The 144,179-nt window shown below is 37.1% G+C and overlaps 2 protein-coding genes across 4 annotated transcripts in view; both read left to right on the top strand.

Moving 5' to 3' along the window:
* Positions 1-6,689: 6,689 nt before the first annotated feature.
* On the top strand, positions 6,690-63,293 carry GLRB (glycine receptor beta). Its single transcript, XM_028152497.2, has 10 exons — positions 6,690-6,804; positions 8,475-8,625; positions 23,526-23,632; positions 25,342-25,409; positions 44,982-45,211; positions 45,319-45,401; positions 47,007-47,147; positions 52,535-52,687; positions 55,162-55,454; positions 61,715-63,293. The coding sequence occupies exons 2-10, from the start codon at positions 8,504-8,506 to the stop codon at positions 62,009-62,011; spliced, it is 1,494 nt and encodes a 497-aa protein (XP_028008298.1). The 5' UTR covers positions 6,690-6,804; positions 8,475-8,503; the 3' UTR covers positions 62,012-63,293.
* Positions 63,294-84,379: 21,086 nt separating this feature from the next.
* The window catches only part of GRIA2 (glutamate ionotropic receptor AMPA type subunit 2), a 123,964-nt gene continuing 64,164 nt past the window's right edge, over positions 84,380-144,179 (top strand). For 2 of the 3 annotated variants that reach the window (XM_028152470.2, XM_054716954.1), the window contains exons 1-2: positions 84,395-84,482; positions 85,020-85,160. In XM_028152470.2, the coding sequence (XP_028008271.1) occupies positions 84,395-84,482; positions 85,020-85,160 (229 nt within the window). Of the gene's footprint in view, positions 84,483-85,019; positions 85,161-144,179 lie in introns of all 3 variants that reach the window. The other variant, XM_008144534.3, reaches the window with a different exon arrangement.

Raw genomic sequence — 144,179 nt, forward strand, 5'->3', positions numbered from 1 at the left:
TCTATAAGTTTTACTTTCTTATCTATTTTAATAATTCTTCCACCTTTCTTCCTCTAACGGTAAGCATCTCCAAAGATACAGCTGAACTTTTTTTTTCCTTTTCTGTATTTTCATTTTGTATCAGCTGGTATTGTACCTAATATTACATCTCCAACCCTGACTTTCTCCTAGGGATAGATTTTTCATTTCTTACAGCCTGCTAGACATAACTATTTGGTGCTTTAATCTCAATGCCGCTGAAATAGAATACTTCATCTTTCTTTCAACCATTTCACTTTTTTCTCTGTTTCATATTTCTACAAATATCTTATTAGCCACCTACTTATCAAGTTCAAAAATTACAACTTATCTTTGAGTATTTCCTCATAGTTCTGGAGGCTAGAAGTCCACAATCAAGGTGCCAGTTGGGCTGGTTTCCACTGAGACTTCTCTTCCTGGCTTGTGGATGGCCGTCCTCTTGCTTCCTCTTCATACACTCACTTCTCTGTGTGAATACACATCCCTAGGGTTCCCTCCTCTTCTTATATGATGCCAGTCATATTGGATTAGGGCTTCTCTCTACCAACCTCATTTGAACTTAATCACCTCTTTAAAGACCTTACCTCCAGATATGGTTGCATTCTAAACTGTGAGAAAATAAATTTCTGTTGTGGAAGCACCCAGTCTGCAAAATTTTGGTACGGCAGCCCTGGCAAGCTGATACGGTATTGAACTTGCTAATTCTTGTTGATTATCCACTCAGCATACTATAAATACTCTGAAGATGTAATGCTGAAGATGTAATGCTAAATGTTGAACCCTCTCACGTTGTTTGTAGTTTTTCACATCTATTGTTTGCAGTCTCTGCATCAGAACATCCATCTCATTAAGCATAGTTACCATGCTTTACCCTTTCTAGTACTATCCGTATAAACCATTACTGATGGAAGAGTTAATTACCTCTCCAGAATGTCTCTAAGATTTGATCATTTCTATATACTTCCATGACCTTCATTTAATCTAGTCCTTCACCTTATGCCCTGCTTTCTCAAAGATGCTTCTAGCCAGGCTCTAGTTTCTTAAATTATCTAATGATCTGTTCTTATATAAAACACAGAAATTACTGCTTTCATCATTTCTTTAACCTACCAGGAGCCTATTCATATTTTATTTTTGCACAGAGCAGCATTTTCTGAATTATATTTTGTGGAACCTTAGGTGTATGGAATACTTATATATATAGCTTTAAAAATTTCCTGCTCAAACATATTTTGGAAATATTGGGCTATCTATCAGCCCTCACTTCCTCTGCTGGTGCACTACCCTCACATGGTGTTCTTCTCCTGCACCAATATACATATATAAATTCTATTGCTGAAGTATGTTTTTAAAATTAGGTTAGATATATAGACTCTTTTAAATTAAGATTAAGAAGTTACTTAATTATGAGCCTAATTTGCTTTGTGAGCTTGATTTTAAGGTCTTATTTTAAAACTCTAATTATTTGATAAGCACCATGGTTTTATTTCTACAGCTGATTTTTAATATTGGGAGAACCATTGTCCAGCCACCTGCTCATTCTAAAAAAAATTGTTAAAGTAGAATAATAATTTTTATTTGTAATCTCAAATGCCATGTACATAAATTATAAATGGAGTTTATTGGTAGGATACATATAAAACATTTCCCAAAAAAAGCACAGATTTAGAATCCATAAACTGCTGGCTTGGAACTTTCAGTTAATCTGGCTTGATATTAGACAACCTAGAGGAATGAATTCTTAATATGGTCCATAGATGCTACTCCAATATTAATTGTTTACCTAGGTCTTAGGGAAAAAAAAGGAGATAACAAAAATATCACCATTAGCATTGTTCACAAGGTTTTAAAAGAAAGAGTTTTGGATTGCTTTCTAAACCACTGTCACACATCTGCTTTGAACACCAGAGGAAGAGAACATGCTGTCTTGAACATTTAGCCTAGAAGTCCTGGCTGTTGGAAGGTATGGCCTCTTCCCAGATCTGCAACAAAGCTGATCGGCAGGCTCAAAGCTTATCAAGAATTTTGACTATAACTTTGTTCAGACTCGGTAAAACTTGCAAATACTTTTGGAAGAGATTCTGTATGACTGGAAGATTCATGGCCCTGAGTTACTAGTCATCTGCTTCTGCCACAGTAACTGTTATTATTGCTTTGGAGGAAATGTTTGGCTTTGAGCAGTCATGAATAGCTGACAATCACATGCCAACTATAAAATAAAAGAATAAATAATTCACACAAACAGACCTGTGGATGGCAGTTACTTTGTATTATCTATCTGGATGTGAAGAGTTTTGTGTTAAAAATCAGTGATTTTGATGTAATTGTTATTGGACAATCCTGTGTCATTTACCTAAAGGTGATTCGTTTTCTCTCATTTTTTTTGCTCAAGACTTGGGACATATGTCTAATTTATCAAAAAGCTGTAGAATATCTTGTAGGTGCTTTTGCAGTGAATACTCTGAATAAAACATTAAAACATTTATATCTATTTTGAGTCCATACACCTCCAATCACAGATAGTTCCTCCCCGTGGGAGTAGGGGCTGAGAGTGGGTTGGCAGATGTTACAGTGTGCCTTTGGTTGTTCTGAACTGTTTCCTACCATGCTCATATGCACAAATAGGAAGATCTCATTTATGTTTCTTCTCATAATATTATCACAGTTAATGTGGGATTTTGGTTGTGTATTAATGTATTTCTGGGTATCATGAGATATTATTGAATAAGCAATTTAAAATCGCACAAAGAAATATTTTAAGAGCCCAGCTTTCTGAATCAGAAAACCTTAGGCTCATAGTTATCTCAATCATCTATTAGCAAAGTGACTTTAGAGAAGCTATATGATGCCTCTGGATCTCTATCTCTAAATTGTAATAAGTATTGAACCCATAAAGTTGTTGATGAGATAATAAATTTAATGTACTTTCTGTAGTATCTGGGAAATAGTATACACTTAATCAATAATGATGATAATAATTATTATTGCTATTATTATTATGTTGAACAGAAAAAAAATTAAGTGAAACATAATTCACATATTAGTTCATCTTTGGACCAACTTGGAGTTGGAAGTAATGGCCTGGATCTAGTACTAGAACAGCTTCTTTGATTTCAATTTCCTAATCTGCAGCCAGATTCTGTACAAGCCATGTCTATGTCTAAAATATAATCTGTTTCCACTCACCCACGTGTAACTAGAAACAGAGTCTTCATGTTGTGATAGGACATTAAAGATGAAACAATCTCTTCCTCTTCCAACTTTATTATCTTGGATAAGTTAATTTCTCTTAACTTCTGGTTTCTCATTTAAAATGTGGGTATAAAATAACTTGCAAAGATATATTGAAGGTTTTAAAGTATAATATAATGACATTTATTTCAACAAACAAATAATCAATAAAATGTAGCTAGTATTGTTTAAAATTTTGGTTTTAAATAATTAGGATATTGGAGAATATTTTAAGGATAATATGCTGTGTCTGAAAACATATGGAAGTTATTTGGGGTTATAAAATATTATTTGCATTATTCTAATACATTAAGACTGTCTACTCATTAACATTTTCCAATATAATGTCTGTTGTATTTTAAAATGTATGGATAGTACTTAACAGATGCCAAATAACTGACCCATTACTCTAATCATCCTTGGTTGTAATCTTCTCTTTATTTATAATTACTTTCCAATTACTTATTTTTGAGACATTTTTAAAGAAGATGATTTGGGGAAAAAACACATCTAAAACAAGTAATCGTGATTTTTTAAAAAAATTTGATGGTTATAATGGCATATGGACTGAAGTTTCAGTGAAAAATCTCATGAATGACTATTATAAGTCAGTCTATCATTATAGAATAAATATGGTTTATATAGAGAGAAAATAGAAAAGAAGTAAATTTATATAGTTAGAACTAATGTTTTATAGCAATATAAACAGTAAGCAGCAAGAGTGGTAAGTACTTATATCATATGAATAAATGATTTGGTGAGACTAACCTCTCTTTTTATGTTTGATTTCTTAATCTAACAGAGGATATTTAGGATAGTATTTAAGTTTCATGAACAAGTAAAATAAAATTAATACATTATAGACCATGTGAAGCTGAAGTATATAGAAAATAGGGTTCCAATTGAATGTCTTGAGATAGGCCTACAAAATGTTTCCAGTTGCATATGTAAATAAAGGAACAAAAAAGCAGACATGTGTAAATAAATATATGTAAATAAATGAACAAAAAAGCAGAAAAAATGTACATCAAGATCCTTTTAATTAAAAATCTACAATTTCATTAAGCAATTAGGAAACAATAAAAAGAAAGGTAATTATTTATGGTCCCTATTCTATATAACAGGTATTTGACATAAATTAACTTGTTTAGTTCTTAGAACAAACCTGTAAATTATGTATTGTCATCTTCATTTTACTAATACATAAACATGAAATATAGAGAAATTAAGTAACGAGGACAAACTTTAATCCTTTATTCAACACTATTCCAGGTGTGTGACCAACATCAATGGACAAAAACATCTGTTTAATTCAGCTTACATTTTAGCCAGGAAAAAGAGAAAACAAGTACATGAATAACTTGTATAATATTTTAGAACATAGTAAGTACTATGAAAAAGAAAGGAAATGCACATAAGAGGGGATCAGAAATCCTTGGATGGTGGGAGTTTGCACTTTTAAACAATTTTTGCTAAATCTCCTTAAGAGGGTGACATCTGAGAAAAAAACGAAGTTAGGGAGTTAGACATGTGGCTCTCTGGGAGAGGGCATGTTAGGCAGAGGAAACAGCTGGAATGGATAAGGTGGGATCCTGCCAACCTGGGCATGTTAGAGAATCAGCAATTTGGCTGGAGCAGAGGGAGGAAGGGGCAGAGTGAGGTTGGGAACAAGGCAGAGTTATTGCGAGGGGAGCTTAACACCTGGGACCATGTAGATCATTGTGAGCACTGAGTTACTAATATTAGGGAGCAGGGTATCTTGTAAAGCTTGTAGAACGTGATTATACAGATAGTCTCCCAATAATGATGGTTTGACTTATGATTTTTTTTTTTGTCTTTACAATGATATAAAAGCAATATGCATTCAGCTGCAACTGTACTTAGAATGTTGAGCTTTGAGCTTTCCTGGACTAGCGATATGCCTTATGATATTATTTACGATGCTGGGCAGTGGTAATGAGCCCCAGTTCTCAGCCAGCCACAAAAATCATGAGGATAAACAACCAACGCTCAACAGTGTACTGTGTTCCCAGTGTTTTTTTTTTTTTACATGTTTTGTTTTGTGTGGGGGGTTTTTTTTGTTTGATTTTTCCTATCCCATCATGTCTACTAAACATTCATCTATGTCTCCCACTTCTGATGAGAAGAGGCAGGCAATTACTGTATACAAGCAGTGCTCCCTTCTCCCCATATGATATGGTTTGAAAATGTATTAGTGCCGTGGTCGGCAAACTGAAGCTCTCGAGCCACACACGGCTCTTTGGCCCCTTGAGTGTGGCTCTTCCACAAAATACCACGGCCTGGGCGAGTCTATTTGAAGACGTGGCGTTAGAAGAAGTTTAAGTTTAAAAAACCGGGCTCTCAAAAGAAATTTCAATCGTCGTACTGTTGATGTTTGGCTCTGTTGACTAATGAGTTTGCCGACCACTGTCTTAGTGGATACATCTGTAGGTCCAGAACACAGTGCTAAGTGATGCTCACCTGAGCCCATGCTTTCTTAATGAAAAACAAAACAAAACAAAACAAAAAAACAACCATTGGGCATACAGTCAAGAGCTAATAGGAAAGCTGTTTGTTATCTAAGAGCTGCAGAGCCAAATGAAGGACCACTTTGTACACAATAAGGACAAAGAACACTTTGCTAGAGAAAGCCAAAATCAGACCTGGCTCAGAAGTGTAAAATCAGACTTGGAGTCTCTGGTACATTCCATTCAAGTATATCCCTTAAGACAGCTGAGCTTCATTTTCTTCATCTGCAAAATGGGAACGAAGACATAAAACTTGCCCAAGAATGGATGCTGTGAGGGCCGAATGAGATAACGCAGTGGACGGTTTTTGAAACCATAAAGTTCTGGGCACATGGTAATTAGTTAACAAATGTTGAAACAGAACCTGCAAGATTATATGGCTTTAGTCATTTTGATCAATTTAAGGTTGCTTAGAAAGATCAGGCTTTTAGAGATTAGAAATAAAACTCGGAGATTAGGTTAGGTGCCAGGAGAACGGGCAAGTGATGAAATCACAGAAACTGTAGGTTATCCAATTCGGTCCAAGAAGGTCATTTGCTGTTCTATTGCTTCTTGTTACTGGTAGTCAAACGGTGACTCTCAATGATTCCAGCTCCTGGAGAGGTTGCTGTCCTTACCCGACCCCCGCCCTCATCATCTTGAGTCCCTAAAAGGGGGTGGGGGTGGGGGGCTGTATTTCTGCTCCAAAACCCTTTCGATGCCCGGAGGAGAGGGTGTTGTGACGCGCCCCCCACGCTGGGTCGGGATACCTCTTCCCGCCCCCGCCCCTCCCCGTTCCGTCGCCCCGCTGTCCCCGGCTCCCCGGCCCGCGGTCCCTGCAGCGGCCCGAAGGCGGCTGCGGTCACCGGCCGCGCGCGCCACGGCGCAGGCTCCGCACCGGAGCAGGCGCGTCAGCTGAGCTCGGCGGGGGCGCGGGCGGCGGGACGCAGCTGCCCCGCTCTGCGCCCGCGGCACCCCGGCAGCCAGCGCCGTCTGGGCCCCGTGCCGCCGGGTCCTGGCCTGGCGGCTGGAGGCGGGGGCGCCTAGGGTACGTGCCCGCGGGTTCCCCTGCGGAAGGAAGGGCTTGGGAGGACAGGGGCGGGAGGCGGCGGGGGCCGGGGGCCGGGGGCCGGGGACACACGCCTCTGCGGAAAGCCAGGGTCCAGGCTTGGGTGGCGGGGGCAGCGGAGCACTGCGGCGTGCAGGGGAGGAGGCGAGCGCTGCCCTGCCGGGGCCCGGGGGCGCGGGTAGCGGCCGCGGGCCACCGATGCGGCGGCGTCCGCGGACACGCTGGGGGTGGCGGGATGCAGAGGGCCGGGGTCACTAGGGAACGCACTTTTGCGGAGAGGGCTCCTGGCGTGGTGTCGCTGAAGATCCTTCAGTCACTGCAGCTGTCCCCTTTGCAAGGTTGGAGGGGCGGGCAGAGAACATAGAGTTGAATTCCTCTCTGCCCACTGAAACCGTTAGGACGGCTCTTGGTTTTTCCTGGGGAAGGACGTGGAGGTGGTGGGCGAAGTACCTGCTGCTGTGGGCCAAGGGGTCTGGAAGTGGATGCCATGGTAGGTTGGGGGCAGGGAGCGGCCGATGCTGTAAGTTGACAGAGAGCCTTCTGCTCTTGCTGTTGGCCTGACAAGCACCCTCTCCCGTCTTCATTAGAAAGGACCTGGCTTGCTTGTAGGGGCTGCAGTGGATAAACGTGGGGAAATAATTATTGGGGGAAAGAAAGGGAGATGAAAAACATGACCTGGGAGAAGCACATTTGTGAGGGTCAGATGGGAATTAAGTTAATGCTGAGGCATCTGATAGGTCTCCCACTCTGCAATGAAGGTGAAACAATACAAGGTTTGGAAATGAAGAATGTAGAAGAGGTTTAAATATTTTAGAAGCTTAAAGTTTTTTGTTTGTTTGTTTGTTTTGTTTGTTTGTTTGCATCAGACACTGGCAAGAATATAATTCTCATTTCAGCATGGAAAATGTTATTAAAATATTGCTAAGGAGATTATTTGGAAAAGTCTAACCATACTTGCTACTTCATTTTATATAATGTTACCTAGAATTTCTGCAGTCAGAAATCATCTTTGGGTAATAAACATTAGTATCAAGCAAGGAGGAAAGGCAAAAAGCTAATTTAAATCCATCTACATCCTTTTAGGGGGTAAAAGCTTGCAAATTAGTGTGTATAAATAACAGTGCATTTAAAGGGTGAAAGTCTTTGATGATAATTTTTTCTTTGATCTCTGTCAAATTTTAATACTTAAAATTACCTTCCCTTTAATTAGTCTTATTGTTTATGGAAAATATACATGCAAATTTGAAACAATATAAAAATGAAAAAAGAAAACAAAAATTAATTTAAACTTAATAGCATCAGATAACCATTTCAACTCCATGTTGAACTTCCTTCCATATATATCTCTAAGCATAGATTGATGTACTGTGCAAGTCAATATCATTTTACAATTTTATATAATTATAGAATCAGAAATATTGCATGCTTATCTTTTATTCCTCACTAGGATTTTATTTCCTACCATTATTTAAATTAACTGATACTGCTAAGTCAGCACAAAATATATAGTGAAGTATAACCACCTAGGAATGAGCAATGAGGATTTGATATACAAATGTCTATTGGTTAGTAATGATTTTACTCCCTAAATAGTCATGTAGTTAATGATTTGCTTCATACATGTAAATGTTTCTTGTTTTTTCTTTTAGATCCACCTCCTGAAATTTAACTTTTCACAATGAAGTTTTTACCGGCGATTGCCTTTTTTATTTTAATTTCCTTGTGGGTTGAAGAAGCCTACTCTAAAGAGAAGTCTTCAAAGAAGGGGAAGGGGAAAAAGAAGCAGTATCTATGCCCATCGTACGTTCTTCATGCCTTCTATTCTCATATAGAGAGATGATATTGCATTTTTTTTTATCCAAGTAAGGTTGCTTATTGAAACACACATCAGCAGAACCTTTCATATCAGAACATGCACTAATTTGCCAATGTTCCCCTGTCTTTAGTTAACTCCCACCTTAGTGGTCTTGTCCAAATCTATGACTGTAAATATCATTTATTTACTGTTGACGCCTAAACCTATGTCTGGCCCAGACTTTTTCTGAAGAGCATCGCACCCATACATTTAACATTTGAATCTGACTGTCCCTTAATGACCTCAAACGCAACTCAAACCCTGTTATCGCCTTTGGGAAGCTTTTCCTAATTCTGATAGTCTGATTTAGATAAATACACTCTGTGCCTCTATAGTACCCTAATTGCCTGTCATATTTATAATACTGTATTATAAATACAGTTTCCCCTCTGGATGGAAAGCTCTTTGAGAGCAGGGTCTTATTGACTCAATCACTAAAGAGCAGCATAACACACATACACACAAAAAATAAAAATCTGTTTAAAGAGTGAATAACAACCTAAAGATCAAGTCATTACATCTGGATTGGTGAAGGCGCTTGAAAATAATTTATATGACCCCTATGGACAATATTTAGAAATATGGTCCCAATAGTAAAACCAGATGAGTTAACAACTGGGTAATTAGTAGAACATCTTCAACCTTGCTGATGGTGACATTTTGGCCTTATTGTGTTCAACATTTTATCAAATGACTAAAATAAGACCATACCTAGGAAACACTCATCCAGACTGAAGATAGTACATATACCCATATATTAAGAAATGAATTTTCTGAATCATAGGGTACAAGTATATTAAACTCTAGGAGATATGGGTAGTTTTCCAGCTCTACTCCCATCATTCATGTGTGAGAGTTCCAGTTGCTCCACATCCTTGTCAAAACTTGATATTATCAGCAGTCATTTGAATTTTAGCTATCTGATATGGGTATAAGATATCACATTGTGATTTTAATTTGCATTTGCCTGATGATTAAGTTTTCTGAGCACCTTTTCATAAGTATATTGGAGTTTTAGCTATAAGTCTTTTGCAAAGTGCTCACTTTTTAAAATTGTTTTCCCACCTTTTAAAAAATCTGTCCATTTTTTAAATTATTGATATGTAGAAGTTCTTTATACATTCCTGAGAGAATTCTTTGTCAGAAATATATATTACAGCTCTCTTTCCAATTTTTTTTGGTATGCATTTTAACTTACTTAACAGTGTCTTTTGATGAACTAAAGTACTTATTTTTAATGAAGTCTGAGTCTGATTTGATTTATTAATCTTCTTTAATGCTTTTGTGTTTTATTTAAGAAATAGCTCTGTACTCCAGGGTCATGAAGATAATCTGCTTTTTCCACCTTAGATGCTTTATTGTCTTTTGTTTCATATTTAGTTCTGTAATCCATTTCAATTTATTTTTTGGTTTATAATGTGGAATAGGGTCAAGACTCATTTTTAAAAGCAGCACATTGATTAAAAGGCCATTATGTCTTTCAATGCAGTTGTGAATTTGTTGTAAACCAGTTGCTTGTCTCTCCATTCTGTCCCACGGGTTTATTGCTACGCACCTTGTGTCAGTAACACACTTTCTAATTACTATAGCAGAATGCCTGCATGTCCTCTAGCTTTGTTCTATAGAAGTACCATGGCCATTTCAGGTCCTTTGTGTTTCCTTATGAATTTTAGAGTCAGCTATTCTACTTGCATATGTATAGACACAAAATGCTGGGATTTTTATTGACATTGTTTTGTTAACCTAAAATAAGAAGCCAAAGTGAGAGGCACCATTGTTTATTTGAGGTCACAAAAGTGCAACTCGGGAGGGTACAGATTTAGGCAGAAACCAAAATTGTGTTCTGATTACAGAGGAAAGAACTTTTTGTGAGAAAATGAAAAGAAACGACTGCATGCGTAGAGGAAAGGAATTTCCATCGGTGTTCACACACTGAGTTACTTTTTAGCTCTAAGTGACTGGCTACTGATTCTGTCTTCAGGGGGAATGTCCAGAATCCACAGTTCTTGTGGTTGGGATGCCTGCTTTCCTGCTATTTTACAAATAATTCTTTATAAGACAATGTTGCCTTGGCCCAGTGCAAAGGTTGTTTCACCTAGTTCAACCATTCCAAAGGTTCAAGGAGCAAGACTTGTAAGGAATGGCTACTCTAGGTCTATTTTAAAATGGCTCCACTTATGTCAACTTTTCATAAAGTAGACTCAATTTTGTTTCTAATTTGTATCCAAACATATTATAGATCCTTCTCATTAATCGGCCTCCTGGTGCTTATTAGAGTTCAAACTGTAAAACTCTGTTCAAAACTATAGAATATTAGGTGTCAGTGTCTTTATTCTGCTCACTGATACTGCAGAGAAATTATTCTTCATCACTGCGCAGCAAAATCATATATGCTTAGTGCTTAATCATCACTTGTACTTTTTCATTTTATTTTTTTCCAGTTTCTTTGCATTACTATAGTGTCTCTGATACTGGTTTTTAAGAGCTTGTTTGTGACTAAAGATGTTAACCACTTCTCATGCATTACAAACGAAATACCATGTTTTCTGTTATTATTTTACTCTGGTGTTTTACCTTTTGGTTGTATCAAACTTGTGTCTTAAATATAATCATGTTCTGTTTTTTGTTTTTTTTTTAATAAATCAAACAGTAAACAAGAAAAACAACCACACATGGGGAAAAAAAGACAAAGCAAACAAACTAATTAGGAATGAAGATATTTACCATGACATTGGAATAACCACCTTTTCATAAATGTGGCTAGCCCTGGATAATGTTAAAAAACAAAACAAAAACAAAAAAACATATCAAATACAAACCATTGCACTGAGTAGAATTCTTTAAGGAATTGGAACTAGGGATTTTTTTTTTTTAATTCTTATCCTGTGGCCAATTACTCCATAAATCAGAGGTTGAGCTCCATCAGATGCAAGTGTTTTTGTGTGTTTTATTTGCTGGTATTTTCCCAGGACCTTAAAAAAAAAAAAATGCCTGGCGGTGGCAGGCACTTGTTAAATATTTGTTGAATGAGTCATTGAATATTTATGGAATACTACATGTGTAGTATATTCAGAATTTGTAGTTCTAGTTAAGTATGAATTTTGTGAGGGGGAAATAGTTTCAACTCTTGAAAATTTACATTCAAGGAACCTCTTTTTCCCCCTGAAAAAAAATAAAGCTAACAAAATACAGGTGATAGATGTTATTAGTCATGTCAATCATTTGGTAAGTACTAGATATGATATCATCATACCTTTACAAATAGATTTTAAAATTAGTCACATTTGTTTCTGGTTGCCTTAAGGTTCTGAATTGTTTTAAAATATGGTATAGTGCATTTTGTCTTTTATTTTCTAGGTGTTCATGTAAGAACTATTACATTTTGGCAGCTATACATGAAACTTGTTCTGGATTGTTAGCTTGACACTTTTAAGGACAGGGAAACTGTCTGACTCTATTTTTCATGAGGGCATATGATCCTGCCTCTATTACCATCTCCCTCTATTCCTTTTCCTCCCTAGAGTGAATGAGCGAGCTCTCCCTCATCTAAGGCTGTTTTTTTTCACCCATCATTTAGATCTCATTGACTCCTATTTTGGGGGAGGGGAGAATCTGAAATTGGGATTCACTTTTTCTCACTCAACTGCATCTTTTGTAATCCACACAAGTTTTCCATTATGGACTACAGTATAGAAAAATGCAGTTTGTCTGTGAAACCTACCTGTCTGTAGCCATTCTTTTTCCTTGCTAGAGTTTTCATGTTAAGTGGGTAAAAATAGATTTATTTTATTAATTTGCAAAGTTGAAGTATTTAGGCGCTATATCCAATGCCAATTTGTCCCGCTGGTGTTTACTTATCTCTTCATGTGCCAGATTCTCCTTAGAAAAAAGCCAAAAAATTAAATTGTGTTTCTAAACAATAGCTATGTAAATAGTTCAAGGAAACAGCCATTGGTTCAGCCAAAAAAAAAAAAAAAAAAAAAAGCAAACTAATTTAACTGTTTGGTTTTTTTTAAATGAAATTGAGCTATAACTTCACTTAAAACTCACTGTATATATATATACATACATACATACATACATACATATGGTTTTTCTTTTTTGAGTATTGTCACTGCATGTTGTTTTTAAATTTAAAAAATTTATTGTGGTATGAATACTTAACATGAGATCTGCCCTCTTAACAGATTTTTTTAATTAGATGTTACAGTGTTGTTTTCTGTAGGTTCAATATTGTACAGAAAATCTCTAGCACTTATTCATCTTTGCATCAGTGAAATTTCTCTCTTAATTAGCAATTCCCCATAGCCTCCTCACTCCATCAACCACCATTGTATTCTCTGCTTCTATGAGTTTGACTATTTTAGACTCTTCATATAAGTAGGATCATGCAATATTTGTACTTCTGTGACTGATTGATTTTACTTGGCATAAGGCCCTCAGGGTTTGTCCATTTTGTTGCATATGGCAGGATTTCCTTTTTAAAGGGTAAATAAGATTCCATTGTATGCATATACCACGTTTTTAAAAAAGCCAGTTATCTGTCAATGGACTTTTAGGTTGTTTCCACATGTGAGTGGCTATTATGAATCTTATGACCATGGCCGGTGCAGACACAGGGAGGAACTGGGTTTTACAGCTCAATTATTATGCACCGAGGGGGTGGGGTGGAGGTATGGTGAACTCTGCTTATTCCAACAACTTGGTTCTCTGTAGTCCCCAGGGGAATGGCATATACTGGGACCCATTGTTGCTTTGGAACAGGGGAAATAGAACCCAGTATCTAGGGTAGCATCTAGAAAAGCTGGGATGTTACTTGTGGGGTAAAACCCTTTTCCTGCTCAGGGAGAAGCTGGAAGCTCTGAACGGTATTGGGCTATGCTGCTCTGAGGGTGGGGTTTATGGTAAGAGTGTGTCTCCACTTTCCTTTCTAGTTTCATTGCAGCTGGTTGGGTGTAGAAGCCTCTCAATTAGTTTCTGGATTTCTGAAAAAGGGAAAGGTGTGTCCATGGGGAGAAGGAGGGTCCAGGCTTCTTATTCCATCTTGTTAAAGTCGCTCCCAGTCAAACTTTTCAATAGGTGTCCTCCCTCATCCAATTTCCTTTCCTACTGCTCTCTGTTCTATCCACTCCCATCTATCTGGCTTCAATCTCTTTCTCAGCTGAAAACAGCTCTCCTTTTTTCTAGACCCCACACAGAGAGTTTTCAGTCCTTATCTCAATCTCACCATGACATTTGGTCCTGTTAACCAACCCTTCCATAGAATACCCTTTTTCCTGGAGTTCTGTTGACACTCACTTATGGATTTCCTCCTTCCTCTTAGGTAGTTTATTCTTTGTCATAATTGTTGGATTATTTTTTCCTCCCTCTGTTCATGTTTTAATTCCATGTCTTTTCTCACTCTAAATTATCTTTTCTACAAGTGACTATCTGATCACTGGAATAATCTGAGGGGCTTTTAATATTCTAATGCCTGAGCTAAACAACTTAAACTAATTCGGGCTTGGCATCAGAAGTTTGCAGAGCTTCTTAGGTGAATTCAAGGCCAGCCAAAGCCAAGAACCACTAGACAGATTCAGCTGAACCCACAATTTTGAAGACCACTTTTATATCAGAATAATCAACATTTGTGTTGGATTCTTAAATGCATAACAAGCATCTGGTACCTTGTATGGCATATATAAAAGCCCAAGAGCTTTGTTAAGTGAATTCAGGAATGACTAAAGTAAAAGAGAAATGCTGCATATTGATAGTTGTATAAGATGTTGTTCTTTAAGGAATCTTATTATTTAGCTGATGTTGTAGATTGAGTTCTCTCAAAGACAGATTCTGAGATGAAGATTTACAGGCAGAGAGCTATTGCTTTTGGAACAACACCTATGTGGGTGAAGAAAGGGGATTCAAACTTAAGAACAATACAGCTGCATCTAAGCATCAGTTAATGCCCTAAGGTGCTCTGCAGCTGGGGCACCCTCTCAAGTTGTCTCTATTAGTAGAAAGGGTTTCCTTGCATCCCCATGACAAAGTTTTTTGATATGGGTAAGACACCTCTCTTCAGCTGAAGGTTACTCCAGAAGAGACGCAGCTCAGACTCCTAAGCAGCCAGCATTCCTGGCAACAGTCTCAGTTTTGAAGGGACTATCGGGGATGCAGCACCACAGCATCCACAACAGGTAGATCCAGGTTATTGAACGGGACGGGACCTTAGAGATCCCCTCATTTAAACCTTTGATTTAAAGGTGAGGATACTGAGGCTCAGAGAGGGCAAGTGAATTGCCCTGTATCATGTGGGAATCTTACAGTCTGTCTGGGCTAGAACACCAACCCAGTCTTGTAGACTGTTAGACAAGTGTTTCTTCAATTATTTCCACACTTAACTTTATTATGTGCATTAGGGTGGGTTTATCTTATTACCAGTTCTATTAGGCCAGAAGAGAAACATTTTATATCTGTGCTACGCATGGAAAATTGAGAAAAAATAAGTACTTTTCCAGCTACAGTTAGAGCAGAGTTAGAGGTGTTACTGTGGATTTTTATTTGCTGGGTCAGGATATAATACTGTTTCTGCAAAGCACAGAAAGCAATTGCACAGTAAACATTTGGTTTGGATTGAGGTTTACATTTAATTATTTATGACACAAGTTTTGTATCAAATTAACAAACCAATGAGAAGTAGTGAGAATGTATAGTGTTTTACACTGTTTGAGGATCATACCATATAAATAGAAAATACTTATAGGACAAGTAATCTCACATGTTATATGAAGTTAAAAATACCATAGCCTCTGATGGGATTTGGAAATTGCTAGTATCTAAAATCCAACATCTCTCCAAATAGATGTTTCTACTTTGTGAAAAACATTTTTTTTTTTTTGAGCCATGGATGATGTAAGTGCATAATTGAAGTTAGACAAAATTTGAAAATGTTTCTACAGGATCCAAAAGTTCCTTAAGCCCAACTGGGGAGATAAATGAAATAAATGTTGTGGAACACTGTTCTTAATTATGATTCTTGGCCTTTAATAACATGACAGACTTTGCCACACACATCCACATTTACCCCTAAACACATTCTTTTCAAATAAATTATAAGCTAATTAAACTCAACTAATCATGTAAAAGGTATCGCTCGCTATAGTCATAAACCTCGGTTCACAATTTAATGTGTGAAAACAGAATGGAAAAAATACAGAAGCTGTCAAGAGAGAGTAATAAGCTATAACTATAGTTAGGAAAATACAAAACAAATAACCCCTTAATTATCTGGATTCAAAAATAACTGTTGACTTAGTTTCTTGCCTGAGTATATAAAATCTTTAGCTTTATATGACTCTCTGCCTGATTATCTAGAACAGTGGTCGGCAAACTGCGGCTCGCGAGCCACATGCGGCTCTTTGGCCCCTTGAGTGTGGCTCTTCCACAAAATATCTGTGCGATTGAAACGTACAGTGCGATTGAAACTTCGTGGCCAATGCGCAGAAGTCGGTTTTCGGCTCTCAAAAGAAATTTCAGTTGTTGTACTGTTGATATTTGGCTCTGTTGACTAATGAGTTTGCCAACCGCTGATCTAGAAGAGTAGTTTCACTGCCCTAAAAGCCTCTGTGCTCTGCCTATTCATCTCTCCTCCCCTCCTCCAACCAAGCCCTGGCAACTACTGACCTTTTCACTGCCTGAAGTTTTGCATTTTCCAGAATGTCATATAGTTAGAATCATATAGCATGTAGTCTTTTCAGATTGGCTTCTTTCACTTACTAGTAGTAATATGCATTTCTGTTTCACTACATCTTTTCATGGCTTGATAGTGCATTCCTTTTTTTTTGCTGAATAATATTCCATTGTCTGGATGCACCACAGTTTATTTAAGGATTTCTTGGTTTCTTCCAGGTTTTGACAAATACCAATAAATATGTTATAAATATTTGTGTGCAGGGCTTTTGTATGAACATTGTTTTCATCTCCAAGGAGCAAGATTGCTGGATGAGATGCTTAAGAGTGTGTGTAGTTTTGTAAGAAATCACCACATGGACTTTCAGAGTGGCGGTACCATTTTGCATTCCCCCCCCAGCAATGAATGAGAGTTCTTATTGCTCCTCATTCTCATTTGTATTTGGTGTTAGTGTTCTGGATTTTGGTCATTCTAATGGGTGTGGGGTAGTATATCACTGTTCTTTAATTTGCTTGCCCTGGTGTGCTATAACCTGGAGCATCTTTCATATGTTTATTTTCCATCTGTGCAGCTTCTTTGCTGAGGGGTCTGTTAAGGCCTTGGCTGTTGGCTCTCTCCCCCTCCCTAAATACACTTTTTATTTTAGAACAGCTTTAGATTTATAGAAAAATTGCCCAAAGACTACAGAATTCACAAATAACCCTGCATTTAGTTTTCCCTATTATTAACATTTTATATTAGTGTGGTACATTTTTACAGTTAAAGAACCAATATTGACACATTATTATTAATTAAAATCCATACCTTGAGATTCCCTTAGTGTTTATCTAATGTCCTTTTTCTGTTCCAGATTCCCATTCAGGATATTACATTATATTGGTCTTTATGCCTGCTTAGTCTCCTCTCAGCTATGAAGTTTCTCTGACTTCCTTGTTTTTCATGATCATGACAGCTTTGAGGTGTACAAGTCAGGTGTTTTGTAAAATGCCACTCAATTGGGATTTGTCTGATGTTTTTCCTCATAATTAGCACAGGGGTATGTGTTTTGGGGAGGCATATGTCCATATGGATTCTTGGATTTTATTTTATAGTTTAGAATATAACCCAATACTACTTTATTTTATTGCTCAAAGCATTATAGATGTGGCCATTGGGAGCTCTTTCAGTTGGGTTCTATGTCCCTTTGCCATATTCTCATCTGGTTTTTTCCCCACTGAGCTTACTTCTGTCACTACAAAGATACCTGATTTTATATTTTAAATCACCTCGTAGATGAGGATACCAGCATCTGTTTCCATGAAGGAGCTGTTTCTTAGCTTATGGTCCACAGGTCCGGGAACCCTTAGCATTGCAAACTTTGCCTGTTTTTTCCAGGAAGGACATAGCTTTTATCAGATTCTCGGCTGTGTCTGTAACCTAAAAAGGAGGTAAAGAACCCTGCCCTGGAGTAAAGAGGAGGAATAATACAACCCACACATTTGACAACCTTGCTCCTCCTTGCTGCTTTATGCTTCTTTTATTTAGTTCACGTACAGCCCAAAGCTTTTCAGGGCCTCAGGACCAGTTTACACATGCTGACATAGGCCATGCTGAATTCAGGCCTAAGAAGATCTTTGCCCATTGTTGTGGTATTTATAACTCTTGGAAAAACAAAGCAATCCCTTTGGGCTCAGATTCCTGGTTTGAGGGATGAGATCAAGACAATATACTCATACACACCATTTCTGAAATGGCACTGTTTAGCATGGTCACTAAAGGGTCATGTAAAAATATGAAAGTCCTACAGTTAATGGAAAACTGAGCTTTTACCCTCTGCAAAGAAATTTCTGGATTTTTCCTTTAGTGCTGGAAAACATTACATCATACAGCTATATAGCCTGATACATTCCTTGCATAACTTTGCATATTAGTAACGACATTGGTTCAAGTTTAGGCAAGTGAACAAAAGAAGACTGGTTGTAAAAAAAGCTTTTGATATAAAATATTATTTTTTCTAGTCATTTGATCACATTGCCTGAATAGAGTAAGTTATTTTCTTAAATTAATATCACATTTTCATGAAATAAATCCTGTTTTGCAATAATATCATAATTGTTGATAGATTTCTTGAAATAAAACAAAATAGCATAGTCAGATGGATAAAACATTAGATTGAGAATCAGAATATGAAGACTCTAATAGTGAAAGGCATTAAGTGTGTGACCTTGTTAAAATCATTTAACTCTTCTTATTTGTGCTTATTTTGTATAAATAGTACTGGTCCATTTCCAGATTATAAGGTTATATATAGGCAAGTACAGATATAGGAAAATATGCTACATGCAAATTGTTTTAGCTCTTTGGAAGAAAGTGGCATAGGTATCTAGGCACTTAAAATGTGTGTGTGTTTTTTTTTTTTTTTAATGTTTAGAGATGACTTTAAAGTTATTTTAGTATTGACTAAGCAAAACATATGATTTTTAGGGTATGAAAATCCCTAAATTTATGCATGTGAATATAAACTACATGAAACGTCACTTAAATTTTGAAATGTCTTTGAAATGTTAATATAAAGAAGGATGAACTATTGACTAAATATTTGTATCAGGGCATCTGCATCAGAGACATGAAAATACATAGTGATGAAAAAAGAATAAAATGGGCTATAGTATATTTGATGTATTCCCTTTTTTAATTCAAGAGGTTGTTTTTGTCAGCCAACACTGAGTTTTTGTTTTTAACACATAAGATTTTTTAAAAATGTATTTTTATTGATTTCAGAGAGGAAGGGAGAGGGAGAGGGAGAGAGAGATAGAAACATCAATGATGAAAGAGAATCATTGACTGGCTGCCTCCTGCACATCCCATACTAGGATTGAGCCCACAATCCAGACATATGCCCTGACCAGGAATCAAACACTGACCTCCTGGTTCTCATAGGTTGGCACTCAACCACTGAGCCACATTAGTTGTTGTTATTGGCTTTGGAGAAAAATGCAAGCATTTGGAGATAGCTAGATAAAAGAGTGACACTGATTAATTGGAAAAGGTCAAATTCAAATTTTCCAGGACTAATAATTTTAAAAACTAGTAAGACTAGTAGAACTTAAGGTTTGATATAATAGAGATTATTGTCCTAAATAAAGCAATATAAAACAATATATGGATGGATTATAATAAGAAGATAGATAGTATTTCTTTTCCATGATGGCAGGCTTATTGTCAAATAATAACTAGAAATCTGGATTATCAGGTTTCATTTTTGACTCTACCACCTTAGAAAACTGTCTTAATTTTACTGTGTCTTCATTTCCACATACTAGTATACCATATACTCTATTGCTTCATTTACTCACCTACCACTCACTTTCCTACGAATCTGGCTTTTCTCTTTCACTTCACTAAATAAATGGTTCTCTGTGTGGCTAATATCTCTCTTATTTAAGCAAGTATTAGGGATTATCAAATACAAGAGTGTAATGGACAAGATGGTTGATTCTCCAATTATCTATTTCATACCAGACTATAGCCCGAGCCAATTATGATTGTTTCTTCCTCCTGGCCAGTGATTGGTTCAGCCATGTCCAATGCTAGAAATCTTCTGAGAAAAAAAAAAGTATTTTCTCCTAAGAGGACACCACAGGAATAAATGCTCTTCCTCATCTGGAAATGATGAGTGTAACTGCTACTGCTACAGCACACGCAGCTATCTTGAGACTAAAGTCTACCTCAAGACCTGGCAGATGAAAAGGGCTTGAACCCAATGTATATTTGTTACTATATAAGCTGTACAGGGTTATTACAAAAATGCAGAAGCCATTATTTCCTCACATATTATACTGTCTGCATCTAGTCTCATTGGTAATATACATGTAGATAAGAAAAACTACAGCCTGGCTGGTGTAGCTCAGTGGTTGAGCACCAACCCATGAACCAAGAGGTTCCTGATTGGATCCCTGGTCGGGGCACATGCCTGGGTTTCGGGCTCGATCCCCAGTAGCGGGTGTAAGGGAGGCAGCTGATGGATGTTTCTTTCTCTCCCTCTCCCTTCCTCTCTCACTAAAATCAATAACTACAAAATAATTGGCAATGTATATTTATCAGTTTGTCCTCATTAGAGTAAGGTGGGATGATTGATGCAAGATTTTAGAAAGTCAATCTTGAAAGATGGTTTGGGTTTAGATTAATACAGTAAGAAGTAGAAATTACAATATTCCAGGAAGGAGGATTTATTCTGAGCCAGTGAATAAAGGAAGGACAAAATTTGCTAGTGAATTAGAATAGCTAGAAAATGAGTTTGATTGACACAGCTTACAGCTTACAGCTTATAGTTGGGTCTATTAAGTAAACTGGAAATAGGCAGATTAAGAAAAGACAAGGTATTCAAACTTAATTTTTAATATTACATGCACAAGGACATTACAACAACAAAAAAAGTGAATATCCCAAAAATAGTGAGATTTGAGAGCTTATATATCACCTTTTTTTAAAATATATTTTTATTTTTTAAATATATTTTTATTGATTTCAGAAAAGTAGGAAGAGGGAGAGAGATAGAAACATCAATGATGAGAGAGTATCATTGATCAGCTGCCTCCTGCATGCTCCACACTGGGGATCGAGCCCACAACCTAGACATATGCCCTGACTGGGAATCGAACCATGACCTCCTGGTTCATAGGTCAGTGCTCAACCACTGAGCCACGCTGACTGGCTTATATATCATCTTAAGCGGGTGGGAGAGGGGGGAGGGCATGGGGGATATAGGCCACTTAAGGGAGAATAAATGATTTCTAGGAAAGATGAACTGGCTATTTTTTTAAAAAAATAGAAAAATATAATACTTTATTACAAAGTTTGTCTGGTGTGCTGTCCACTTCTACTCTCCTCTCCTGTGATAAAAGTCAGTCTTTCCTCGTTGAAATTTCTGGGGAGGGGATCTATGATAATTGAATTCATTTTGGAGGATCTGTTTATTGGCAGATAAGGAGGGTTCAGAGAAGGTCTCTCCCTTCATTTGCTGTTTTCCAAGCATCTTTAGCTCAAAATAATCCTTATGACAAAGGGGTTTTTTGTAGGGTGGCATATTCTGCCAGTCTTCACAGCTGGAAGAAAAAAAATCAGGCTAGGCTGGAAAGTTCTCTACTACAAAAACTAGTGTTAATTGTCTTTATGCTGTCTGGTCATTTCATTGTTTAGAAGGAAGATACTTAAGAAAGATTTTATATCAAGAGGCACAATAATAGCACTCTTTAATTGAGCCAATATGTGCATTTTATAATTGATCCATTATCTTCTCATCTCATGAATGAGAAATCTTGTGAATTTGAACACTAATTTGCATCCTAATATCCCACATGCCTTCATTCTCTTTAGAATTTTCTTTGATAAGGGGTGACAGTTGGCTTTAAAGAGGTTACAATTTCACCTGCAATGAAATGAAATCTTATTACCAGTTCCAACTCTCTGCAACTTTGATCTAATAAGACCATGAGAAACAATTTTAAAGTACTATATAATCTCCTGCAATTTGGAGAGGTTTAACTAATTTGATTTTCACTTTTTAAAAATGTCTTGGACTCTGTCTGATAGCTACTTGGAAAAGGTTTATCAATTCATATTATTGTTAGATTTTTCATAAATTTCTTAATATTGATCACATCTTACCTCTAGTGGTTGAATCTTAGCAGCAGACTGTATGATAATTAACTCAGAACAGAATTGCCTGATAGATAAGAGCTGGGATTTCAAAACAAAGCCCTGTTCAATACATCCAAGTTTGATTCATATAAATGAATATCATTTATGAAATTGATATTTTACCATATCAATAATGAATGGACAGTGCTAGATGCTCCAAATATAGTTTTAATCTTTCTTGTGATTCTCATGGATTTTTTTTTTTTATTGGGAAAATGATTATATGATAAGAGTTCATGGGTGTTAAACCCAAACAAATAATAACCAAACATTTTCCATTGGTTTCCAAGGAAATGTGTGTGTGTGTTTAAAGTATTGTCAAGCAACTACCAATTTAATCAAGATTCATTGTTCAAAGTTAATTGAAATGAAACATATGGCAGTTTTTTCTCTTTTTAATCATTGACAGTAAACTCATATAATAGAAAGAGATAGTTGTATCTTATAGCTTTGTATTTTTCCCTGTTTAACTGATCTGGTAACAGAGACGCTTCTTTTACCAATTTGAACTGCCATCCTCAAAAATAAAAACAGCCAGTTATTTTATTGGCAGTTGAGTTTATTTGGGAATAGCAGAAAGTTGCAATTTGGGACAGGCAAGCTCAGGTGAACCATAGGCAAGTCCAAAGAGACAAAGGGAATGTTAGCTTTTGTTAGGTTTTAGGAGGAAATTGGGGAGTGTTGTTCATTGGAAAACAAGAGTTCAAGGTTGTGGTGGTTTTTCATAGGTCTGCAAGGGGTGGTTAATGTGTTGCTGCTGGGGCAAGGGGATCTTCCTTTTTATAAAAGCAGAAGATAGAATCCTAAGTGAAAACGGTCCTGCCTTCTTGCTGGTTTTGTGGGCTGCAGGAAGTGGTACTTGCATGAGCGCTCCCCCTTCAGGGCTTTTAAACTCCATTTTAAATGAGGTTTCCTTTAGCAGTATATTTATTTTCATACCCCCTTCCAACATATTTAACTCGATGAGAACGTTCATTGTGTATTTCTTCAACAATATCATTTTATAAATATCAGCATGATTTTTTGAAATTCTTAGATTATCTTTGTGGCCATTTTACGGTATCCACATACTCCCTTTCTTGTGCAGAATGTTACTATTATACTACATTATTAAAAAAACGACATATCTTTTGCTGTTATCTCATTGTCCTCACTCCCTTGGTTCTCATCTAGATTTTGGTTGAAGCTTGCTTCAGGACAAGTAAGATGTCTGCTTAATTTTACTTAAAAGAAAGTTGGAGTATTTAGGACAGTGTTTCATTCATTTGGTAAAAATAAGTGCTAAAGTACTTTATCATTGGTTTTATTTCTCATGGCACGTATATTTCAGCCTACTGACAATGTCTACTACTTTTCATTTACTTCTATTTGGAAACTCCATGCTGTAATTGTAGATTTGTCTCAAGAAGCCAAGTCTTTTCTTCATTGAAAATTACCCATTCCTCTTGATTGCCATTTCTAAATACTTATTAGGATTTTGTTTTGTTTTTTCTCTTATAGCCAGCAGTCACCAGAGGACCTAGCCCGAGTCCCCGCCAACTCTACTAGCAATATCTTGAATAGACTACTGGTCAGTTATGATCCCAGGATAAGACCAAATTTCAAAGGTTTGTTTTTTTCCCCTCAAATATCTCCTTCTTTGTAATTTAAAAATTAATTTTATATGTATGAAATCATTTAGTTATGATGTTAAAAACAAGATTGCAAATTGGTATGTCTAGTAATGAACTTAGATTCAGAGTAATGCCACACATGTTCAAAAATAGGCAAAATAATAATTCTAATAGTTTTATATGCTTCCCAGTTTGTATAAAAAGGCATATTGTGAATTAACAGGCTAACCTCTGTAATGGGTTTTCTGAGTACTTAGTATTCTTAACCTTAGTGATTCAACATTTAGGCTCTGGCTACGGAACTGGCTTTCATTTACAGACATCAAAGTTATAGTTTGTAGGAAAGTGGCCATATTTAGAAATAGAGAAAAGTTCTGATTTCTATTTATATTATCTTTTTACATTTTCTAGCCTTTCACATGGATAAAATATTTGTTTTCTTCTGCTCTTTTGCTGAAAAAAAAAAAAAAAAAGAGGGCCATATGGGCTTTAAAAACACAGTGTGAATAATAAACTTGTGTGAATAATAGTGAAGCATGTATTTAGCCTCTGAAGTATTTAAAAGACTGTTTTCTACAACATAGATTGATTTTATTCCAACAAAATACTACTCTTTATCACACCTTCCAAGAACAAAATTCCTACTTGCTATGAAAGTCATGAGAAGACTATACAGGGGAGCAAACTTTTTTTTTCTTTTTCTTGCTTTAATTTTTACTTGTTTGTCCTCTTGATGAGATAGAAAAAGCAATATGAAAGAAAATCTCTGGAAAACTATAATCCTAAGGACAGGTATTAATGTAGATCAGATTAACAGTATAAAGCTTGATTTTTTTTTTTCCTTCACAGAAAAAAAAAAAGTCTGCAGCTGCTTCTAGTCAACTGAAGTTATACAACTATGTTGTAAAAACAGGGTTTTTTGTTCATTACCAGAACCTATTCAGTTACTTTCAACAACAGCCATGGCCTGGATTGTCACATGTCTAGCATATATTGATTCACCACCTGTTTTTCATCAGTCAGTGGTTATGTGGCTGAAAGGCTAAATTCACATTTTCCCTTTGTTAGCCCAACCAGCAGCCCACAACGAGTAAAGAAAAAAGAAAGCAAGAAAGAAATTTGCAACATTATACCTTAGTTCTCACTCCATGAACTTTCAAATTATTTTCTAAAAGGTCAGGCAAAAATCTTTATATTGACTCTTATATGTCTGATTAATTTGTAATTGCATGAATTAGAAAGAAAACTATAGTAAATGTAAGTGAAATCTATTGAATATTACTTACCAATGCAAGTAAGAACTTCAGATGATTATACACATTTTAAAAAAGTAAACCATATTTTTAAATGATGTTTTGTAAAGAATAATTTACATTTTATGAAGTAAATGGATCAACCCAATTTAGAAAATTTTGAAAGGTAAATGTATTTTCTCAGAGTCTCTACAACTTAATAGGTAAATATTTCTGAAAAATAACATTATAAAATACAACTTAACTCATTTTTTATTTGCATTATAATCCCTATTTAGAAAAATAAGTTAGTAGTAATTGTGAACATGGTATACTCAGATCACTGATTTATAATTTACATCACAGGTGGGTTGGGAAAAATATAAAAAACAAATGCATAGACTATGAAATATGTAGATTTTGACCAAGTTTTTTAAAGCTACTAAATATATCTTTAATTTTTATTCACAGGTATTCCTGTTGATGTAGTAGTAAACATTTTTATCAACAGTTTTGGATCCATTCAAGAGACAACAATGGTAATAGTACAGTTAATTTAATATTTTAATCATCATAATTTAAACTAGAGCATAGTGAAAGTAATATTAAAGCTGAAAAATATTGAGTAACTAAGGAAAAATGCATGCTCTCTCCTGGTATCAAGTAATCCAGTTCCAAGGTTTTGTTAAGTTAGTGATTTCAGTGCCTATGATATTGTGCAATTCAAATTTAGCCTTAATACTGCATTAAAAAGCATAGACTTGGAAAAATTACCATACTCACTCTGAACAATTAATTAGATACTACATGGGAAAAAAGGATTTATGCAATTAATACCCTGAGACAACATTTCCCCCCAATATGCGAAGATGTATGAGCATTCAAAAATATTTGATTGTTGACAGGTTTTATTTTTCCTTCCAGTTTCTTGGAGAGAATCTTTGTTTTCTCTGTTGTGCTAATTTTGTGATGTGTGGAGCAGAAAATTATAAAAAGCAAAATTGATTTTCATAAAATATGGCCATGGAGCTCCCTGAAAAGATTGTCACCTGGGGAAGACAGAGATGAGTGGGAAGGAGGGAGAGGCAGGATCCTGTCTTGAAGGAACAAGAAAGAAAGATATTAGGGAATAGCTACTATTCCTGATGAATTAAACTTTAGAGACAAAGACATTTATCCAGTAAGATTAGATTTCCTGAGTGATGTATGATGTGATTACCCTCAGCTTCTCTAAACATATTCAATAAAATTTACATGCTTTTTGATGTTTTAGAATATAGATTTGTGCTCTTTTTTGAAAAACTACATGCTAAAATTATACTTCAGGTGGGAGAAATAAGGCCCAAGTTTGTGTGTGTGTGTGTGTGTGTGTGTGTGTGTGTGTGTGTGTGTTTTGAGATACTTATATTTTTTTCTTAAGTCATAATATAAGGTGTGGATTGAAAGCCTAATAATAATGGTTACAGCACAGTATAATTATTCAGGGAATATCTCAGACTAGATAACGAATAATTGAAACTATTCCTTTATTCCTAGTAGCAGCTTGGTGTGTTACAAAAGGAATTGTATACTGCATTTACATTATAATGCCTATTTTTATCTCTAATTCTGATGAGAATTCCATGTATTTATTTTTATAGAAGCACGTATTTAGCCTCTAAATAATTGATTTTTTTAGACCATGTGTACATATTTTTAGAGAAGTATTTAAAAGACAATTTTGGTATCCAGTCCAAAATTGACTTTCAGTGACTTTTTAGTTCACCTAAATGACATAGACATACAGTACAGATCAGTAGATGACAGCTCTGAAATATAATGTGCAGTACCACATATCACTCAGGAGACAAGTATAGCACTCATTGATTCAATATACAATTCGTCTATCAAAGCACTTCACTCCTCAAGAGCAAGAGCTGTCATTTTTCTCACAAGGAAACTTTAAGGGGAGCTATTTGGTCTCCACACTCTTCTCTGTACAGTTTTATTTTTCACTGGTGTCCTGGTGCATGGATTTGTGCACATTGAAAGGAAATTAATTAGAAGAAATATTTTAATATTGCTATTTGCCCTTTCTCTGTAACAGAAGTGTCAACCAAATTCATGATCAACAATGACAGATCGAAACACACGCATGTGATTGGCACCAGCAAGAGTTTTATATGTATCCTGCATGCACGAGTCAACATAGCCTTTTATATATAGAGAATAAACTTGCTTAATTAGCCTGCTTTCTGAATTAGCTAAACTTTTTCCAGCCCAGTGAAGCACCCCAACTTCTCTTTCAGGTAATTGTTAGCAACACAGCAGTAAATAACAACATGAAGCAGATTATTATTGTAGATCACACATGGAGAACAAAGGGTAAAATATTTAACTGCAGCAGTGTTTGACTGTATTCTGTTCAGTGAGAAAACCTGAAGTCATTTTCAAGGTCCACCATTTTTTACTTCTTTTCAGTCGGGTCAAGTTTCTAAACTTTCTAAACCTCTGTTTTCTGGCTAATGAAAAGAAAATAGGATTCTACTCCAGGACTTCTGTGAAGATCAAATGAGATGAGGCATGGGAAAATGCTTCACAGATATTTGGTTAAAGTGTAAAATGTTTGCACCTGGATATAAAGCAAATTGTGTTCTTGGGCTGAAGAAACTGCAAGGAGGCTAGTCGCTACGGAGAAGAAGCCGGGCGTTGCTACGTGGCGTCATTACATGGCGCTCACAGCGACCATTTCAGGGCTGAGCTGGTCTGTGGTCTGCATTTTGTGCCATGGGGTCTCAGCAGTGTTGGCTGCGATTTGGTGGGCTGTTGCTCCAGGGTGGTGGTGGGGCCTGTGTCCCACTTGGGGGAAGCCAAGTGTTGCTTTGTGGGCGTGAGGTCTGCGGTGCCATTTATTTTTAAATGGCCAGTGCACGTCATGGCAGCTCCTGTGTTGAGCGTCTGCCCCCTGGTGGTCAGTGCACATAACAGCTACTGGTCAGACGGACAGTCACTTAGATATATATATATATATATATATATATATATATATATATATATATATATATAGATGGCCCCACTACACTCACCTTAAAACACTACTATCAAGATGTTACAGCTGGCAGAAAACATCCCCAACTCTATTTTGCACTTGAGGACAACTAATGCAAGGATGTTTTTTCTCATTTGCATAAAGGCTAAACGTGTCATAGATTAGTACATATCATTAATGTATCTGTTATTTAATAGGTATTAAATGCCTTCCAAATATAAGACACCTAGACTTCTCTAGGCTGCATCAATTTGATTCTATCAAGTTGAAAACATCTGGGAGAAAGGAATGTTAGAAAAGGGACGTTGTTTTACAGATTACTTGAGGATTATAATAAAATATTTCATAATTTCTAAGATATCTAATTTTGTCCCTTGCATAGACTCATCACAGTAGCTAGCCCAAAATATTTATTGCTGGGACCAGATTCAAGCAATTCTCCTATGGAGTCTTTGTTCCTACTATTTATCCCTGATCTCCATCTATCTTCTAATTAGAGTCTTTTATGGCTACTCTGACTCACTTTGTGCCCTCTTTTCAATCCAAGTCTTTCATTTCTAGCATTTATTTGTTAATGAAATCTGATAGCTTCTTTTTATGTGTGTATTCTTTTTATTCTCTAATGGACTACAAAGCTCTTAAAGTCAGAAATAATGCATTCTACTTCATTTTCCATAAGATACAGATGACAATAGTCACTCAATAAATAGTGAACAGATAAATAAAATATCCTGTACTAGCTAATGTTGATTGAATAGTTGGATAATTAAATTCTGACAGAAAAATTTTAAACAATAGATCCATGTAGAACATTTGTTTGATTAAATAACAGACCAAATAATGTTATTATTTTATAGTGTTAATTTTGGAAATTTTAGAGACCTTTATCTAGAGAACAAAATTATTTGTATTTGTTATTTCTTTTGCTAAAATAATCTAGATGAAAACCAATCTGCCTTTCAATTTATGTTGTGTAGACAGTCTAAAGGTTCAGAATGAGAACCATCCTCATCAAGTAGACTTATTTTACCATAATTATTTTTTGCTTTTAGCAATGTTTATTTCAGACATCCCTACAAAAAAACAGTGTTATATAGAGATGTCTTTTTTTTTTAAATATATTTTTATCGATTTCAGAAAGGAAGGGAGAGGGAGAGAGAGATAGAAACTTTAGTGAGCACATAGAATAATTGATTGGCTACCTCCTGCACACCACACACTGGGGATAGAGCCAGAAACCTGGGCATGTGCCCTGGCCTGGAATTGAACCATGACCTCCTGGTTCATAGGTCCACACTTAATCACTGAGCCACACCGACCAGCCTATAGAGATGTTTTTGAGGCTGTCATATTTTATAGATTTGCTCAATCTTTTAAAAAACAAATGGTCTGACATTTGTTGCTTAATAGTTAGGAAAGGCACAACCTATTATATAGATACTAGAGGCCCTTTTGCAGTCCAGGAGCCCTCGGGGGATGTCTGACTGTGGCTTAGGCCCACTCCCCCCAGGCCTAAGCCACAGTTGGACATCCTTAGCGCTGCTGCGGAGTAGGGCTGCTGCGCTTGCCAGCAGTCAGCCCGGCTTGTGGCTGAGCAGCGCGCCCCCCTGTGGGAGCACACTGACCACCAGGGGGCAGCTCCTGTGTTGAGTGTCTGCCCCTGGTGGTCAGTGCAAATCATAGTAACCAGTCCTTCCGCCACCCAGTCGATTTGCATATTACCCTTTTATTATATAGGACTAGCGTTCCTGTTGCAGGAAAAATCCTGCAATAGGATTTCCAGCTGCACTCTACCCCGCCTCCAGTTCCTCCCTTGTCGCCCGCCCCGCCTTCTCCTCCAGCCCGCCTGCTTTTCCCTTCGCCCCCAGCCCCACCTCCACTCCGCCCTTGTCGCCCGCCCCGCCTTCTCCACCAGCCCACCTGCTTTTCCCTTCGCCCCCGGCCCCGCCTCCGCTCCACCCTTGTCACCCGCCCCGCCTCCTCCACCAGCCCGCCTGCTTTTCCCTTCACCCCCGGCCCTGACTTTGCTCCTCCCTTCTCTTCCCCCCCCACACCCCCCCCCCCCGGCTTGCTTGCTTCTTCGAAGCTTTACTCCCTTCTGCAGCTCTTGGCTTCTTTCAACGCTGTCTTGATATGCAAATTAGCCTCCATCTTTGTTGGGGTGATTTGCATACTTGTTCTGATTGGTTGGTGGGCGTGGCTTGGCTGGTGGGTGCGGCTTAGGTGTAGCGAAGGTGCGGTCAATTTGCATATTTGTCTATTATTAGATTAGATAGTTAACATTAAGATATCTTCTAAGGAGAAAAAAATAAATCTAAGATAAAACTTCATCATTACCCGTTACAAACACTTGCCAATAGAGATGGCTTAGGAGGGTAACTAAAAGGTTATAAATAAATGGATAAGAGTTATATTATGAGAGGATATTCTTTTTTCTTCCAATCACCTGGGATGAGCTTACTTTCTTCTTCTTTTTTTTTTTTTTTAGTTTTTGAGGTATAGTTAAGAAATAAAATTGTAAGATATTTAAAGTGTACATGATGATTTGATGTACATCTACATTGTGAAATGATTCCTCCTCCCATCAAATCAACACATCCATCATATATGTGAGACCATTTAAGTTCTACTCTTTCAGCAAATTTTAACTTTCTCAGCAGATTTTAATTATACAATACAGTGTTATCAACTGTAGTTACCATGTCATATTCAGATCTTATTTGTTTTATAACTGAAAGTTTATATATTTTATCAAGCTCTCCATATTTCCTGCATCTTTAAGACCCTTTGCAACAGCACGGATAGACCTAGAGAGTGTTATGCTAAGTGAAATAAGCCAGTCAGAGAACGACAAATACTAGATATGATTTCACTTATATGTGGCATCTAATGAAGAAAATAAACTAACAACAAAATAGAAACACACATACTAGCATAGATACATAGAATAGACTGACAGCTGTGGACCAGGGTGTAAAAGGTGAGGTGATTAAGCAAACAACAAACAAACAAACAACCCAGACATAGCCGGTGTGGCTCAGTGGTCAAGTGTCGATCTATGAACCAAGATGTCACAGTTCGATTCTCGGTCAGGACACATGCCCAAGTTGTGGGCTCAATCCCCAGTGGTGGGTGTACAAGAGGCAGCTGATCAATGATACTCTCTCATCATTGATGTTTCTATCTCTCTCTCCTTCTCCCTTCCTCGCTGAAATCAATAAAAATATATTTTAAAAAAGACAAAACAAACACATACAACAGTATTGTGATTGCCAGAGGGAAAGTGGGGTAAGGGAGCTGGAAGAGCACAAAGGGGGGATAAATGGTGGCAGAAAGAGGTGGTGAGCACATGATGCAGTATGCAGATGATGTATTATAGAGTGGTGCACTTGAAATCTGTATGGTTTTATTAGCTAATGTCACCCCAATACTATATAATAAAAGCCTAATATGCAAATTGTCCCCTCGGGCAGTCATTCGACCAGGAGACCGGTAGTTCAATCGCTTGCTATGACATGCGCTGACCACCAGGGGGCAGCGTGGAACATAGTGGGCGTCAGTGACACAGCACTAGCATGGGTCCCAACAAGAGCGAGACCACGGCAGGATGGTGAAACAGGTGAGAGGGCAGCACCAGACCAAGGCGGGTGCGAGCGGGGCCCAATCACCCTGCAGATGGCAACCAGTGTCGGCAGCAGGGGCAGGGCCGCCACCCAACTCCCAAGTGCTGAGGGAGCCGGGTCAGGGCCTGGCCCAGATCAATCGCCCCACAGGTGGGGTTGTAGAGCCGGTGAGGGGGTGGCGCCAGGCCAAGGCAGGGTGCCAGGTGGGGCTGTGGGGCTGCGAGGCTGGGGGAGCAAGCTGGGGCTGCGAGGCTGGGGGCACAAGCTGGGGCCTGATCCCTGCAGGCCACCCTGAGGGACCCCACCCAGGCACGAATTTGTGTACCGGGTCGCTAGTGAATTCAATAAAGAAGTAAGAAGAATGGTTTGTTAGAGGCTAGGTGGCATCTGCTCTCCAGTAATGTTTATATCTGTTGGTTTTTTCATTCAATTCTGACATTTGGCTTAAATCAGCAGGATTTTTTCATAATTGAAAATGTGAACTATTGCACTTGGGGAAAAATTGGGTATTACGGTTCATTGTAATAATCTATACACAGGCCCTTTACCTCACCGGGCATAATAAGAGCTCTTTTCATGGAAATAAAAGTTTGTTTATATAATCCATTTCCTTTCTTTGGTCTAGGCATGCTTTGTAATTATATTCAATTATTATTGCACTACAATTCATGATCCTGTCAGACTTTTTGTGCCTTTCTGCCACATTACTTTTTTGCTTGTTTTAATAATAGACCTCAACTCTTTTTGAGCAACACAGTTGTGCCTGTCAAGAAAGAATGATCATATTTGGAATCAGCTAAAAAAGCTTTAGTCTAGTCCTTGGTTATTACTCATCTTTGGTGTTTTTAAAACAATTTTATTTTATATATTTCGTTCTATATATTTAAATTTATTTCCTTAAAACTTGTCTTAGCTTTATTATTCTTTATATTTTGTTGCTTTTGTTTTTAAATTTCCAGAATTATTTCATTTATTATAGAATAATATTATATATACAGGGTAGAGCAAGATTTGGTTTATAGTTGTGAGCACATGAAACAGAGTTTATTCTTTTATTATTATTTATTAATTATTGTGTTATTTTTCATAAAAACAATTGTAAAACTACTTTTGCTCCATCCTATATTTGTTCCAATTGTGTGTGTGTGTGTGTTTTTCTATTTTGAATCATAAATACACAAGCCTTAAAATGTTTTTATATTTATTTTTTCTCATGTCATTCATCTTTAGGGTTTATGCCCCGTGGTAGGCTAAGTAATGGTCTCCCAAAGATGTCTGTGTTCCAATTTTTGGAACCTGTGATGTTGTTTTATACAATAAGAGATACTTTTGCATGTGATATAATTAAGGATCTTGAGATGGAGGCCTCGTATAATCACAAGGGTCCTTATGATAGGGAGGCAAGAAGGTGTGAGACAGGAGTAGTGGCTGCAATGCAGACAGTATGAATTTGGATGATATGAGTTAGCAGCCACGAGTCTAGGAATGCAGGAAAAGCAAGGAAGTGGACTCTCCCCTTAGAGCCTCCAGAAGGAACCAGCCTTGGAACCAGCCTTGCCTTTAGCCCAGCAAAACTGAGTTTGATGTTCTGAACTGTAAGATAATAATTTGTGTGTGTGTGTATGTGTGTGTGTGTGTGTATGTGTGTGTGTTGTTATTTTTTATTTTTGAAGCCACTCAGTTTTTGGTAACTTGGCTACAGAAGCAATAGGAAATTAATATGCATGCTGATTATGAACACTTGTTAATTTTTTTCTCTCAAATTCTATTGGAGGATTATCTGTTTACATATAACTTCCTCCCAAATGCTGCTGGAGGGTTATCTGATTATATATATAACTTTTTCAATATATGGAAATGCCAAAATAACCAGTGGCTTTTTTTTTATTCAGTGATTACTGAAAATTCTCACTCTTTAAAGTAAATCATAATAAGGACAATTTGAGAGAATCTGTGTTTTTAATAGTTAAAAATATACTATATGTCTGTCTCTTTTCTTTGTCAAAGTTATTTTTTTAGTGTGTCTGCCTTAAAACAAAGAATAACATAACTTGTTGTTCATACCTTCCTTTTTTACCTTTTTTTCTCCCAACTTTATTATTTCAGAAGTATTGGTAATTAAATATCTTAAGAGTATTGTATTAGGCAATAAGGAAAAATGAGAAATGTCCAAGTTTTATTTTCTCCTTCCAGTAATTTGTCACTGGTATCAGTTGATATAGGAAAAATTAAATTAATGGTGTGACTAATACTAGGGAAATACCCTGACCATCAAAATACCACAAAAGTAATCTCTTTATTCCTGCATTTAATAGAAGTGTGTTGGACACTTTCTATATAGACAATTAAGAAGACTGCTACTCTCATGCAGTGTATAGTGTAATGTTTCATCCCCTAGCAGGCACTCCTAAAAAAAATGGAATATTGGCAGAGGTCTACAACATTTAAATATTCATAAGGTGTTATTAAATAATATTTAATTACACATGTTAAAATGACATATTGAGAAGAATTGCTAAAAATATAACCTAGGAATTTTTACCGGCAATTTGTTATCATGCAGTTCTTATATGAAACTTCTAACCTCACTAATGACTACATTTAAATCCTTTTGAAACCAGGCTTATTACAATTTTGTTGACAGAACTATAATTATAATGCTGCCAGGTGCTGCGAGAATTGGTCTCCTTTATTTCCTTGACTTTTTTTTTTTTAATCAGAATGTAAAGGAAACAAATGACTTAAAGGCTGCCTATGTGAAAGTTAGGTAAAAATTACAAGTAGAGAGAAGAACTATCCTAACAACAATATAAAATACAGAGAAGCTGTTTTTAATGTTAAAATATCATTAATGAAACTGAATCAGTTTTAATGTCTTGTTGTGAAATGTCATATTGCCCTTAAGTAATAGTTTAATTTGGCTGTTAATTGATACTGAACATTTTGGAGACCATCCATTTTTCAGATAATGACTAATAGTGTGCGGTTTGGAGTCAACAATGAGGAGTATTTGTCACCAAGTTCTCTGAAAACAATTAAGTAATTTTGCATTGATAAAAGAAGTCTCTGATGGGAATTTGTTCATTGCAAAATAAACGATAGAGCTATAATTATTGTGATTGAGTAATTGAAAATGAAAATAAATAGGTTTCAAAGATAGTTATCTTAATATAGAGGCATTTGAAATGCAAATAACTACCAGTCATTTAGAAATGCTCATAAAACATTAACCACAGCATGCTAACTAATGAGCTTTTGTATTTTAATGAGTGTTTAATGCAAACTATTACTTTAAATTAATTGTGAAATTTTAAAACATTCTTAAAAGATATATAAGCTTGCTGCAACTTGTATTGAATCATAATAGTATATACCTACATACCTAATAGAAAAGCATCTTTGAGGCATTTTTATAATGCAACTAGAGGCCCAATGCAAGAATTCGTGCATGGGCGGGGTCCGGCCAGCCCGGCCCCAATCGGGGCAGATTGGGGCCAGTCCTGTTGGGAGGAGGAGACAGCGGGAGGTTGGCCAGCAACTCTACCCCTGATTGGTGTGTGTGGGGGGCCAATTGGGGGCGGAGCTGGCTAGGGGGAGGGGCCTTGGGCCGATCGGGGTGGTGGGGGCTGATTGGGGGTGGGGCCAGCCGTAAGGAAGGGCTGTGGGTGGTGGGCCAGCTGGACCCACCCCCAAATGGGGTGGGGGGGCTGATCGAGGGCCAGTGGCCGGGGAGAGGGGCTGCAGGAGGTTGGCCAGCCCCACCCCCTGTTATGGTAGGGGGGGAAATCAGGGGTGTGGCCGGATGGGGGGAGGGGCCACAGGAGGTTGGACAACCAGCCCCACTCCCAATCAGGCCAGTTCGCTGGCCGCAGTGGGCGTCATAGCGACTGGTCGTTCCAGTTGTTACGGCGTTACGGGCGCTGGCTTTTTATATATATATATATAGATAGTGAGACATAATGATCAAGAATGACAGAGCAAAGTAAGCAATTACCAATTTTTCAGTGATGTGCACTGAAATACAATTCTGGAGTTCTAAAAGATAAAATTCTTAAAGGATTACAGTAGAGACTCAGAGCTTACATGGTATATTCAGTTTACACTAGTGTGCTGAAAGCAAGAATAATTCAGTAGATGCTCAAAAACAATACTTTAGCACTGTTTTAAGAATTGTGACCTAGGAGGAGATAACTGCTAGGAATAACTATAGGTCAATATGCATAGCCCAGAGCAAACCAAATGAGTACACTATATGAAGATTTTTTCCTGAGGCACATCATTTTTATCACTATTACCAACTTTAAAAAAGAATAAGAACAAAATAAAGCATACATCAAAATAAGAAGAAATACATGTGTTTAGTGCTTAATACGGACTTTATATATAATATCTCATTGACACCTTATAAAAGCCCTATGTTGTATTATTATTATCTCCCATTATTTAGGCTTGAAACTTTGTCCTCTATTCACATATTAATTCTCTGTAATATTGCCTTTTTAAATTTTATGTTTTTATTGATTTCAGAGAGAGGAAGGGAGAGGGAGAAAGAGATAGAAACATCAATGATAAGAGGAAATTTTTTTAAAATATATTTTATTGATTTTTTACAGAGAGGAAGGGAGAGGGATAGAGAGTTAGAAACATCAATGGGAGAGAAACATGGATCAGCTGCCTCCTGCACACCTCCTATTGGGGATGTGCCCACAACCAAGGTACATGCCCTTGACCAGAATCAAACCTGGGACCTTTCAGTCCGCAGGCTGATGCGCTATCCACTGAGCCAAACCAGTTAGGGCAAGAGGAAATTTTTGATTGGCTGCCTCCTGCACGTCCCCCACTGGGGATTGAGCCCACAACCGGCATGGTCCCTGACCAGGAAACAAACCATAACCTCCTGGTTCATGGGTCAACACTCAACCACTGAGCCATACTGGCCAGGTTATCATATTATTTTTTATATGCCGATCTACCCAATAATGTTTTTGTTAAAACCATCACTCATTTGCAGAAAGAGTGTTCAGTTTGATTGTATTTGGGCTTCTATGACACTTTCTGCTGTCGACCATCTTAAAGCTTTTGCCGCTTTGCTTTGGTGAAATCCCATTCCAAGGCTTTTCTTCATTTTCTCAGTCTTCTAGTCTTCCCTGGAAATGTTTGCCTGCCAGCCTGATCACCCCCTAAACACTCCCCTGCCAGCCTGATCGATGCCTAACTGCTCCCCTGCCAGCCTGGTCCCCCTGCAACATCTAAGATTTCTATATCTCCATTTCCTGGCTAATGAAAATAAAATAGGATTCCACCGAGTCTCTTATCTACCTACTCCAGGGCTTCTGTGAGGAAGTTGTGTTCCTGGGCTGAAGAAACTGCAAGGAGGCTAGTTGTTGCTAGAGAGAGGCGTTGCTATGTGACATCATTACCTGGCACCCACAGAGACCATTTCCGGGCTGGACTGGGCTGTGGACTTCATTTTGCGCCATGGGGTTTCGACATTGTTGGCTGTGATTTGGTGGGGTGTCACTTCAGGATGGTGGTGGGGCCTGTGTCCCACTTAGGGGAACCCGAGTGTTGTTTTGTGGGTGCCAGGTCAGTGGTGCCATCTCTCTGTGTGCATCATGGCAGTTCCTGTCATGGCAGCCCCCTGGTGGTCAGTGTGCGTCATAGCAGCCTGTCGGATGGGCGGAGGGAAACTTAGCATATTAGCCTTTTATATCTATAGTAGGGGCCCAGTGCACTAATTTGTGCACCCTGAAAGGAACTGTGGGCTGTGAGGCTGCAGTAGGCACCAGGGTGGGTCTCGGCCCATCCTCCACTCCAGCCCCTCCCGCTGTGACACCTGTTCCCCTGTCTGCAGGCAGCCCCGCTCCCACCATTGCTGCTCCCACGCAATAACGGTGCCAGCCCCTCTTGCACCTGCTGATGGCGTGGAGCAATTGGGGCCATCGTGAGCAGCAGGTGCTAGCGGGGTCGGCACCATCAGTAAGTGTGAAAGGTGGCTGCTGCCCCGATTGCCCCTCAGGAGCAGGGGGAGGTAGAGAAGCGCTCAGGAATGATCAGGGCCGGCAGCCGCCGCTCACACCCACTGATGGTGATGAACGATTGGGGCCAGCACTGGCTGCTGGCATCGGGTGCAAGCCACAGCTCCAGCGTCGGCAGTGGGTATGAGCAGGGCCAGTGCCAGCAGCAGGTGCAAACACACGGCAGGACTGCAGCGTGTGGGAGCAAAGAATTTTCAGTAACCACCAGAGGCTCGCCCCATGATAGCGACTGGCGCCCTGCCTTGGTCTGGCACTCGTGCTCACTTGCTCCACCATCCCACCATTCCGCTGCAGCTGATGCCCGCCATCTTCCACACTCTGCCACCTGCTGCTGATGCCCACTGTATTCGGTGCGCATCCCCTGGTGGTCAGCGCACATCATAGCAACTGGTTCTTCAGTTGTTTGGTTGTTCAGTCTATTTGTACATTAGGGTTTTATATATATATAGTTAAGCCTAATATTCAAAGTTTCCTCTTGGGAGTTCGACCGACTGGGAGTTTGATCGCTTGCTATGATGTGTGCTGACCACCAGGGGGTGGTGCGGAATGAAGGAAGGCCCAGGCTGGCAGCCAGCAGCCACTAGGGACTCTACCCATGCATGAATTTAGTGCACTGGGCCTTTAGTATATAGATAATACTTCATTGTGTATATATATATACTGTGTCTTGATTATTCACTTATCTGTTGATGGATACTTGGGTTGTTTCCACCTATTTCACAATATTATGGCTAGGAATATAAATGTACACGTGGAGTCTCTGCTTTCAATTCATTTGGGTATATACCTAGGAATGGAACTGCTGGATCATATGGTTATTTTATGTTCAACTTTTTGAGGATAAAATATAATTCTTTTAAAAGTTATTAACAAATATAGTAGGGCATGCCATTGATTTATATAACTCATTAATGAGGGAACCAGCAGAACACTAAAGTTGATTTAATGGAGGATTCAGGAGACTGTATTAAAAGAAAGAATGCTGAAATTAGATTCCTAAATCTGATGCAGACTTAATGTTCCACAGGGCAATAAAAGCATAATTTTGGGGATTACCCTTAGACCTGACAGAAATCATTTGCATAATCTGTGATTTATCAATCTTCTATAAGTTATATAACTTTACAGAGTCTAGGCCCTAATAAAAGAAAATGACAATTCAAAGAACATTACATTTTCCTGGAAAACCATTTAGCTCTTAGGTGGGCTTGTTGGAAAATATTTTAGTAGGACACAGGAAGGGCAAACAGTGATCTTCTAGCCTTATCTACAATTTTTTAAATAATTTTTCTTAACTTTGTGTTTATTGCTTTTCACTTTGTTTATAGCATATTTTGCATTCACTTTTTAACAGTAGACCTCATTTTAAAAGTAATTTTAGGTATACAGCAGAAAAAATTGAGCAGAAAGCACAAAATTCTCATATATACCCTGCTACTACACATGCAGTCTCCCCCACATCAAAATCCACACCAGTGTGGTAAATTTGTTACAACTAATGCTCTCTCATCTGTTATTTTATTTATTTTCAATCCATCCCAATTTTTGGAAATGATTTGTGGTGTTTGAAAATAACAAAAACTACAAAGAAATAGTTCTAAATGTGCATGAATCATACAATGATAGTCACACTAGGATCTGATAAATAAATTAATCCAGTTGGCTATAGGATTTAGCTTTCAGTTCCCTAGCTGCTTGACAGAAATAAAAACATGAGAAGATACTAGGAAGCATATAGGAATATCAGAAGAGCCTTTTCATAGTATAAACTGAAGAATAGTTGTATTTTTGTAAAGCACTTAGGCCAAATATGCCTAATAATGGTGAATACTTATAAAATGGTATTAAAGTAATCCTCTCTAATAAAAAGGTAATATGCAAATTAACCATCACTCCGCTACACAAGCCACGCCCACCAGCCAAGCCATGCCCACCAGCCAATCAGGGCGAGTATGCAAATTAACCCAGCCAAGATGGCTACCATTGGGTTTCCCCAGCAACAGAAGAAGCCAAGCTTTCCACACACTCGGGCGGGCCCAGGCCTCCACTCAAGGATACAAAGTTTCAATTATAGAAATGGCGGCAGCCACAGATTAGCAGGAGGCTTGGCTTCGCTCCAGGCTACAAAGTTTCAATTGTAGAAGGTAAATAAATTCCAGATACCAGGGCCTCTGCTTGGGTCACCAGGGGTGTGGCTGGCCTGCAAACCATCATAGGCCCCTCGCCCAGGCCTCTCCACACCCCAAGGGAACCTCACCCTGATCCAGGACACCCTTCAGGGCAAACCAGCTGGTCCCCACCCATGCACCAGGCCTCTATCCTATCTAATAAAAGAGTAATATGCAGATTGACCATCACTCCAACACAGAAGATCAAGATAGCTGCCCCTATGTGGTCAAAGATCCTGCCCCCCATGTGGACACAAGATGGCCACCACAAGATGGCCAGCAGGGGAGGGCAGTTGGGAGGCACCAGGCCTGCAAGGGAGGGCAGTTGGAGGCAATCAACCCTGCAGGGGATGGCAGTTAGGGGTGACCAGGCTGGCAGAGGAGGGAAGTTGGGGGCAAACAGGCTGGCAGGAGAGCAGTTAGACATCAATAGGCTGGCATGGGAGTGGTTAGGGGGTGATCAGGCTGGCAGAGAGAAGCAATTTAGGGGCAATCAGGAAGGCAGGCAGGCAAGCAGTTGGGAGCCAGCAGTCCTGGATTGGAGAGGGTGCAGGCTGGGCTGAGGGACACCCTCCCTTCCGTGCACGAATTTCGTGCACCAGGCCTGTAGTATACATATAAACAAATGAGAACTTAAATAAAGAAAGAAGAATTCATCTTGAGTATTTTCATATAATGGGCATTGACCAAAATAAGGGGCCATGGCTTTAATAACAGGCTTATAAAAAATACATGGGCAACCTTATCTAGTTATTTTCTTATTTTTTATTTTTTAATGTATATTTTTATTGATTTCAGAGAGGAAGAGAGAGGGAGAAAGAGATAGAAATATCAATGATGAGAGAGAATCATTGATCAGCTGCCTCCTGCAAGCCTGGCACCTGGAATTGAGCCCATAACCCAGGCATGTGCCCTGATCAGAAATTGAACTTTGACCTCCTGATTTATAGGTCAATGCTCAACCGCTGAGCCACACCAACTGGGCTCATCTATTTTTTAAACTGATCCTTGATAACAAGTTATCATAATATTGTGAATGCATATTTTAAATATTATAGTTTAAAGATGTAATTTTGATGATTTTCCTTAATAAGACAAGGTACTTAGAGGATGATAAAAATAGTTTTTAGTGTATATACTTTTAGAATACCAATCATTTTGACAAATCATCAGAAATTATTTCTAGCAAATAATTTGAAATTGACTACTGTTGAGTGCTCAAAGTAATGTCAAGTGGCACCAGCCATGTGCATTTGCTGAGGCAACATAATTGTTATTTTATAAGAAAACTAGAGGCCCAGTGCATGAATTCATGCACCAGTGGGGTCCCTCAGCTTGGTCTGCACCCTCTCGCAATCCAGGACCCCTCAGGGGATGTTGGACTGCTGGTTTCGGCCCGATCCCTGCAGGCCAGGCACCTGCGGGGATTGGATCAAAACCAGCAGTCCGACATCCCCCGAGGGATGTAGTAGTGCGCAAAGTGGCAGGCAGCTGGGGAGGAGTCCAAGCCCAGGCCGGGTGCCGCTCTGGCTCATCCCAGCCCCACTGAGCCTGCCACTCGGTAGCGCTGCCGCAGAGGCGGAAGAGGCTCACGCTGCTGCAGCTGCGCTCGCTAGCCGTGAGATTGAAGACTGGTACCCATTGGTCAGCTGAGCGATGGACGTTGTGGGAGCGCCCTGACCAACAGGGGGCAGTTCCTGCATTGAGAGTCTGCCACCTGGTGGTCAGTGCATATCATAGCGACCAGTTGACAGATCATTAGATCGTTCAGTCGCTTAGGCTTTTGTATATATAGACTAGAGGCTCGCTGCATGAGGGGTGGGTCCCTCAGCCCAGCCTGCACCTTCTCCAATCCAGGACCCCTTTGGGGATGTCTGACTGTCGGTTTAGGCCCTATCCCTGTGGGACCGCTGGCTCCTAACCGCTCGCCTGCCTGCCTGCCTGATTGGCCCTAACTGTCTCTGCCTGCCAGCCTGATCGCCCCCTAACTGCTACCCTGCTGGCTTGATTGCTCCCACCTGCCCTCTCCTGCCAGCCTGATTGTCCCCAACTGCCCTCTTCTGCCAGCCTGATCACCCCCAACTGCCCTCCCCTGCCAGCCTGATCAACCCCAACTGTCCTCCCCTGCCAACCTGATCACCCCCAACTGCCCTCCCCTGCTGGCCTGATTGCCCCCTAACTGCTTGCTCCCTTGCACTGGCCTGATCTCACCCCTAACTGCTTGCTCCCCCTCGCCAGCCTGATCTCACCCCTAACTGCTTGCTCCCCCGCCAGCCTGATTGCCCCTAACTGCCTCTGCCTCGGCCCCTGCCACTGTGGCTTTGTCCAGAATGAAGTCAGACGTCCGGAATATGTCCTGTCGACCCGCTCTAATTAGCATATTACCCTTTTATTAGTATAAATGATTGAACCTAATGAGTCTTCACAAGTGGTAGGCCATGCATGTTTACATGACATAGATAGAAACATTTATCAGGAAGCACCATCATGTCTACTGGAAGGCTTACTATGTGGGGGAGATAAGCCTTTGTCTTGGACATATTTGAGTTAATTTCTGTAGTTGTCACAATCAAAGTCAGATATGAAGTAATCACTTAAGTTCCATTATGAATATTAAAATATTTGTATATTTTGAAAAAAATTTCATGTAGCTGTGCATGGGAGGTTTCCATTTTCTAGGGTTTTAGGGTTTTGTTTTTTTTAACTCTCTCTTTGATTCCATGTTCATTTGATTGGGAAAATATTACCCTCCCCACCCCCCCACCCCCCAATGGTGCAGATATGTTCAGTTTTAGCTTATATAATCCTTAATGTATTTGACTTTGGCACTCCAAAACCATCTGCTTATGACTTTTAAAAATCAATTCATATGTTGAAGTTTTGATAAACATCAAGTTTAGAGTAGCTGTAAAATGTAGGCAAATTAAAACTTACTTCACTATCTATAATTTGGTAAATGTTTGCTGTTATTATGTGCCTTACTTTCTCTAATTACTATACACTGTCCAGAGATCATATGAGAAAGTAAATTTCCCAAGTTTTTCTAGAGTCATTACTTATTGCTTATGCTTAATTTTATGTTATACATTTATAAAGTGTGTATATATGTTATATACCTTTCCATAGATGAAAATATATTAGGTCTTATTTAATTTTAGAGGCCCGGTGCATGAAATTTGTGCATGAGGGGGGATCTTCTCAGCCCAGCTTGCACCCACTCCAATCCAGGACCCCCCGATCCTGGGGATAGGGCCTAAACTGGCAGTCAGACATCCCTCTCACAATCAGGGACTGCTGGCTTCTAATCACTCACCTGCCTGCCTGCCTGGTCACCCCTAACTGCCCCCCCCGCCTGCTGGCCTGATCGCCCCTCACTGCCTCTGCATGCTGGCCTGACTGCCCCTAACTGACCCCCTGCCAGCCAGGTCGCCCCTAATTGCTCCTCATTGCTGGCCAGGTCGCCCCCAACTGGCCTCTCCCTGCTGACCTGGTTGCCCCTAACTGCCCCCCCTGCCAGCCTAATTGCCCCAACTGCCCCCCCGCCAGCCTGGTCACCCCCAACTGCTCTCCTCCGCCCCTGCTGACCTGGTTGCCCCTAACTTCCCCCCTGCCAGCCTGGTCACCACTTACTGCCCCTCTGCCAGCCTGGTCACCCCCAACTGCCCCCACTTCTGGCCTGGTCACCCTCAACTGCCCCCCCTGCTGGCCTGGTCGCCCCTCATAGCCCCCCTGCAGTCCTAGTTGCCCCACACAGCCTGCTTTTTCAGTCATTTGGTCGTCCCTCACTAACTCCCCTGCCGGCCTGGTGGTAGGCAGCCATCTTGTGATGGCATGAGCATTAATTTGCATATTACCTCTTTATTATATAGGATAAGATGAACTATCATCTCTTTCTATTTAATTATTTGGATTTGTAGTTTATGACCTAACTCATTTTGATTATGTTAAAGGCTATGAATAGATAGAATAGTATTCTATGAATTTTGAGTGATTTGAAATACCAGTAAGAAAGCTGAAGCCCAATACAATCTATACCTAGAACATTTTTGTACACATTCTCAGTTCACTATATAAAATTAAAACTGCCTAGTGTGGCTCAGTTGGTTGAGTGTTGTCCCATGTACCGAAGGGTTGCCGAATGGATTCCTGGTCAGAGCACATACCCAGGTTTCCGGTTGTTACCTGGTCGGGGTGTGTGCATGAGGCAACCAGTCAATGTTTCTCTCTCTCCCTCTCCCTTCCTATCTCTCTAAAATAAAATAAAATGTATTTTTAAAAAATATATAAAAATTAAAATCAAAAGACCTGAGTTTGATGCCTCAATGCTGAGTTTGACTGTGTATACTAACAACCCAATTTGTGCCAAAACCCTATTTCAATGACAAATATATAATGTATTAAGTTATTAAATAGTTCCTAGGTTTACATATTCTTAAAATCTATGTCTCTTAATATAATTCATTTTTTTTATATAATTCAATTTTTACAAAGTTTTAAAATTAAAACATTTGGAGATGGGACAAAAAAAAAAAAAACCACAAAAACCATACACACACACACAAAAACCCTGAAGTCTAATTAGCTATTACTTAGTAGATTTGAAAACATTTTTCTACCATAGTTGAATATAACATAATATTTTGCATGTGCTTTTATCTGTTTTGCATAATCCAAATCTTATTTGTTTATCTCATTTTCTCTGTGTAATCATTTACATGTCTGATAGTTTTTCTTTTTCCTTCTGAGGAACATATATAATGTGTTATATAATGTACATAGTTATATACATATATTATTTTTATAGTTTGCTACTAGTACTTAGTAATAGACAAGTAGAAATATTTTCCTTTGGCTTCTTGTCTATTATTAACTAAATTTTATTACGGTTTCTGGGAAGCATAATGGTTATGTTTAGCAGTTCCCATGCTTTTATGATAACAATTCCTAACCAACTGGCATTTTGTATTTATATAAAGGTAAAGCAATTATTGGTAAAGTTATATTCTGACGTTTGAGCTAGCAAGTGCTGCGGAAATGTCTGTAGAGAGTAATTAAATAGACACAAGGGTCTTTTTGTACTGCTGATGGAGCTCTTTGTGTTTAGTGACTGAGCTGTTTTAATCCTGGTTAATGTTAGAAGAGAAAAAAATATTTCTGCTGCTAATCATTGAAGCCTTTTTAAATTTGGCACTGAATATATTCTTAAAATTGGCAATAAACACACTCCTGCACACATTTTTTTTTCTTCCCCTAGGACTATAGAGTTAATATCTTCCTGAGACAAAAATGGAACGATCCCAGGCTGAAGCTCCCCAGCGATTTTCGGGGCTCAGATGCCCTGACAGTGGATCCCACAATGTACAAGTGTCTGTGGAAACCTGATTTGTTTTTTGCAAATGAAAAAAGTGCCAATTTTCATGATGTAACCCAGGAGAATATCCTCCTCTTTATTTTTCGGGATGGAGATGTCCTTGTCAGCATGAGGTACTCTTTGATCTTTAATATTTGTACATTTATATGTTCTTTTTAAAATCAGCGTATCAGGGAGAAATATGTTAAATGACTTCTACGACCTCTGTTTCTACTTTTAGGTTATCTATTACTCTTTCATGCCCATTGGACTTGACCTTGTTTCCCATGGATACACAACGCTGCAAAATGCAACTTGAGAGCTGTATGTAAAATGAAACCCTAAATGACTATAGGATTAAAAATATTTAAAACTTCTAAGCAATGCATTCTACTAATATCTTAGATAGCAATGGTAAAAACTAAGGCTTTTGATTACAAATAGTTATTAGGATAATTTATTTAAGGAGATTATAGTTAGTCTTTTACTATATTAATTTGTACTAAAACAAATCCTTTTGGTACTATACTAATTTTGTATTACAGTTAAATTGATGTAGGTTTCACTTGTAACTTATTCCAATTGCCATCTTCATTTGAATTAGTAATGTAGTCAAGGTAAAGGAGAAAATGCTGTCCTAATAATTTTCTGATGTTAAAACCACATTTTTAGAGCAGAAAATTTGAAAAACATTCAAAAATATTAGTTAAATACTACCAAGCATTCATTTTTCTATGGGTGTATAAACATTATTTTTTTACAAAATTGGATTTTCTATGTTTCTACGATCAGATATATTTCATATCATAAAACATGAAATAGGTGCACTAATTGAAATGGTTACCTCTAAAAATACTAATTTGCTATAATGCTTGACTTTTGAAAATAAAACTCAAAATATTAACACTAATAGGAGGAATCTTTAACCTGATTAGTTGTTTACCATAACCTATTTCTGTGGAGAATAAACAATAATAACCTTGTATGCACGCATATGCTCATTGAATGATATGTTTTAAAATTAATGATTATTAGCTTTTTTTTAAGTTACTAAATCTGGATCTTACATTTGAATATTTATTGCTTTCTAACTATAAAATAAGATTTTTCAGATGTTAGTGTATATATGTCCATGTTGGTGTATCATACATATGTGTGCTTGTGTATTTTCTTTCTTTTTTTTTTTTTTGAGCTGTGAAGTGACTAAGATTTTATGCATATCAGAAGCTAAAACGTTAGCACACTAGCACACTACAGTTTCTTTATGCTTGTGTATTTTCATTTAAAAATTCAACTACATATTTATATTCCATTCTATTATCAGACGAACTAAAATATTGCTTTAAAAAGTATATGCACTTTAGAGTTGAACGGTAGGTTACTAAATGCTGTAAAAGCCCATGTGACCCCTGAGTCGTGGCCACATTACTTAAGCCCAGAATGTGTGCTTCAGTATGCCATAATGATGGCCACTGGGCGGGGAAGGGGGGGGAGGGAGGGGATGGAATTGTTTTATTGCTCTCCTGTGGCAATGCAACCCCTTTAGGGAAATTTGTAGTTACTTCTTAAAAATGTTTTGGTGCTCATATTTATTTTAAAATTTCCAGGTAGTATATTGCATGATTCGAAAGCTAGAACCACTTATTTATTACTTTTTCTTATGACATTTCAGAATTCTCACATAATGTATATGACCCTAGGATTTTATTTATAATATGCTGATTATTTTAACATGTTCTTTCTTTAAGACAACTATCTTTAACTTTTGTGTTAATATTTTCATCAGTGGCTATAGTTATTACCTAATTTTAATAACAATCTCATGTCTCTTCTTATCATTTTGGTGTTGAATATTTGAATTATTAAAATACTAAGAAAGCATTAATAATTGCATTTCAAACTAATATTTTTATTTATTTTTGTTTATAGTTGGTTACACAACTGATGATTTACGATTTATCTGGCAGTCAGGGGATCCTGTTCAGTTAGAAAAAATTGCCTTGCCTCAATTTGATATTAAAAAGGAGGATATTGAATATGGTAACTGTACAAAATACTATAAAGGCACTGGTAAGTAATGATCTTTAACTTAAACAAAACTAAATCCTATTTCAAAGATTTGTTTTAATATTAATATATACTAAGGGCAAAATATAAGAAAACTAGTTAAAAATAAGTTCAATATTTATAAGTAGTATATCTTTAAATTATTGAATTTAAATCTCTCATAAAGTTGAATTCACTAAAGTTTTTAAAAACATTTTTATTACTGGAGAATTTTACCTTTTTTAATGTAATTCTGGGTAGGAAGAGGTTTTCAATTTTTTATTTTAGTAATATGAACTTAGCCAGGTAGTGGTTTTCTTAGATGTTATGAAGAAATTCTACTTCCGGCAAGATTCAATTTGGGGCCAAACACTGTGGATAGGAGCAACATAATTCATTTATACTCATTTATTGTCTGTGAGCAATTTTTAGGTAGTGGTTGACCAATATTATTAGTTGTAAAAAGCATTAATCTTCATGCTGTGCAAGAAGCAATGAGTGTGTGAAGTAATTAGACATGTCAATATTTTTGTACGTTTAATATTATTGGCCTAGGTTATGGAATAGCCAATTATGAAAAGCACAACAAATTAACCTCATTCACTAATTACCTCGAGCTTTTACAGAAATAAAAATACAATAATCACTATTCAATCCTTTTATAATATGATTATTCTTAACCTTTGAGTCTCTACTGATAGTTATATGTTACCGAGTGATTTTATATATTAAATATAGTGTTATTTTAATCATCAATATAAATAAAAAGTAATTGAATTTTGATCATTACATTAATACTAATAATCAGTTTGACTTGTTAATACCACACAATTCTAATTACATTTCAGGAAGTAAATCAAGACAAAGATATTCAGGGATACATATAGAGTTTACATTTATGGAAACATCTATGTTGACTATTCAAAAGTAACAATGTATAGTGTAATATATAGAATTCAGCAATATCAAATGTTTGAGCTAAAGTGTTGCCATCATGACATCATCAAGAATAAAATGTAATTTAAAATATTTCTGTTGATATTAAAATAAAAGGTGGAGTGAACATTTGCATATTAACCCTTTGCACTTGCTTGCTTTTTTCTCGATTCCTTTAATGCTGTGTCGAGTCACACTCGACATCTGAGTGCAAAAGGTTAAGAGTGTTATAATAAATGCAACACTAGGCAACTCAGAGATAAAGTTAGTTTAAACATCTGTTGTTGTTGATCTTCAAAAAATGAACAGTCCTTAGGAACTATTTACATATAAATGATATGTAGTCAATTTTTATATAAATGTTATATAATTTGTTAATTAATAATAAATTATTAAATAGTCTTTGAGGACTATTTTACATGTATTTTACATTATTTATTTACATAGAAATGTTATATAACCTGTTACTTTATTTAAAGGTCAATGATAACAGATGCTTAAACTAACTTTGTCTACAAATTGGTTAGTGCTGAATTTATAACCCTGCCAGACGGGAGGGGGATGGTGGCAGAGGTGAAAAGGTAAAGGGGAATAAGAGGTGCAAACTTCTTATTATAACTATAAAGTCAGCAGGTCAGGGGGATGTAATGTATAGCCTAGGGAATATATTCAATAATCTATAATAATAAAAGTGTAATATGCTAATTAGACCAGACGTCCTTCCGGATGACCTTCCAGAAGAAGCTGCAGTGGTGGGGCGAGGCAGAGGCAGCCGCTGCAGTGGCGGGGGCCAAGCCACTTGCACGAATTTTGTGCATCAGGCCTCTAGTATTATAATAACTTTGTACTGTGACAAATGGTTACTAGACTTACCATGGTGATCACTTCATAAAGTTTATAAATGTGGAATCATTATGTTGTACACCTGAAACCAAAACAATATTGACTGTCAACTATACTTGGATAATAAAAAATAATTACCAAGTTTTTTGAAAGGCAAAACTGAGCTCTTAGAAAAGTGGTCATGTAAGTACTCAATAAACAAATCATAGACACATAGAATTTTAAATATGGAAGGGACCAGATTGACACTGAAGTAAAATAACTGAGATGTAGGGTGACTGAATGTTACCAGGCAAATCAGGGTCAGCCATAGCCTAAGCATATAGTATAGTATTCCTTCTCTCTATACTCCCCATTCAAATTAAGGAGACTGACTACAGTTTTAGGGATTTTTACAACTCACCTAGTAATTATAGTAAAAAAACTTGAAAGTCAAGAAAAATCATTTGAGATGGTTGTGAAAACACATAATTAGCAGATGACTTTTTGAGTTCTGGCTCTATTTTAGGCTTTGTTTTAACTGATTTGTAGGAATTCTATGACTTAATCCTCACAACAATGCTCTGAGTTCATTACTTTTACTCTCCCTGTTTACACATTAGGATAATGAAGCAAAGACACTGCCCAAAGTCTACTGTTACTAAATGATGTCCTGGGATAGTGAGTCTGACATCACTACACAACCTGTGGGATCAGTCCTGTTGGACTTTGAAAAGACTTACCCACATCCAGATTATATGCTTAACATTAACAGTCTATTGTTTTGAAAAAAAAAAAAAAGTAATATGTTTATCAAAGTTTTAAAATTCATCTAGAGATGAAAATAAAACTAGTAATCTTATTTCTAATTTTAAGTAATAGCATAAAATTATGGAGCAGCATTGAAATTATGGGGCTTTTAATTTTTTTTTTTTTTTTTTTACCTTGAATCCCTTCATTTAAAAGTCCCCATTTGGGGATTCAACAATGACTAAAAGAGAGAATGATATCCTTTTATAGATTCATACTCTAATATGGTAAATAAATAAACAGATATAGTTTATTTTAGTTCTGAGAAGGAAATGAAAAGGTGTGCTGTGGTAGAGAGTACTTGAGGAATTACTCAAGATTTATGATAAGTAAAGCATTTTGTATAATTTTTTGTTATCATAAATAAGTCCCTGCTATCTCATTAGTTACATAAAAAATGATAACAAACAAAACTTAAGGTTCATATAAAAATATTTGGCACTGTGTTTCAGTAAACATGCTTTATCAGCATTTACATGAATCATATGAATATAAGTAAATCATAAATTAATCTTTGCATAACATTTAGAAATATATTTAGAAAAATAGAACATTCAAAACATATGGAATGCTTAATCAAGTAGTGAAAAAGATATAGAGAACAACATATATAAAATAATGGCCTATATTTTCTTTAATGTGTACAGAAGTATCAGAAATAATGAATTGGCTTTAATTGATTAAAATTTTTTTAATAATTGTAGAAATTGCAAAGGTGGAGAAATATGTGGGAAAGCAAGTATACAAAAATACTTAAGTTGGAAGCCTGAGTGAATAATAATGAAATGAAATCCCACAGGAAATAGAAAGTAAATTGAATTTGCCAATGAACATTTATATCAATTAGCTGCCCACCTGCCTCTCATAAATGTAACAGTACCAGGAAGAGATCAAAAAAGGTCAAGAAATGTTTCTCATAAAAGTTTATGGAGCAAATCGCGATAATATCCAAGCCTGTATTTTACTGCCAAATGCGTCCAGATCTTGGGAAGCTCCTCCAGAGGTGCCTTCCTAAGGGAACGTGGTGGAAACTTGCTTTAGAGTACAGGACTCATGTTATTTGGGCTGTCATTTAAACACGGTGGGGTGGAATGCAAAAATTTGTCTTAAAGCGAACTCTATAGTAAATTATCATATTTGTGACTACTTGGGCTACCTAAAAATACGTAAGCACATTGTGTGATTCCCTATTTCTCACATACTAGACGAATATAAAATTAACTTAAGTGATACATTACAAAGCCAGGTACTTCAGAACCACTTGTGGGAAATACTGGGAGCTCTTAACCGTCGCATATTGGATTTATGAAAGATTATATTTTGGAAAATTTGCACGTGATTGCTAGTTAGAAACATATGTTCTTGTTTGTCTGGGCAGGAAGTTAAGATGAGTTGGCTGGAAACAGAAAAGGGAGGGATATATTTTTTTTATTGTTTTGCCTTTTGTATCTTTTAAAATCTGTGTCTAGTTTTCATGAAATTAAAATTTAAAAAGAAAAAGAACAAACATTCTGCATTTATTGTTTTTTGATAATATGGAAATATGTGGCATAATTAGAATTTGCTTCAGTCCAAATCAGCTATTTATTGTTCTTACATGTTAGCTCTAATGATGGCAAATTTTGTGATAGGTACCATTAATGAATAAATATAAAGATTGTTCTAGTATCAGAAGTATATACATTCTTTATAACCATGAAAAATAGATAAATATTACTTTTTAAATGTAAAATAGTAAAAAGTAATATTCCCTTTCCTATAATTATTTTATTTATTCATTGTCAAATTTATTTGTTTCAACATTTACAAATAACAATGTACAGTTTAGGCTGAACACAACTGAAGATATTTTAACTTCTTGGTATTTGTACATAACCTTACTTTTGTTGAATGGTAAATGACATTTTTATTTCAATTTAGTGCTTTAGGCATTAAGTATCACATTTAAATTGCTGACTGAAAGGATTAGAACATTTAAAAATTAAACTCAAACATCTGGAAATATTCCAATGTTAGGAGAATATTTATGTCACTTATTTTCTGTCTCAAGTCAGCAATGGTTATTATGAGGCTGCTCATAATTTGTGATTAATTTTGGGGGACTAGTTGATGTCATGGCAGCTCTAAAATTATGTTGTAAAGAAATGTCTGCATTTGTCTCAGCTTGTGAAAATGAAGTCCTTTCCCTCAGTCAGAGAATGTTTGAGGGCCTGGAGTGGAGGAAGAGAGAATTGAGAGGAATCTCAGATGTTTGTACTTTATAATATTTTATCTATATAAAATGAAAACACTTATTCTCCCTAATGTTTACTTCCAATACGTTTTTAATTTTTAAGGCTTAAATATGCATATAAGTGTAGGAGACTGCCATGCTTTCTAGATAAGAAATGATACATGCGGCTGAAAAATTATACTGACCACATGTAGTCCAAGAGTGTTTCCTTCTGGACTTGTCCTGATTTGGCTTACTGCTCCCTGTATGATTCCTTGAGACCATTTGCTCAGAGAGTAAATGCAAAGTTTAAGTCCATTTCAAATTCTCTGAACAAAGGCTTCTAGCCAAGGTAGTGATGTAAGTGGAGCCACACATTGGTATCTTTTTCTCAGTGTAATAATGAAGTTGTAAAAGGTCAGGTGAAACTGGCCCGATGGTGTCATTCTTATAGACCACATCATTCACACACACACACACACACACACACACACACACACACACACACACACACACGGTGACTTTGCAAAACTGTCTCAAATAAAAGTAACATAACTTATAGGTACCTTACTGATTTCTGAAGTGGATGTGGGTGAGAACCTCATGTTTTTAATACGTTTGTTTCGGAAAGGGTACTACACCTGTGTGGAAGTCATCTTCACCCTGAGGAGACAGGTTGGGTTTTACATGATGGGCGTCTATGCCCCGACCCTGCTGATCGTGGTTCTCTCCTGGCTTTCCTTCTGGATCAACCCGGACGCCAGTGCTGCCAGAGTGCCGCTGGGTAAAGTGCTCCAGGCTTCCCTCTTGTGTCAGGAATGTGTGATGTCTTTATTGCACTACCTATACAGTCAAGTATTGTGAAATAATTAGTTTGGGAGTTGATGGCAAGCGTTTTCTTCTTTTTTTAACCTCCTTAAAATCTGCCATTAAGTTAGATTTTCTCAATATTTAGGTACTCTCTAATTAAACTAAGTTGTGTGTGTGTGTGTGTGTGTGTGTGTGTGTGTGTGTGTCCTTGGGGCATTTTCAACAGTAAATCTATCCTACTTTGACTTTCATAAAATAATTATTAATATGTGATATTCACTGATAACTAAAGTCTAAAATACCAAATAGTGACAAACTTAAAAACAATAACTTTTAAGACAATCTTTCAAAGAAATGTTTTATACTATCTTATACTCTTTATCAGGGATATAAAATCCTACTTCTTTTTTAAAAAAATGACTAAGCATCACTTTCCTAAACATCAGTTAGTATGTGCTATACCATAAGCAATGGCTAGAAAGAGGAAGGGCTGGTTATCTATACTCTCCAATCCGTTATTTTTAATGTTCTGTGACATGGAAGCACCATTAGCCAGAGTTGAAAATCATGTCAGGATAGGGATTAAAAGGACTGTGCTTGGGGAGATCATCAAGAGCCTTTCTAATGGGTAAAGGGAATGAATTTCAAAATAAGGACATTGTAATATGTGTTTGTTTGGAGAGTTTTAAATCTTTTCATGACTGTGTGTATATGTATGTGTATGCATGTGTGAATGTTCTGAATATCACCTAGAACTCACATAGGTAAAAATGTGATATATCTGACTTCTCATTGAAGTGACTGATGGGTTGCAGAATTTCATTCTTTTTTCCTCCATCAGAAAAGCCTTGTGCAAATCTCCCTGTTCCAATTTATGGGAATAACTAAATGAATTATAGATTTTGAAAAGAAGGAAAGCAGGAAAGAAGCAATGAAAATGACAACTTTGTCTGAATAAGAAACTTGGAGGTTTACATCTATTAAAAACCACAGAGACCATATCTATGTCTTAATAACCAAACGTGTAGGAAATTTTATTCTAAGGGTCACGTATCAGTATTGAAGACAATGACAATGGATAGATTAATTATTGTAGAGGATAAGAATTAACTAGGCAGTATAATGTTCTGGGAATACAACACCAAAAACTAGACATGTCAAAAACATTATGCATTTCCCCCAAATAGTCAATATTTTTTGGTTTACTAGAAATATTTTACTCTCATGCAGTAATACACGGGTGAGCAAAAGTAGGTTGTTTTTTGTGTGTGTGCCATTGCGGCATTCTTTTGAGTTAACAAAACTATTGTAATAATCATAATCTGCATGTCTTTTTCCTTATGAACAACTGTAAACCTACTTTTGCCCTGCCCTGTATAACTTGAAATGTCAGTACATATATTCTATGGAATACTACTCAGCCATAAGAAAAGATAAAATACTGCCATTTGTGGCAACAAAATAAGTCAGAAAAAGCTAGAACCCTATGATTTCACTCGTATGTGGGATATAAAACTGAAACTTACAGGCACAGACAACAGTATGGTGGTTACCAGAGGGAAGGGGCTGGGAGGGGTAGTAAAGGGTAAAGAGGACCAAATATATGGTGACAGAAGATGATCTGACTTTGAGTAGTGAGCATACAAAGCAGCCTACAGGCGATGTATCATAGAAATATACACTTGAAACATATGTGATCTTGTTGCCCAGTGCCACCCCAATAAAATTAATGAAAAAATAAAATATAAAGAAATGTCTGGCTCCCAAGGGTACTTTGGAGTTAGCTTTCCATGTACCATTAATATTACATATAGTGGAATTTCATTCTTTCCTTTAAAACTGGAATTATTTGTTTTCTCTAAAATAACCAGGAATGTTCTCTACTTTGTCTTTTCTATTACATTTTAAAAAAATGTGACCCTTATCAGAAAATTGCTTTATATGTTCTATTTTTATTCTGATTTAGCTGTTCATGGGATCAAATTCAACTCTGTAACTGTCTAAAATAATGCTAAAGAAATGAAATAAGCTTTGTAGCTTCCTCAGAGATACTATAGAAGAGTTTTAGATAGCTTTGATATTTAAACCAGCTCCAAAATGTGTTTTTATATCTCGGTTTAAATTTCTATTTCTTTGTTTAAAGTACTGAGTATTTACAAACATCCCCAATCACATTTAGTAATGCTTACATAAAAAGTCTATGTATTACCGTATTTTCCGGCGTATAAGACGACTTTTTAACCCAGGAAAATCTTCTATACGTCCAGTCGTCTTATATGCCGGAAAATACGGTATTTTTTCTACTCTTTGTGCTTTAAAGGGACCTGATGAATTTTTCACGAGTCTCTGGAGGTTATTGGACAGGGAGTTAGTCAAAGAGTAATGATTGCAAGACATTTTTTTCACAGGGCTGAATAGCAACTTTAATTCCCACTTCTGTTTCTGTAGGTATCTTTTCAGTACTCAGCTTGGCCTCTGAGTGCACAACCCTTGCTGCTGAACTTCCCAAAGTCTCCTACGTGAAGGCTCTTGATGTATGGCTCATTGCTTGTCTTCTCTTTGGGTTTGCTTCCCTTGTGGAGTATGCTGTTGTCCAGGTGATGCTAAATAACCCCAAACGAGTTGAAGCAGAAAAAGCCAGAATTGCTAAGGCCGAGCAAGCAGAAGGAAAAGGTGGAAATGCGGTTAAAAAGAATACTGTGAATGGTACAGGGACTCCGGTTCACATTAGCACTTTGCAGGTAAGAATGAAATTTTCCAATCCGATGATTTCCTCCATCATGGCTCTCTAGTGCCAGGAGAGAGATCTGTTCTGTGGGTGTAAAGATTTGATTGAATTGGTATTCACTCATTTTTTTCTCATTGATGAAAAGAAACCAAGCACAACATACTTTTCGGAAAACATGTAGGTCACATACTCATTAAGAAAAAAAGTCCAACACCTTATCATGTTTTCGGTGGACTTTCCACTGAGTTAAATGATGTATCTCTGCTTTGATGGTCACCATCCCATGTGGAGGTCGTGCCAGAACTACAGACCTCCTTACAAGTGTTTCTCATTTGTAAGCTTTAGTGAAAGGCCAAGAGGACTCTTGGGGAAGCACCAACCTTCTAGTTACAGTGAAGACTTAGGGGAGCTATGCTCTTGATTAAATCCCCTACATGTTTCCCATCAATTTAGAGAGTTTCACACAGAACTTGACAGGTAGGCTACTTACTTTTTGGGTGCCTGGCCCATAGGGAAACTAGCACATAGTTTGAGATCTGTCCAGCCTAAGGGTGAGTACCTGGAGAATTGGACAGGTTTAACTCTTTCACGCTATCTTGTACTTGATCATAGGTCTAGGAATAGTGGTTGACGTTTATAGGTTCAGGTTTGATAAATCCTGAAGCAACAGGCTGCTTCATGGATTAGGATAGAGTCCCCAAAGCGTCTCTAATTGATGTCCTCTGGTTGGGAAGACTAATAAACCAGTAGATGATTTCCACTGAGCTTAGCATGGAAAATTCCTCAAGAGACTATTGGTACATTGCATCCTAACACGTTGAAACTTTTGCTTGCTCTATTTTCTGGCCCCATACTACTCAGTTTGTTGACCACTCCCCTAAGTTAGACAAGTATGCTACATACGTATTTTTATGTACAAAAGCAAGCAAACAATTCCTATGTGATGCTGCCTGTAGATTTTTCCTTTTTTGTTAAGTAATTGAACTCACTTTCTGAGACTACAACTAAGACTTCTGCAAATTATTAGTTGCTACGTTGCAGGACATTTCCTCAGACCTTATAAGTCTTTAATACCCTAATCATTTTCGTGGAGAATAACATTTTCATTAATGCAGAGCTATGATGGCCTTAAAGAAGTAATGTCTTTGCCCAGCTAGTGTGGCTAAGTGGTTGAGTGTCAATTCATGAACCCAGAGGTTACCGGTTCAATTTCCGGTCAGGGCACATGCCCAGGTTGTGGACACGTGGCAGCAGACTGATGTATCTCTCTCATCGATGTTTCAATCTCTCTATCCCTCTCCCTTCTTCTCCCTTTAAAATCAATCAAAACATTTTTTTTTTTAAAGAAGTCATGTCTTTGACATATCTTACCTGCCCATTTACATCTCCCAATCTTACCACTTCCTCATATTTCCAACCAGTTAATCTTCCCACCCTCTAACTTGGATCCCGGTGAAGAGATCTGGAGATAGAAATCAAAGATGTCCTATAGAGCAGGTGCTTGATTTCCAGTAGTGCCACAATCAGCTCCATTCTCTAGTGTGTGGTGGGGCCTCTGTAACTGCAGAAATTCTGTAGTAACACAGAACACCAATGTGCAGATGAGCTTGGAATCTTAATGCATTCCATGAAGTGGGGTATTGAGGGAAGGAGACACATGAGAACCAGATTTTCAGAGTACTGTAGAACATATCAAGATTATTTATGAACATAAATATGAAGAATAAATAGGATCCAGAGTATTAGACTGAGTTATATTATTTTAAATTCAGCTTTTAAGCATTGAAATAATTACCTAATGAATAAAAGTTCAATATGCTTAATAACTTCTGTATTTTAATCCTCTATGTTTTCAGTTGTTAATAGAAACAGACCTGTCTGGATTCTGAAATTGCTATGACATTTTACTACAAAAGTGATAGAGTGTGATGCTTAGAGAGTTTAAACCTTGACCAGAAATTCTATATCCAAATGTAAATGTAAATTACTCTCATTTCTTACAGGCCAAAATGCAATTTCCAAAATTAATATTGTAACTATGTAATGATTGTATCATCACACAGGCTTCAAAATGAGAGTGTGTGTTCAAAAATAACTTAGCTTTAATGTAAGCATCAAACTTACAGTAAATGTGTGTGATAAATTTGTAAGATTGTTGCACACTGACACATGAAAAAAAGTATAAAAAAGGAAATTAAACAATTTTTGCCTTTTTAATTTAGTGCTTTTGGTTTCAAAATGTATTTGCTCTAGTGTATTTTGCTTTCGGAACATAAGCTTTTGCTGAGTAATTTCAATCAGAGATGTCATTTATTTTTAGACAGAATAACAATATTAATTAATGGAAGCATAATGAAATTTGGGTTGTAGAAAACATTTAATGCTGATTTTTAAAAATTGATTTCAGAAAGGAAGGGAGAGAGAGAGAGAAATAGAAACATCAATGATTAGAGAGAATCATTGATCAGATGCCTCCTGCATAATACCCTCCACTGGAGACCAAGCCTGCAACCTGGGCATGTGCTCTGAACAGGAATCAAACTGTGACCTTCTGGTTCAGAGTTTGATGCTCCAACACTGTGGCACACCAGCTGGGCTAATGCTGATTTTTTAATAATGCTCTTGCTAAGAAACATAATGATAAAAAAAAATGTAAGAAAGATCAATGATAATTTAACCTAGCTTTTAGTAAGAAGTTTTCATAATTTCATAATTTTGACTACATATAGAAATATACCATTATCCTATCAAATAAAGAGGGAATATGCTAATTGACCCTCACACCGTTGCAAAGATGGAGGCACCCACAGCCAATAAGGAGGGAATATGCTAATTGACTGTCCCACCCTCAAAGATGGCAGCGCCCATAGCCACAAATATGGCGGCACCCATAGCCACAAGATGTCAGTGCCCAGTCCCCTCAGCCCCGCTGGGGCGGCAGGCACGCCTGCCTCCGGAGTTCCTCATTTCCTCAGTTCCTCAGCCTCCAGCCACCCAGGGCTGGCCCAAGGTGCAGGCAAGCTTCAGATGGTGGCTGTCCAGCCACCCAGGGCCAGCAGTGGCAACAGCAGAGGTGTGATGGGGGCGTCGCCTTCTCCTGATTGCCTGGTCGCCTCCCACCCCTGAGGGCTCACGGACTGTGAAAGGGGGCGGGCCAGGCTGAGGGACCCCCCCACTCTAGTGCATGAATTCTCATGCACTGGGCCTCTAGTTCATTTATAATTGTCTAAGTTTTTCCTCCCTAAATTTTGTACTTCCTCAGCTGTTCCAATATTTTGGTTTCTAATTTGTTCACTCATGTATTTCTTTTTTATTTAATAACTACAGTTAAGGACCTACTATTGTCAATATCCTGTTCTTAATACCTAGTATATGCTATTTACAACAAAGGTATTTTGAATGAAAGACAAAAAAATATTCATGTCTATGGATTTGAATAAATTCATATATAAAAGTTGCTGTTCATGCATGAATAAAATAGTTGTTTCTTTATAGGAATGATGTGTTTTTAAAGTTAAATGTTGATTTAAATTTTGTGTAATATATAGAGTTTATTCATTTTGAGCATATTTTTATCTTCTGTGGAAATAGTATTATCTATCACATTGAAATTATGCCTAAGCCTTCTGTTCAAGAAACATCATAAAAGGTGATTTGCTATTAAATGTGTATAGACACAGACTGAAAAAGGATCAGAAAGAAAATCTCAGAGGTTAAAATTTGAAGCATTAGGTAGTTTTAAATCTGCTTTATTTTTTTTACTAGAGGCCCGGTGCATGAAAATCATGCACTGGAGGGGGGAATCCCTCAGCCCGGCCTGCCCCTTCTCACAGTCTGGGAGCCCTCAGGGGCAGGTGGCAACCCGGCGATCAGGATAAGGTAATGCCCCCATCACAGCTCTGCTGCTGCCACTGCCGGCAGCTCAAGCCTCAGCTGGCCCTGGTTACCTGAGCCTTGAGTGGCTCTGGGCGACTGGGCAGCTGCCATCTGAGGCTTGCCTGCACCTTGGGCATCAGCTGGGCAGCTGCCATCTGAGGCTTGCCTGCACCTCGGGCCAGCCCTGGGCAGCTGAGGGGCTTAGGGGACTGGGGGACTCCGGAGGCAGGCGCGCAGAGTGGCCGGACCCACCTGGGAGTGGGCCTGGCCATGCTGTGCACCTGCTGCCCCGGTGGGGCTGAGGGGACTGGGGGCCACCATCTTGTGGCTGTGGGCGTCGCCATATTTGAGGGTGTGGCAGTCAATTAGCATATTCCCTCCTATTGTCTGTGGGTGCCACCATCTTTGTGAGGGCGTGACAATCAATTAGCATATTCCCTCTTTATTAGATAGGATTTTTTACAGTTTCATTATTATACTACCTCATTTTTGCTACCAGTAATTTTTAGAAGTTTATATGAAAGTGAGACCCAAATGAGAAAATAATGAGAAATTATAAATTGGAGATTAATATAATCAAGATCACTTTTAAGAATGTGTTAATAACTAGGGTTACTGTTTCATTTATAACCACTTTATTGAGTCCCTCTTCATGTGATAATTGTTTAAAATAGTGTTTATATTATAAACTATTTTATACTTTTATGTACATATAAATGATGCATATGTGTAGAGAGTAATTAAAAAAAGAAAGTTGTCTGTTTAAAATCTCTGATGAAAGGGACAAGATTAGATCAGCCAATTTGTTAATGAATCATGAGCTATTTTAGGAACTGAGAGCTTCTCAGTAGGAAACTTAATCTTATACCTTATTTAGTTGTGTCATATCATTAAAAATTACTGCTGTAGTAGATAGAGGTTCTCTCCACCAACACACACACACACACACACACACACACACACACACACACACACAACCCCACTGATTTCAAATACATCTCTGGAAAAGGTTTTAACAAAATAAATAGTTAAAAATTTAGTATGACCAAACTGAAGCTTTTTGGAGTACTTTTCTATGCTATATGTTAACATTGAAGAAATCATTCTTCTCTTACTGACATGTTTACTATATTTAAATAATATTTCTGAATAAATATTCTATACCTACATTTGAATAAACTATATAGATAAAATTCTAATATCATTAAAATTGCTAGGAGAATCTAAGAATGTTTATGTAAATATGTTTATGTAAATAAAAATAATTAAAATTTTATGTAAATAAAAACAATTTGAAGTATTTTTGTGTGACAAGTCCTAATATCATATAAATTTGGCTTCTTGTTTAGTTATTTACAGATACAAAAGCCACATATAAAATATGATTTACAGTAAATACATTTCTATAATAAATACATGTGGCCTTTTTTGTGAAAAATAAAAATAACTGGTAAGAAGTCATGCTTTCTAAGTCTAAAGCTAGGGTTCTTCTTTGTTCTGATGAGGGGATCTAAAGTACAGTTAGTGCATCTAAAGCTTTTAGAGTGGAGAATTCTAAAGGGAGAAAGTGTGGCATATCCACCGTGTCCCAGATTTTGAAGACTGCTTTGATAGTTTGAGGATAATGCAAAGATTTGGTATGTAGAGTCTGTTCTCAATTTATCTTCCAATCAAGGTAATTAGGTACTCTTTACAAAAACTCACTGATACATGCTGAGACCTACACATTCCTCAAACAGCCCTGGAAACCTAGACCTTTAAATGTGGTCTTCTGTCTAGAACAGAATAATCTCTGTAGCATACAATCTGGCTAAGATATGCACAATTTCTTCAGGTTCTCTGAGTGTGGTTTGCTAATTCAACTGTAGCCAACAAGTTAGGAATTCCTTTCACTAGCAGAGCTGTGGTTCATGATAGTTGTGACCATCTTTTAGTTCTTATTTGTGAGTGTGGTTTAGAAACAACAATCTGTCTCATTGGGGTGATAAACACCTTTATCATTTATAAACTACCCTATTTGGAAATAGTGTCCACAAGTCAAAGCTTATAAGTACCGGAAGATTTCTGTAATCCATATATTGTAGTAATATGGTCTGTGTTGTGATTAAATATTGGATTTTTATTTCATTGGTCTTTCAGTTGAGAACTCAGAAGCCTGGGAGCACCTAAGATAAATGTTTATTTGCATTTTGATCCCTTAACATAAAAAAACCCATCAAAGTTCATTCCATGACCTAAACCTTGATATACAGGCCACATTTTAGAGTTAAATGTTCAGGCAATCTAATGGTTTAATCAGTTGTCTATTATATCTGATTTTTAAAATATCCTTTTGAAGAGATGTGTTTTATAAATAGAAAATTCTAAATACACTCTGTGTTTAATTTTTATTTCCAGGTTGGTGAGAACAGATGCAAAAAAGTTTGTACTTCTAAGTCTGACCTGAGATCTAATGACTTCAGCATTGTGGGAAGCTTACCAAGAGATTTTGAATTATCCAATTATGACTGCTATGGGAAACCTATCGAAGTCAACAATGGACTTGGGAAATCTCAGGCAAAGAGCAACAAGAAGCCTCCCCCCGCCAAACCCGTTATTCCAACAGCAGCAAAGAGAATTGACCTTTATGCAAGAGCATTGTTTCCTTTCTGCTTCTTGTTCTTCAATGTTATATATTGGTCTGTATATTTATGATACATTTTTTCCCATTTCTATAAAAAAAATCCCATTTCATTGTGACCAACCTCACTCATCAATGCCAATCTATGAAAATATATTGCATTTGGATGCCATTTGATTGTAAAAAAAAAAATGTGGCACCTTAATTTTGAATGGCAGCATGGTTTTGTTACATCTGTGCTCTGAAAATGATGTATATATGTATAGCAAACATATTGCTTCAGGAATAAACAAAGGGTAAGCATACTACATAAAATAAAACTCAAATAATTCTCTGCAGTTAGTGTAAATTGCAAATACTTAAGATAATTCTGATAAAATGACATGCACGCTGAATCCTATTATGATCACCATTCTAAGATATGTAGTATTTCAAATTTCCTTCCTTGTAACTTTCAGAGAAAGCCGTCGTATTCTTGTATAATTTTTGATGGTTTTATCACAGATTAAGCAAAGTTATATTACATATTATTTAAACTTTGTAAGTAGAGGTATATCAGCTATAATTATGTGGGCTCTATGGAGAAATAAAGTTTAGAAATTTACTAATTTGTAAAATCAGCTCATTTTAAAGTGTGTCTGTGTTGTCAAAAGGCCAGATAATAAAACACAGTAATCATTTTTGAAGCAAAGGGATATCTGGATTTATGTAAATATACTGAATTCTGGCTTCTGATAAGATAAAAATAAAGGATAGATACATTGATTAAATATTTCTGATAAGAGAAATTGTATTCAATCCACATTAAAACCTAAATATATTTTCACGGACTTAATTTTGCTGATACAGAGTATACACAATAATTGTGCCTTACAACGAGTGACATCTATTTTAAATTGGTATATAGCAAAGGATATGTGATTTTACATCAGATTTTAGAAACCAAGAGGAAAATACTCTATTACTGAAGTAATTTGAGTTGAAGTAGCAGGGTTGGGGGGAGCCCATAATCATTTAAGACTTTTAACTTATTTTATTAAAATGCTTACATATTTTTAAGTAAAATTAAAAAATTTTCTTAATTTTATTTTTTCTGCATTCATTTAAATATGATTTTTAAATTTGTCACAAAAAATTAAAGATTAGGTAAATATCTTTGTTTATGTTAGGCATGACTTCTCTATATGTCCTTGTTTGCTAAAAGTCTAGACTACTTATATTTACTTAGTTCATCTTGTCCCAACCTGAAAATAGGAACTTTGTAGTCTCTAAGACTCCCATTTCCTAGTAATATCACAGTACATTTTTATTTCTCCAAAGCTGAAATTAGAATGATCAGTAATTCACATAACATAAATATAAGACCAAATAAATATATTTATTTGGAGAGTTTTGTTTGTTTGGTCAATTCTATAATAAAATGTGTTTAAGTATTGTTTATATAAATTGTGATATATAATTTAGTGCTATTTTATTGAAGACCTTAATAGTTGTTAGTAATGTTTTTCTTACAAACCTGTGTATTTCTTTGGTGTCAGTTGTTACTTCTCCTCTTTCATTTCTGATTTCATTTATTTGGGTCCTCTCTCTTTTTTTCTTAATGAGTCTGCTTCAAAGGTTTGTTCAGCATCTTTTCATAAAACCAGCTCTTGGTTTCATTGATCATTTGTATTGGTTTTTTGAGTCTATTTCATGTATTCCTTCTCTGAACTTTATTATTTCCTTTCTTCTACTCACTTTGGGCTTTGTTTGTTGTTCTTTTTCTAGTTCCTTTAAGCGTAAAGTTAGGTTGTTTGAGATTTTTCTTATTTCTTGAGGTAGGCCTGTGGTGCTATGAATTTCCCTCTTAGTCTGCTTTCACTGTGTCCCACACATTTGGGGTTGTGTTCTCATTTTCATTTGTTGCAAGGTAAATTTTGATCTCTTCCTTAGTGACATGTTATTTATCCTCCATGTCTTTGTGTGGGTGTGTTGTTTTTTTTTTCAGTTTTTTCCCCCTGTGATTGATTTCTAGTTTCATACAATTGTGGTCAGAAAAGATACTTAATCTGACTTCACTCTTCTTAAATTTACTGAAACTTGTTTTGTGGCCTTACATGTAGCCTATCCTAGAAAATGTTCCATGTGCACTTGAAAAGAATGTATATCATAGTGTTTTGGGGTGAGATGCTCTGAAAATATCAATTAAATCCATGTGATCTAGTGTGTCATTTAAGGCTGCTGTTTCCTTGTTGCTTTTCTGTCTGGAAGATCTATCCATTGATGTCAATGGAGTCATAAAATCCCCTACTATGACTATAGAACGGTTGGTCCCTCCCTTTATGTCCACCAACGTTTGCTTTACATATTTATGTGCTCTTATGTTGGGTGCTTAAATGTTTTCAAGAGTTATATTCTCTTATTGGAATGCTCCCTTTATCATTACATAGTGTTCTTCTTTGTCTCTTACTATAGTCTTTGTTTTAAAGTCTATTTGTCAGATATAAGTATTGTTTTTCCAGCTTTTATTTTATTTCCTTTTGCATGAAATATCTTTTTCCATCCATTTACTTTTAGTCTGTGTGTATCTCTCATTCTGAGGTAGGTCTCTTGTAGACAGCATATATGAGTTTTGTTTTCTTATCCATCCAGCTCTCTATGTCTTATGATTGAAGCATTTGAGCCATTTACATTTAAAGTGATTATTGATAGGTATGTAATATTGCCATTTTACTATTTTAACCATGTTCCCTGTTTGTTTGTTTGTTGTTGTTGTTTTTCTTTTTCTTAAATAGGAGCATTTAACATTTCTGTTTTGGTAGTAACAATCTCCTTTAGTTTTTTTCTTTAACATTACTGGTTTGATGGTAAAAAAAAAAAAAACAAACTCCTTTAGCTTTTCCCTGTCTTAGAAGCTCTTAATTTCCTTTTCTATTTTATAAGATAGCCTTGCAATAGCCAAGATTTGATAGCAGCCCAAGTGCCAATCAGTAGATGAGTAGATAAAAAAAGCTGTGATATATTTGCACAATGGAATACTACTCAGCCATGGCAAAGAAGGAAATATTACCTTTGGTGACAGCTTAGATGGACCTGGAGAGTATTATGCTAAGTGAAATATGCCAGTCAGAGAAGGACAAGTACCATATGATTTCAATATGTGGAATCTAATGAACAAAATAACCAATCAAACAAAATAGAAACAGACTCGTGGATACAGAGAACAGACTGACAGCTGTCACAGAGGGTAAAGCAGGTTGGGAGTTTGGTGAAGAATGTCAAGGGATTAAACAAAGAAAAAAAGTCAGACACAAACAACAGTAGGGTGATTACCAGGGCAAAATGGGGATGAGAGAGATAGAAGAGGGTAAAGCTTGGATTAATGGTGATAGAAGGAGTAAAAATATTTTACAGACTTGCTTGTAACTAATATTAATGGACAACATGAATGTAATATTCAAGGTTTGTTATACTCTTAGTGTGTGTAAGTACATAAAAATGGTATTTTATGTTTTTATACATTGTGCATTCTCTCTACATACACATATATATTGTACATATGCATACATGTTATTTTACTTTTCCCTTAACCAGCAAGAACAATGAGAAAATTAATGAATCCCATTTCAGTTGAAATTTCTATACTCCAACTAATAAGTGCATTCTTACAGCCATAAGTATTTTTAAATTTCTCAAATCTCACATATCACACCCAAAACAGTCTTTTCTAAGCCTTTTTAGAGTTTATTACTAAACAAAAAAATCCTTATTAGGTATTTAATATGTTAAAGGCTTTGAGTTACCGAAAATTATAAAGAGGAATAAAATATAAGTCTCATTCTTAAATAACAATCAATATAGTATTTTGCATATTTATGCTAAATATGCAAATCACTGCAATATAAATCAGAATATAATGCATATTTAAAAGCATAAGAAAGAACAAACTAAATCAATAATTTGTCTAAAAGAAAAACACCTGTTTTAAAGAAAAATGGATAAGAAATACTTCAGCCCTAGCTGGCTTGGCTCAGTGGATAGAGCGTTGGCCTGGGGACTGAAGGGTTGTGGGTTCAATTCTGGTCAAGGGCATATGCCTGGGTTGTGGGCTGGATCCCCAGTAGGGGGCATGCAGAAGGCAGCCGATCAATGATTCTCTCTCATCATTGATGTTTCTATCTCTCTCTCCCTCTCCCTTCCTCTCTGAAATCAATAAAAAATTTATAAAAGTAAAAAAGTAATACTTCAATAAAGGTAAGTAAAGGTCATTTTATTATAGGTCATACAACTTTGAATCTAGATGCTAATTAAATGAAAAAAAAAACATGAATTATAAAGAGCAGAAATGTAATAGAAAGTGTTAAAGCACTATATAAATTTTTTTCTTAGTTAATGGGAATAATAAGCAGTAAAGCAAATTTTCTTTAGCTGATGATGTAAGGCATTTTACCTAATGTTTGTTTCTTAACTAAAACTCCCATCTGATCGTAATCCTATAACTTACAACAATTTTTAGTAAATCCCAAATTGCAGCCTGAGGCAATTGCAGTTCAATTAATATCATTCATAGCGAGGCAGCCAAAAGGAGGCAGAGCCCTCCGTGGTGTAGCAAGAATTCAGCCAAACTACAGGTCCTTTCTCAATTACCTCATCAAACAGGGATTTTATTAGTCAGTTAGCATTGCCTCACCCTATGCCATTGTTGACAACAACAGAAACAGCATTTTGTGAAATGCTAAACAAAATGAAGAGGCAAATAATTTTAGCTTTTGAAAAGCTCAGCTCAGCTTATTGTATATTCTCATGGATATCCTTTTAAATGTTTATTAGAGTTGGAAATGTAGCAGAAAGAAAATGGCATTGACCAATAGTAAACATCGTCTGCTTCAATCTCATGCCATCTAGATTTTAGAAATCTCTTCCTTAAGACACCAATTAGGCACACAACGGCAGCATCTTATCTGCTTGCTTTACTAACAAATGTAAAGCTTTAAAAAAAATCTAAGTCAGAATCTACAGGCTTGTTGGCTACAAAGATGATCTTTAACTTATTAGCTGAGAGAATATTATATGGAACTCATTACGAGGGAATACCTAATAAATTCTGCCTTGGACTATTAGAAAGCCTCTTTCTAAACACAGCTGCACTTTTCTGGTTCATTCATTTGTATAGTCAAAAGCTCTTTCATTCAAAAATCACTAGTTTCCAATCAGTCCACTGGCATTTTAGAAGCTTTCAAATTTCTAGATGAATTAATTTAAATATCCAAATAAAAATGTGAAAATTCCTTAGTAATATGTGTGCTACACATATTAAATGAAAATTAAGGTTCTAAAATAAATCAAAAGACAATATTGTATGTAAACACATAGGAAGGCAGGGGAGGGTTAGTAGAAAGATCTTTGGATCAGAATAGTAGTACTTGGGTTATAGTTCTGGGTTTGCTGTTTACAACTTGCAAACTTTCTAAACAATCATTTGCTCTGTTACCATATTTTAAAGAGGGAATAAAAATAATACAAGAATTACCAATTACAATGTGTAAGTCTGTCTTTCATAGTGGTTACAAGCAAGGACTTGGAAAGATAGTCTAGGCTGGAGTCCACTTACAAGTGTAAATCTTGAAAAATTATTTTACATCTGTGAATCTCAATTTCCCCATTGTTACATGAATAATAATGACAACCTCATAACATTACTGTGAGGATTTAATATATTATTAAATGTAAAGTTCTTAGCAAAGTTTCTAGCACATAGTAAGTGTACAATAAATTATAATTATTATCTCATTTTACCTCCTATTACTACCACTACTACACTATTTCTAGCACTAAAACTACTTTTAATGGTGTTTAAGTTTTTCAAAAAAATTTAAACTAATTTTTGGTGATAGTCTAAAAAACACACTGACATTTTGACAACAGTTGCATGTAACTTCTGCCCTTTAGGTGTCTCAGCATCCATCATCATTAACATTGATTTAGAATATAAAGTAATTTAAAGATAAAAGCATTAACAGGAACTATAAATTGCATATTGAAATATTCTTCAAGTGAATAAAGGAGTCTTTGGAATATTTACTGGGAGATACATAATTAAAAAATTAGGTTGCGGGTAATATATTAACGCCCCAAATTCAGAATCCACATATTTAAGGGTCATATTTTACATTTATTCTATAAAAAGAAAACTGAATAAATGAAAATATTTCAAATTTTTAAAAAAGAATAAGGAGAACTATTTCCTAGATGTGTAAAACATGCTGTATAAATTGAGCTCAATCTCTTATAACTCATGCATGCATGGTACTAATAAAAGATAATTAATGCTAATAATGATTACCCTGGGAAACTGCATGATTCTGAAATTCTTTCTGAAACTGAAGAAATGCTAAATTATGTTCAGTATAATAGTAGTGCTAATGCATTTTGTTATATTCTAATTCTGTGAAGATAGATAATCCAACTACTGAACAGAATGGTTATTCTCAATTAATCAAAATACCAAAATAACCCGCTTCTGTATAAATAATAATGTGCATGTATGAAATACAATATGTGTGTGAATAGGTATAGGTGAATATATATATATATGTGTATATATATATATATATATATATATGTATTTGCACATTTACATGTATATATACACATGCATATAATAAAATTAATTGGTGCTTTATTTGCAATTAAGACACACTATATTTTTGCACTTTGGAAGTCCTGTAGGGTACCTATTTTATGTATATAAGGAACAGTTTCACATTAAGGTTATATTAGGAGCTCTTTGAGAGAATGCCTATTTAAAGATCAAATAAAATGTGTGTGCTAATTGATATGAACCAGATGGCCCCCAGAGAAAAACTTAGTCTCAACAGATTGTTCCATTTATTTATTTGTGTGCTATTCATTGAGAAACACCCTCATTCTTGTACATAACCCAGGTTTATTCTGACCCCACCTCATAAAATGAACTACACCCTGCCTCTCCCCACCAGTCTATACATCAAGAACAACTTTTGTTTTCTGCATAACAAATGGATCTGAAAGGAAACACACCCAGTCACCTCCTTACTCATTCAGTCTAGTTCTTTTGGATTTACACATAATACAGACTAAATCTAACTCCTTCCACATAGGCCAAGCCACTCTTGTCCTCCAGAGGGTGTTGGCAACTGCACAATATCCTATCTTAGTGTCTATTCATGAGCCATCATCCTTGATCATAGCCAAATCCCAACTCTTCCTATCTTTTCATTTTTCCACTCCCATGATGCAACCCTCCCCTGGCTCCCTTCTTTCCATCTGTTTCCTCTGTGCCCTCTGAAATTCCCTCGCCGTTATAAATGAAACTTCGCACCCTTAAGCTTTATGTACTTCATTCCTTCCCTTGCCAGGCCTGTACTCAATCAGAACTCGCCAGAGAACTCTTTTAGTCAGATATCAAACCGTGAAATAGATATGAATGGTATCTATTTCACGTTGCCCACGTTTAATTTTCTTCTCCATATATGAGGTATGGGACTGCAATTAGCATTTTTCTTGCTCCCTAATAATGCTCCAAGATTATTTCTCTACACATGTGCCCTGGTCAGTTTGAGCTGCTATAAGAAGCTACCCAAGACTGGGTGCCTTAAGCAACGAACCTTTCTTTCTCACAGTTCTGGAGGCTGCTAGCCTGAGACCAGGTGCCAGTATGACCAAGATTCCTGATGAGGGCCCCCTTCCTGGTTTACAGAGGGCCGTCTTCTTGTGGTGTCCTCCCATGCTGAGAAGAGAACTAGCTGGTTCTCTGGCCTCTTCTTGTAAGAGCACTAATCCCATTCATGAAGGCTCCTTCTCCTCCTAACTCAGGGTGGCTGAGGCCTGTGACTGACTGAGCGAGTGGACAGAAGGCAGATCCCTCACTCAGATAAAATATATGCCCTTGATCCCCAAGGCATATAATTGAATCTGGGATGTCCCGGGAAGTCACACCTTCTTGGTCTGTTCCCTTTCCCTCTCTGGCTTCCCTCACTCCCTTATTACTTTCTCTTGGGGTCACTTCATAAATCTCTTGCATTTGAATCCTTGGTTCAGGCTCTGTTTCTAGAAAATCTGACTTAAGACATTTAACAAATAATATCTAATTCTTGTCATCCTTCTGGGTAACTTTTATGGCTTATAAGAGAGATGGCAGATGGTTTGCATTTTATCAACAGCCTTTCCTCTGACTTTCATTGCTGCCACTTATTACCTTCCTTGCAGGTATGGCACCATTCCTGCTGCTCAGACGTGGCTTCAGAATTCTCTATAACACAGTTCAGAAAACTGCAGGTAATCCTTACAGGTCTTAACCTCAATATAAAACAATAACAATAAATAATAGCAGACCTGTCCTTTTTATTTTTAAAAAATTTTTATTGATTTTTTACAGAGAAGAAGGGAGAGGGATAGAAAGTTAGAAACATCAATGAGAGATAAACACTGATCAGCTGCCTCCTGCACACCCCCTACTGGGGATATGCCCTCAATCAAGATACATGCCCCTGATTGGAATCGAACCCGGGACCCTTCAGTCCACAGGCCAACGCTCTATCCACTGAGCCAAACCGGTCAGGGCCAGACCTGTCCTTTTAAACACTCAATCCCCACCTTCATTCGCTAGAGAATCTTTTGTGCAAATCAGATACAATCCATGCTATATTCTCTGCTGCACAGTATACTTATAAGTAAGTGTACACTGGTATTTCCTTTTCTATTCTCATCAAGGATTTTTCAAGGGATTCTGCAGCTATGTGGTCAGAGCAAAAAAGAACATGTTATTCTGCTGTATGGCTGATCATTGAGATATCTTGAAACAATTATGTTTTTTGAATAACATGAGCACTTATATTTAATACGGAAGGAAGTGTGTTGAAAGATGTGGTTCTTCCTTCCACTCCTTCAGAAAATAGCCTCAAATCAGCTTCTCTGATGACCATTCTTTAAAAGACAGTTCTCTCTTTATCAGAGTGCCTCTGTTTATTTTTCTTGTTACTTATCACAATCCGTAACATTTTTTGTAAGCATGTGCATTAACTTGTTATTGCTAATAAGAAAATATTAAATAGAAATATCATAAGAACAGGACTGCAGTTCACCTGTTTACCATTGTATTTCCAAAAGTCCACTGCCGGGCAGAGAAAAGGAAACTCAGCAGATAATTGGTAACCAAGTTCATGATGAATGAAACAGTAGGGAGAAGCATGTGTGAGGGCTCCTCCTGGGTGGTAGATAGCAAACGTACTTCAGAAATTGAGAATCTCATCCTGTTCCTTACAATTACAATTTTATTTACATGATAGAGCAGTGGATCACACAGGGTTTTAGGGGTTTGACTCAATGTTATGTTTACATCCTTGGTCTATTACTTACTAGTTTAGAGCTACTTAAATTTCATGACCCAGTTTGTTCCTTTTTAACATTATGTCTCATAGGGTTACAATGAAGATAAAATGAGGTAAAATATTTAAATATACAGTACCTGGCACATAGTAAGTACTCAATAAAAACAGCTATTTCAGAACTTTCAGCATATGTTTTCTGTTTAATATATTAGGAAGATAGAGCAAATTAGTATTAGTCCTATATATAATACAATTATACAACAGCTTTTAAAATCCAGCAATGTTTTTAAATTATTTCATAAGTTGCCAGAGGAACATGAATAATACATCTTGATTATTAGTCTTGAAATCATCTCGTGGCATTCTGGGCTGGATGATCTCCAGTCTTTTACATCTCATTTTAGAAACAAGATTTTATTATTCAGATAAACAATTGTGTGACCATCAAAGCTCCTTGGAAATGGATACACCAAAAATACCAAACGGGAAATGAAAAACACCATTTAGAGATTGGCATGGGTATGTGTGACTCATTTAGATCTAGACTCTCCTCTAATGGGTGGAGAACCTTGAGCTGTATAAATTTCATTCTAGTGAACTTAGCCTTCTCCCACCTTGTCTTTACCATAACTGGAAAGCAAGTAGTTGAACTAGCTTCTGTATATGTCTGCATTTGCAGAAAACGTTATTTGAGAAGGTCAGGTGTGTCTGTGCTCTGGCTACTTTGTTCCTACCTATTTGCTCCCTCATTCACTCTAAAGGCTGCTTGGAAGCCAGGTGTGCTAAAGGTAGCCCTTACATGAGTCAGTGATTGTTTTTATCCGAATACAATAAATTCTGTTTTCATCTCATTTTGTTTCTACATTATAGAGGGGTGGGGTTCCTATTTCCACAAGCATTTTAACTGAATAATTCTTTTCCTGTCCCCTATTTAGAATTTAAGATGGAGATTATTTTATAGTATTTGGAAATGCGACAACTGAAACGAATTCTGATGATAGCAGCACTGACCAAAGGTATAATAACAAGTAGAGGAGATGAATTCCACTCACGATTGTAAGGAAGGTGTAAAGAAGGCCACGGTACCCTTATTTTGCTAAATCCAATGAAAACTGACTCTATGCCCTCACTTCACCAGGGTGGTGAGAAATTCAATTTTTGTCTTTTCTTGAGGAACCCTTTGCTTTCCTAGGGTCACATGGCAAACTGAAGAACTTCGTGATGCCTGGAAAATGGGAGAAAGAGCTATAGATAGTCCCCAGTGCATCCAGTGATGTTCTGAGGCTTGTGATTTTTATATGTGAGCATGGGCACGGAATCCTTTGCCCAAACACCAAGGCCATGGTTCTGGGAATTCTCCATCTCTCTGACTCTACATACCACCCATTTTTTTTTTTTCTTCTATCAGCTCTTAAATTCTTTAGTATTTTTTCCACGTCTTGTGAAGAAGTCCATTCTCTGCAACTCTCATAAGAAATAATCAAAACTAAACAAAACACCCATCTCTATCCTTTACCTTAAAGAAGATGTCTAGGAGATTAGGCCCTTCAGACTTAAATTTTCTAGCTTTGGAAACACACCCTTCAATCTATGACAATTTAATCCGAAGCCCATTATATCTGGCCTGAGGGGAAGGGCATCCTTTTGCCTCTCGGACTCAAAGCCCAGCGAAAATATTTTAAAAGGAGTTGGCACAAAGAAAATAGTTCTCATTCTTTAAGATTATTTTATAACAGAGGGAACAAAGCATCAATTATTTATCTCTATAAATCATCTTGCTGCTAATGGTACTGGGACTGCTTGACATTAAGATACGCTCTATAATGCATCTCAATGGAAAAGAATGTTAATAGCCCAGCTGAATTAGGCTTTCATGTATAATCTGACAGAAGTATTTTTCTAAAATTAATAATGAACTCTAAGATTGTGCAGATTTATAATTAACTTTCAAAACTTCAGGTGGTTGGTAAGATTTATTTGAGGCTTTTTAAAAAATGCATTTCTGTAAGTAACTTTGATCCTTAGGTGAATGCACTGGAATAAAATGTACCCTAACGAGAATTTTTGCTTTAATGTCACCATCTGAAACACATTTTGGGTTGCAACTTTAATGCATTCATCCATCCAAAATCTGTCACTGATTGTATATCAGTTAGACACTACTGCTGTTTCAATGTTGGGGTGAAAGGAAGCAAGCAAGCAGACAAAAACCAACTCCAACTGAATGACAACAACAAAAAACTGTCTTTTTTGTTATGATGTAGTAACATTTTGTTTATTTTTTTAAACTAGCTATCCAGTCATGACATATTTTTGCACAGTCACATAAAAGAACCTAATTACTGTTACCAAAAGGAGAGTGCTAAACAAGGATGTTTGTGGGCTAAAGATTCTTTTATGGAACTCATTAGCAGTATCAGACACAAAAATATTTATGATGTTATAAAGCTGGTGAAAACAGAGGGTGTATTCAGTGCAGTTCAGGTTTTATTTGGGCCTCAAACTACTTTCATGGCCTTGAAATTCTCTCAAGTTGTATATCTAGTGGCAAATTGTGTTATTCCAAGAGAGTTTACAGTGTTATCAGGATTTATACAATGCTCAGAAAATAGCCTTTGAAATTAGTAGAATGCTGTAGTCATAGCAAATTATATCTAAGTCAGTGGTCGGCAAACTGTGGCTCGCAAGCCACTTGCGGCTGTTTGCCACTCTGTTGATGAATGAGTTTGCCGAACACTGATAGACCCTTGATTCCAATAATTACAGGCTGTTGTTCCTTGTGATTAAGCCCCTATCCCAGTGGTCGGCAAACTCATTAGTCAACAAAGCCGCAGTTTGCCGACCACTGATCTAAATGATAAAATTAATTTAAAGGTTTCTAGATTAGAGTAGGCATGTTTCTGCATAAAGTCATACCATTTTTTTCTTTATTACAATTAGCCTTATTTGTATGCACATCTCCTCTAGTGCACATGCTTGTCTCTCTGCTCAGCATTACTTTCTTCATCCTCCCCACTGTTAAAAGCACCCACACATTCCATTAACTCCTGGCTTTCATGGTAGGTCCCAAATCCAACCACTGCATTCCTTTTCCCCTGGACATACACATGGATTAAAGCTGGCCATGTGACCTAGGTAAGCCAATTAGGATAAACTTTAGAACAACTTGTTGGAATGCTGCAATCTAAGTGCTTTCTTCCCAGCTGGAGAAAACACCAGTTGCTGCAAACATAACAAGAATTAATTTTAATCTTAGGTTAAAGTTGATAAAAGGAAAATTAAAGTTATTGGAACATCCAACTCCTATAACAAGTCTGGAATTATAGTCCTATGAATCAGTAGATTTATTTCACTTTTAAAGCGAAGAAAAAAAAAGCAATGCTTGGTAGAGCTTGGATTTTGCTCCAAGCTCCATATGTGTACCACATTTGGGCATAATGTTCTGACACATTTAATAATATTAACCTATAAGGCAGCCAGTTTGACCCAAGGAAATAAACTACAATGGCAAGTTCAGGCTGGATTGCAAACTAACACTTGAGTCTTGAGACTCAGCCAATGCAGTGATATCAGAAGTGCCTGGGAAGACAGAGATGCTGATATGGAGATGGTGGCAGGCTCCAGTAAGGGAATCACAGACCAGACGCCAAGAGTTTGAAGTAAGACCACACTCTTTTCTCTGGCAAGTGTTTTCCATTCAGAAGTAGCTTCTGCCTTGCTGTGGGGACCTGGTATATACTACGCTTCTGTCCAGAGGATACCACAGGATTCCACAACCTGCTCTTCCCATCCTAAAGAAATGCCATTATTTGATCCATTGAAACATAAAATTGTACATGCAAAGCAGCACCTATTATAATATAGAAATGATATCCTGGACCGGGAGGAGGGGAAAGGTGAAATACAATAGAGGAGTGAGGAGTTTCACTGTTCACTACAGTGCCTCTTAGTAGTCTATTGTCCAGTCAAAAGGAAACGAAAAACCCAGAAGACAAGAATGTCAGGACTTAGATCTTGCAGGAATGAGGGTTTGGGTCACATATACCAAATAAAGAATTTTCACTAAAGTGCTGACAAAAATAATGTGGATATGGAAGGAGTATTTGAAGAAAGTGGCTATGATTACCTCTTTAAGTCTTTTAATCATCCATAGATTTGGAAACTGTGTAGCTATGTTTTATGCTGTTTATTTGTTTCTTTTTTTTCTCCCTTTTGTCCTTTCTTATATGAAAAACAACAGTGGGGGAATACTTTTGACTAACAGCTTGCCCTTCTAATTTCTGCTGTCACCCATTGAGTGAGAGTGACGTGTATTTTAAAAGAAGAAAACATTTTATGACAATTGAATTTGATATTATTACTATATAATTTAGTTAAAATATTTTGTAAATTGATAACATGTGAAAAGAGAATTGTTGAAAACTATATTGAATGTTTCTGGAAAGGATCAGACAAAAGTAGGTAACTTGTTTTTGTTCTGTTCCAGTGAAGTACTTTTCTATAAAGTACTAGAAAAATATTAAAATTCAAAAAAAACTTATTGTTTAGATTTTTTCCACAAATATTCTTAAGTTCTTGTTCTACTCTAAAGAGATTGAAATGGAAAAACCATATAGTAGAAACATGCTCAAGGAAACAGCTCAATTCAAATGAGTGGATAATGATTGTATCTTTATCAGTACTAAGTGAAATCAGGATTTTTAAGTGTCTTCTCTCTTTTCATTTTTTGCTTTGACTTTTTCAAGAAATAGTAACTCATGAAACCCCACAGGCTGATGGTTCTCAAAATTAACATTCAGATGAAGCTACTTCTCTGAGTATCAGAATCAATGTCAAAGGCCAACACAACAGCTTGAGTGTATGTGACCCACAGACCCTGTAAATCCAACATGCCCAAAAGTGAAGATGTAACCTTGACTACATACCTGTTTTCCTTATTCTCTACATCTCATCCTGAGAAGAGACAACATTGTCCCAAACACTCAGCCTTCTACCCTGAGAGTAGGCTTTGTTTCTCCATATTATTTACCGCCATCATGTGTAAGTTCAAAAACAACTTCTATAAAATTTTCATCCTAAATATTTCCCGAAGCCAACCTTTTCTTCCTACTGTACTATTATTTCCTTAGTCCACATTCTCATCACCCCACCAGAAATATAGCCTCTTACCTGATCTCCCCATATTCAATATGGGTCCCCATACATATATTCTCCAGCTAGTCTCCCTCTAAAATGGAAATCTTAAGATCTCACCTCTTTACTTAAAACTCTCAAAATGGTTCCCTTTTCCTATAGGATAAACTACACATTTATTTCCATGATCTGGCTTATTCCTTTTACTCCTTGACTCACATTTCTCATTCTAGAATGACTGTGCTGCTTATAATCCCTGGACTACACACGTGCCTTTCCTGAAATACCTGCTTTTAAATGAAGTGTTCTGGCGTCAGACAAGATGGTGCCATAGGAGGACAAACTATACTACAAAGCTATAGTAATGAAAACAGTATGGTATTAGCATTAAAAACATTCACATAGGTTTGTAGAACAGAATATAAAGCCCAGAAATAAACCCATATACATATAGTTAATTATTTTTCAACAAATGATACTAGCATGTACAATGGGGGAAAGGATGGTCTCTTAAATAAATGGTTTTGGGAAAACTGGATCACCATATGCAAAAAGAATGAAAGCGATACCGAATTTTTGGACTGGAACCTGGATTTTTTGTCCACTGGAATCGAAGAATGAATCCATGGACAGAGAGTGGTAAAGCAAAAGTGGAGATTTATTGAAGAACAAGTACAGACTCCCACGAGGGGAGAGAGAAGAGTCCCACAGCATGGACTCTGAGTAGGGAGGGGGAAAAGGGTCCCCGTGGGTTCCCTTTCCCTATGGCTTATATAGGCTGCAGATCCTGGTGCCTTGATATCCCCTCTGATTGGTCATTATTCCCTTAGACTGGTTACCATAGTAACTCCTGGGCTCAAAGGTTGAACCTCACATGGGACATGTGAGGTTCTCCCCCCTCCTTCCTTATTGTTTCCCTATTCCCTTTGCACTTTCTTCTTCTCCTTCTGAATGAAAGGCTTCCTTCTCTTTATTTCGTAAATATAGACCTTTGTTGGCCACTTCCAGTTCCCTTGTCTTATGGAAATATACCTGTTGCTGCCTCCTTGTCTTATGGAGATGTAACTGCACCTGGCTTCCTTGTGTTATGGAAATGTACCTTCTCCCAGTCTGTGGCCCTGTGTTTTTTTCCCATGGACCCCAATTCTAAAAAATCCCTAAGCCTGCCTATATCCCCCTAAAATTCCTGCTTCAAAAGGACCCCAATCTTACACAGAAATCAATTCAAAATAGATTAAAAACTTGAGTATAAGACATAAAACTCCTAGAAGAAAACTTAAAGGGTAAGCTACTTGACATTGGTCTTGAGAATAATTTTTTTTTATTTGACACTAAAAGAAAAAACAAACAAGTAGGCCTCCATCAAATTAAAATGCTTTTGTGCAGCAAAGGAAACTGAAACGTGAGAATTGAACTGGAACACGTGGTGTTCCTCTGGGCAGGATGATTCCTGGGTCCTTGTCCAGGTGGAGTAGAAGAATGAGACCACGGACAAAAGGTGGTATAGGAAAAGGTGGAAATTTATTGAGAAACAAGCACAGACTCCCATGTGGGAAGCGGGAGAGAGTCCCACTAAGTCCTTTTTCTTATGATGCAGTTCTTTGTGTCTTGACATCCCTTCTGATTAGTCACTATAGCAGCTTCAGAGCTCAAACCCCATGCTGAGGTTCCCCGCTTCTTCTCCCTTATTGTTTTCCTATTCCCTTTGGGCTTTCCTCTTCTCTCTCTGAACAAGGGGCTTCCTTCCCTTTATTCTATAAATGTATACCTTCTGCTGCTCCCAGCTCCCTTATTCTATGGAAATGTATACCTTCTGCAAATCCCAGCTCCCTTATTCTATGGAAATGTACCTTCTGCAGCTCCCAGCTCCCTTATTCTATGGAAATGTATACCTTCTGGCAGCTCCCATCTTTGCAGCCCTGTGGTTTTCCCAAGGACTCCCTGATCCCTAAAATTTCCTAAACCTGCCTGTTTTACCCCTAAAAACTCCTTTCAAAACTATGAACAAAATCAAAAGGTAACCTATGGATAGGAGAAAATATTTGCAAATATTATCTTTGATAAGGGGTTAATATCCAAAAGATAGAAGAAATTAATTTATCTTAATAGTAAAAATAAATAAATAAATAATAAACAATCCAATGAATGGGCAAATAACCTTAAGACATTTTTCCAACTGCTACATGAATAGGTGCTCAATAGCACTAATCATCAGGGAAATGCAAATCAAAACCACAATGAGATATCACCTCTCAGCTTTTAGGATGACTTTTTTTAAAAATGCAAGAGATGACAAATGCTAGAGAGGATATGGAAAAAAAGGAACCACTGTATATTGTTCATAGGGATGTAAGCTGGTACAGACCCTATGAAAAACAGTATGGAGGTTTCTCAAGAAATTAAAAATAGAATTACCCTATGACCCAGCAATCCTGCCTCTGGCTATACATCCAAAGGATATAAGACCATTATCTCAAAGAGATATCTGTACTCTCATCTTCATTGCATCATTATTCGTAATAGTGAACCTATTCTGTTGTAAGCTAGTTTGTATAGAAACAACCTAAGTGTCTGTCAATGCATGAATGGATCACAAAAATATAGTATATACATGCAACAAAATATTATTCAGCCTCAATATGGATGAATCTGGAGGGCATCATGCTAAGTGAAATAAGCCAGACAGAGAAAGACAAATACTGCATAGTATCACTTATCTGTGGAATATTGAAAAAGAAGAAATCAAACTCATAGAAATAGAGTGGGAAAGTGGTTGCCAGGAGCTGGAAAATGGGAGAAATAGGGAGGTTGGCACAGGAGTACAAACTTTCAGTTATAAGATGAATTAAAGTCTGAGTATCTAGTGTATAAAACATGGTGACTATAGTTGATAACACTACTGTGTAATTAAAATTTCCTAAAGGTAGAAATTAAATGTTCTCACAAGCAAAGAAAATAGGTTAAATATGTGAGGAGATAGGTGTCTTAGTTAACTGGAAGGAGGTAATCCTTTCACAATGTATGCACATAATAAATAACACATTGTACAGTTTAAATAGCTTACTGTTTTATTTATCAATTATACTTCAATAAAACTGAAAAATTGAATTTAAAAAAAATGAAGTCTTCTTACTAGTTACATCTCAAGTCTTCACCAAAGTAGCCTCTACTTGACTAATTTCAGGTATCATCCTCTGGCCACTCTGTTCCTTCCTGAGCTCCAAGATATATTGTGCATAATAGATTTTTCCTTGCCTCATCCTCTTGTCTTAATCACATGACTGTTTTAATTCTGATTGCCTTCTCACATGGCCTTAATCGTTTGTTTACTTGAATGAAGTTTGGGAACTTCCTGAGGAAAGTTTCCATTATGTCCATCATGTTATCCACTGTATTAAGTATATTACTTGTAATATAGTAGTCCCTAATAGTTTTTTTGAATTAATGAATTGAAATAAATAAATATTTTCCAATAAATATTTCTGGTATAGGATTGCTATCTTTTTGGATAAAATTAATTAAAATTCATATAATCAAAACCCCTAAAAATCAAAATTGAAAATTTTACATATATATCCTAATAAAAGGGTAATATGCAAATTAACTATCACTCTGTCACAAAGATCGTGGCACCTGTAGCCACAAGATGGTGGCGCCCAGTCCCCTCAGTCTCACTGGAGTTCCCCAGTCCTGGGGGGACTGCTGCTGAGAGCGGGCAGCGTGAGCGGCCTGGCAGAATGCTTGCTTCATCACCATGGTGCTGCCCTAGCTGCGGTGGGCCTCTGGAGGAGAGGGGGGCCAGCCCGTAGCCTCCAAGGCCAAGCGCAGGCCCAGAGAGGAGACAGCGGGCCCACCTCCTGCAGAAGCGACGGGTGGTCTACTGAGAGCGATATCGTGTGAAGGGCTACTAGTATATATATGTTTTGGGTCATGTAATTGATCTTACTGAGTCAGGGATTTAAATTTTTGTTGCACAAAAGATATTATTGCCTCAATCTGAATAACTATTTACATTGATATTATTCTTTATCTTAATTAAAGCACTAAAATTCCCCAGAATGAATATTTCTATTTATAGCCCTGAAAAGTCTCATGCTTTCTCTTCTATTTTTAAAATGTTCTCTTTCTTAGTCAATCGGGTTTCAATTGGGGAACCTGGGTTCCTTCTGTAGGAACTGCTAATTATGTATCTTCTGCTGATATTAGCATGGACTCAACTTTTGTAATGCAGTGTTGCATCCAAGCCTTTCAGATGGCCTACATTCTCACAGTTCCAGAGGATCAATAGGAAGTGATGATCTCACTTTGGTGAGACTCCATCACTAGGAACTGTTGCACACACATTTATAATACAATTTTGATAATGAAATCAGCCAGAATTTGCTCTTCCAGTTATTTCAAAATTATCGTTCCCAGACCCACACAATGACATTCCTTTATGCACAGCTTTCTCATCATAGAACACAAATTAAAACTGTGCAGAATGGATAAGCATATATAAAATCCTCAAACATTTTAAAGTAGGTTTAAAATAAAATTATTGTTTCCTATATTGAAACAAAGATTGAGTAAAACAGGAATTGAAATTTTACATATATTATTTATTACTAGCTTTAATTTTAAAATTATATTTAAAAAAACACAAAACACAACAACTGTAACAAAAGACAATCAAACAAACAAATGATAGGGTGGATAATATTTTAATTGCTTCTTGTTTTAAATGTATTTTACACCTTGCTTCAGAAACAATACTTATATTTTAGATAATTACCAAAATTGAACAGCAGAGGGCAGAAAGTCGCAAACTGTTTCTTGATAAACACTATTTAACAGTACTCCTAGTGGCTTGGAAATTTTCAAAATAGATTTTATTGATGATCAATTTCACATATATTCTTGAAACAAAAAGTTCCTAAACATTCAAAATAAATGATAGCATTTAACATTTATTTTCATGACCATTATTTCAGTCAATTTAAATTTATTATATTTATATTGACAGTATTCTATGTTTGAAAAATATAAGCCGTATAAATATAATAGTGAATTTGAAAAAGTTATGTGAATTATAATATTAAAAAAATTTGCTGTATTGCAAGAAATATACCTAGATATATTGTGAAAAGTACATACAAATCTACCTTGTGAAAGAAACATTAATACAATAGAAGTTGAATTACAAGCAATGCCTTCTAAAATTTTTATTTATGTTTTATATATAAATTATAATTGGTCAGTAAACAGTAATGTTTACCCTGAGTTCTTACATATTATTTATCAGAAAAATGCTCTATGATTCAGCAAACTCTTATTTTATACTATTTGTTTCTATAGAATGTAATTCAGACAATTTTAAGTTCGTTGTTGCCCTAGGGCCTAGACTTTGAAATAATTTTTGAAATGTCTTTTTAAAAAAGTAATTTACATTGAACTACACTTTAAACATCACTGTTTCTCCACATCTAAGCTCCTATCTCTTTTGCTCTCTCACTTCTTTCATTCCAAGATATTTTGTATAAAATCAAAAGTTTTTTTATAAAAAAATTAAATGGAGAAAAACAGAAAATATCTGAAAAATTATTTTTATTTTGCTCTGAGCTGTCATTCATTCATATATAGATGAATATATATGTATGAATATATATATATGAATATATATATATATATATATATATATATAGAGAGAGAGAGAGAGAGAGAAATTATAGGGAATCAGTTCATATCATTGTTATGCCTTACATCTCAATTATGGATTGAGTAGGTAAGATTTGTTCAATTATTCTTTCAAATTGGATAAATATTGTCTCACTACTTTTATTCTTATTTAATTTTAAAAGGCTAAATGCACTTTAATTCACAGAATCCATTTCATATACAATGAAGTGTTTATTAACAGACTAAAATAATTTATTGGGGATAATATTGGGAGGTTTGTTTTTTTTTACTTGTAGGCTATAAGCTTAGTAATAAATTATAAATATGTGCACTTCCTCCTTGAGGAATACATATCAAAAAACAAAAACAGGGAAAACCATATCTTGAAATCACATTTTCAAAATGGGAAAATTGAGGCTCAGAGTGATTAAGGGGCAAGTATTCAATAATACAGCCAACACAAGGCTGAAGGAATGATAGTCACCTGACTATTGCACTGGAAGGCAGTATGATGGACTGACTTTCTCCACCTTCCGAAATATTAGCAAGTTATCCCTTTATTATTGTACTTTCTGATTTCCTGCCTCCTGGAAACAGTCCCTTGTACTTAATCTTCCTTTATTTCTTTGTTTAAACCACAAAAGCCATTTACTTTAATGACAAATTTCTGGGGCAGCAGAGGGAATTTCCAGAGCAGGTTCCCAGCATGGGTTTGGCAAGCAATTTCACATGAAATGCTCAAATTCCACACGGGGAAGACCAGTCTGCAGTCCTCCTCACTAACTCCTATCCCACACATATTTAATCCCTAACCTGATCTTTTCCCCCCAGTGGTCTGGAGCTCGTGGCTTCTGAATGATAACAGCTTGCTTTCTGTGGGCAGTGATGTTTCCGAACTCACAGCCAAAATGCGCTGGACTCCAGCATTCGGTTTCTGGGTGTCTGGGAAAGGGTCTGCAGCTCAGAGCCCTTTCTAGACCTGCTTCAGCTTCTGATTTCTTTTTCTCAGGAGCCTTTCCTCCTTGAAACGAAAGGAAAGCCTTCTGTTTTCAATCCGTATATAAAAAAGGGCTTCCCTGGAACCAAGTCAGCCTGTCTCTACTACAGGTGAGAGTCTTCAGTGAAGGCTGTGGAGAGCTCCCCTCACCCAGCTGGCTCGGCACGTTGGCATCACAGCCCAGTGGAACACACGCTAAAAGACTGGATTTCCATGCAAAGTGATTTCAAAGATTCAAGCTCTATACGTAGAATGTGGGGTTTTTCTCTGGATCACGGCTATGTCATCTTTAGCTAAAGTTCACAATTTTAGAACACTTCTTCAATGGGACTTTTGTTTGCTTATTTGCGTTTTGGTTGGATCAGGTGAGGTGAATGGCAGCGTTTGCCAAAGTGGGTTTCACAGGTTCTTGAAATTAAAAGTCAAAATTACTTTTTAACACAAAACAGCTGGGCCTGGTGACAGACCGCTTCACTGCCAACAACAATTAGCAGTTCGGCTTCTTCTGCACAGCAGCCGGAAATCAGCTTTGCTGCCTTTGGTCCAGGCTGGAGCTTCTCCGTGGCAGCTTGCACAGGCGACACAAAGGTAGCGCCGGGCAGGGAGCAGGGCGCTGTCCTCGGTGCTGAAAGGCAGGAGCGAGCGGTGGGCGCGACAGCTCGCGAGACCCGAGGTCTCGCCAAGGGAAACCCGCTGCCGGGCTCTGAACCGCGCTTTCTCAGCGCCGCGCACGCGACGCGGCCGGGGCTGTGCAGGGTGCGGGTTTCGGGGCGGGGGAGGGGTGGGCGCGCGCGCCAGCTGCCTGCTGCGAGCCGCGCACGCGCGTCCGGGACTGCCTGCCCCTCTCTGTGACTTGCGTGTGTGTGTCTGTGTGTGTCTGCTGTGTGTGTGCGTGTGTGTGTGTGTGTACGCGAGCGCGCGCGCGTGAGAGAGAGAGAGAGAGAGAGAGAGAGAGAGAGAGAGAGAGAGAGAGAGAGGAGGGAGAAGAGAGCGCGAGAGAGGGTGAGTGTGTGTGAGTGCATGGGAGGGTGCTGAATATTCCAAGGCACTGGGACCACAGCGGCAGCTCCGCTGAAAACTGCATCCAGCCAGTCCTCTGGACTTCAGGAGCTGGGACAGGGCGCAGGGCATCAGCAGCCACCAGCAGGACCTGGGAAATAGGAATTCTTCTGCCTCCACTTCAGGGTTGTAGCAGCTTGGTGCTAAATTGCTGTTTCAAAAATGCGGAGGATCTAATTTGCTGAGGAAAACGGCCAAAGAAGGAAGAGGAGGAAAAGGGGGAAAAAGGGGGATATTTTGTGGATGCTCTACTTTTCTTGGAAATGCAAAAGATTATGCATATATCTGTCCTCCTTTCTCCTGTTTTATGGGGACTAATTTTTGGTGTCTCTTCTAACAGCATACAGATAGGTAGGTATCCTTTGTGCTCTGCTTTTGAATTGTGCATAATTTGGTAGTAATCTTTGTTCACAGTGAACAGATTAATTCATGTCATGTAGACTTATGTCATACCTTGACTGCATTCCAGATTTAAACTGCCTAGAATATACATGTTTTTCTTAGGGTGAAGCAAAGGGAAAAAGACGATGCCTTGATACAATAGAGTGGGGAGGGGGGGGGGAATCTCATTTCTGCCCTCCAGATTTTATTAATTCTGCCTTAACATTTTCCCGTTTGCTCAGATTCTCTAGGGGTCTGAATGCAAAGCTTGTGATTAGGAGGAAAGGCAAATGTTTCTGGCCACCTGCCTTGCCCTCAGACGCTGTGCCTTGACCCCTTGGTTACTATTTGGATGTTTGACCCCCAGCTACCAGAGCCCCTTCGTGTGCTCATTCCGCTCATTAGCGTGAATAAGAGACTCCTGGGCTGTTTGGGCACCCGCGGGCTCCTCTCCTTTTCCTCCGGGGCACTGACACTATTCCCCTCCTTGGTGTTTGTTCTTTGCAGGGGGGCTCTTTCCCAGGGGCGCAGATCAAGAATACAGTGCATTTCGGGTAGGGATGGTTCAGTTTTCCACTTCGGAGTTCCGACTCACACCGCACATCGACAATTTGGAGGTAGCAAACAGCTTCGCAGTCACCAATGCTTGTAAGTAATGAATATTCATGCCTTTCAGGCGCCGCACGCGGAAAGCCAGCGAGTGTGAGTGCGGGGTTGGTGTGTGCGTCTTTCAGTGTGTGGGTGTGAGTGGCTGCACACGCGCGTGCGTGTGACAGCGTAGGGGGAGAAGGTGGCTGTCATCCCGGGGACCCCCGCCGGTTGGGGGTGTTGAGGAGGGAGCGAAAGGAATGGAAGAGTGTGCGCACTGGAGAGGTGGGGTGGGAGTTGGAGCTGGGGGGGGGGCTTCCTTAGGTTCAGGGGTTTCCAGCTGATACCGACTGCTTCTCCCTGCCCCTTCCTTCCCCTCCTTGCGCGCCTGGTGGCACCCTGCCCACAGAGAACACGTTGTTCCCCAGGGCGCGCCGTGGGGCTTTTGGGTAGATCCCACAGGGGACTGCCCGAGCCCAGGCAGCTGCAGCCCTCGCCTGCGGGCCTGGCTTAGATGTCCGGGCCGGGTCGGGTTCACTCGACAGAGCCCTGTGGTATCCGCCTCGGCGGGACTAGTTGTGAAATGGTTCCGGAGTTGGGCTCGGGTCTGTTACATAACGCCCCCCGGAGGGGCGCGGGGCGGTGCGCGGAGCGGCTGACGCAGGCCCGGGGTCTACCCAGCCCGGCACCCGTGGAGCGGGCGCGTGTCCGTGTCTCGCCGCTCCCTGGAGCCTCAGCTCCCCATTGAAGGGCGCAGTTCCGCCGGGGAGGCCGCGGGCAGCTCGCCCGCCGGGTGCGCTTTGTTCTCAGGTAGCCTGGCGCCGGCAAGGGCAGCGAGGGGAAAAGGACCGGAAAGCAGTTGGATCCGGCTGAGTTGGAAAATCGGGAGAAGTCTCTCTGATCAGCCATCTTAGTCTTCGCCGTTAGTTATCCCTATTAGCCCTACCACGCCGCGCGGGGCTGCGGGGCACGCGGTGAAGCTCTCTCTCTCTCTCTCAAGGCTGCAAAGTAACGGAATCCAAGCAGTTAGGTCTCTCAAGGGTTCAATGGGAAGGCGCCGCGGCCCGAACTCATCCCCGAGCTCCAGCCCCCGCGCCCGCGTGGGCTGTGCGGCGCGGCCACTGTGCCTTCCTGCCCTTTCCCCAGCAGCTGCCATCATTTCCTGCCGAATGGGCCGGGGTGATTCTTCCCTGATCCGATGTGTGCAGTTTGTATTTCATAGTTAACAGTTTGGAGGAGGCTTTGCAGATGGCGCACCTCCCATTTTGGCGACAGGGTAAAGGAGCGAGTGGAAAATTACCACAGAAGAAAGCCCAACTGCTCCCTTCCCACCGTAGGCAAACAACTGGTGCCATCCCACTTCCTCATATTAAGTCTTAATCATGTATTCGATGGGTTAGCTTGATTATCATATCAGGGCCATTATCAACTCATTTGGGAACCGCTGTCACCCGGATGATTAAAGATATGGAACAATTTTCTTTGACCATTAGAACAGGGTCATTATGATACTCCTATTAGATTAGATGCCTATGATTAAATTGTTATAAAGACCCTATTTAAGAAGGTTTCAGTGCTATAAGCTTTCTTCAAATGTTGATACCAAGTGAGAAAAGAAACGGGGGGGAGGGGGCGTGGGAAGGAGGGGTAAGGAAGGAGAGAGATAGAGAGACAGAGACTCTTAAAGTGGATTTGCAGCTTCAAAAAAAAAAAAAAACCTCCATAAAAATATAAGGCTATCTTGGAAAATCAATCTCTCTCTCTCTCTCTCTCTCTCTCTCTCTCTCTCTCTCTCTCTCTCTCTCATATATATATATACACACACACATATATATACACACACACATATATCTATATATGTATACATATATATAGTTTAATTTTTGAAGGTTTTTATACTTGACCTATTTACCTAACAGATTTAGATTATTCATTTGATTTGGTATTAAGTTCCCAGTTTTTTCCCCCTGAATTATGACTGACATACAACTGTGCTAAGTACCTAACTGTATTATATACTAGTGTGAAAATGCTTTGGAAAGTAATAAACCTACGGCAAGACTATGATTACTGGAAGTATTGAGGTGAACGTAACTGAAATCTTTACTCTTTGGAAATGGTTAATGATTGAGAAGTTCAGTCACTGGTGAAAATAACAAGAGGGCCTGACTGAGATATAATGGGTGTATGTCCACTGAACAAAATTAAAATTCCTGGACTCCACCAAATGCTGGATCACTGTACTGGAGCTTTGTAAAGATTAAAGGTTATGGTTAGTTTAGGTTAGTTAACTAATTTAGGTCTTCAGTCTCAATATTTTAAAATAGATTTCTTTTTTATATAAATTTTATTGAAATAAAATATGCAGACAGGAAATGTAAATGTATTAAACACATATATAACTCAAAGAACTTCCACAGAATGATACAGCCATGTACTAAAGGACATGGATTTCATTTACACACACATAATTTGTTTGACTACAGTCCTGAGAAAAATAAATGAAAGTGACATCTTCATTTTGCACACATTTGTTTTGTTTTGATTTGCTCGGAAAATGAAGCTGAAATTAAAATGTACGTGTCTCCAGATCCCCAAATACTCCTCCATGGATTATTATTCTAGGACACTAAAACAAATGATGGGGAGGAACTGAATGCATTTTCAAGGTTCCCTCATGGGACTTCAGAATGATGGCATTTGCAACATCCATATCATAAGTAATCTTACGGATTGCTAAAGAGAATTACTGAGGCACTATTATAGGAGAGCTCATTGGCTAGAATTTTCTGGAGTTGACATTGATTCATTGACCATTTTTGTGGCTCAGTGTCTTTATTCTTTTAGGAATTTCAAAATCTGGAGATTGTAAAATATTTGTATCCTTATTCTTTTTTTTTGCACAAGGCAACAAAAAATGTAAAAATAGTTTAACTCTTTTCAGAGAAAAAGACGCTTATATAAAACTACAATTACCAAGTCAGCAATCAAGAAATGAATGGAAATCTCTAATATCAAATGTGTCCAGATGAGTCTTAATCATTTAAATCCTGCTCAAGGTTTTTCTCCAGTGCTTAGCTTTGTTTTCTTGCCTTTTTAGTCAGGGGAGTCCACGTTTCTCTATGGAAGCAGCAGCATCAAATGTGTTTATAGCTAAAACCAAAATGACTTTCTCTCTCTTCTCCCAGAAATCGAAGGAAGTGTACTCTTAAACTCCATTATTAAAGTATGTGTCATCAATCAGTGTTCAGAAAGTAGCTTGTTCTCCTAGTTAAACCATAAAAATTACACAGGATTAAGTTTACATATTAAGAAAGTGGTGTTTCATACTTGAATTATTTCAAAGTACAAAATACATTAGTTTGCTAATTTAATTTTATTTCTGAGATGGAGGAACTTATTTGGAATTGCTGAGGTTGACAACCACTTAAGGATCCAGCAAGATCTACTGAGTGGGTTAAGGTTATGCAAATGAAATGAAGTCATTATATTCTGAAGTGGGTAAAATGACTGTGCATTGCACTGAACTCCCACATCCTTCTCTTTCACAGTCACAGCGGGATAATGCAAGTACCTATTTGTTCCCACTTGTTTCCATGGGTACCTGAGGAAATAAAGACGGATTCCAATTTCTCTCTCTCCCTTCCTGTCCCCACCCCTCACCCCCACCTGCCTTTCCTTCCCCCATTTCCCGTCTTCCTCCTTCCTTTCTTTGTAGGTACAGATAATACTAAGGTTTTCAGTCCTTTTCCCTGAAGGCTGTTCAAACAAAAACATTCATTATGAGAATATGAAAACCATAAAATTAGAGAAAAAAGAGACTAGCATTTGAGCATGATTGTTCAACAGTTGAAACCACGGTGATGGGCCTCAAGAATTTCTTTCTCCCCACTCCCTCCCATATTTATTGAATGACCTGTAGTTGTCAGCTAATAAATGAAGGTTTTTCTTATATTAATTTTTTTTCAACCTTTCTCCACCGTGTCCTTTTGAATAGTTTTCAAAGAGTTGCAGGCCTGTGTACTGGCCTCTGGGGTCTTGTCTTAGAACTTCAGTATGAGGATGTGAAGATGGTCTAATAGTTCTCACACAGAAGCAGTTTATTGCAGTAATTCAGAATTGTGAAAACAGTAAATATGATATTGCATATGTATTTACACCACATAGTATATATTGTTAATAAAATCAACAGCAGATCTTAGAAAAAAAAAACACTAAATGCTATTGCATTCTAAAAAAATTTAATAAATGTTAATGTTCTCATTACTAAAGCGTGTTTAAAATAAAACTGTCTAAATGGACTGTAAACATGATTGTTTGATCCCATAGGATTTTGGAATTTAAAATATTAAATACTAGATTTCTTGCTCAAATCTTTCTATTTATTTCATGATTAACTGACAAATAGCTATTCGTCTATTTAATAATAATTTAATAATTTTATATTTCAATTACATAAAAACAAATCATAAAATATTAAATTTTAAGAAATAGATAAAAATCTACTTTTTCCTCTAAGCCAGCAGATGGAGATGTTGGAGAAAATATTGTTCTTTCATAAAACTGTTGCGCACACTGAATACCTTTTGAAACGTTACAAAATTTTATTTAGGAAAACAATAAAAATATACATAAATGGCACCTACTTTGAAAAAAAAATTTTAAATGCTGTTTGAAAGAGAATTCCTGATGCCTTTTAACAACAGAGTGCATTCAATTTTACTTTTAAAGTTGATTATTTTAAATATTTTTGTAAACCTGAGTTATAAAGCCATTCAGAAACAGCACTGATTGTAAATGCTTTTGGAAGAGAGAGAATTCTAAAATAATATGATTTTAGCTCTTTAGCCTTGATTCTCCAGATATCATTTAAAAGGTGTATTTCTTATCATTGGGTTTTGGTCATGAATCTCTGAGATTGTGTATCTGTGTTCATCTAATTAATGTCTCTTAAACCTTTATTACGCTTTTTTATCAATGCAACTTCATGTGTGTTGTATACATACAAAAATGTAATATGTGCATATGTATACTTATAATTATAGATTGTATGTAGTTATAGATTGGCTGGATTATCAAGTTTTGCCATTTTTGTTGAGGTAATTACTAAAACCTGGAGTTACCGACTTAAAGATATGCAAAATTTAATAAAAGCAGATTCAACTTGGATGCTTTTAAGCAATGATAAGTATTCATGGTGTGAAGAAACCCATGAACACATGTACCAGTACACAATACCTTACAACACGGTGGTGTAAATATTCAGTCATATTCAATTGGAGGTTACAAAGAAAGAAAGACTCTTGTATGGAAGAATAATTAATTTTCACTAGTTTTTTTTTTTTTTGTAAATGTTCATATTTTACTTACCACAAGAGAATTTTAAGAAAATAATAGATTGTACTAAACAGAAATCAAAGAATGGTGTTGGTTGAAATATTCTATTTTAGGAAAAGAGAAACTGAATAAAAATTACTGTATGAAACTATACAACCTTAATGTTAAGAATCTATTCCTATGCTATTTCTTTTTGAGGTCTTGCAGGTTTTACCCTGCTGACTGGAAGTATAGAGCATTTCTATTTCATATCAAGCCTCTAAAGTGATAGGGTCATGCACTGTGACATTATGCTGACATGGATGCTGATTCATGTCCAAATCTTAGATCTTCTTGTAATCTCTTCCAATAACACCAGAAATTGTAAAACTTCCACAGCCCTGAAAATTTTAAGAAAGGCTCAAAAAGAGCAGTTGCTTCCTAATTATTTTAGAATGTGTTACTATATAATTGAGTTTTCAAAGAGTTTGCATTTGTTCCCTTCCTCTTCCTCCTTCTTTTCTTTTCCCCTTAAAAAAACAACTGATAGAAGGATCTAATCTGCACAGGAAATGCTATTATAGGAAATGAAATCTGAATGGATATACAGAACTATGTGGTTGTTTTTTGTTTGTTTTTTTTTAAGGGAGAAAAGGGTACATTTCAAAGAGCTAAAATATCAGATTTAAACATTTTATTGGGATATTAATGCTACTGATTAATTTATTTTCCTTAATTTTTTAAGGATTCTACAGAAGATACTCTAGATACCATTAAAATATTAGCTTTTTTGTTTTGGCAATTTTTAGTCACAATTTCTGAGGTTTTCTCTAATGATCTGAATAACAAAGTGACAAACCAGTTATATGACTATGTTTCTTCAATACAAAATGAAATTAGTTGTTGAATTCAAAGTCAAAATTTCAAAATCACCTATGATTAAAAAAATTTCAAACATCAAAATGTTTTCGGAGAAAATTTTACTAATTTGGATAAAAATGTGGTTTTTCCATTGGTGTTGATTAGGAGTCCACCTCTGTTATTTTTCAGTATTGTTCAATTTAAACTATTTTGTCATTTTTGATCATTTTAATATATAGAATGAACACATTTTAAAGTTAACTTGGAGAATGAAAAATGTGACATTCTTGAAGGCAGGATCATACCATTGTTGTCTATGTAACTTTCACAAATCCTAGCATAGTGCTCAGTGCTTTGAGGCCCTTAATGATTATTTATCTCTTAAAGACATTACATATGATATATTTTCGTATTATAAAATTATACTTTTTAAAGTCAGAGTTTTGCCTTTGCTCTACACTTGGATGTCAAAAGAAACTACTTGGTATCTGATTTAAGTCCTATTTAGAGGAAGGTGTAATATGTTTTACATTTTCCTCTAAAAGATAGATATGTTCAAAGTTATTATTTACTTATCCCTAAAGCTACATTGCTATATGTTAAAATGATTTGCTTAAAATATGTACAATATACATTTTTAGAGGATTTACAAATGTTGTTAGGATGATGCAAAAGCCATGTTGCAAGTGATTAGAATACAAGAATCCATTATAAGGGACCAGACAGTTTTGGGTGTGTGTATTCACCTTCCATTTTAGTTTTGCATTTTCCACAAAATGTGACTATAAATATTTTTGAATGGCAACAAAATTGTCATAGTCTACGCCCCTCACCTGCACACACATATCTCAGGGTATTATATATCACTAGAGGCCCGGTGCACGAAATTCGTGCACGGAGGGGGGTTGTCCCTCAGCCCAGCCTGTACCCTCTCCAATCTGGGACCCCTCTGGATTGGGCCTAAACGGGCAGTCGGACATCCCTCTCACAATCCAGGACTGCTGGCTCCCAACTGCTTGCCTGCCTGCCTTCCTGATTGCCCCTAACTGCTTCTGCCTGCCTGCCTGATCACCCCCTAACCACTCCGCTGCCAGCCTGTTTGTCCCCAACTTCCCTCCTCTGCCAGCCTGGTCACTCCTAACTGCCCTCTCCTTCAGGATTGATCACCTCCAACTGCCCTCCCTTGCAGGAATGGTCCCTCTCAACTGCTCTCCCTTGTAGGCCTGGTCCCTCTCAACTGCCCTCCCTTGCAGGCCTGGTGCCTCCCAACTGCCCTCTCCTGCTGGCCATCTGTGGTGGCCATATTGTGTCCACATGGGGGCAGGATCTTTGACCACATGGGGGCAGCTATATTGTGTGTTGCAGTGATGATCAATCTGCATATTACTCTTTTATTAGATAGGATAGAGGCCTGGTACAGGGGTGGGGGCCAGCTGGTTTGCCCTGAAGGGCATTCCGGATCAGGTGGGGGTTCCCTTGGGGTGTGGGGTGGCCTGAGCAAGGGGCCTGTGGTGGTTTGCAGGCTGGCCACGCCCCCTGGCAACCCAAGCAGCGGCCCTGGTATCTGGAATTTATTTTCCTTCTACAATTGAAACTTTGTAGCCTGGAGCGGAGCCAAGCCTGGGGCTCCCTCCAAGGCCGGCAGCTATTTGTGTTGGGGTTATAATTGAAACTTTGTTGCCTTAAGCGGGTGAGCCCAGCCAGGGTGTGTGGAAAGCTTTGCTTCTCCTGTTGCTGGTGGCAACCCTGGCCTGCTCTCTCAAGCTCCATCCTGCTGCCATTTGTTTGAATTTGTTTACCTTCTATAATTGAAACTTTGCAGCTTAAGTGGAGGCTTAGGCCTGGCAAGGGCAGGCGGAAAGCTTGGCTTCCTCTGTTACCTAGGAAACCTTGCTCTTTGTGGCTGTAGCCATCTTGGTTTGGGTTAATTTGCATACTCCCGCTGATTGGATGGTGGGCGTGGCTTGTGGGCGTGGCTTGTGGGTGTGTCGGAGGTATAGTCAATTTGCATATTTGTCTATTATTAGATAGGATGATATCCCTTGTTAATTATTTTAGTGAATTTTTTAAAGTACTAAATTATAATATATTTTATAGTGAATGTCTTTGAGAATTTTATGGACACAGTTTCTTGACACAAGCCAATTCTTCTAATATTTGCACTAATATGTGTGATTTTTTTTATATGCATGCCTTTTTTTTTCTATTTTTGTTCAAGCAGTCTATCTTTATGATTTGTTTTCTCATTAGTTTTGTTCTATTTTTAAAAATATTTTTATTGATTACAGATGGGAAGGAGAGGGAGAGGGAAAGAGATAGAAACATCAATGATGAGACAGAATCATTGATCAGCTGCCTTTTGCACGCCCCCTACTGAGGATTGAGCCCACAACCCAGGCATGTGCCCTTGACCGGACCTTTCAGTCTGCAGGCCAGCACTCTATCCACTGAGACAAACCAGCTAGGGCAGTTTTGTCCTATTTTATTCTTTTTTTTTTTTTTAATATATTTTATTGATTTTTTACAGAGAGGAAGAGAGAGGGAAAGAGAGTCAGAAACATCGATGAGAGAGAAACATCGATCAGCTGCCTCCTGCACACCCCCCACTGGGGACGCGCCCGCAACCAAGGCACACGCCCCTGACTGGAATCGAACCCGGGACCCTTGAGTCCGCAGGCCGACGCTCTATCCACTGAGCCAAACCAGTCTCGGCTATTTTATTCTATTGATAAATTTGCTTCAGCAAAAGCCCTAATTTGTTATTATAGTTTTGTTTTTATCCATTAATTAACATATCATAGAAAAATTATACAGTATGCTTACTACTAATTTGTAATCTAACATTAATTTAAAATTTAGAATATTTACCCTTATAAGTGTCTTCAATTGAATAGAACAAATAGGTTTGGGAGAAAAGGGAGTCATTACCGTAAGGGAATTTATGAGTAGACAGTTTCTTAGATTGTTTGATTTTCATATGTCTTCAGATTTCTCAAATAATTGACATATATACTTCTCATAGTTTTACTATTTAGATTTGTTCTTCAGAATTTTACTTTATAGTTTTATGTAGTTTATTTATGGGTATGCTAATTCCACATTTTTTCCTGATTATTTCAGTATTTAAAATATAAATACAAACCGGTTTGAATTGAGCAATGCCTAAGTTTTAGTTTGTCTTTGAACAGGGCATCCTATGTTTACAGAGCTTATTTATCCTTCATGTAAAGTTAATTGCAAACTATAAATTCTATGATATTCACTTATTTTATGGTCCCCTGATTCTTTCACTCTGATTGAATTTCAGTGAACCTCAGAAAGTGCCCCTTTGATACAAATATTTTTAGTCTAATCTGTCTAAATGGCCAATTATAGTGATGGAAATGATAGAAATATGTTTATATAAACTGAGTATACTCTGTGCTTATTTTAAAAATATAGTGAAGTATTATCTGATTTTCATCCCTATAACAAAATATGGCCTTACTCAATCGTTTCTAACTTCAGTATGAATTTAATTGAAACTCAGGTTATATAATTTGCTATAAGAAAAGGTTTTCTTATTCCATAAACCTTTTGCAGCTGATATTAAGGCTTTGCATTAAAATACTATTGTTTCAGATTTAGTATTCATTTTACAATTTCTCTAGCATTAGTGTTCATTCTATTGCAGAAAGAATATGTCAGCAATTGAGCTATATATTTTTAAATTTCTGTGCAAGAATAAAAGGATAGAACAAGCATTTCATAATTAGTATTTTCAGGCCTAGCCAGTTTTGCTCAGTGAATAGAACACTGGCCTGTGGACTGAAGGGTCCCAGGTTTGATTCTGGTCAAGGGCACATGCAGGCTCGATCCCCAGTGATCCCCGGTGGGGAGTATGGTGGGAGTGTGTAGGAGGCAATCCCCAGTGGGGGGTGTGCAGGAGGCAGCTGATTGGTGATTCTCTTTCATCACTGATGTTTCTGTCTCCCTTCCTCTCTGAAACCAATAAAAAATATATTTAAAAAAACAAAATAAGTATTTTCAGGTCAAAGAAAAAAGTTTCTATTGCAGATTGAAATTGTCAGATTTCTTAAAGTGTGGGAAGGGAGCCAGGGATGCAGGAAATCTCCAAGAGGCAGGATAACTTAGTGTAATGTTACCAAGAACTGTTTGGTAAGTGCTGATAAATGAGGTTTATCAGTAGAACACAGAAATATTTAACTTTTAGTCTTATGTTATCTGGTGGTAATATATTTTATTTCTTCACATCTGAAATACATCTAGGATTTTCAACAATCCTAGATATAATTAAAATATATTAGCAGGTCTTAGAAGAATATTTAACAAAATTAATGATAACTTTTGAACAATATGTAATTTTTGTCATTAATTATTAAATTATTAAAGGATAATTTGAGACAAATAATTTGAGATAGTGAACACTTTAAACCTGAAGAATAAGGACTATAAGGTGATCAGTTTCATCAATATATTTGAAAAAATTGTTATATGCATTTTAGTAGTTTAGATAGGGAACATTTTAGACACACTCCTCAAGAGCTTCATGTAAGCTATTTATATGAATTACATATATTTAAAGGGACTACCTGTTTTGAATGATCCAGCTACCACAGAAATAGCTCCTACAATTCTAACGTGGAAAAAGGGCTTATCTTTAGAAAAAAAACAACACAAAAACAAAAACAAAATCTCATTACAAGGCTTTGGCAAAGAAATTCTGCAAGTGACCATCTCTAGGGGTAGTAGCAAGGGTGTATGTTTTACTAACTTTTTTTGAAAGATACATTTCAACTTACGTCATTATTTTTCTTTATTCCTGTCTTGTGTTTTTGAGGAATAAAAAATTTCAATCTTGTTTTTAGTTTTTGTATAAAATGGAGTTATTGAGCTCCATAATTCCCAAGTACTTTCAAAATTTATAGCTTTATCTGTTTTACCATTTTTTAATTTTTAATTTTTTAGTTTTTACTAGCTCACAGTGTTACTTCTAATTTACATTTGGAGAGGGACTTTTAGGAACACAGGCAATAATTTAGAGGATTTATCGAGAAGCTTTATAGTTTTAGTTATTTGATGTGAAGGACCATAAATCCTTATCTTTATATCTCAGAACACAGACAACTGAAGGATTGTCATCTTAATGGTAAAGGCACAAATATTTTGTGCATGAAAATATAAAACCTAGATCATGCAGTTTACAGCTCTGATGTCGTGGGAGACAGAATAGCATTGGTTAAGACTCTATACTTGGAACTGAATTCTAGTCCTAGTATTAAATGTGGACATTGGATAAGGTGCTTAATCTATCTAAGTCTTCAGTTGTCACCTTTGTAAAAGGAAATCATATGTGATAGGATTGTTTCGAAGCTACACAGTGGCCAGGAAACACTATGTACTATGGTTGGCCAATCTAAGTGCACACACACACAAAAAAAAATAGTGAAATTTTATTATTACTTCTTGTGTTAGGAACTTTGGATAGTTTTGATAAGGACTTGGGATAAGAGGCAGAGAACAACAGAAAATGTGTTTTTAGTTTCTTGCTGGAATCTTTTCTACTGTTTGTATACCAGTATAGCACATATGACAAAGAAGAGACTAATGCAATAAACCACATAAGCCACTTAAAATTATGTGTAGTGCCCTGAGGTATGAGAATGATCTTTTTTATTTGTTTATGTTAGAATGTATAGTAAAGTCATTGTTTCTAGATCATTTACAATAAAAAGATCTTGATGGAAGATGAAAGTCATTGTGTGATATACTGACATAGACTATATTGTTGAAAAACTGGGTGGCCAAATGAGAAAATAGTGATATTAATAGTAATGTGAATTAAAGTTCTTCCAAAAATAATTTTTTAAGTTTTGAATCAGATTTAGAGATGTTTTACAGCTATTTTACTCAGGTTTTTGTTTTTCTTTTAAACTATTCATGATTTCAGTTCATAATTTTAAAGAATACATATATTCTTGCCCTGGCTGGATGGTTCAGTTGATTGGAACATCATTTTGTACACAAAAAGGTTGCAAGTTCAATTCCCAGTCAGGACATATACCCAAGTTGTGAGTTCCCAGGCCAGGGCATGTACAGGAGGCAACCGATGGATGTTTCTTTCTCACATTGATGTTTCTCTCTCTCTCCCTTCCTCTCTCTCAAAATCAATAAAAACATATCCTCTGGTGAGGATTTAAAAAAATAATCCTAGCTAATAAAAGAATAATATGCAAATTGACCGTCACTCCAAGACACAAGATGGCTGTCCCCATGTGGTCAAAGATGGCTGCCCCCATGTGGACACAAGATGGCCACCACAAGATGGCCTGCAGGGGAGGGCAGTAGTGGTCAGTTAGGGGTAACCACACCAGCAGAGGAGGGAAGTTGGGGGTGACTAGGTCAGCAGAGGAGGGCAGTTGGGGCAGACCAGGCCAGCAAGGGAGGGCAGTTGTGGGGGACCAGGCCTGCAGGGGAGGGCAGTTGTGGGGGACCAGGCCAGCAGGCAAGGGCAGTTGGGGTGGACCAGGCCAGCAGGCAAGGGCAGTTGGGGTGGACCAGGCCAGCAGGGGAGGGCAGTTGTGGGGGACCAGGCCTGCAGGGGAGGACTGTTGGGGGGGAACCAGGCCCTCAGAGAGGGAAGTTGGGGGGGACAAGGCCAGCAGGGGAGGCCAGTTAAGGGTGACCGGGCCAACAGGGGAGGGCAGTTGGGGGCGACCTGGCCTTCAGGGGAGGACAGTTAGGGGCGACAAGACTGGCAGGGGAGGGCAGTTAGGGCTGACCAGGCCAGCAAGGGAGGGCAGTTAGGGGCCATCGGGCCAGCCGAGGAGCAGTTAGGCGGTCAATCAGGCTGGCAGGGGAGTGGTTAGGGGGTGATCAGGCTGGCAGGCAAAAGCGGTTAGGGGCAATCAGGCAGAGGCAGGTGAGCGGTTTGGAGCCAGCAGTCCTGGATTGTGAGAGGGATGTCCGACCGCCCGTTTAGGCCCGATCCCACTGGGATCGGGCCTAAACGGGCGGTCGGACATCCCTCAAGGGGTCCCAGATTGGAAAGGGTGCAGGCTGGGCTGATGGACAACACCCTCCCCCACCCCTGCACGAATTTCGTGCACCAGGCCTCTAGTACACACACACACACACACACACACACACACACACACATATATATATATATATGTATATATATATATATTCTTATATTAAGAAATTGTTTATTTTCAGCCCCAGAACATTTTATGCCTTGCTCAGAAAGGCTTTCCCACTCTAGTGTATTTGAAAAAATACAACTGCCTGTCCTTTAATTTACTTTTCATCCTATTTTGGTTTCATGATTCAAAATGAATCTTTGATTCATCTGGATTTATTTGATATAAATACTGAAGTAGGGATACTTTAAGCTTAGTAAGTATTAAACTAAGCTTAAATTTCATGTTTAGCCAAGTGTCACCATATATATATCCTATATAAGGCTAATATGCAAATTGACCAAATGGTGGAACGACCGGTCGCTATGAAGTGCACTGACCACCAGGGGGCAGACGCTCAAAGCAGGAACTTCCCCCTAGTGGTCAGTGTGCTCCCACAGGGGGAGTGCCGCTTAGCCAGAAGCCCTGAGCCAGGCTCACAGCTGGCAAGTGCAGCTGCAGTGGCAGAAGCCTCTCCCACCTGCAGGCGTAAGCTGTCAGTCAGACATCCCCTGAGGGCTCCCAGACTGCGAGAGGGCACAGTCTGGGCTGAGCTCCCCCCCACCCCCGCCTCCCTCCAGAGTGCATGAATTTCATGCACTGGGCTTTTAGTATATATATGAAATACATATCTCCTCATTGATTTAAAATGCTATCAAATTTTCTTCTTGAGTGAATAGTTCCTCAGAAAATTAAAAACAAATAGGGAATTTGCCCAAAACGTGAAATAAACAAGATTAAAACTTGATTACAAGTATAGAATATAAAGTTATGCAAGACACTTATTTCCTGAGCAGTGCTGTTTTTATAAATTGTGCTTTTGTGTCACTGGGGTCTCAGATCAATAAATGCAGACTCCAGATTTGGACATTAACTGAGCCCAGAGGGATAAATAAAGGATTTTGTTATGTTTTTTGGCTTGTGTCACAGCACTAATATCACTTAAGTGTACTGCTAGTTTTGCATATTTCTTAATCTATATCAAGGATGAAGTAATGGGTTATGATTATGACTTTGCTTTTGAATAACACTTTGAAGTTAATTCAGTGTAACAATCCGTATGTGTTCACAAAAAGAACATTAAAACTAAAGACAGCAATCTGTATGAAATGAAGATAGGTAAGGGAACTCAGATACTCATGTTTTTATTAACTAATATATAATTTCATTCTTAATTTGTCTTAGAAAACAGTTTTGTGCTCTCTCTAAAGCCAAATATCAAGCTATTTATGGCATAAATATAATTTAATCTGGAATCCAGAATAATAAAAGCATAATATGCTAATTAGACCAGATGTCCTTCCGGGAGTCCTTTCATCATTCCAGATGAAGCCGGTGCTACGAGGGAAGCCCAGGTCCCGGGTGCCCGAGGGAAGCGGGTGCAGGCAGCTGGGGGAAGGAAGGCCTACTTTTGCACGTATTTCATGCATTGGACGTCTAGTACTAAATAAAATACTAAAGTGTTACTTTCATCAAGAAATACTTGCAGTTTGCCTTACAATGTATGACACATACTGTGTAGTTTTTGTCAAACATCAGACAAATTTCTAATTCTATAACCGGTACATTTTGTAGAACTCTGAACTTAATGTGGCCCTGAAGTGAGTTTTCTAGTACCCTGTCATACCATGAGCATTAAAAGGTTTTATGAAATGTATTTAATCAAATTTCTGCACAACTCCAGTCTTCTGTTTGTTTTAATACATCTTTGGGTGAATACAAAAATTTTACCTGCATGAAAAAAAAAAAGTACATCAGTGGAACTACAGTGTTAATAACATTTTGTGCTAACACTTTTTAAAAATTTAAATATTTTTCAAATAGTGGCTTAGTCTCATTTCTTCCTCCACTCATAAAGGCAGAAGCAAGTGAGTAAGGAAAAGCCATTTGATGCCACTCTACCTAAGATGGTACCACTAAAGGTTTGGGTAACGCAGTTAAGGTATCATAATGGAGCAGGATGAAGGTGGACTAAGGAGGCAGAATTTTCTAAAGGACTTTATGGAATACAGATCCTGTTCTCTTTCAAGGGATTGATTCTGCTTTCTTTTTGCCATATGGCCACTTGTGTTTAAACAAATATTAATATATGTCACAATATTTGTTTTGGTTTAAAACTTCAAAGTTTGAGTTAGCTTTTCATTTATTTTTAATTCTCTTTGGCCAGTTTAGATTTCAAAGTCTCTTTAATCACATTTATCTCCATTTTTATTTATTTATAAGTTTTTTTCAAGACTTGTGCATCATAATGTTTCTGAGGTAAATCTAATTCTAGATGTTTATTTAAATATTTCTCCATAATTAATATAAAAATTTCTGAAGCTATTTTAGAATACTTTTCTCTAATTATAAAAATAACATATTAAAGTAGAAAATTTGGAAAACACAAATAAAATAAAAATTATCACTAATTTCACCCAAGAAATAATCACTTGTTTTATATTTACATATGTTCTTTTTGAGCACTTTTGTACTTAATATCATACCTGAAAATGTTTTGGATGCCAGTAAAGCCATTTGTAAAATTAATAGTTTTATAATATTTATCCCCTAATTTACTTAACTATCTCCTAAGTTTATAGATTTTGTGTGAAACCTTCTTTTATCCATTCTAAAATATTACTGTAAATGGAATCCTTCTGCATATGTACTTTGCCTCAATTCTGATAAGTGAAGTATAATTTTACTGTATCAAAGGCCATGAAGCATTTACTTACGGTAAGTATTTCTGATATATACTAAGTAAATTTACCAGTTTATAATTTGGTCAACAGTCTATGAATAGTCTAATCTCACAGATTGTCAGAATCAATGCTATCATTTTCAAAGTCCTTATATAGTTGATAGCTAAAAATTCTTCTTGTTACATTTATTTTACAAATTTATAACACATTTATGTTTCTTATTTCACAAATTGTTGATTACAAACTTTTGCCCAATTACCATTGCCATTTTGGTAGTTTTCCCATTGAATTGTATTAGTTGTTTATCCATGATCATCGTGCCTGGGGAGGATGGGGCTGGAGAGTTGAACATCTGGAAATTAAATGCTTCTGTAAGGACAAAGACCAGGCTACTTCAGCTTCCATTTCATTGGTTAGAACTATTCACATGTCCACATTCAGCTTCAGGGGAGTGGAGACTTATTGTCCTTGTGTCCAGACTCAGAGAACTGTATATTGGTGAATGTTAGTAATATCTTCAACAGATAATGATCTTGTTGCCAATAAAAACTTATTCAATTTTTTCTTAGTTTATTTTTTCTTTCAATTTTTAAGTATTGCTTCAAAGATGTTTGTTTTTGGTGTTTCTTCCCCCTCCAGTATGTCTGCACACTTTGGAAGGCCATGAAGCATGTTCTAATAACATTGACAGGATGGAAAACAACTTGCTTCCTTCTGCTTCTCCTTACCTACCTCTAGTCTCTCTCCCTATCTATATCATTCTTCTAGTGATTAACACTACATTCATAACGTATCTATATAATTTATTTTACATTTCTCTATTTTATCATAATTTGTATTATATACTTGAAACCATATTTCTAATTTTAATAGTTATAGATGTCTTTCGACTGTCCACCTTATGAGTTGAAAACATTTTTGAGTCAAGATTGAGAACATTTAGCATTCTACTCTGTTATTTAATTGGTCTTATGTACATATGTTTTATATATAAGTTTATTATAAACATTTAAAATCAATAAATATATACATAATCATATATATGTATACACACACACACACACACACACATATATATATATATATATATATATATATATATATATATATATAGCTTTTTGACTATTTTCATTGAACAGTCAAGTACTATGATTGGCTATGATTGTTTTCCCCTTTTACAACTTTTTCCTTTTCTGGATATTTGAAATGTTCAATTTCCACTTGCATTATGTGCCTGGAATATATTTTTAGGCTCTTACTATCATATATTTCATGAATTCGTCTTTCTAATGACTTTCTTCCATTCTCCTTATGCAATCTAGGTTGAGTCTCCTGTACAACTGATGTTCTGGGACAGCCTGTCTTTTTCTGGTTAATCAAATGTCTCTCTAATTTTTGATTTATACTTATAGTAACTTATTTTAAAAGAATTTTCTTACAACAATAATAAAGCTCTTCCTTTCCTCTCCTATCTTTTATGATCTCTCTATAGTTGGATGGATGGATGGATAGATAGATAGAATGAACTTGGAAGGATCACACACTTATCTTCCATTATCACATGTTGTTGAAAAGTTAAATATGTATTCCTTTGTGCATTTATTGTTTCCTTTTGGGGAGCTTTCAGTTTCTTTTTATTTTTATTTTCTCCTAAAATTTTACAATAATGTACCCACATGGGCATTTCCCCCGCATCCTACTCAGCATTCAATTTGAAAACCGATCCCCCTTTAAGATTTGTAAAATTCTTAGCCATTATTACTTAAAAGATTTGCCCTCCTCTTTTTTTTTCTCTATTATTTCTTCATTGGTAGCTGTTTAATTGACTTTTTTCCTTCTCACTTAAAATTTATTTAACAAACACAACATTTTAAAGTAAGCCATCCACCAAATTTCTTTGTGATACTATAATTTTAAACATTAATTTTACTTATATGAAGCAACTATAATAAGTTACATAACATTTGTTTGGTGCTATAGAACATTAACCAATTATATGATTACCTTGAAAAGTTATACCCAAGTAATGCTTAACCAAATATTTGCTTTTTCCCTTTCTACTCTTTGCATGGCTGTTTGAAAATAGTTTTTGCAAACTTTTGGAACCCATAGAGGATCACTGGGACAAGAAAAATATATTTCTAAATGAGGATCAAAGTGATACAAAAAGCAAAGAGTGAATATTGGAATGTGGAAAACAGATGAGCAGGGAAATGTGAGCAAAGACAAACAATAAGAGATATTTGGTTTGTGCATTGCACATTACTGATTCTTGTTTTATTTTGGTAGCTCTCTTTTTCTCTCTCTTTTTGGTAATTACACGGTTTTTTTCCTTCCCCTCTTTGCAACAGTTCTTTAAAACCTGTATATTTACAACTTTCATCTTTGCCATCTCATTATTTTGGGAGATTCCTCATGTTGGCCACATAATTGAATGTTTTATTTCTTTTCTATTATTTTACCTTAGATATATGGCTTTTGAATTTTAAATTGGATGATCATTATAAGCTTCATTTTTAGGTTCTTAACTCTATTAAGTAAGCCATGTTAAGGCTTCACATATATTTGAACAGATACACCACTAATGATCAAGTAAGAGTACTCATTAGAAAAAAAAAAAAGTATGTTTGATAGAAGAAACAGAAGTGGAAATAAGAAGCAGAGCTGGAGATTTAGGGCTTTTATTTTTTTATTGTCAACGTTTCCTCTTTTCTTTGTTGATAATGGATATGATTTCTAGTTTTAGAAAATGAAAGCACACTGAAGAGATAGCCACACAAATGATACATTACTGGCTGGTAGAAACGAAATAATTTTTTTTCTGAAGAAATTCTGGAAGATTGATTTGTAACCTTCCTATGAAGGAAGTGCTGGGGAGATTGCTAGTCTCATAACTCTTCAGAAGTGTCTAACACTTCTCTAAACAGTGTCTGTAGTTATTTCTCATTATTCACAGTAGTTACGTTCTATAAAATCGCTGTCAATGCTGAACTGGTGAGTATGGAAGCATTACTCCTGGGGAAATACAGTTAGTTTCCTATGAGCCTCTGGTCATATAACCTTTTCATCAACTGATCAGTACATAACCTTGTTTTATTTGTGTTCCTGTTTCAGACATTTTAATATATATTGTGGATTCACTAGCATTGACCTCATGGTAATAACTCATGCCTGAACAATGTTGATCTAACGTGTATTTCTCTGTGAAGCACGTCAGAGTCTTCTCACACTTAGGAACACTAGACAGAGCTTCAGCACTAAGCTTTGGGGTCCGTTTTTACACTGCAGTATCGTCAACAAAAAAGCACGAAAAGTGCAAAAACACTTAGCACTAAATAAGCTGCGGAAAAAGACACTTGTTTATAGTATGAGAGCAAAACAAGATGGTAGTGTTACCTTGTTTGACTTCAGCTGGGCAAGGTGTGTTTCAGAAAACTGCCCTGCCCTGCAGGCTAGCAAATGACTGCAGAGGTGCTGCAGGTATTGACTTGGGTAACAAATAAATGCTAGTGCATAAGTGAATCTGCAAATACAAAATCCACAGGTAATGAGGATAGACTATATTTGATTTGAACCAGTTTTGACAATGCAAATAGCTTTCTATTTATTTTAGCAGCCTGATAGAATTTAAAGAATTTTACCTTGCTCTGAAATATTTATAATTTTCTATGCTGATAAGAAACTGACATTATTTTATTGATTTTAGAGAGAGGGAAGAAGTGAGGTTTGAGAGAGGGAGGGAGGGAGGAGAGAGAGAGAGAGAGAGAGAGAGAGAGAGAGAGAGAGAGAGAGAAAGAGAAACATCGATTTCTTGTTCCACTTATTTAGACATTCATTGGTTGATTCTTCTATATGCCCTGCCAATGGAGTGAACCCACAACCTTGGCATATCAGAACAAAGCTCTAACCAACTGAGCTACCTGGTCAGGGCAAAGCTGACATTACTTTAAACCTTGCGAAAGGAATGAGGGGAAAGATAATGCTTTCCCCACCACAAACTCAAGTTTATGATGGCATAGCTGAAGGACAAAAACATTTTATTTTTTCTTTCTTTATCGAATGTCCCTAAAATGAGAAAGGTCTAAAGCATTAAAGGGCATTACACTCCTTTGAGGTGTGGAAACAATACCTTTTGTAATTGTGTTGTCTTAGGTTTTTCCGCTGTTGTTTTGTCAGTCTTCTCACTAGGAAAGTCAAAGTGCCCAAGAAGTTAGAGAAGCACGGGTGGCCATCGTGTGTATCTGTGCACATTATTTGGTCATGTGTTGGAAGGCTTTACATGGGCTTAAGAGAACCTGGGTATCATTCTGTCTCCTGTGCAGGATTGTCCTAAGCACTGAGGAGAGTAGTTGAGGAAGACAGAAAAAGTGTATGTCCTCAGGGAGCTGACATTAAAATGGGTGTGTGATAATAAACAAATGGACGAAACAGAAAAGAGACAATTATAGATTGGAACATGTGCTTTAAGGTAAATCTGCAGGGCCATGTGACAGGAGAAGTAGATGGAGACACTATGTCAGGCACACTCCTGGCACAGGTGAGATGTGAGCGGAGACCAGGAAGATGAGAATCAGAGTGACAGATGAAGATTTGGCGAAAGAGCCTCCTAGTGGAGGGAACAGGAAGTACAAAGGGCCTGAATATAAAATCTTGATAGCCAGAGTGGATGCAACATAAAGCCGGAGAGTGGGCAATGGAAGCTGGAGGGGTCAGCAGGAGGCAGAGCACACAATCCTTTGTAAGCCATGGTGAGCAGCATATCTTTCCATTTATGCCTATTCCAGATTCACACACATCTCAGACTGAAAGGTAAGCAATAAAGCAATAAAAGATCTTAACCTTCTAGTCACTTAGCTTCATCAGAGAGAGCATCAACAAAAATATTAAATGGGAAGAAGCAAATACTGCTTTCACACCCATAAAATCATTTTAGGTGACAAAATTACCTTCATTTTATTGGATTTGGAGTTGCCACCCCCCCCTTTTTTTTAAGTGGGCATCTGTTCAGTATGAACAGTTCCCTAGATATGTCTTAGGCAACAGGGAGTTTTTATGCCTACAGGGGCTTAGGGTCCATTGCCTTGTGAATTGCCCTATATACATCAGGCTACTGATAATAGTTTTATTTCAACATCTTCAAAGTTTGTCCCTTACTTGGTGCCGAAACTGTTTTCTTAACAGTGCATGTCAGCTTTGACTTCCAAACTTCATTGTGAGAAACAGGAGCTCATGGACTAGGCTGGCCTGGCCTAGCCTGGCCATCACCATTTCCTTCCTAGCTCTACAGGGTGGGGCAGAGTTAGTTGCTAGTTGTGAGGAATGAGTGAGGGCCTCCCTGAAGCCACGTTATTGAATAGTCTCTGCTCACAAAGCCAAGGTGGAGAGAAATGTGATGTTTAATTTGCTCATCCTCTGATCTGTCCTCATTGCCTTGGTCAAAACATTATCTTCTTTGCTGTGAAAATAGCTACTTAAAAGCACATACTACCAGAAGTATTATCATTTTTAAAAGCATCTATTTTGCCCAATTCATTTGTCTAATGGACAAGAGCAGGCCTCTACACAGTGAGGGAGGTGAGTATACACTAAATGATAGCAGGCAAACAGTGAAGTTATTGCTTTGACCACATCAGGCCCTTATGAAAGCCGTAATTCCTACTGTAATCTTTAAAATCAACCCCGATAACGATTAAGGTGGCATCAGATATGTCAGTATTTTTCTGTTTTTGTTTTATCCTTCTAAGTTCAATCTATATCCATGGAACGAACTCTTCTTTTCTTGTGAAAACAACACTATGCTTTCCTTTCCTCCTTACCTGACTGATAATGGACTTGTAGTTACGTGTCATTCAAAGGACTAGAGTCCAAACCAAGAATGGGCCTCTTGAATCTTCTGCTATGTGTCTCATTCGGATATTATAGTTTCTGAATAGCTTAACCCTTTGTATGCCATGAGTGTCTTCGAGGCGTGTGGAGATGGTTTTCGTTTTGGATGCGGGGCAGTTAACTGGTTAAAAAAAATAATTAAGGTCTGCTAGGTGCAACAATAATAATTTCTAGATAATTTTTATGATAGTAGAGGTTTATAGTTAAGACTAGAGGCCCGCTGCCTGAAAATTCATGCACTGGAGGGCGGTCCCTCAGCCCGGCCTGCCCACTCTCACAGTCTGGGAGCCCTCAGGGGCGGGAGGGGACCCGGCGATCAGGGAAGGAGATGCCCCCATAACACCTCTGCTGCTGCCACTGCCTGCAGCGCAAGCCTCAGCTGGCCCTGGTTACTGGAGCCTCGGGCAGCCCTGGGCAGCTGGGCAGCCACCATCCGAGGCTTGCCTGTGCCTCGGGCCGGCCCTGGGTAACTGGGGGGCTGAGGGGACTGGGGGACTCAGTCCCCAGTGCCCAGTCCCCAGTGGGGCTGTGGGGACTGGGTGCTGCCATCTTGTGGCTGTGGGCGCCACCATCTTTGAGAGTGTGGCAGTCAATTAGCATATTCCCTCCTTATTGGCTGTGGGTGCCACCATCTTTGTGAGGGTGTGATGGTCAATTAGCATATTCCCTCTTTATTAGATAGGATAATTTGTTATTTTTATATTGAACATATTCCAATACTACATTTTGTTTTTAAATGACTTCATATATTGATGACGTACATTCAATAGGTAGCCCATCAGGTTCACTGATCTTTTTCTTTTTTCTTTTAATATTCTTGTGTTTGATTAGGAATCCAAACTCTGCTACTTGTTCGCTATGTGATATTAGGCAGACTACTTAACCTTTCTTGGCCTCAGTTGCTTTACCTGTAAAATTTGAATAATGGTATATTTTCTCTATAAGTATACTTAAAGTACTAGGTATATAGAAAGTGCTCAACAGATGCAAGTGTTCTTCCTGAGTACATTTTATTTTTTATATGTATATGTGAAACTAATACATATATTCATATATAAAATATGATGTTTGTTCAGCCTTACTCTATTTTTCATAAACAACTTTTATCACATGATCAGGCTACCTCTATTTCAGTTTCATACCTTAGGATATCCCTTTCTTCAAACATGTAAACCACATAATCAAAATCAAGTTCATCGAGTTTAGTTTTCTTTTTACAAATTCACTTGGGAACCTATTCAGGATTTATTCTTCCAAGTGGCTTTGAGCTGCAAGTGTCATTACGTACTCTATGATATCAAATATTGGAGTAAGGATGATGTTTCTTTTTCTATAGCTGATACACTATCTTTTTGTAGTTTTGTGGAGATATTCACTTTTGGGCTTAGGACTTTTTTTCTGCTCAGAAATAATGAATAGTTATAGTTTATAGTTTTCACTGTTTTTCTTAAGTGTTTTAGGAAACATTCTCATACTCTCATATAAAATGTACTAAAATACTATATATTATGTTTACATTTAAAATTTCTTTATTTTCACTTTGGATTTCTATATTCTTCTTACAAAACTAGTGATAAAAATAGAAAGCTACTTCTTGTTGCAACTATAATTTGAAATTACATTAATTGTGCTTTAGTTCATTTTATTTCACTAGTAAATATAGAGACTTTTCTTTTCTGAACTATTTCTTTTATTTTGCCTCATCCAGATAAAGATGGATGTCTGTTGTACTTGAGACCTATTAGGCAAGTTTCTATTCCATCAGATGAACACACTGTACCTCCCATTGCCAGCAAGAACTTTCCAGGCGTATTTGCTGTGCCTTTGTGCTAGGATCTCTGAAGAAAACAAACCCAGAGTCATCTGCTTCCGTTTATTGCAAATATACTGGAGGGAAGTAGCAAACATACTAAAGATTTGAAGATTGAATATGCTATGTCCCTAGATATGTGTAGTACATGGATGTAGATAGTGCAGAGACCATTGTGATTGATGAAACTGGGAAATATCCTTGTATGTTGTATAAATGTGGGAGTACAAAGAGGAGGCTACGGTCATAACGTGTGACTCTTAAATTAGTTGCACAGAAGGGTGTGAGATGAGGTGCAAGGAATGGCTATTTTTGATTGTGCAGACACATACATAACCACACAAATGGACTTGTCACATTCATCCAGGACTGGGACCTGGGCCAGGAAGGTGAGCAGGTCATCTGTGCAATTGGCTCCTGGATGCAGGGTTATTTGGGGGGAGGCAGGGCACTTGCAGTTCTTGTGAGCCCTGGGGTAAAAGCTGAGATTAGAGCTATTCAACGGAAATGGAGGCTCAAGTACAGTTCTGATTGAAAGGGAATTTCAGGTTTTAAACCAGAACAGGGCACAAACATTATCTTCATAAGGGGAAAGCAGAGATCTTGAACAAGAACCACCATGTTCATGTTAAGACCTACGGTCATTGTGTCTATAGAATAAAGAATGATTTCTGAGCCTTGCAATTGAGCAATGGACATGTGCTGGGGCCATTTCTCGAGTAGAAATGATGATTGATTGTTCACAGTGCAAAGACCTGACTGCTGTGATCTACAATTATTTTCAGAGCCACCATTATGCAGCCACTCTTCACACTGGGATTAGTGGTTATGCATCAATGGGACTGCCAGGAATCATTTCATCCTACCAATCGAAGGAAAATCACTTCCTTTTTGTTGATAGATATTTAAAGCTCAAAGCTTTAAGATTATAAGTTTAACTGCTTTAATGTTTTATTTCTTGAGGAATGATACGGTCCATAGAAAGTAAAATAAGAAGCATAAAAGCCTATGTTATTAACTCTTCATTGCCTAAAGAATCTTAGTGAGTTGACATATATCTAAATTTAAAGTGTATTACTGTATCTTAGGAGACTAGGCTCAGGAAAGACTGTATTCAGGATGTGCTCTGTCCTATTATTGAGATTCAGGGAGGTTAATTATTGCATCCTGGGGTAATATCTGGAGCAGGGTCAGTTTTCACAGTTGAAGAAATGGGCAACGCATGAGCTAACTAAATATCTTCACACTCTTCCTTCTCATTCATTTTAATATAGGACTAGACTCTTCTAATGTTTGCAAGATACAAATCTATATAGAAGGCAAAGGTGATGAATACATTAAAAAAATAAGAACGTTCACTCTCAAGTTAATCCCATCATTAAATCAAGAAGGCCTCCTTTTCTCCAGCAGAAATAACAAATAATGAAAATGATATGATATATAATAATAATGTCTTCCCCACATCCTTTTACAAAAAACAAACAAACAAAAACAAAAAACCCACAATCTTTTCAGTTATTCCCAAAGCAAACATCCTCCTTACCTCACATACTTCATGACACTGGGGACATCTTAGCATAGTTATGGGAAAGTAATAAGAGAGAGTGCTTCCCATTACCCACCTATGTTCCTTTTTTTTTTTTTCTCTATGTTTCTTTTCCCTCAGTTTTCTTCTTCTTCTTCTTCTTCTTTTTTTTTTAACGGTAGTGGGTAGTGTCAAGGAGTATAGCCTTGGAAAGAGAAATACAAATTTAATTTCCTCAGTTTCCTGGCTTTGATGTGTTATAGCACCTATCAAAAACTATATATGTATATCTTTAAGCTTTATACTTTAAAATGTCATTTTAAATGAAGGACTGCAATAATAACTAGGAGAGAGTCAAACTTATGTCATTGCACCAAGATATGTAGAGAGTAATAAAAAGGAGACATCTCATGAAAAGTGTCTTAACAAGTATTTAAAGCCTTTAAAAATATTTCTAATAGGGTGTTTATTATAAGAGAAATAATATACTGATATCCTAGGACGGGCAGAAAAAAACCAATATGGACTGCTAGAGCTCTCTCTCTCTCTCTCTCTCTCTCTCTCTCTCTCTCTCTCTATATATATATATATATATACACACACAATAGTGTATATATTTTGGGGGATACTATATATATATATATACACACACACACACACACACATACAGATAGTTTTTTTAGAAAAAAATTTCAGTCCATTCACTTATTTGTTCACATACAGAATAAAACTTTCTCCTTAGGAGTTATTTTATTCCCGTTGTACCATTTTTTTTATCTTAATTTTACCTCATTTTTCATGGTACTGACAGCCTGCTGATGCCTGCCATTAATGTTGACATTATGAATAAATTTTGAAGCCAATCAAGATGCATATCTTTCTAATAAAGAATAACAGAGATTAATGCTCTTCTAATACTGCTAAGAGCAATGACTACTACAATAAAATGTTGATTTTCTAAGATTATTTTTTGCTTCCTGTAACTGTGTATGGAAATTCAGTGGAAAGGTCATAGTCATTCATTCATTCATTTTATGATTAATACAATCAGTAGTACTATTAGCCAGAAGCCTTATAGGGTAGTCCAGTGATTCTAAAAGTTTTCTCAGAGGATCCTGGGATTTTTGAGACCCTAATGAGGGTCCATGAAATCAAAATTATTTTGATAATAAAATCAAGGCATTGTTTGTCTTTCCACTTGGTTGACTTTGTGCTGATGGTGCAAAAGCAGCCATTAGCATGAACTAACCAAGGCAGTGGTACCAAACTGTATTGAGAAGCCATTGTAGTCATCATTTTCACATACTCATAAAAAAAAAAAAAGAAGGAAAAATAAAGAAAAAAAGTTTTGCTCAAGAATGTCTTTCATAAAGCAGTGAAAATTGTTGATTTTATTGATTTTAGTTCTTAAGTACACATCTTTTTGTATTTTAGAATACAAAATGAAAATATACATGAAGTACTTAATTGTTTATTTATTTTTTTTACCTCATTTTGATTTGAAGGAACAACTAACTAACTAGAATTATTTAGCCTTGGTAATTTTGCTAGTAGTTTTTGAGAAAGAACAAAGTAAGTTAGTCAGTCACTTTAAGGAAAACAACTAACAGTTTTGGGTTCCAATTATAATATTCAAGCTTTTAAATTAAAAATAGAAATTTGGAAAACATATCTGCCACTGTGAGTTTGTCATCTTTCCAATAATTAAGAGTTCTTACATATTATGAGTGGTAATATTAAGAAATATAAAATTTTTATATTGCATAATATAAAATTTTAACTGTAGCATTTGGAATATCTGTTTAACACAGTGAATTGATATAATCCAAAATACCAATGCATAATATTGTGAAGTTATGCATGAGTAAAAGATTCACTTCAAGGAAAAGATAGACCATTAGATTTTAATGGAACATAGTACAAAAGAGTTCACTTATATGGTTTTAGATTCCACATGACAACTAATCTTTAAGAAACTACACTTATCACCTTTAGTGTGGTTTCAAAGAAGAATATCCACAATTATCTGAAAAGGCTATCAAAACAGTTGTCACTTTTTAAACTGTATTTGTATGTAAGGACAGTTTTTCTTTTTTTTTTAAATATATTTTATTGATTTTTTACAGAGAGGAAGGGAGAGGGATAGAGAGTTAGAAACATCGATGAGAGAGAAACATCGATCAGCTGCCTCCTGCACACCCCCTACTGGGGATGTGCCCGCAACCAAGGTACATGCCCTTGACCGGAATCGAACCTGGGACCTTTCAGTCCGCAGGCCGACGCTCTATCCACTGAGCCAAACTGGTTTCGGCAGGACAGTTTTTCTTAATATGTGTTTACTGAAGTAAAATATAAAAAATCCAGCTGTCTCTTTCTTTTAAACGTCAAAAAATACTTGGAAAAACAAAACAATGCCAGTCTTCTCATTCTGGGGACAATATAGTTACTTTTCATAAAATGTTATTAATATTAGCTGATGGGGTTAATTTTTTGTTTTAAAATGAACTAATAAGTAAATATTTTAAAAATCTCTCAGGTTTAATTTACAATAAAGTAGACACGGATAAGTATTTACAATATATAAACAGAGACTCTTTGGGATCCTTGATAATTTTTAAGAGTGGAAAGGAATGCTGAGCCCCAAACTGCTGTCCTAGTCTATGGAGCTTTTCCATCAGTGGGACTTCAGAGCTTGAACTGAAATCATAAAAAAACAGGAACTTACAAATTTAAACTTCAAAATAATTGTTTTGTTCACTCCTACAGAAAAGTTTACTGATCTATATAATAAAACCCTAATATGCAAATTGACCGAACAACAGAATGACCAGTCTCTATGATGCACACTGACCACCACGGGGCAGATGCTCAATGCAGGAGTTGCCCCCTGGTGGTCAGTGTGCTCCCACAGGGAGAGTGCCACTCAGCCAGAAGCTGGGCTTATGGCTGGTGAGAGCAGTGGCAGTGGCAGGAGTCTCTCCTGCCTCTGAGGCAGTGCTAAGGAGCAACCAGAAGCCAGCTCACACCTGGTAAGCACAGCGGCGGTGGCGGGAGCCTCTCCCACCTCCACGGCAGTGCTAAGACCCCTTGAGGGATGTCTACTTGCCTGCTTAGGCCCGCTTTCTGACATTTGTGCACTGGGGGGGGGGTCCCTAAGCCGGCAGGCAGACATCCTACAAGGGGACCCAGACTGTGAGAAGGCACAGGCTGGGCTGAGGGACCCCCCAGTGCACGAATGTCATGCAGTGGGCCTCTAGTATTACTATATTAGGGAAAAAAAATATTTTCTTATAGGATTCAAAACTTTCCCTGAGGCTCTATTGTTCATCCTCTTTCAGATCCCACAAAATTGAAAGCAGAAAATTTCATTGGACATTTTAAACTCATGCCAAGTCAAGCTCCATGATGTTTGTTATCCTATTTCCACCATTCACCCCCACACACACTTTTAGCAGGAAACAATGTTTATCTTACGCTAATCATGGAAAAGGCAAAATAAACATTAGAGAAAAATTCTTTCCATGTATTCTTGTAAAAGATTTGTCACGTACAAATAAAAATGAACCTATTTATCTAAAAGTAGTCTTTTCAGAAATATTTTTAAATTAAAAGTGCACACACTTTTGTTTTTTTACAAAGGCCGCCATAGGGCTAGACTAAAAATGAGAAGAAATAATGCTTTTTTTTTTCTGTCTAGAAACTCATAAATACATATGTGTGATTATATGCTAAGGATAAAGTAAGTTATTGAAGGGAAACATATTAGTTTATTATTGATTTGGGGCAAGTAGATAATTATTTGGAAAGGCAACATGCTCTCCATTTCCTGCATATACTATAAGAACATATAGAAGAGTTATTTTATAGTCTAGGGATTGAGGTGGTCTTTCTAAGCTTATATCCAAAGAACATAAGCCATAAAGGAAAGGATGAAAATATTTGATGACATAAAACTGGAAAAAAAACTTTTGTGTAACTCATTTCAAAAATTAAAACAACAAAAAAACAGATTGGGAAAATGTTTCTAATATGTGCAATTAACAAATTGTTAGCATCCACAGTGTATAATGTCTGTAAAGTGTTCCTATAAATAAGTAAGATAAAAGCAAACAACCCTATATCATGTCAACAGAGACTCTTTGGAATCCTTGGTAATTTTTAAGAGTGGAAAGGAATGCTGAGCCCCAAACTGCTGTCCTAGTCTAGAGCTTTTACACCAGAGGGACTTCAGAGCTTGAACTGAAATCATAAAAAAAAAACAGGAACTTACAAATTTAAACTTCAAAATAATTGTTTTGTTCACTCCTACACAAAAGTTTACTGACCTATATAATAAAACCCTAATATGCAAATTGACCGAACAATGGAATGACCGGTCTCTATGATGTGGCAGGAGTCTCTCCTGCCTCTGAGGCAGTGCTAAGGAGCAACCAGAAGCCAGCTCACACCTGGAAGAGGTACATATATTTCACAAGCATTTGAAGAATTTAGTAAACTGACAATATTATGAAGATTGGAACTACCCATAGTTGAGGGTATGTGAAATAGGCTACTTATGCCCTGTTGGAGGGGTTTTAACTTTTCCAAATTTGTATATCTAATCTAGCAATTCTACAGCTGGTAATTATCTTTGGGATATTCACATATGTTCTCATTTGAGAACAGCCTAAGTCAGTGGTCGGCAAACTGCGGCTCGCAAGCCACATGAGGCTCGTGAGCCACGGTTTGCCGCTCTGTTGACTAATGAGTTTGCCGACCACTGGCCTAAATGATCCCCAATCATGAATTAGTTGAATAAATGATGCAAATCAGTTGGACAGATTTCTGTACAGTCATGAAAATATATATAGTTTTATATTCAATGAGAAATATTTTATCATATTTTAACTATAAACTTATTTTTATAAAAATACTATGTGTGTAATGCATGCCTATATGCATTGATAAAATGTCTCTTGAAAATATACACCAAGGTAATGTGAATTGCTTAAATCAGTGATACATTTATGAGAGATTTTTACTTTCTTTTACTGTTATCTCTTTTCTTTCTTTCCATTTAAATTTTATAATGAGCAGGTATTAATGGTAAATGTAATTATATTGCTGTCTTATCCTTACTAAACACATTATGTAAATATATCAAGCTTATTGAATATTAATTGGATTTTCCTGGTGAAATTAATTGAATACAATCAGCTCATAAGATGGATGCAACTTAAATAATTGATTTAAGATATAAATGAATTCTTAAACTATGTACATACTAGACCTTTGATTTTTTAGGGAGTAAACCTTATGTGAGCTTCTCCCTCCTTTTGAGTAATTAATTATTTATAATTGAAGAGCTGGCAACTGCAATCTAGTTAATACTTCAAAACTCTTCATGTAACAAAATAATGAATAAATTTATAACTGAAACTAGGAAAGGAAATTACCAAACATTTTCTTTAATCATATTTTGATATCTAGAAAGTATCAAGGGTGAATTCTAAATTGCTTGTGTGTTTTTTCTGATGCTTAGTATCATTATCCTATATAATAAAAGCCTAACATGCAAATCGACCAAACGCTGAAACGACCGGAGGAATGACCAGTTGCTATGATGCGCACTGACCACCATGGGGCGGACACTCAACGCAGGAGCTGCCCCCAGCCTGCAGGCCCCAGGTTCCCTGCAGAGAGAGGCAACTGGCATCAGGGGGCGGGGCCAGCAAGTGGGCGGCCAAGGCAGGTGCCAGCGGGGGCCCTGATCACCCTGCTGGTCACCCCATAGATCGGCCCTGATCGCCAGCCATGCCTAGGGACCCTACATGTGCCTAGTTAGCTATAAGAGAGTATTTAAATTACAGGTCATTATGAGTCTTAAGATATTTTTGTGGGAGCATTATTTTTGTACTAGTTTTTAAAATTAAAAGCCTTATTATTCTAGTTATAGTAGGAGCCATTGAAAAACTAATCCAAGTTGAAAGAAATTAGTTGTATCATAAAATAGTCATGTGGTATTTTCTATGAAGAATTACATATGCAATATAGAGATATGGTGGCATGTTCATTGTCAAATTGAAACTAACAATGTGTTAAATATTAATTTACATTTAATATGGTATGTAAAATATTAAGTATGACTATGAGGTAATGAATTAGAAAACTGCAGCCCATAGAAGAAGGCAGTATATGAATTACCAAATAATTAAAAACCAGAGGAGCTGCAATTTCAGAGAAAGGAAACATGGTGTAATCTGGAACATCGGCATTGAGGGGGAGGAAATTAAGCTGTGTCTGGAACAGCAATTAGGATTTAGTTCAGAGGTGGATCTTGGAGGGCCGGGATGGATTCTAGAAATAACAGAAATTATCAGCAGCTCTGCCATTCACTTATGAAACATTTTCTGTTATTTTTTTATGAATTAGGGAAAATGATTTAATATAATGTCCCTGATAATATTTGTTACCTTCTGAATTTTTAAGCATGCTTGCCTTATGAATAAATGAATGAATACACGTTAAGCTATTATCTAGGCAGGTGACTGGTATTTAAAGACACATGGCTCTTCATATGAATTTATTATATAGTAACAGTTCTTTAAAAGCTTGTATATATTTAGCATCTAAATCTATTTAGCATCTACTATCACCTGCTACCTTATTTTGTTCTTATGGAAGCATTGACATAGATATTGTTACCTTCATTTTATGATTGAGAAGACTGAGGCACAGTGAGGTGATATTCCTGATGGCACATGCTCTAGAAAAGCTGAGATTGAATCCATCACTCCATCATTCCAGGCCCAATGGTCTTTTTACTGGGCTGTGTGCCACATTCAGATATATCTCGTGTTTTCTTCTTTCCAGTGTTTAATCGCTCTTTTAAGTTGTTATTTGTTCGTGGAATTTATTTTGCCTTTCACTCCACTGAAGGAAGATTTTATCTTTGCTGCTTTGGAGCCTGAGTGAATATATCTTTAAAAAATGTAGCTCTAAATGCTTACAGTGATCAATGAGCCTTTGACTACTTTCCCTACATATTATTGCAGTAGATGTTTGAATTGGTTCCTTGACTGAAATGCAAGAAATATCAATGTGAAAAAGAAATGCATTTGTGAAAATGTACAGAATTGATTTCAAAAGTTTCAAATTCATTCATCATAGTGCCTCTCAGCTTTATTTGGGAGACCAGACTACAATTTCTTTTGGCATTCATCTTTTAATCCAAAATACTGTGAAGATGATTTATTTGTTTAAAAGAATAATGATGGGAACAAACTAAATTTTCTACAAATTTTCATATTCAATGCAATTGAGTATGAAAAGTCAATTGCTTTGGCTTCTTGCTTACTGAACCTCAATATTAGCTATTCTTGAAAAGTGGACAAGGGCCCAGTGGTTTTGAAACAGAATGAAGTAGTAGAAGATTAAGAAGTAAAGGGGTTGAGAAAAAGCTTTTAGACTACTTTCACTAGGGTTTACAAAGTGTTGGCTCAGCACACTGGGATTGGGGAGTTCTCAGTCATTTTAGTGAAACTCTCCTGTACAAGTCACTTAATGCCTTTGCATGTTACTTTCCTTAACTATGACAAATTGGATAGGTCCATTTGACCAATGGTTCTATCATTCTATAGGCATATTATTTCACAGTGTGTTTGCTGTTCCAAGGTGACATTAACCTTATGTTCCATTCATCCTATAACCTGGAGGAGGAACAAAAATTTAAAAGAAGAATGTCATACTATTATTCTGTTTTTTGTTTTCTTTATGTCCATTTTACATGATCTTCCTTGTCCATTTTGTCTGGATGTATTTCACTACTGTCCCTATTTGGAGAGAAGCAAATATAGATACTCCTCTAAATCTTTTGATACCCCACATTTGTATTTCCAATTGTCACTTAAACTTGATTAGAACTGAACACATTTGAAAAGTATTCTCTTTTTAAAAAATATTTTTAATTGATTTCAGAAAAGAAAGGAGGAGAGAGAGATAGAAAAATCAATGATGACAGAGAATCATTGACCAGCTGCCTCCTGCCTGCCCCCAACTGGGGACTGAACCCGCAACCCAGGCATGTGCCCTTGACCGGAATCGAACCTGAGACCCTTCAGTCTGCAGTCCAGTGCTCTCTCCACTGAACAAACCAGCTAGGTCTGAAAGGTATTCTTTATAACCTGCCAGACAGCACCATTAAAAGTATATTTCTTTCATGTTCCTTAACTGCATTTTGTCTTTGATTACAATTATTTTTTATGTCTCATTGCTTATAAATGGTCTTAAGAATTTAAATTATTACACAGTTCTGTCAGTTCTATCTCCTAATTGGAAGATTTCTCTTCATTCCCATTTTTACTGTTGTGGTCATAGCCTATACTATATTTTCATTACAATAGAGAGTTCATTGTCTTTGTGTCCAGTCTTTCTTTCTTAAAAATTGTTCTACGTAACTTTATTTCCCTTATGTACATATTTGATTATGTCCTGCTCCTTTAAAGAGTGATCTGTGACTTTCCACTGCAGAGAAAACAATACAATCTTCTCAGTCTGGACTTTTCAAGATCTTCGCTTTCTGGCCTTATCATTCCATTACAAATCTCTCTCCTAGACATCTTTCTATACTTCAGTCATGTCAGACTACCTACCATTATTTTTAACTCATACTGTTAATTACAGTATACATTTGTGTAAAAGACACCCCATATACCTGTGACTTGAAAGTTTAATTTTCTGTCACATAACAACCCAGATGTCGATAGCCCAGAGCTAGTATGATGAATCCTTTCCCTGTGGTCAATTAGGTACCCAGCCTCTACCGTCTGAAGCTTTCAGCATGATTGACGGTGACTCAGCACCATGTCCTCATTTCTAGCAGCATGAGAGAGGAAGTGAGGAAGAAGAGCACACCATCTGCATTTAGAACACACCCTGGAATATGCGTGTATTTTCTCTCACATGGCATTGGCCAGAATTTAGTAACACTTAGTAATCTGACCATATTAGTTGCATAGAAGGCTAACAATGTACTCTTCATAGTAGTCAAATATGTGCATAATTAAAATTGCAATTACTATGGAAGAAAGGGAAAACAAGATAATTAGGGATAGCCAGGAGTCTTTCTCACATCCCAAAGTTGTTGATGGTAGTAGTGATCTTTTCTTCTTTTCTCTCTCATCATCCCCTTCTCTTTTTCCCTTCCTCTCTTTCTCCTCCTATTCTTTCTCTCCTTAGCTCCATGACTCTTATTATAATCACTGTTGAGGTGGCTTTTCCTAGTTCTACCTCCATGGTTAAAATTCCTATTCATTGCTCAGGACCAAGCTTCAACCATACTTTTCAAGATTCTGTGATTTTTAAATCAGTCTATTTCTCCTGGCTTTCTTTTGCACATAATGTTATACTTCAGTATCTACTATATTAGTTTCATCTTTATAAGCAGAATTTGGGCATGTCCTAAATTTTGAACAATTGATTTTTGAAATCATTTAAAAAAATTTTCAATTGCAGTTGGCATACATCATTATATTAGTTTCAGGTGTACACCCCAGTGATCAGACATTTTATAACTTAATAAGTGACCACCCCAATAAATCCCACACCCATCCAACACCATGCATAGTTAGGATATTATTTACTATATTTCCTATGTTGTACTTTACATCCCAATGACTATTATGTAACAATCAATTTTACTTCATAATCTTATTCATAGTTTGCTTTTATATATATATATTGCTTTGTGTATTTTAAAATGTAAAAGGTAAATATTTGGGCGTATAATAGGTTCCAGATACTATTTTATTTCATTTTACTTCATCAGCAAACAAACCCTATCAAACAAACAAAAAATTAACAGGACTTAGAAATTAAATAACTTGACTAAAATTATTTAGCTAGTGAATTGCAGGAAAATAATCTATTTAACAACCGACTTGCCATAAGCCAATTTTCTGGAAGACAATTTGTGCAAATAAGATTGGTTAAATTATTAAGTTTTCTTTAAGTTTTTTTTTTTTTTAGAGTTTCATAGTGTTTCTTCTGCTTTTGATTTGTCAATTCAGCTTGAACAGATATCTTTATTTACATTGTTCTAGTGCTTAACATATTTATGAAAATGTGTGTTCTTTTTTTTTGTAAAAGCGGTATATTATCTTTTCTTTTTTCCACCTATGCTCATGTTTCCGAATTTGCTTTTGAATGCGTTTTTATTTCAGTCTCTGGAAGACCTGAGGTTTAATAGGACTGTATTTTTTTTTTCCATTATGCCATGCTGCCTCATTGACTATATTCTCAAAAGTCTTCCAGAAATAATTTGAAACCCCAGCTACCACCTTGCTGGAAAACATGGCATACTTTAACCATGTTAGATAATGGTCTCTTAATAACTCATTAATTTTATGTGACCAAAAACAATGTCAATATTTTGGTCCTATCTTGGAAACCAATGTAAGTTTCTAATTTGCACGGATCAAAGGTTTCATTGGGTGGGGAGGCTCATTTGTAATCTTCACAAATGAGACCCTATGAGCATATTATCCAAGTGTTTGTATAGAAGCTTGAAGAAAACACCAACTGTATACATTAAGCAGTAAAGCCATTGGCTTTCAATTATCATCTCTTGCCTTCTTTCTGTTGTTCCTGTCTTCCAATATAGACATGTGCGGTTTAAATGACAGGGACACATTCTGAGAAATGTATTGTTAGGCACTTTTGTCATGGTGCAAACATCAGAGAATGTACTTACACAAACTTAGATTATATAGCCTACTACTACTACTACTGGCAGCTCAGTAGGTTTTTTTTTTTTACACCAGCATCACCACAAACATGTGAGTAATGCATTGTGCTACAACATTATGAAGGCTAAGACATGACTAGGCACGAGGAATTTTTTTAGCTCCATTATAATCTTACTAGAGGCTCGGTGCACAGAATTCCTGCACGGGTGTGGTCCCTAAGCCTGGCTGGCAATCAGAGTGCTAGTGTTGGGTGTGGAAGGGAAGCACCTGGGCCTCCAAACCCCCGCGCGCCCCCTTCTGTCTGAGTCACAGTGCCCGGGTCCCCATGCAGAGATGTGGTGAGCACGGCCAGACGCCGCAGGCCTGGATGCAGCATGGGCCTCTGGGCCGCCCAGCAGTACCTCAAAGAAGCCAGGAAGGCAGTGTGCTCTCTCCGGGCCGGCCTTCCAGACCAGCTCCTGCGTGAACCCACGGGGAGCCTGACTAGCCCTTGCGGTCTCAGCGGCTGCAGCCCAGCTTACCTGGAAGAGGCCACATGGGTGCGGGGCAGGCTCTTCGCGGGTGCCGGGCACTTGAGTGCAGGGGCTTCCCCAGCTCGTGAGCCCTGGTGTCCAGGGGAGGGTAGCAGGGGGAGTGAGAGTGAGTTCGGCAGACACCCCACATTCTCACCACACCTCAGTCCCTGTTTCCCCGACCCCAGGTAGCCAGCGAGAGGTCACAGCCCCTTGCCCACTGACAATGGAGGTTGGTTGCCACCACCCACCTCCAGTTCCCTGTCTCAGCCCGGGGCCCAGCCCTGATCGATCAGGTGGTCAGGGCCTGCCGGCCGCAGGTCACCATCTGTAGGGCGATAGATTGGGGCTGGGCCCCCTGCCTGGCTCCCTCAGCGCCTGGGAGCTGGGCGGCGGCCCCTTCCCCCCCCCCCCCACTGGTCAACGTCTGGGGGGCGATCGGGGCCCCTGCTAGCACCCACCTTGGCCTGGTGCCTCCTGCTCACCTGCTCCACCATCCCGCCGTGGTCCCACCCCCTGGTGGTCAGTGCACATCATAGTAAGCCGTCAAACTCCTGTTGAACTCCCAGTTGAACAATTTGCATATTAGGCTTTTATTAATAGGATAGTTAGGCTGTGTTGAGAATGCACCATGAGCACTTGTGCAGCTTCTGAGCAATAGTCTAGCCTTTCTTTAAATTTTGCCCCTAATTTTGATCCAGTTCATGGGATTTGGCTCTATTCTGACCACCATTTCATTGAGTACTTTTTGTCTTGCCTCCAAACGAATCTCTTGATCTTTCACTTACTATTAGAGACACAATATACTCTTGTTTAGGTCAACTATCCACTTTATACCTCTTGCATTAACCTCTAAAAAAAAAAAAAAGACACAATATAAAGTTACAGAAACTATCATAAAAACTTCTTAGGGAAATCTTTCCAATTCTATTTTCCACATATGTTATACTTCTAACATGATTCATCACTTAAATGATTAAAGTTACTTAAGTGGACGAGGAAAAGAAATACAAGACCAAATTTCAAATAGCAACCAAGTTGCAATATTGTATAAAATACGGATAATGTAAACTGTTATTTCTTTACTCCACAGTAGTTAACACACCCCTACTTAAAATCTGACTTGTCTGGTTGTCATATAAATTGGTCAAGGTAAGCTAAGAATAGCAAGATTTCCATAAACTAGGTCACAATTTTACACAGTTATTTCCTTTGAACGAGGAAGCAAAAAATATACCATATTAAGCTCTTCAATTCAAAATTTCTTCCAAGGCACTTTCCCCCCTGCTTCTCTCATTCCCTGGTGAATACTCAAAGCAATAACAGACATGAATATTTTACTGCTTCATATTTGGCTTACAAAAATTGCAAATATTTATACTGCTTTGTATGAAATAATTTCTACTTTTTTATGTCTGCATTTGGAGAGTTATCTCTGTAGTGCCTCAAGTATTTTGTAAGTAGTTTAAGAGCTTAATATACCAAATAATCTATTTGCATTCTTATTGCTATTTAAAGAGTGCAGACCTCATGTACTAAATTTTATTCTGTTTTATTGGAGTTCATTCACAAAATATGGCCCACCAGGTGGCATCAAAGGTTTCTCTACTTCTGAAGCATATAAACATATTACAACATATGGTTAAAGATTCATTTACAGGTGTGACAGCTTCTGCATCTTGTTACTCTAAATCAATATAATAGTCAGTGTGTTGGGTTAGCTGACTTGGCAGAGTTATTCATCTGCTATTTTAAAAAGTCTACACAGTATAAATCCAATGAGCATTTATTATAATTGCAACATATTTAATAGTTCTTCTGTCCCACTGGGGATTCAGGAAGGTGAAAATCACTTCTCCAGGAGAGAGTCAAGGTCAGAGGTGCTAATCTTTCCTGAGGGAATTGCCACTCAAAACTTCTTGAATTCTTAAAATTAACTTTATTTTTCTTCTACTATGTTTCCTCTTCTAATGTTTTCTCTCCTTGCCTCTTCTCATTTCTGAAATTTATTTAAAAAAATGAAAATATCATCTCTTTCAGTAGTTGAATATATTGATAAAAGAAGATAAAATAATTTGGCCCTGAATGGAAATATCAAAATGAAATACCATAAATCCAAGACCCACTTGACAAAATGTATCATGTATTGATTTTTGGAATTGCATGTAGGTTAATGAGTCCACAAAAACTTTATTGAGTGATGTATTAGTTTCCTATTTGCTGCTGTAACAAATTTGCACAAACTTAGTGGTTGAAAAACACCACAAATTTATCTTACAGTGCTAGAGGTCAGAAGTTGAAATGGTTTCAGTGAACTGAAATCAAGGTGTCAGCAAGGATGCATTCCTTTGGAAGGTGTAGGAGAGAATCCCTTTCCTGGCCTTGTCCATCTTCTAAAGGCCTTCTGGACTAGTATTTTGTGCCTTATGGTCTACCATCTTCAAATTCAGCAATGGCAGGTCGAGTCTTTCTCACCTTGCTCTTATATTTCTCACATTGTATCACTCTGGCAGTAACCCTCTTCTGCATTTCTCTTCCTCTTCTAAGGACCTTATAATTGCGCTGGGAAGCCATAGGAATCCAGAATAATCTCCTTTTCTCAAAATCAGATGATTAAGCAACCTTAATGCACTTGCCACAAAACATAACATATTCATTGATTCCAGGAAATTAGGACATAGGAACCTTTAGGGGACTATTATTCTGCCTACTATAGCTGATGTTGACATTAAAAAAGAACAAAAAAGGAAGGTGTGAAGAGAAAAACAACAATAACATGGGAAATTGGTTTGCTAGGCCCAGCTCTGCAGACAGTTAGCAAGCGGAACTCAGAAAGTGACTCATTTTCTTTGCTTCGCATTTATGATTTCCATAAAGAAAAAAATAACAACATTCACTAGGAGGCTCTGATATGCAATTCGCTCATTTATACATGTATTATTTCATTTAATCATCCAGATGAAATTACCGTCACTTTGCAGATAGCAAACTGAGGCACAGAGAGTTCATGTCCCATTTTCTTGACCACTTGCAGGAAGTGGAAAGGTATATTTCACTCACGAAGTCTGGTGTAGCAGCTCAGAAGTTCTTAACCAATTGGCTCTACTGCCTTGGTTGAAATAAGATGGTAATAATTTATCTTTTTTCTTTAATAGTTAAATAAGTCAACAAATATTAACTGGTCACCCACTGGGTGACTAGAAACTCTAGTAGGCATTGGAAATATGGTGGTGAATATGCAAAACATAATTTCTGTCTCTGTGAGCTGGAATATAGATAAGACATATAGACATTTGTTCCTATAATTTATGCTGTGTAACAAACCAGCCCTACATTTAGTGGTGGCTTACAATAACAATTATTTCATTATCTCTCAATGCGTCTGTCCCATGTAAATTCAGCTGGGCTTTATGAAGCTAGAAAATCTAAGGTGGTCCCCTTTTATGACTGGCAAGTTGATATTGGCTGTTGGCTGGGAGCTCACCATGTGAGTTAGGCTTTTAATGGCATGATGGCCACATTTCAAGGTGTGTCCCCACAAATGAATGTTTCAAGAGGGAGGGAGCAGATGCTGCTAGTGTTCTTAAAGACTAGGTTAGGGATTTACACCAATATTTCTACTGTGTGCTTGCTGCTGGCTAAGCAGCAACAGAGTGGCTTCATGTTCAAGAGGAAGGCAAATATACTTCAATCCTTTATAGGGTGAGTGACCAGAAGCTGTGTCTAACTTTAGTCCATTGCAGATTAGACCATGGAAAGCAAGTGGGAGGAGAGTTTTACCAGATGAGACTAAGAGAGGAATCACTGCAAATCATACAAGGCCTCATTGGGACTTTGAAATATAAACTAACAGCAGTAAGAAGATATTTGACAGTTTCAAGCATATAAATTTAAGCATAATTCAGAATTAAATTGTGAATTAGATCATTTTGGCTGCAATATGGAGAATGGATTAAAACTCCAGGATAGTAATAGTGACTTGGACTAGGCAGGTCAGTAAGGCTGAAGGGAAATCAGACCTGAATGTTAGTTAGAAGGAATATTTGACAAAGCATGATGACTACTCCCATGTGGTAGATGAGGTAGATGAAAGAAAGCATATGATTTCTGTCTTAACTTAGAGTGTCACTTATTGCATTAGCTAACAGTAGAATAGAAAATGGTTCTAAGGGAAAATGGTGAGCTCAGTTTTGGAACCATTTATTGCATGTATAGGCCTATGAAATATCAACTGAAGTTGTCTAGAAGGAATTGGATATATGGTCTGAAATTCAGAAATAAGATCTGAGAAGGAGATAGTTTGTCATTTTATGCCTATGCATAATTGAAGGTCTGACTATGAATGAATGAAGGTGTCTAAAGAGAGGATGTGCTTTGAGAAGCATGCTTAGGACGGAATTCTGAGGAAAAAACAATACTTAATGTTCAGAGAAGAGGTGAAAGATCAAAGATGACTAGGAAGATGCACCCAGAGAGGTTGAAAAAATGAAATGCATAGAGAATGTGGTGTCATGGAAGGCAAGTAAAAACAGTTTCAAATAAGTGCCATAGGCTCTCTGTGGAATGGTGCAGAGAGATCAAGGGGTTTGTGGGATGCAGCAGCAGGAACATCACCGGAGGCCTGAGTAGATGAGTTTGATAGAGTGGGTTTGGCAGACTCATTGGCATGAAGATATTGAATGACTGGAAGTGAGCACTTGGAGATTGTGTGTAGGCCATGAACTTATTTGGAGATGTTTGACTGTAGAAGAGAGGGGAAGATGGAAGAGTATGAGATGTTGAGCAGGTTGTTTTATTTTATTTTTTTTTTTAATTGAGAAACTTAAACAAGAGAAGGAACCAGTTGAAAATCTAGGAGAAAGAGATTGTAGTTTTGTGCCAAAAATATTTTAAGAACTTCCTTGAATCATAAGTGCGGGAATGTTGTGAAAAACAAGATTGCTAATACTGTAAGAAATTATTACAAGCATTTGGTCATTAATTATTATTATAAGCATACTAAACTTATTATTATAAGCATATTTTTCATTTGCTGCTTTTATTCATATCATTATAACTAACATTAATGACATTTTAAATCTTGTATGCTAAAATCTTAAGACATGAGGATAAGACTTGGAAAATATAAGAGTGATCAGTATTTTTTTTCTTTCTTTAGAACTCTTGATTTAAGAAGTGGATATTGTACATTTGTCCTTGAGATTTATTTCCAATGTCATTTATGAAAGTAGAGACTATCTTCAAATCAGAATTTTTAACCTTGGAAACACTTTCTTTTAAATTCTTCTCAACATGACTGAATAACACGTTTCTGGCTTCCTTTGAAATGTTAGTACTTTGAAATTGAAACTGCCTCAACTCTTGAATTTTTTATTTAATGCATTTAAAAGAACTCTTTGTATGAAAAGTCAGAATGTTGAAAGGAGAGATGATCAAAGTTTCTAAAGATAATAAACATGAACTTATTCACCAAATTTTATATTATAATTAGAAGACACCCCTTGAGCACAAAGAAAACAGTTTAGTAAAAATCAAAAGAAATATTGTTTTCAACAGTCTGTTTTAAATTTATGAAATAGTAACCAGAGCTGTGAGACAACATGAAAATACAAACAAAGGTTACTCATGAATAAGAGAGGTGTATAGTAGTTTTGAGTTGGTCAAGGTTATGGTGAATATGTGGCATATGACTTCATATGGTTTCACAAAACTGTTCTTTCACATGACTCAGATAAAAAATTTATACACGGTCTAAGGGGAATGGTGGTCTTTCTAATATGGGATTGGTATTTCATTTGCTTTCATGTGTTGGAAGTTAATGGTATAAAGTATAATTGAAAGAAGTTGGCCCACTGCCTATACTAGAAACGTAGTTCTGTGGCTTACTGCGTGTCCTTGGGCAGATTACTTAACTTTGTTGTATCTCAATGTCCTCATAGTGAAAATAATAGTATCTATCTTATAATATTTTTAAGAAATAGTAAAAAAGATTAATTAACATATGTAAAGACCTTGATGTCTTTGTTGGCACTATTGTTATGCCAAGATACTATAGTACTGGTTTTCTTGAAATGGTATCTTAAGTAAAACTTAAAGCAATTTTAAAATGAATTTAGTACTTCTATTTAAATCACTAAAGTAGGGAACTAATACGTCAGAAAAATCTTCTTTTTAAAAAAAAATATATTTTTGTGATTAATCAAGTTTGTTAATCAACCAGATCACATTTAGTATTTATTTAACTCATTTTTATTCTACCTGAGTGATTATTCAGTTTTACATTTAAGGTATACATTTTTCCCCCTAGGACAGTGATGGGCAACCTTTTGAGCTTGGTGTGTCAAACTTCGCCAGAAAACTGAGCATAACTCGGGTAATGTGTCACTTTGAGGAAAAAAAAACATTATTTCGCAAATGTTTCATCCTTGGCATGCGGCCGCCTCAGCGTGTCAGTGCTGACACGCATGTCATAGGTTCGCCATCACTGCCCTAGGATATTAATTTTATTTTCTTGTTAATATTTTTTTAATAAAAATAGAAATGAAGGAGATATTTTAAAACCAAGAATGGGAAAAATGTATATTAGTAACTTAAGTAAGTCTTTTCTCTTTTTTTATTTGGAAAATATGGGTATGAATATGGGTTGGAGAGAAGCATAAGAAACCTTACCCACTGTATATGTATTATATGTGTGTATGTATATATCTATGCATACACACACAAACACATATATACACATGCCTATACACATATATATTATAGATTGGTCTAGTGATGACAGTGGGGGGAATTGATGGTTCAATAGACAATTTTTTCCTCTCCTTATTCCTTCTTGAATCAATACTCTCTCATTTCATCTGACGCCACACAGGAAAGGGGATGGAAGTAGAAGTGTGGAAGACAGAGAGAAGCATTGTTAGTGTTAAGGAAAACAGGTCAATATTATGTTTCCTCACTTGGAAGAAAGAAAATGATGGAGTCCAAAGGCAGCCATATGAACTAAGCATGGTAGACTGAAGTTACAATAGCTGTTCATTAAAGTCCCTTCTATGCTTGCTTCTAATTTGAGACACAATCATTTAATCAGAGTTTCAGAATTTGAAGGAATTATGTAGTAATCCAATTTATTTTATAAATCAGCAAACTTATACCCTGAAAATTTAAGTAAGTTGGCCAATATCTCATAGACAATTAAGAACTGAAGCAATAGTACAATCCTGTATTCTTAGCTGATGTGACCTGCTCATTGTCATCACTATTACAGCTTCTTCAGAGGCATGAAATGAACTTTCAGTTGATTTTTTTCTTTTCTTAAAAGTAGATTTATATCAGACTAGGTGTTTCCACATTTAACAAGTATATTATACTTTAGATATCAAATTAAGAATTATTTGACATTTCATTTTCTTAAAAGACACTTGCAAATTCCTTAACTATTTTGGGCTACAAATTAAAATGTGTTTATTAAATTTCACATATTTAAAAAATCACTTATTTTGACATCTACAACCTTTTTATGATATAGGTAACTTTTCTGATACGGTATACTTTTTAAAAATAATATATTTTTATTGATTTCAGAGAAAAGGGAGAGGGAGCTAGAAACATCAATGATGAGAATCACTGATCAGCTGCCTCCTAGACACCCCCTACTGGGTATTAAGCCTGCAACCCAGGCTTGTGCTCTGACTGGGAATCAAACCCAGAAACTCTAGGTCCATGGGCTGACACTCAATCCACTGAGCTACAACAGCTGGAAGTATGATACTGGGTTTTCTGAATGAGGGTCAAAGCTCCGTGTGGCTGAGGAGACTTCTATTGAACTCATGTTGATGTTGATGATGATGATATGATGATGATGATGATGATGATGATGATGATGATGATGATGATGATAGATGGTTTCACACACATTAGGTGCTCCTTTGCCACCATGAAGAAATGTTCCCACTTGCTTGGGTATAAACCATTTCAAGTGCTTCTATCCTTCTTCTGCCTGTGCCTTTTCAGAAGTTTGACACAAATGTCCCATGTAACTAGCATTTTAGAGACACCTGGAAGGTTTGTTCTTTAAAAGGCAATAGGCCAGTAGTTTCAAGGTGTTGGCTCATACTGACAACATACCGCCTGGCAGCCTCCACAACTGTGCTTTCAGCTTTCTTTCTCTTTAGCATTGAACTCAACGTGCTCAAATTGTGTTAGCAATTTTTGAAGATTTAAAATATGTCAGAGATTAAATCATATTTCCCTTGGTTATTATGATACCTTAAGTAGTATTTATTTGCTCATTATTTTAGTCACTAATTCAAAATTCTTAAATCTTTTCTGACCACCTAATGTCGGCCATTTCCTGTGCTAGAAATTAGAGATAAAAGAGTGAAATATATATGAAAAACACTAAACAGATTTTATATCAGTCCAGAAATAGAGGTATTTTAATGAAACGTAAACATAGAATATAGGAACATAGACTATCACTGGTTAATACTAGCAGATTGCTATGCTCAGTTATTGCAAAGAATACCTTTTGGTACTAGAAGGAGTGCTTTTTGGAGACCTTAATTTTGTTGTCTGAAAATTAAAACAATCCAGTCATTGGATGCCAAGTTTCATTCAATCATAGCATCAAGCTCAAAGTTCATGATTTCATCATCTACATCAGATCCATATGTAGATGAAGCTCTTTAGATGTAGATATTTATCCGGAACGCTATGAACTAAAAAGATGACTTATATGTCCTTCCTCACCCCCTCTGTATGCACTCACCCAACATCAGTGTTGAGAGGGATAGGATAATTCCAATAATTCAATTCCCTTAACATCCTCAAAGGGCTTTTCTGTCTGTTAGGGTCTAGTCTGTCAAAACCTTAAATCTTCCTGAGGTCCTACCAAGGGGTCTTATTGCAACATCTTGATTTAATCTTTATACTGAGGTCCTTTCTGACTTTGCCAGTAAAGATACTGGAAATGTGAAGCAGATTATTTTCCAACACAGCATGTCCTGGCCTTTCTTGTTTCCTCTAAATTCCACTTGCAAATTGAATAGGTCTCTCTTCAGCTGATCTCTGTCCTGTATCTTCTTACAAGTAACTAAAAGATGCAACCTGACACCTTTGTTCTGTTTCAAAATGTTCTTAGCCAGACTTACAAGTTTATTTGGCACGTTTTCAATTTTTCGGTGTTACAGGTGACAGTTTTGCCAATGCTTTCACCAACAGAACACATGGATGTTCATCTTTCCAGTGTCCAGTAGCAGTTTTCTATGGGCTTTCTGGCCTCTGTTAACATTTGTCATTCCTCCAACCTTTGTAACCATCTCCTTGCTGGTTTTCTAGCTCCTGCCCATTTACCTAGTCCCCAAATCAATGCCACATTTTCTAGACTTTTGTTGTGGTACCCACCTATTTTGAGATACCAATTTCGGTTCTAGTTGCTACATAATAAACTACCCCAAAACTTAGTTAAAAAATAACAGCCATTTCCCCCCTTAAAATTCTGTGGGTTGGCTGGGAGGTTTTTTAGCTGGTATTGCTTGGGTTCATATATACATTTAAGCTGCTCCCTTTTACAGCCTCAAATATATGTCAGAGAAATATTCTAGAAAACTGATGTTTTAAAAAATATTGAGACTTGTTTTTCATTGCGAGCTCTGGGAATGTGGAACCTTGACGTATTTGCAATGTACTATAGACTTCCTATTTACCACATATTAAAGCTCTGCTAAGGTCCCAGAATCTCTTCCAAGTTCTTGTAACAGCCACTCAAAGGGAATGCGGCATTGATTTCATTTTGTTTCTGCACGATATAGAAAGGACAGCAACATGAAGTTTGGGCCTCTCAGACTTTGCAAACCAGTGTTGAGTCCTGGCCGAGGGAAGAGAGACCGTTCTGTCTTTTCAGGCACAGAGGCCAATTCCCCCCAGAGTAATCTGAGGCCTGAAATGCTAGGCCCATATTGAATGTGACAAATAAGCCACAAAGGAAATTCCAATGATTAATGTGCTATTATCTAAGTATTAAATTATATATAATATAGAAATTATAAAATATTAATGCCCATTTAGCTTAATTGAATTATGTAAGCCCTTTTTTTAAAATTATGTATTGATTTTCGTATACAGCTTAGTGGTTTGACAATCATATACTTAATGAACAAAAATAATTTATTTGGTGCAAAAATCCATCTGAATCACTGGCATTATATGTGCAGAAAACATGTCTATTATGTCTTTGTCAGGTTAATTGTTTGTGAAAATAAAACTAGTGTATGTTTTTAATGCTATTTACTGTATTCTAATATTTCCTAATTCTAATTTTAGCTGGTATTGCTTGGGTTTGTATATAAAAATTATATACGTATATATGATGTTTTCATGTATATAAATTAATTTATTCTCATATTTTTAAGTTTTAATCTTTGATTTAAAAAGTTACTAAAAACTAGTGTCCTTTTAGAAGTAAATTAAAACACCCTCACCAGTATTTTTAAATAGAAAAGCAGCCAAATCTTTAGTTGTAAAATAGGGATAATATTTATTACCCTGTGATTCTGTTATAAGATCAAAGACATACTGGATATGAAGTTCTTTCCCCAAGGTAAATGTTTAGCATCATTAATAATTAATGACCTATGTTTTGTAATTAATACTCATTTTTGGATGATGTTGAATTTTAATATTGTGTCATCAATATGCCTAGTTTGTATTTAGCAGAAAACATGAAGATTTCTGGAGAAAAGTGGACCTCAGATTTATCTAATACAAAAGCACCTTGACATTTATCATTTTAACTATTTGCAAGTAGAATGACCCAGAAGTCACTTGACAAAACATAATTTACAATTTCTTCTGAAGAGCAAGTTTGAGAGAAGTTGATGTTGCGTGAAAAGGAGAACTGGGCCAGTGAGTGCACTTAATTAAGTATTCAGCATTTATTTATTTCTTAACATAGCTTGCTAGTTCCTTTATTAAGGATGAAAAAAAACACACACTAATTAGGACACTGCAAGAGAAATTAATCTCTGTCTACTTAGACTTTAGAGGATTCACATTTCATATGGTGTGTTTTCTGTTCCTTATCTGATCCTTGGTGACTTGATCCATGTTTCTTACATGTTCTGTTCTCCAAATCATCCCATTATTTAAATAATTTTACTAACAACATCAGACCTACAGAAAGTCACACAGCATATTATAACAAGCATCCTTATACACAGCACCCAGCTCAAGAAATAAAGCATTACTAATACAGTTACATGCTCTCAGAGTAGCTATTATCTCAAATTTGATGTTCATTTCTATAGATTTCATTACGTGTTTTATCACTCATATGGTTTTTTAAAAGAGCGTGAAGTATTTTTAACATTATGCAAGCAACTTATCAATCTGCTGTAACTTGATTTTTCTCTTACTCAAGATTGTTTTGAGATTTATTCTTACAGTTTTAGATGAAAATAATGAAATAAAAATGAACACAAGTGTTTTCACTGATGTATACTATTTCATTAGATATTCCATGGTATGTGGTTTTTTTGGTGGAAGGATGTTTTGGATGTTTGGTAGTACAAATAATGTGGCCATGGATAGTATATATGGCATCTCCCTATGTACATTTCTCAGTATTTCAGGTCATATGCCTAAGAAAGGAATAATCGCTGGTGAATATTTCTTTAATTCAACAGGATCTTGCCCAATAAATAGTTGTCCAAAAAGGTTGTATCAATTTATATATCTGCTATCAATATGTAAGTTCTCGTTTTTATATTATATCAATTCCTGGTATCATCAGATTTTTCACTTTTGTCAATTTGTAGACTCAATTGGTCTTAATGAACATTTCCCTGATTTTTCAGTGTGGTTGAGCATTTTAAGATATTTGTATAAGCCTCCTGTGTCTCTTGTAAATGCAATGTCTGTTCATATCATTGTTAATTTTATGGTGGATTTTTTAAGCCTATTGGAATCATAAGGTAGCATGCAAATGTACACACATGTACACACACACACTAGGTCCATATCTTAAGAATATATATTAAAAAAGAACTTTAAATAAAGGCTGGGGAGATCATTCCCCACTAATATCTGTTTATGTAGAATATAGTACTTTCACTACTCTGGAATTCAATTTATTTTTTTTCATCTATTCCAGTATGTTTCCCAAGCTTTTATGTGTGAAATTATCTAGTTAGTTCTAAATGGTCTGTGTTCAAATTCTACATCTATGCCACTAGCTGTGTGAACTTGGGAAACTTAACCAAAAAGCTCATAGAAGTGATAAGAGAGTTCAATAAGATCACAAGATATAAAATTATCATTTGAAAATTCAACAGCTTTTCTAGGTATGAGAAATATCTAAACAGGAAATATAAAGGAAAAATATCTGACAGAAAATATAAAGAAAAATATCTGACAACAGTAGTAATAAAGCAACAAAATATCTAGGGATAAACTAATAAGAAATATGAATAAAAGTGTACAACTTTACTAAAAAATCATAAAACAGCTCTGAGATATTGTCTCTAAAGTTAATATTACAAATGTTAATCTCTAACAATTAATTGTATTTCAATTAAATTCATAACAAATGTGGAATGAAAAAAAACTAAATCAATAGAAAGATGTTGCAAAAGGATTTAAAAGCAACAATTATTTCCAAAAAGGCATAATAATTAATCCTTGTTTTCTTCTTCAGAAATAGACCCAAGCACAAACAGAAATTTTAGCATATAATAAAGATGATATTTAAATCTAGGGGGAATCCATAAAAGTACATTAAAGGGATTGGAAAATTGAATATCTATGTGAAAACAAAGTTAAATTTCTACTTGTGTATAATCCAAATATTAAAATGAGAAGAATTAATTATAATAGGGATAATTATAAAATAAAATATAACAATATTTTAAAACTAGAGGCCCGGTGCACAAAATTTTGCATTGCGGGGGGCGGGGGATGGTGTCCTTCAGCCCAGCCTACACCCTCTCCAATCTGTGACCCCTCAAGGGATGTCTAACTGCCCATCACGGATCAGGCCTAAATGGGCAGTCAGACAACCCTCTCGCAATCCAGGACTGCTGGCTCCCAACTGCTCACCTGCTTGCCTTCCTGATTGCCCCTAACCACTTCTGCCTGCCAGCCTGATCACCCCCTAACCACTCCCCTGCCAGCCTAATTGATGCCTAACTGCTCCCCTGCCAGCCTGATTGCCCCTAACTGCCCTCCTCTGAAGGCCTGGTCCCCCCCCAGCTGCCCTTCCCTGCAGGCCCGGTCGTCCCCAACTTCCCTCCTCTGCCGGTCTGGTCATCCCTAACTGCCCTCCCCTGATGGCTTGATCACCCTGCCCCCAACTGCCCTCCCTTGCAGGCCTGGTCTCCCCCAACTGCTCTCCCCTCCTGGCCTGATCACCAACAACTGCCCTCCCTTGCAGGCCTCGTTCCTCCCAACTGCCCTCCCCTGCTGGCCATCTTGTGGTGGCCATCTTGTGTCCACATGGGGGAAGCCATCTTTGACCATGTGGGGGCAGCCATCTTGAGTGTTGGAGTGATGGTCAATCTGCATATTACTCTTTTATTAGATAGGATAGAGGCCTGGTGCACGGGTGGGGGCCAGCTGGTTTGCCCTGAAGGGTATCCCGGATCAGGGTGGGGGTTCCTTGGGGCATGGTGTGGCCTGGGCAAGGGGCCTGTGGTGGTATGCAGGCCAGCCATGCCCACCAGCAACCCAAGTGGAGGTCCTGGTATCTGGGATATATTTATCTTCTATAATTGAAACTTTGTAGCCTTGAGCAGAGGCCAGGGCAGGCCAGGGCGGGCAGAAAGCTTGGCTTCCTCCATCACCGGGGGCAACCCAAGCCTCCTGCTCTCTCCAGCTCTGTGGCCGCCGCCATATTTGTTGGGTTAATTTTCATACTCGCTCCTGATTGGCTGGTGGGCATGGCTTGTGGCTATAGGGGAGGTACGGTCAATTCACATGTTTCTCTTTTATTAGATAGGATTCTTAATATAGGAAATTCTTATTATACAAGACATAAAATCTAGGAGTCATCAAGAAAAGATTGATAACTTGGTTAAAAATGTCACTATAAACAAAATACGAGTATAGTACAATGGCTAAAAGTACAATCTCTGGAGTCAGGCTGCTTAGGTTTGACAAACACTGTAATTTTCTAGTGTGACCTTAGGAGATTACTTGTTTTCAAGTTATTTTTTGATCTATGAAATGAGGGTAATATTCTGCCCCATATGGATATAATTAGTTTCAAGAGTTAATACTTGGAAAAACCCTAAATGTAATGCCTTCTTTCGCAAGGACACAAAAAAGTGAATTATCATTACTAAAACAACAATGAAATAGTATTTTCACATGTCAAATTAGTAAAAATTTTAAAAGGTTCAAAAATATCCACTGTCGGTGAAGAACACCAAAAAATAAAATAAAGTAAAATATTTATTTATCTTATTTTAATGGGGATATGAAGTGGTATACTATCTTATTTTAATGGGGATATGAAGTGGTATACTGTATTTGGGTGATAATTTGATAGCAACATTAACATTTTATTCAGCATAACATCCAAATAAGCAATTTCACATTTAATAATCTGTCCTGCAGATATATTAGCTCAAATATACAAAGATGAAAGTCCTGACATGTTCTCTGCAGCCTTGTTTGTAGTAGTAAAAATTCATGAAACTCTAAATATCTCAGGGCATGTTAATGAGATAATAATACATCCAAACCAGGGAACACTGGGTAGTGGTCTAAAAGAATGAACTAAGTCTTTACCAACATCGCAATTTCTTTGCCATGTGTCAAAGCAAGTCTTGGAATTGTCATATGGTCTAATTAATCATAAATGTAACAAAAACAGAATCAACAAACACAATCAACTCTAACTAGAACTACAAGTGTGGAAGATCACACCAAATAGTTGTTACAGGGATTGCCTCTGGGAAAAGGAGTCATCAAAGGCAAATTATACCTTAGAAGAAATATGCGTGCTTAAATTTATATGAGTTCACTCCTGTTGTTTTTTTAGTTATTAACATTTCATTTATATTAATAAAATAAATGTAAGGGCCAAAAAGTGAGTTAGTAATCTTTTCTTGAGGGAACTCTTTTCTATCCTCACTCTGACTGAAGAGGGTGTGACAGTGAAGCAGGCAGGTCCTTTGGGCAACGTTAAAGTAAAACGCCATGTCCGCTACCAAACATTAGCTCCAGCTCCAGTTTTACCAGGTCCATTGCATCAAGTGTGAGAGTTCATTGTGCGAAAGTTAATTCCTCCGGTTACTTAGCAATTTATGGATGCATGCTAATGGTAGTATCTTTTTCAGTACATTTTACATAATTGTTCGTTGTGTTATATTAAAGTTCCCCTCTTTTAATAAACTTATGAGTTAACATGTAAGTGCTGAGGCATCTAAATAGAAACCCTCTCACTTGCCAACAGTGGGCATGAGCAAGAAAGTCCTGTGAGAGAAACTCTGGGCCATACACAGGCAAGAGGGTTATCAGATCTAATTGGAGAGCATCTAGACAAGTGAGGCGATACAATTCTTTTCTTTTTGCCTGTTACTCAAAGAAAAATTCTCTTAAGTAAAAATCTAGGCATTTGAAAAATTTTCTATTATATTTTAAAATAGTGTTTTTATTACAAAAGCTAAAAATGTTTATTTGTACTAAAATATCAGATCTACATTTTGGAATAAAAGTAGCCCTTCCATTTTGAATATCCTAACTACATTCAGATTACATCCTAATTACTTTAGTCATTTCTTTAGGCATCAGGATTAAGAGTGCTATGGAGCTTAAAGTATCCCTCATAGACTAAAGGTAAGCATAAAGATAAAGTAGAAAAGTAAAAAAAAAAACCCACAAAAACAAAACAAACAAACAAACAACAACAACAACAAAAAAAACACAGAAGGATGAAACAGGATAAGTGGGAAGGAGAAGAAATATAAAAAGAAAAAAAAAGAGGAAAAGGGAGAAAGACTAATCAAACATGAAGAGAGTGGTAGAATTTAATTTGCAAAAATGTATTGCCTCTCACACACTCATTTACATAAGAATAGGATGAATAATAAATATGCACCACCTGACATTTGTATAATTTCTATCTTTGATATTTGGCCGTGCCAGTCCAAGTTTGAGCAACATGGGGCCTCTGAGGGCACTGAGACATTTGAAAGCTGCAATTTGCCAGAAGCAACAGCTGGCTGGTGTTGCAATGGGGCTTGGACGCCAGGCCTCCAGGCATTCTGCCTGGCACTCCTTGTCCACAACATTTACATCGCATCTGGGCATGTGGCGCCCAGAACTTACATAGAGCATAAGTAGAGCAAGAATTTGCAGAGGGTAGAACTATGTGTATTTATGAGGAGGAAATACATACCCAAGGATGAAGAATGGGACTATCTTTTGTGAAATAGCATCTTGTATAAACGGAGGTAATTCTCTTTCATTTTAAGTGTCCAGAACCCATCATTAAAATTCACATGAGAGTGATTGCCTGTTACTGCCAGTTCTCCTCTTGCCTGCTCTCCCAGATGATGAATGAAGCCAGAATAAATGTTATAGATTTTTTAAAGCTGCGTATAATATGGGCAACAGCAATAAACTCACGACATTTCACCTCGCTCAGCAAACACAACACAAAGGTCAGGAAGGATAAATGTTTGTGAGAGGGAAAGAAAAATGTATGACTACAACTTCATTGTCTTCTACTGAGCGACGATGCATCATGTTTAGTATTTGTATGAAAAATGGAATCAAAACGTATGTAAACAGGAAATGATTTATCATAGTAAAGATTTGTGGCAGGGCTATATAGAACATCATCAGTGAGGCAATTTATAGAAAATGTCGTTGTGGTGAATATTTATTATTCTTCATGTTTTCTTTGAATCATTTAGTGTGTCATTCAATAGCTATATACTGCATGTCTATGCTAGTATCGTGCTGGGCTCTGAGTTTTATGAGAGGCGCTAACTGTCATGTCAGCTCCCAAGTGGGAAATGCTTCCTGTAAATTGATAAGAAAAGAAGGTACCCCAGTAGAATATAAACTTCAAAATAATCCTAATAATGAAAAGCAGACAGTTTTCCTCCATTTAATTATGAGAATAGCATATTGTATTTACCTAAATAGTCTAAGAGTAAAAGAATTATAGTCCCATTTTTAACATTCTCCTATGTTTATATAGGGGAAACCAAATGTTACATGTACCATAGGTTACAACAGTTCTATTTTTTAAGGGAATAAATGTTGCTCCTGATAAGTTTTCAGGCTTGAAAAAGTCCATTGAATTAGAGAAATAAGACATTTGAGATTGTAAGGATATCTGAGGATAATTCTGAATCCAATATGTGCTACCGGACGTATGTCCAAGAAAAGTCACCTCTTTTGTTTAGGTTTCCATTGCATCCCAGACTATGTATGGATTTAACTTCACCTCTCTTGGTACAATTTCTCCACACATAAAAGACATTTTGAAAGTTTACAATAATAAAATTTCATAAACATTCCAATTATTGTCTTCTCATAGTAATGATTGTGGGGGTTTTCCCTATTATGAGAACAGGCAGACTAAATTGCACAAGTGATTTTAAACTAACACTAGTTATATTTTAGTATGATAGTTAAAGAAGAAAATATTGTAATGATCTAATTCCAGAAATACCCCAGTATCAACAGAAATGAAATTTTAATACAAGAACCTGGTTTATATCTTTGTTATCTAATTGGTTCAGATCTTGTGGTCACTCAACAAATATTTAATGACATACTTATGAAAATTTTCTAAATTTAGCATTCAAGAGAATATAAAAATCATTATGGTTGGATTTATTGTCATTAACACATTTATGCATTGATTTATATTTCCCAAGTACTTCTTTTTATATTGTTCAATTTAAAATTTAAATATTCCTCTAAGGTAGGCAAGATAGGAATTAAAATCCTCATTCAATAGACAAGGAAACTGAGGCTCAGATTCAGTGATTCTTCTACCAGATGGCCATGGAAGACTAAAGCTAGGCTTCCAATTCAGGTATTCTTATTCTCTTCTCACACTAACCCCTGCCTTCAAGGAGGTAACCTCCTCCTGGCCCCCTGCCCCTCGTCACACACTCACACACTCACACACACACACACTCACACACACTTACACACTCAACAATATTGTACTTCAGGCCACAAGGGAGGTAAAGACAGAATGCTGATGGATTTCATAATCAGGGAAAATCATACTTAGTTGATAGTAAACAAGACACCCTTCATGGAAGAGTTGATATTTTATTGCATGACATTTATCAACTGTCTGCTCTGTGCCAGCTAATTGATATGCCATGCATTTAGAGCTAAACAGCACTTCATTCTCTGCTTTCAGTTAGCTCAGAGAGGGAAAAGGAAAAGCATTGTAACCCAGGCTACAATGCAAAAGTGGAGACTGCTTTGACATGTAGGAGAGGCACGTAACTCAGACCACACTGAACAGATAACATCTGAGCGTTGTCATGTGTTATTCTCTAAGCAATGGGAAGGCAGTGATGGATTTTAATCAGGAGGATTATATCTGCTATGATAGGAAAGAGATTTATTATGAAAATGGCTATTTGGGAAGTTAATGTAGCAATCCAGTCAATAAATATTTAAGGGCCACATTAAGACAATGTCAGCAGAGCTGGAGAGTACAGATTTGAGAGGTCAAATGGGCTGTATTTGGTGACAATTTGCAAGCTAAGGATAAAGGAAGGGACGAAATCAGAAATGATTCTCACATTCTGAAAAGGTGAGTGTGATTTTAACACATGAACACATGTCTCATGGAGCTGGAGGATTTTGTGCTACAGGACAAAGATGAGTACTTTAATATCAATATTGATTTGAACATGGAATATAAGTAGGGAGATCGTGAGAGATTTACATAGGGCAGTGATGGGCAACCTTTTGAGCTTGGTGTGTCAAACTTCGCCAAAAAACTGAGCATAACTCGGGTAGTGTGTCACTTTGAGGAAAAAACATTATTTTGCGATATTTATAGTTTAAATAACATAAATGTATAATTGTTATGTATAATTGTATTTAATAAACCAAAAACTAAATATTTAACTTACCTGCTTAGTGACTTCTTTGTTCATCCGTCAGTTGGTTTCTTTGTTGGTCTTGATATTATTTAGCTTGTGTGGGGTGCCGTGAACTAAGATAGGTGAGGGGGAGGGGGAATTCTTTAACTAACCTGCCTATTAGTGACTTTTTTGCTGCTGAATTTCATTGGCTAAATCTTCAATTGAAGGTTGGTATTTTGTACACTTCAGGCCTAAGCAAGTGCTACTAACTTCATCTGTCAATCTGTTTCTTTTGTTGGTTTTGATATTATTTAACGCTGAGAATAAGACCTCACAAAAGTATGTAGAGGGAAAAATTGTGAGTAAAGCCATTGCTATATTTTTCAGGGTGCTAAAAGTGTCTGGTAGTCGGTTCCAGGCACTCCAAATTTCCTGTTCATAGTGGCACTCCTCTTGATTCTCCAAGCGGCACCTTTCCAGATTCTCAAGCTTTGACCTCAAGTCGACAAACACCTGAGCCCAGATACTGTCTTGAAATTCTGCAAGTTGCATCTCCAAATCATCAATTTGCATCCATTGGAAACCATTTAATTCCAAACTACTGTAGACTACTACATCAGGATACTTAATTATTTTCATGGTCTGTTCTAGACTTCTAAATTGACTAAATCTATCACTAAACTGGTCAAGTAATGAGTCTAAAAGATGCTGGTACTTTATATGCAAGAGTTCCATTTCATTTTGTAAAGCTGTACTGGCCTTCTCAAAATACTTCGTTACTCGAGGAAAATACTTGTAAGTTTTAGTTTCTACATCTCGCTTGAAAATTTTAACTTTACTTTCAAAAGCTTTTATGTATCCAAACATAACGTCAATACTTTTGCCAAAACCTTGTAACTTTAAGTTCAGTTCTTTAATATGAACAGAGAGATCTGTAAAAAACATGAGGGTGTTGACCCACTTATCATCATTAAGCTGGGGGAAGTTTCCCAGATCCTTATCGTCAAGAAATACCTTAATTTCTTCAAAGCACTCCACAAAGCGCTCAAGAACTTTGCCTTGGCTCAGCCATCTTACATTATTGTACATCAGCAGTCCACTGTAGGTGGAATCAACCTCCAGTAAAAGTGCCGAAAATTCTCACTTGTGAAGGGGGCGAGCAGCTATTAACTATTTTTGTAACAACTGACATTAAGTCGTTTAAGTCAGTGAATCCTGCCTTGGCACATAAAGCCTCCTGATGGATAATACAATGAAAAGGCACAATCGGATGTCCAATAGCTTCTGTAAACAATTTGACAAATCCGACTCCCCCCCCCCCCACCATATTTGGTGCCCCATCTGTCGTCACTGACACAACTTTAGAAATATCAATGCTTAGGTCACGAAATGTTTGTATAACAACCTTACATATTTCGCTTCCTGATTTACTTGTTGACACTGATACTAACTTTATCAACTCTTCTCTCATTGTGAGACCATCAGAATATCGACCAATAATGGCCAACTGAGCATGTGATGTGACATCAGTAGTTTCATCAAGAAAGATCAAAAAATACTTACACTTCCTTATGTCTCTCTTTAATTGATGTTGTACGTTTGTGTTCGGTCTCATTATTCGGTCTTTTATGATATTTCTACTGAGTGGTAACTCAGATATTCTCTTAATAATTGTATCTTTATTCTGCATATCGTGAAATAGAACTGGTGCACATCTTAGGAGAGTTTCTTTAATAAATTCTCCCTCACTGAGCGCTTTTCCATGCTGAGCTATAGAGTGAGCAATGCTCAAACTTGCAGATGTTAAATTTGTAAGCCTTTCATAAATTTAAGGATGGAATTAGATTGGCTCTTATAAAGGTGTAGCTGCCTGGAAATGTATTCCTTCCTTTCATCCTCACTTTTTTCTAAGAGCTGGGAATGATTAGTTTCAAAATGTCTATTTATATTCCACGTTCTGCTTACTACCGTTTCAGTATATAGAACGCAAAATGATCTGCCATTTTTTTCTATAAAGCCATACATCTTGGTCCATGTCTCTTGAAAGGGTCGGCCACTGCTACTACCACTTCCTTTACTTAACCTTAGTTTTTTTTTTTATTTTTTGGGGGGCAGTGACAGAAGATAGAATTATAGATAGCTTGTTAGGCCTGCAGGCAATTAGGGGTTAACTAGCCTAACTAACCACAAAATGGTGCATATAACTGTCTTTTGGGAAAGGGCAGGGTTAATAAGCAGAAATAGGGGTTAATAAGGATGCACAACAGTAATAGTGGTGAAATGGAGTCTGCACTATGGAGCAAGATGGTGTTCCTTATGTGAATTAAAATGGCTGCCGCTATTTCTAATGGCGGGAAACGGCACCCATAGCACGCCACAAACCCTCGCCTCTCCCAGCCTCCCCCTCACTTATCTCAGTAATGATGGATTAGAAATCCATGACACCCCAGAACAGTAGATAATGGTTGCTGTGGTTAACTGTTACTTGGTTACTGGTAATGGCAGGGCCCCCAGAGATGCGTCCCCCGCTGCGTTCCGCTGCTCCCTGCTCTGCCGGCGGAAGTGAGAGCAAAGATCCAGGCTTAACCGGAAGTCCCAGAACTAGACGCTCTGTCCTGGACTTCTGTTGTTTTGGCTTACAGACCTCCGGCACAGAGTGTCTAATAGGGCAGGATGAAACATTTGCGACTAGAGTCTTGGAGTTAGACTTTAACTTGGAGTTAGACTTTAGCATACTCAGTACAGTATGGAGAACCTTGCATGGTTATTTAATACAAAGGCAGGGAGAACAGGGCATGATTTATTTTTGTTTTACATTCTTTAAATTTATAATGTTTCATCCTCAGCATGCGGAGCAGCAAATGTTTCATCCTCAGCATGCGGCTGCCTCAGCGGCCGTGTGTCATCAGAAATTGCTACTCTTGTCAGTGCTGACACGCGTGTCATAGGTTCGCCATCACTGACATAGGGTTTACTACTTGCCAGCACAGTTTCAGTTTCTTTAATACTGCTCATCCCCATGAGGAAGGTAAGTAATATCACTATCGTCTTTTACACATGACTAAGCTAAGACAGAGGAAAACAAAGCAACTTGCCCAATAAAGTCCAACTAGATAACAGCAATATCAGGATTCTACCTCAGGTTGTTCTCACTTTTAGCCTCTACAACTACTACATCTAAGGTCAGAGCCCCAAGATTCTTGGATACAGAATAATAACTTTTCTTTGGTATTTAATGTTTGAGATTAAAGTTATAGGCTTTTGGACAATGTAAAACAATGGTGTGTATTTTAGGTACTTCTATTTTTTCTAGAAAATTCATATTTCAGGTCTTGAAATAAATATTTTAATTAGAAATCACACTAGCAAGGAAATAACATGAAATAATCATGAAGTGCATCATTTAAAAAGTAATCATATGTGGTATATTTACAGTATGTATTTGTACTATACAGTATATATAGTATATTTGCTACACAGTTATATACAGTATGTTTACAGTATATATTT

Source organism: Eptesicus fuscus, chromosome 6 (assembly GCF_027574615.1).
Source record: "Eptesicus fuscus isolate TK198812 chromosome 6, DD_ASM_mEF_20220401, whole genome shotgun sequence".
NCBI lineage: Eukaryota > Metazoa > Chordata > Mammalia > Chiroptera > Vespertilionidae > Eptesicus > Eptesicus fuscus.

Excerpts from the sequence above, each read along its gene's own strand:
- GLRB (XM_028152497.2), top strand. The coding sequence starts at position 8,504 with ATGAAGTTTTTACCGGCGATTGCCTTTTTTATTTTAATTTCCTTGTGG. Across the intron at positions 23,633-25,341 it reads GATAAGACCAAATTTCAAAG|GTATTCCTGTTGATGTAGTA; the intron begins GTTTGTTTTTTT and ends TTTTATTCACAG. Across the intron at positions 25,410-44,981 it reads CCATTCAAGAGACAACAATG|GACTATAGAGTTAATATCTT; the intron begins GTAATAGTACAG and ends TTCTTCCCCTAG.